The sequence below is a fragment of the Anguilla anguilla genome, chromosome 19 (assembly GCF_013347855.1).
Source record: "Anguilla anguilla isolate fAngAng1 chromosome 19, fAngAng1.pri, whole genome shotgun sequence".
Lineage (NCBI taxonomy): Eukaryota > Metazoa > Chordata > Actinopteri > Anguilliformes > Anguillidae > Anguilla > Anguilla anguilla.
In genome coordinates this window covers 9,599,232-9,731,191 of record NC_049219.1, presented here as the reverse complement: position 1 = coordinate 9,731,191, position 131,960 = coordinate 9,599,232, and the positions used below count along the sequence as shown (strand labels likewise).

The 131,960-nt window shown below is 48.2% G+C and overlaps 6 protein-coding genes and 1 long non-coding RNA gene across 23 annotated transcripts in view; 4 read left to right on the top strand and 3 right to left on the bottom strand.

Moving 5' to 3' along the window:
* Positions 1-16,913: 16,913 nt before the first annotated feature.
* On the bottom strand, positions 16,914-43,242 carry LOC118219359. Its single transcript, XR_004763745.1, has 3 exons — positions 43,194-43,242; positions 42,951-43,033; positions 16,914-16,987 (listed from the first exon to the last, which is right to left on the bottom strand). It is a non-coding gene; the product is annotated as an uncharacterized LOC118219359 (long non-coding RNA).
* LOC118219316 (leptin-B-like) lies at positions 29,062-31,675 on the top strand. 2 transcript variants are annotated; one of them, XM_035402471.1, is made up of 3 exons: positions 29,062-29,211; positions 30,280-30,448; positions 30,919-31,675. In XM_035402471.1, exons 1-3 carry the CDS (start codon positions 29,186-29,188, stop codon positions 31,288-31,290), a joined length of 567 nt encoding a protein of 188 aa, XP_035258362.1. In that variant the 5' UTR covers positions 29,062-29,185; the 3' UTR covers positions 31,291-31,675. The 2 variants fall into 2 exon arrangements, with proteins under 2 accessions (XP_035258362.1, XP_035258360.1); XM_035402469.1 differs by lacking the exon at positions 29,062-29,211 and having other exon boundaries at positions 30,189-30,448.
* Positions 43,243-43,927: 685 nt separating the features above from the next.
* Positions 43,928-48,333, bottom strand: LOC118219308. 3 transcript variants are annotated; one of them, XM_035402458.1, is made up of 4 exons: positions 47,964-48,333; positions 46,999-47,103; positions 46,000-46,499; positions 43,928-45,479 (listed from the first exon to the last, which is right to left on the bottom strand). In XM_035402458.1, the coding sequence occupies exons 3-4, from the start codon at positions 46,490-46,492 to the stop codon at positions 45,118-45,120; spliced, it is 855 nt and encodes a 284-aa protein (XP_035258349.1). In that variant the 5' UTR covers positions 46,493-46,499; positions 46,999-47,103; positions 47,964-48,333; the 3' UTR covers positions 43,928-45,117. The 3 variants fall into 3 exon arrangements, with proteins under 3 accessions (XP_035258349.1, XP_035258347.1, XP_035258348.1); XM_035402456.1 differs by lacking the exon at positions 46,999-47,103; XM_035402457.1 differs by lacking the exon at positions 47,964-48,333 and having other exon boundaries at positions 46,999-47,941.
* A 6,647-nt stretch (positions 48,334-54,980) lies between these two features.
* Positions 54,981-75,033, top strand: prrt4 (proline rich transmembrane protein 4). Of its 2 annotated transcripts, none has more exons than XM_035402281.1 (5): positions 54,981-55,106; positions 60,392-61,407; positions 65,708-65,815; positions 71,590-72,254; positions 72,457-75,033. In XM_035402281.1, exons 2-5 carry the CDS (start codon positions 60,513-60,515, stop codon positions 73,864-73,866), a joined length of 3,078 nt encoding a protein of 1,025 aa, XP_035258172.1. In that variant the 5' UTR covers positions 54,981-55,106; positions 60,392-60,512; the 3' UTR covers positions 73,867-75,033. The 2 variants fall into 2 exon arrangements, with proteins under 2 accessions (XP_035258172.1, XP_035258173.1); XM_035402282.1 differs by lacking the exon at positions 54,981-55,106 and adding an exon at positions 55,134-55,428.
* Positions 75,034-75,300: 267 nt separating this feature from the next.
* LOC118219276 (inosine-5'-monophosphate dehydrogenase 1a) lies at positions 75,301-105,465 on the bottom strand. Of its 10 annotated transcripts, none has more exons than XM_035402321.1 (18): positions 98,736-99,021; positions 97,596-97,706; positions 97,402-97,500; positions 97,198-97,272; positions 90,982-91,030; positions 87,152-87,253; positions 86,050-86,124; positions 85,668-85,874; positions 85,097-85,184; positions 84,264-84,463; positions 83,608-83,698; positions 83,354-83,449; positions 82,774-82,917; positions 82,054-82,198; positions 81,581-81,724; positions 81,221-81,304; positions 80,198-80,214; positions 75,301-78,934 (listed from the first exon to the last, which is right to left on the bottom strand). In XM_035402321.1, exons 3-18 carry the CDS (start codon positions 97,497-97,499, stop codon positions 78,834-78,836), a joined length of 1,716 nt encoding a protein of 571 aa, XP_035258212.1. In that variant the 5' UTR covers position 97,500; positions 97,596-97,706; positions 98,736-99,021; the 3' UTR covers positions 75,301-78,833. The 10 variants fall into 10 exon arrangements, with proteins under 10 accessions (XP_035258212.1, XP_035258213.1, XP_035258207.1 ...); XM_035402322.1 differs by having other exon boundaries at positions 97,605-97,706; XM_035402316.1 differs by lacking the exons at positions 97,596-97,706; positions 98,736-99,021 and adding an exon at positions 104,680-105,465.
* A 9,924-nt stretch (positions 105,466-115,389) lies between these two features.
* Positions 115,390-123,524, top strand: LOC118219304 (aldo-keto reductase family 1 member D1-like). 3 transcript variants are annotated; one of them, XM_035402441.1, is made up of 10 exons: positions 115,390-115,479; positions 116,731-116,848; positions 118,693-118,860; positions 119,073-119,189; positions 119,522-119,599; positions 120,622-120,744; positions 121,400-121,509; positions 121,765-121,930; positions 122,709-122,791; positions 123,388-123,524. In XM_035402441.1, the coding sequence occupies exons 2-10, from the start codon at positions 116,756-116,758 to the stop codon at positions 123,428-123,430; spliced, it is 981 nt and encodes a 326-aa protein (XP_035258332.1). In that variant the 5' UTR covers positions 115,390-115,479; positions 116,731-116,755; the 3' UTR covers positions 123,431-123,524. The 3 variants fall into 3 exon arrangements, with proteins under 3 accessions (XP_035258332.1, XP_035258333.1, XP_035258331.1); XM_035402442.1 differs by lacking the exon at positions 115,390-115,479 and adding an exon at positions 116,412-116,430; XM_035402440.1 differs by lacking the exon at positions 115,390-115,479 and adding an exon at positions 116,467-116,557.
* A 1,554-nt stretch (positions 123,525-125,078) lies between these two features.
* kdm5a (lysine (K)-specific demethylase 5A) overlaps positions 125,079-131,960 on the top strand; it is a 21,383-nt gene continuing 14,501 nt past the window's right edge. The window contains exons 1-6 of one of the 2 annotated variants that reach the window (XM_035402264.1): positions 125,079-126,656; positions 128,066-128,143; positions 128,768-128,890; positions 129,193-129,363; positions 130,773-130,955; positions 131,522-131,597. In XM_035402264.1, coding sequence (XP_035258155.1) covers positions 126,510-126,656; positions 128,066-128,143; positions 128,768-128,890; positions 129,193-129,363; positions 130,773-130,955; positions 131,522-131,597 — 778 coding nt within the window. In that variant the 5' untranslated portion in view covers positions 125,079-126,509. Of the gene's footprint in view, positions 126,657-128,065; positions 128,144-128,767; positions 128,891-129,192; positions 129,364-130,772; positions 130,956-131,518; positions 131,598-131,960 lie in introns of both variants that reach the window. The other variant, XM_035402263.1, reaches the window with a different exon arrangement.

Here is a 131,960-nt window from a genome sequence, read left to right as displayed (position 1 = left end):
GCTCCCTTTGGGATTCTCGCTTCCTTTCTGCTCCTGCCTGAGGTATGCCTGGCCTCGCCCGGCAAACCCACGCCCAGCGCCTCGCTGTACCCTCTGCTGTACCCCAAACGCACAGCACCCTCCTTCTGCTGTTGTGCATTTGGGGTATCTGCCAATACACCTATGTTTAACTGCAGTACCCCTTCAGTGGACAAATATACAGTATGTAATAGAAAGCACACTGTTTTTTCTCTCTAAATAAAATTGCAGTCTACCCTATTCCACACAACCGAATCAGTCAGAGCTGCACACGTAAACTCTCCATTCAGATACTGCACGCAGGATTTAAATCAGTGCGGCAGGAAGCAGAAAGGCGACGTATGTCACATGTCACACGGTACCGCACACGCCCAGTCCAGCTCAGCGTGTTATCAGGAGAGAAACACACTGCCTTATTTTTCCCCGTTTCCTTCCGCTGAAATACGTGCAGTTCATTCAGCACACAACTCCGAGCCACGGACCGGGCCGCGCAATCTCACTGTGTGAGAGTACATACGAGCTGGGGTGTGCGCGCGATCACGTGAGGGAGGAGACCGCGAGCTCCGCGTCCCTGCAGTTCCGCCAAACGGCCATTAGATGGCATCAGCAGTTTAAAGAGCAGGACTGGCCTTTTTTTTCTTTTTTTTTTTTTTTTCTTCCTGCTTTGCCGTCTCCCCGCGTCGTGGCGTGGCGAGGAGGAGCGTTCGGACCCGCCCGATTCGCCGCGTCACTGCCGATGCGTCTTGGGCTACGGTTTTGCCCCTCCTCCCCACCCCCCACACCCCCGCCCCCAACACCGCCACCCCCACCCGTCATGCCACACAAGTCTCCATTTCCCCTACACTGCCCTCAGCAGCTGAATCTCCCCCCATTCTGCCACATACTAAGTAGACTTGTGTGTGTGTGTGTGTGTGTGTGTGTGTGTGGTGGTGGTAGGGGGGCACAGCTTTCAAATCAATGGGAACACAGCAAAAAGATTAAATATTGATTCAAATGGTTCAACAAGGGGGAGAAATATGCTGCTACAAACTGGTGGGGGCATTCATGATAGGAACACGGTCAATTAATCCGCCTCCCCCCCCCCCCTCCCCTCCCCTCCCCTCCCCTCCCCCCCCCCCCCCACACCCCCACCCCTCTCTGTAGTATTCGCTCCCTCCGCTGCAGATACGTAGCAGAGTGTGGAAGCCATTCGTCCTTCCGTCCGAGCTGGCAAATGAGATTTTGATCAACTAAACGACCCACCATTACAGTGCGAAAAAAGATGCTTCAGGGACAAGAATTAGAGGAAATGCATGAATCTTCATGTAAGTATAACATAATATCCTCTGCATTTGGACATTTACATACAAAAGGCATTTTAAATTTAGATTGAGTAAAACATTTTCTATAAAATCCCATAATTAATATCACTGTGACCATTATGTCTTAATATTATTGTGCCTTAAGTGTATGTTAATACATGCGGCACTAATACTTCCAGTAAAATATTGAGATGTTCCGTACACTGGCAGGACACTGAATCATAAATGCTATGAAGGTGCAATATGTAAAATGAGCTCCTATAATGCTGCCGTTCCATTTAATGCAGTGTCCATATTTCCAGACTTTACAGACTTCACAGAGTACTGCTTCTTGTAATGCCGGACGTGTCCCTACCGAAATTAAGGGGCAGCCGTTGAAAACCTGAACCTCAATGTTGTCTGAGATCAGAGTGAATAAGAAGCTGAAAAGAGGGGAAATGGATGGAGAACAGGGACTGCTTTCACACGAGGCCCAGGCCTGTATAAGACTCTGTGAGTGTGGTTTAGCCTGCTGGCTGGACTGGCTTGGTGTGCATTGTGGATCCTGCCCATTTAGCCAGGAAAGCTGTGCTAAGCCTTCTGGGAAAGCGGGTTTGGTAGAGTCGCGGGCTTAGTGCTGCAGGGGCCCGGATCCAACTGCCTACTGATCCAGCAGACTGAGCCCTCAGAGCCGCTGCACTGACCAATCAGGAGCCGGCTGAGACACACGGGCAGGGATAACTTTCAGATGATTTTCAAAGCCAGAACACACACGCACACACAAGCACACAGGCGCACACACACACACACGCACTCACATATACAAGCACACAGGCGCGCACACACACACACACACACACACACACACACACACACACAAGCACACACACACACGCACTCACACAGACACACACACGTACACACACACACACACACACACACACACGCACAAATTCCCCTCTGCTTCTGAATATCTAATCTCAGTTTCCGTGTTCCAAACAAACCTGGACTGGAAGCCTACGTGTAATAAGCCTGTAACAATAAAATACATTAACTAATTAAAAAGTGTACCAATCTCTGCCCAAGGGCTCTTCTCAGACAGGAAACCCCTTAATAGACACAATCCTTATCTGAATATCTATCACAGCACAGTAAGTGCTCGTCATTTAGCAAATTGGAAGGGGGGACGGGTTAAGACAGACAGACTTCTTAAGCTGGGACCCTTGGAGCAAAAACTTGCATGTTCCTGTCACCACCCACGACATAACTGGCTCAACTGGTAAACTGGCGGCATATATTTTGGCCGGTGGATCTCAGCCCTCATCCTGGCAGGCCAACGTGCGCGTGGGATTCACCGATTTGGGCCCATTCTGGTCTTGTCCAAAATACGCCCCACAGTAGAATTCTATCTTTGCCACTTCATTAAAAAATGTTATTTTGTTGTGGTTTTTTTTTTCCCTTTTGTTCCTTTGCTTGTGTCCATTTGTAAAAAAAAATATATATATATATATATATACACAGGGGTAATAAAAGTCCAGCTGAGTGAACAATCGGGCCGTTTTAAGATATTGAGGAAAAAGCGGGACAAACAGGAACTGCTTTTCACGGCGAGGGGAGAGAGGGGGAAGGACATTTGGAACGCACCCGCAGACGGACGGGGGGGAGAGGGGGGTTGCGATTGACGCACGCGGCGGTGCTCCGCGGTACCCGTGCTGCCCTGCCCTCGGGCGCGGGGCGGCCAGCACAACAGAGGGATTAGCACAAAGCCACTCTCCTCACTCAGGATAATGTGGCATTAGCCAAGGCCCGCTAGTAATGCTCTGAAATTAAACTGCGCTGTTTTGGAAGTAAAAAAATAAATAAATAAATAAAAAGATGGGGGTGGGGGACAGTTAATTCACCGACACAAAAAATTCTCTGTGGGCCCTGAATCTGCCAGGCCTCAGGAAAACTATGAGAGGGCCCTGAATGAAAAATGATTTTTCTGTAATTTGATGAGGGAGCCACGGTCGCACTAATTTCCCCGGGATTTCTGTGCTGTGCGGAAGAAGAAACTTCTTTTTTTTTTTTTTTAGTGCTCGGGCTCGACGTCTCATTTTTAATTTAGCCGCTTAATTTTTTCCCCCGCACACCGGCCGGAGACCTCGTTTGTGCAGCCGAGCGCGTTGCGATACGTCACAGCGTCCCGAGCGGTTTTAATCGCACGCCACCTTAATGGAGGAGGCTGCGGCAGTACGATTGGTACACTTTCGCCAGCAAGTTGTAAAGGACGTGACACAAAGGGGCTATTTGCTTATTGCTTTTGTGAAAAGATAACTAGTTGTGGTGCCCGGAACGGAGTGTAGCACAGCGGGTAAGGAACTGGGTTTGTAACCGAAAGGTCGCAGGTTCGATTACCGGGTAGGACACTGCCGTTGTACCCTTGAGCAAGGTACTTAACCGAAATTGCTTCAGTATATATCCAGCTGTATAAATGGATACAATGTAAAATGCTATGTAAAAGTTGTGTAAGTCGCTCTGGATAAGAGCGTCTGCTAAATGCCTGTAATGTAATGTAATGTAATGCCCTGTAGTGGCTAGTAAAGCATAGGGCTGGTGTGTATGCAAGAGACTTTTTTTCCCCCCACCAATTACCCTGGCACAATGGATTACCAATCATCTTTTTACACCAAAACAGTCTGCAGCTGACATTTACCTATTATCGTTACATTAATGATCGGGCTCATGAAATAGCTGAGAGCAGAACCTGTCATCCAATCACGAAACAGATCTGGAGCACATGGGACATGACTAGAGACCCCTGGGGTGATGTATGAACAAGCACGGAACCGTCCAGACCCACGGCGCAACTCACTTCCGCAGACACATTTGAGCTGGCACCACCTGCGCATGCGTCCCACAAAACGTCCCTCAAAGGTCGTCCGTGAGTGAGTGAGTGAGTGACACGCCCGGTGGTACTGCTGAGATGGAATTTCAGGCAATGGAGTGCGAGTGTCTAGGGAACATCCCAGCGGATTTCCTTGGAATGCACCCGGCATCGTTTGCTGAAGCTAACGCACTTACAATAAATCACTGAGCCGTGTTGGGAACTGAGCCCCACTGCAAGGATTTCAAGGATAAGTTTGCCATGGGTCAAGAACCCACTTTACAATGTTTTTTGTTTGTTTGTTTTTTTGACATTCATTTGCATATTACATTCAAATATTGCACAATGATTGGTTTTAGCAGAATGGGGAACAGAATGGAACAGAATGGGGAACAGAATGGAAACAAAATGGGGAACAGAATGGAAACAGAATGGGGAACAGAACCGGAACAGAACAGGAACAGAGGACAGGCCTGCTGGTCGGCACTCTCTCAATGAGACCATATCAGGGTGAAGGCCCTCAAAACCATCTATTGAGAATCTACAACCCTTTTGCTTAAAAAAAAGGTATTAGTTGGCACAGCATGAACTAGGTTTCATTAAGTGGAATGAAATTAGTAAATAACAGAAAATAACTGATATACATTTGCATAAAAGCCCATCAAATGGCAAGTGTGCAAATCAGTAAAATCGGTGCATAAAAAGCAGAATTAATCTATCCACAATAAACATTTAGTCACTAAGCTGCACTGTTGTGCACTCTTGATTTTTACGGTACACATTTTCTGATCATTTCAAGCCGCTGCCAAGCTTACGAAGATAAGGAAGCAAGAAATATGAAAATCAGCTCAAACTTGTTCTATTCAAAGCTGCGGTCAAAGTCCACTGCGGACGCATTCGGGTTTGACCTTATGTTGTAGAAAAGGGAACTTCACACACCACCTAAAGTTCACATTATATTCAAAGCTGCTAAAGCAGGTAGAGAATAGATCACTTTTTCAAACGCACTAATAAAATCACAAAATGCGCTGGTAGAGGTATAATGTTGCCATTCCCAAAGACAACGTCCCCAGAGTTCGATTTAGAAATAAAGAACTTTGCAATCATGGGGCGTACAAATCCACCCTCTGCTCCAGCTACAGTATACGGTTAATACATTGGTCCAAAACAATTGCCTTGGATCTTCTAAAGACATGTCAAACTGGACAGAAAGATGAGCAAGGCTCCCTTTTAACTGCACTTTTTTACATTTTAAACAATGGAATCTGTTTTACAAATTCCTCATATGAGATACTGCAATTTGAACTGGATTCTCATAGCCCATGACTCCTGCATGCTACATGATCCTTCAAACCGTCAGGATTTCTTTCTGAGTCTCAGAGGTAAGACCTAGCCTAATTTCACCGACTGAAACATCGGCCTGTGCATGCACATCGCGATCAAATACGCGTGACAGTATGTCCACCACCGTGGGTAGTGGAGGTGAGTAAGAACATATAACAAAATAAAAATGAATTACTCCGTTCCGTTGGTAATTGTCCAGTGTTTGAATAGGTTCTGTGCAATGATAGGCACAAGCCATCCTTTGAAAGGCCCCCAATATGTTCGCTGCTTGACGGCTGCGTTCAGTCACGCAGCAGAACGCAGTGTTCGCGTACGTGCGCGCGTGCGTGCACACGCTTGCACGGCAGGTTCCTTTCCCAGTTACGTTACAAAATAACTAATATAAGCTTCTTCTTTTTTTTTTTTACATTAAAATAAAAAATAAAATGGGAAGCATTTTAAATGCACAGGCAATTAAAATTCTGGGAGAGATGTGATTAAGCTTATTAAATGCACTCGCTTCGTAATCCCTCCATTTAATTAGCACTGTGATGGTACCGGCTAGATGAATGACTTTAAGAAATGACGACCGAATGAACAAGCTGAAAGATGAATGGATGCATGGATGAATGAAATGCAAGTGGTGCATGTTCTGAAAAAGAATAGCCATTAACGCTGAAACCCAATTGGCAGGTATTACTCGTTGTTATTGGCCAGGGGACCACCTTCAACGAACTGTTCGCGATTTATTTCTTAAAATACTCTGGACACATCTACAGTAACACAATTTTGAATATATGGCTACATTTCAAATCACGATTTGTTTAGCTTGCATTAAAGGTGGTGAGGACTGATAACTGCTATTCTCAACTGAAATTTTTAAAAATGTAAATTAAAAAGAGGTTTTCATTACATTTCTGAAATGATCCCCTGTTTAGTGCCACCATTGCCCGATAGGAATTCCACGGTGATTCTGCCGCCATCGTAGGATCTCCTCTTGACAGCTGACTGTTAGGCACGTTCTATTTTTATCCCAGCGGCGCTGTTTCTCGTCTTACAACAATTTTTGATTGCAGGCAAGGAATAAAACAAACCAAGGTCTCTCTCTCTCGCTCTCTCTCTCTCTCACTCTCTCTCTCTTTCCCCCCTCTCTCTCTCTCGGATGGTTTCTTAAAATAGTCGCGTGAGTCGTGATCAGCCTGTCCTTGGAGCTATGTATTGCATAAATAAATAAATATTACAACAAATAAATAAATAAATATAAATCAGATGAAGGATTATGGATTGATACGAATAGTCACTCGCGCCAACCTCGCCTGGGCTGAATTAATGTGTTACTATTTTTGGAACCCCAGTGTTTCCAGGGGAAACCTAATGACGCAATGACGTCAATGCAGGTCAATACCAGACTGGAGGAATTGAGTGCTTCCATTAGATTTTGCAGTATTTTCAGAAACGGAGAAAGGACAAAATGGATGTGTTTTAAATCCACCGAAAAAAAAGAAAATACATAACGAAAACATTAACTGCTGCCTTGAGCGGCTGAGAAAACAAAACAAAAAAAAAAAATCTATGTCCAAGGGGTGTGTTTTCGCGGCTCCCAGGAATTTTTATAAAATATCACAATATCCCGGATCACTGGTTGCGGGGTGAGATGAAGATTTTATTTTCTTTCCTGGGCTTGCCTTAAAAAAAATAATAAAGCGGAGTGCCTCGTGCAATTCTTTCATTCTGTTTTCGAGAGAGGTACGCGGTGTGGCACAGCCATTGAGAATTCTCCGCTTTAATGGCAAAGCTTCAATGGGCACAGTCGGGCGCTTGTTTTCCTTGCAAAGACTGTCTCTTAAGCGGTGATGAAACCGTCCGGCGTTTGCACGCGCGAAAGGTAACAAACCAATGCATTTACTTCAATTCATTTCATATCACATTCCTGTGTGAGCAGTGTGCGGGGTGGGAAACTGATCGGAGACATGCTAGATTTGACTGTTTTAGTTATTAGAATACTTTGCTGATGTATTTCTGATCCCTAAGTGTTTTTGTTTGAATATCGCACACGCTGTATCGGAAAAGAAAACATTTAGCAGCATATATACTATTAATAATATATCGCGACATGGTTGTGCTCGGCTTGTGTGCACGTGATCTTGTAATAGGAAAACTGCAATTTTTAATAATTAATTAATGTCCGTTTTCAAATGGTGTATACCATATTTTCCAGATCAACTTCGCTATGAAATTATATATATATATATATATATATATATATATAATATATATATATATGTTTGTGTGTGTGTGTGTGTGTGTGTGAGAGAGAGAGAGAGAGATTGAGAGAGATTTTACGTTTTGACATTGAAAGATCAGACTGCTTGTTTTAACTTGTGATAATCATTCTCTGCATATTAATATGGTTGCTATAAGCTTTTGAGAGATGAGAGGAAGGTGGTCGGATAGCGAGTGGCGAGGGAGTGGAGTGGAAATGATAAAAACTATTATATCCGTATGAACACAGGCGATTTTGATTGACGCCACAACCAGGGACCAAGATTGTAATGGTTTGGGGGCAATGTAAACACATCAATAAAATGCGTGCATACGTGCAAATGTCATGTCGGCTACGTTCATTTTCACCTATGAATTTTCATTCATGCACATCTTTACATAAATGTTAATTATAAAATTCAATAAATACAGATGTTACCAATCATAACAATGATAAACGACAGAGAACCTCAATTTTTTTTTTCTCTGGTTGATAAATTGAGGTAAAGGGCGTTTACCTCAACGGCTAATAGGAGTTTGGTTTCAGAACCACGGACAGCTCCCCATACTTCGGATTGCATTTCGCTCAATCAAATGTTCTCTAAAACTCAATTTGAAAGGTTCCTCGCTGGATTCATATATCCACTTACATGTGGCATTAAAATTCTGGTAATAATTGCCACAGACAACTTCATGAAACCCCCCTATAGCGCCAGAGGCTTATAGTGTACCGTAGGTTAATCAAGTGCCAATTACACATTCACAGCACGGACGTCAAAATAAGATCCTTCAAATTCATTTGAAATAAAAATGTTTATAGTGTAAATTATTTCACTTAGGCACGCTTAACATTATTACGAAATTTACAGTCATTGGCCGACAAGATGCGCGAATATGTAGTAAAATAGGACATCGCCGTTCCGCGCAAAAGGAAAAAAAGGAAAGAATTATGACACAATTCCACATATGACGCACTTGGTGAGGTAAGTGCGTTGGGAGCCAACGTCTAGGAGCTGACCTAGTCTACTTGCCTGCTCCTTTCTGCACTGGTAGTATGGAATGGGACGTTCATTTAAGGTGTATGTGAGAAAAGCTGAAATCAAGACGAGCGAAAGGCCTACGTGTCGACTGAAATAAAATCGCTTTATAAATAATACATGAAATTTATGAAATATGATTACAATAGCACAGGGAAGGAAGGTTTCTCTGTAGCATTTCCTCAAGAAACATGGGAGGGATATTTCCATATCACTTCAATTTGACATGCAATTGACAATTTACTGTGTGAATAAAGTGCAATCTGACAACTTTACTTGCGCTTTAAAATATTCCAAACATGTCAGCGTAATTAGGCCTAGTGTATTCAGTTACAAGTGTTCAGTGCCATGCCTGTGGTTTCAGCGCGTGGGCCTACACCACAGGGCCGAGGGAAAGCTATTTCCCAATGGTTTCCACACGTTTTAGTTTCGCTACAGGTGCCATTAGCCGCCTGACGCCCGGGCCCTCGGTCTGGAGGGCGAGGGTGCGGGCACTGCATCGTGCCACCCTCCGCCGGCCCTGTGCCAGCTGTGAACGTCCAGACCCTGGGCTCGGGCGCTGACGCACCTACAGGCAGAGACGTTTTATGGCTGGGGAGAGATGGCGCGCGCTCTGCGTCCGCTTCCTGCCGCGGCCGAGCAGGTCCAGCCGCTGCCCACGCCTGCTGAGGCGCGACTTCAGGCTCAGACGTTTTCAGTGCAAAGGTGTATCTTGCTGCCGCTGTTTGACTGTCTCCGGTGGCAGTGCAGACTAGGGGGAGAGGGTGTGGCTCAGAGCTGCATGGTCTAGTCACGGGGATCACCTCCAAGATCATCCACAGAGTTCCACCCAGAATCCCCTTGGGGGTTTACAAGCACATATACCGTGGAACTGTCATTAAAAGTCCAGAGTGACTGGAGAAATAAGCCTTGTGGTGTATTAAAGAATAAATCAGAGCTTCTCTCTCATACATTTAACACGCGTACCTAAGATTGAAATCTGTTATAATCTTATTTTAAGCGTGTTTAAAAAAAACAGACATCAGGAAAGTGTTCGGATGGATGAAACGGCCACAAACAACGTCACTGCTGTCCTCGGGGGGCTGAACTACTGCTGCACAGTAAATCCCATTCCCTGGGCTTCGCTCTTGTAATGGAACTCAAAGTGCTCTTTTTAATGCCCGGACCTTTTTTTGATTATTTGCGTGATGAATTCGAGTGAGTCGAGTAAGGCTTGGGGTGGGGGTTGGTTGTCTTTCAGTGTGCTACTGTGGGCTATTGTCTTCAGGACGTTTTCCACAAAAGCATCAACAAAAGGGAAAAACATGAATCCTAGCAGGCGAATCAGCCTGTAAGGGGTATAAGTGCCACGGACTGGAATAACGGGGCTAGGTCAAACTCCTCTCCACTTTGCGGCTGGGCCTTAATCGGACTGCGTCGTTCGAGCGAGCGTTGTTGCTTTTTCCTTATTTACACAGTTACTCCACGTTAATGCCCCCGTAGTCGTCAGGCTGCGTATGCGCTGAACACCAGAACAGGCCAAAAACACAAAGCAGGGCTGCAGAACGGCGCCATTAGATTTTAATTATTAACCAGTTCCCTTTAGAACACCAGAGCGCTAACTATGCTGTACACCTTTTTTTAAAATAAAATAAATAAATAAAAACAGAAGTGTACATTCTGTTAGAAGCAGCACAGGGTGTTGTTGGTGTCAGTACTGTGAAATATCACAGAACATGTACACCCTTCTGAATTTCCTAAAAGTTCTACACAACACATACTCTCAACAATCCATACGTGCGTTATGTGACATGTAAGCTTTGCATTAAAGGTTAATTACTTCAAACTTTAATCAGATATCAAAAAAAGAACAACTTCCGCGGCCTCATTGTGCTTCTACAGACGAAGCTCTAACTTACAAATAACAAGTCATGGGACGTCAGGGGGAAATTGAAAGACCTATTTTTTAAAATTCTCAAATTCTTTTGTCAGATTACAAACTTGTTCCTTTGCCGGTTACAGCTGCCGTGTTAATGTGGTCGTGCAACTGTGGCCATTTAAGGTGGATAAAAGGCTAACTCCAGTCCCGTTCCCACACAGGTGAAAATGGACACCTGTTCCCAGCTCCCGGACCACCGCACCGCAGCGGACCGGCCCGTCCTCCTTAAGGTAAAACCCTTTTCTGCTGACATCCCCGTGATGTTCAGTACGTGATATGAACTCACCAAGGCGAGGGACAGTGTGTGAAGTGTACAGCTATAGCAAACACTTTTTTGTTTGGTTTCTACTGCGAAAGTATTGGAACAGTTCTATATTCATGGAAACGTACATTCATTTTGGCCTAAGTGGCGGCAAATTTAACATTAAGTTAGGCTGTTTTTTTGTTCTTGTGCTTAAGTAAGATTGAGAAGGGATGCTCAGATGAATGAAAAATGTTGTGTACAATCTGCCAGACAAACACAGGCTGCAATGTTTAAGTCAATCTTTAAGGCCAGAGTGCGGTACACACTTAAATGGATTCTGGGCTGCAGGTTTTATGGTCCTGGTCCAATCCGATGTGTAGCCCAGGTCATGTGACATAAACCCTCAGAGGAAATGAATCCATTTACACTTCCTGTGATTCTGCAGGACAGCAGAGTCGGGATCAATTCATTTTCGATACGGTCTATTCAGGAAGTGAATTTAAACTTACTGAAAAGGCTTGAGGAACATAATAGGCATTTTTTTGAAATCACAAATAAAATCTCAGTTCATTTTTTGAAGCGAGTGAATTGAAACGGCAAAAATGGCGGAAAGTACAGACACGCCTCCACCCCTCTCTCTCGGCTGTCCACCTGTCTAACTGCCACACACACAAATGTAAACGTTCACAAGTGGAAAAACTGACAGCGGTACATTGCACATGCTTCGCTCACCTGCTCAGAGTCGCATGCAGAACCTGGGGAGTGTGGAAACGTGGCGTAACCTGGCTAGTGTGCGAGATATTGATCCAGGACTCGTAGGGGAGTTGAGGACTGAGGAATCCCTCGCGCAGAGTAACAGATCCTCCCCTAGATAAGCGCAGTAAATGACAAGCTCTTCCAGCTATTCATTTAGCGAGGGCAGAAAGCCTGAATGGTGTGTTAAGGGTTGCATGGTGTGGGTGGAGTTCGCCTGTGAATTTCGGAACCCTTCCCTCGTGGTCACAAGTGCAGTGTGAGCTGTGTAAAACCGGAGCATGTGCTCAAGCCCTTGTGGTGCTGATCCGCCCCCCGGGGGGAGGAAGGGTTGGGTCGCGGGGGGGGGGGTCTGACCCACCTTGTCGCGCCGTCCCACGGTCTACCTGCTCCAGCTGCACAGCTCAGCTGAGTGGGCACCGGCGCGGGCAGCGTCTGCTTCGCAGGTGCATGCGTGATGGGCTGCCCTCTCCCAAACTGACAGCTTGGGGGGGGGGGTGGGGGGGGGCTGTTTCCACACTGGCATAAGAGAACAGAATAAAACAGCGGTCGGTTAAAACTGGATTTAAATCTTTAAAAAGCCTCACGGGTTTGTGTTGTTTGGTGTAGGTGTGTGAAGACTGTCCCAGACCCCATTTTGTTGTGTTTGGTGTTTCAGACCCGAGCGCCGACGGGCCGGTCCCCCGCCTGCCCCCTTCGGAGCTTTTTGCGGTCTGGGCTTGCTGTTCCTTCCACCTGTAGCCAGGAAGCCCTTACCCCAAAAAGTATCCGCGGGGGAGCCCTTACACCCCGAGGCCCGCTTTCGCTTGTCCCGCCTAACAGTAAGTCGCTGCGGAGACACGACCCCGTTCACCGTCTCCCCTCGTCCTATCTCTGCTGTGCCCGAAGAGCCGTGCGCTCAGGAACGGTAACGGAGGCTAATTCTGCACCCGCTCTCCAATGCGGCATGGTTCAGCCTAGTAAGAACATTTTCTGAATCAACTTTATTAGTTACTATCAGTTGCTGATTTTTCGCTTTGCCTGCACACATTGCCAAATGAGTGTGTGTGAAATGGTTCTCGTGAGCAAAAGGATTTATCACGATGCCGAATAGTCGTTGGTTTCTGCGTGTGTCGGGTTCACCCTGACGGTGTCTTTCTCTGAATGCTGTGTGTGGAACCGATGGGGTGATGTTACATTACATTACAGGCGTTTAGCAGACGCTCTTATCCAGAGCGACTTACATTGTATCCAATTATACAGCTGGATATAAACTGTAATTTTAAGCAATGCAGGTTAAGTACCTTGCTCAAGGGTACAGCGGCAGTATCCTACCAGGGAATAAAACCCGCGACCTTTAGGTTACAAGACCAACTCCTTAGCCATTATACTCCACTGCCGCCCCAATGTAATATCCAAAGAGACTGAGGCTGCTGAACGTGTCTGCTCATTACAGATGGAGAGCAAACTTAAATATGGCCGCTGTTCTGAGCTGAGGTTGTTGTGTATATGGTTGATATGACTGAAAGCCGTAGGACTGAAGTCAGTGTGTGTGTTGTGATGTCCCACTGATTTTATTGTGTGAAAGAACCTTTGTTCTTTCAATTTCTAAGTTTATTATCATGGATACAAAAGAAAGCAATGAAACAGAACTAAGTGAACACTAATGATTAGATGTGTGCTCTGTTACTCTGCTGAAAATGTTTTTTTTTGTGGCACAAGATGCGTTGACAGTAGAGGTATTAAAGTATTAACGATTACCGTTAGTTTTTCACTTGCGATAAACCTTACACATCCACGGGCCGGTCGACCGGTTTTAGCAGGGAGAGGCGGAAACGTCCGTATCTGCACAACGACATGAATGAGTCTATGTGCAGTCTCACCCTGGACTTACGCCGAGCGCCATTCCCCTGCTCTCTGGCGCCTCCCTCAGCTCGCTGCCGGGAAAACACCCCTGTGCATTTGCTCATCGCCCCTACAGTGCCCTCACTCAGTCACAAGTCAAATATTTTGTATGGTGTTATACTCTCCCGAAACCTATTATATCAAAAATTGTATGAAAATGCGGGTAAAACAGATTCCCAGTTAGGGAATGTGTGCGTGCTGTTGAAAAACGAGGCACCTGAAAATTCTCACAGGCATCAGAGACGAGGTTCTCCTCCATCTTGGACAGGATGAGGTCGTGCCTCTTCCTTTAGTATGATTGGTCGGCACATTAGCCGCTCGAAGTTACAATATTTTCGTCTTGACGGCGTAGCATTTGCGAAAAGCTCAGCACCGCAGCTAAGGACAAAGTGAGTAACAGCACACTGCTGTCAAAATGGAGTCACACGGGGCACACACTGCAAGTTGTTTTTATTTTATTTTACAATTAGCACCTTAACTACAGCATAATCCCCTTATGGTGCATTGTTTAACACCCCTAAAATTTGTTTAGTAACTTCTTTTTTTTTTGCATACAATCATTTTTTTTACAGCTGGATATTTTATTGAAGCAAATCAAGTTATGTACCTTGCTCAAAGGGCACCAAGGCAACACATCAGCTGGGAATCAAACCCACAACCCTCGAGTTACAATCTCAGTTCCACTAACCATTATACTGCTGCCCATCACTGCAGACAACCAGTATAATTTAGCTTCATCTCCGTTAACCTTTTAAAGTTTAAATAAGGTTACAAATATGGCATTAGAATGTTCTTAAATTAACATTCTAATGCTGATGTCACAATCACTACTGGTAAGGCAATGGAGCTCTAGAACACTGACTTTTGAGAAGACATTCCAGAAAACCTACTCTTCAAAGGGTTAAAACATTCCACTCTTCCTCACCTTATCTTGGGTCCTGCATTTACGCACCAGCGAAGCATGAATTATTAGATTGAAGTTATCGATTTAACATTTAGGATAAATGCAATTACTTTATTTCTCATTAAATATTTAATTAGGTTACAGCAACCTTGAAAAAACAGAATTTGATTGATAAACTTAATATTTCTGTATTTAACCGATTTAAAAAGTTTTCGATTTCAGCAGAACAAATTCATACAAATCTGGCCGATAGACACAGGTATGGAAGAGATTAGGGCCCTTTTCCACACTTCAAAGCTATTTGGTGAGTAAACATTTGAGGGTAGGGCGACTGAGGGGTGTTATTCCCATTCTGTTACAGCTCCCAAACACAGACACAGGGACCTCTTGGGCCAGCTGGAACAAGTGCTAGGGGTTCTTCAGAAAGATTTTAAGATATATATATATTTCCCCTTATAGTTATAGGTTTCAATAGGTCAAAGATTCTATTGCTGCATATTTTCAGATCAAATAAGTGTACAGATTATCCATGTTTGTAGTCATTTTTTGGAACAGCTGAAATCAGTTACGAGCTTCTGTTCGTGTGGGCGGAGCTTAGAAGTCTCACCCTCTTGCTCTCTGATTGGCTCAGGAGATGAGGACTGCCTTCAAGCGACTGACATGATTCCATTGGTACACCAGAAGGGGAAAACTACAGAACTACATGACGCTGAGGTGGAAGGGGAAGATTTTCCTGGCATTGTGGTCAGCTGGTCCAGCCTTTAAGGCACCAATAAAAGAGGTTAATATTGTCTTTGCCCCGTTAGGAATCCAAGCAGCTGAACACTTAATATCCAGGCTGCGCAAATATACTTTTAAGGATCGTCATTTTCTGTGTGGCACGCTAACGCTTACCAAAATGATATCATTACACGTGGTGTGCAGCGAACCAGTAGCACTTACCATGATGGGTCAAAAGCAAAGCCAATTATATATCATTACAATAGAATACAAGGTCATTGTCACAGAGCTAGTCCTTACAATCACGGACAGCATTTACTTAATTATTGGCAACGCCTATTTTAGTATAGCCAAACTGTGATGTTAAATTCTAGAAATTTCCATGAAACATAAGCCCGATGTCCAGTGAGTTGTGTAGAACTGACATAGTCTGACACAGTGCTCTCCAAATAGACAGGTAAATGCACAGGCATGCATGTAATTGGTTATTTATATCCGTGGTTTGAAAGCCATAGCTTTCCTTTTAAACATCACCCACAAGAGGGGGAATTTCTGGGAAAATTAAAATGACTTTTAAATTTAATTAAATCTCCTGAGCTAGTCACTTTCTTATAAAAAAGCATGGTTCAAATGAGCCAATGAGATGATGGAAAACTTTTCTTTTGGAGCTGGCCTTTGTCCAATCAGCTTGTGCTTCACGGATCAGATGAATCACAGGAGCGGCAGTGGAGGGGGGGAGAAACTGAAAATGCTCCTTTCGTGGTTTTTACATCGAGCTCTCCGACCGCATTGGTGCTCACGCAGAGCCATGCGCGTGGTCGGGTCGCCCTGACGACGTCACCGTTTAGAATGGGAGTGAGAAACCACAGAACTGCTGGTGGAAATAACCTGATGGAGGAGGGCTGCAAATTTGGCACACGGAACTTTTCTTTTTGCTAATCGTCGCCTAATCCAGCAAACCATTTTGTGTGTAATTCAGTAGTTCATTTTGCACAAAGCACAAAAATTTAATAAAAAATGCAGTTTAATTTATTTTCATTTTCCATTTAATTATTGTTCCCACAATAGAGAGAGAGAGAGAGAGAGAAAGAAAGAAACAGTGCAAAAGAAATGGATGGTGTGTGTGAGTGAGAGACAGGCGTATGGAGGCAGCGGGTGTGTGTGTGCGTGCGTGTCTGTGTGTGTCAGTCTGTCTGAGGCAAAGGCATAATTATTTTCACTTTTCCAGATGTCAGCCAACCCCTTATGCAACCGCTATCCTGGGACAAGGAGCTTCCTGTGCCAGTAAAGAAAAAAAAATGCTGCTTCAGGCCTTGGATGAGAACATTCACATCACTGTGTATATAAATATATATATAATCCTTCTATTCAATCTGCAGTTTGTGTGTAGTTAGCCCGTACAGGCCATGAAGGGTAAAGAATGCCCCGTTTTTCTTTGCCGTGTTCAGTCCGGCACTTTTTCCCCACAATGCCACGCATCACCAATAAACTGAACTGACGAGAGGAACAGCATTATTTCCTCACGCGGCTCTCTCCAAAACCTGAAAGAGTTTTCCATGAATGAGCGGCTCTGGTGAGAATCCGGGTGAAACCGCTCGGCTCCACCCCCCAACCGGGAAACGCACCTATCCACACTTCGCCCGGCCCGGCTCGGCCAATCACGGCCACTGTGCCGTCGCCCGGAGTAAAAAAACCAGGGGAACGCTAATGCGAGTCGACGGGGAGAGTTTTTCAACATTCGAGACGAGCTCCTCACCGCGGGACTAACCACCGGTGCACTAAAAGAAAAAAAAATCAGATCGCAACAAAAGGAACAGAATTACACTAATGCACCTCTGAGAAATCCTGGGGTTTTTTTTTCCTTATGTAAGACAAAGCGCAGTGAGCTTTACATTTTCCGTTAAACAGGTTCGGCTGAACCCTGAAGAGGAGACACGTTTCTGTGTCGCCGCACAGCCTCAGGACGGGGAACGAGGCTCCGGCCGAGGCATGAGCAGGGAACACATGTTCACTGTTTTTTTTTCCCTTCTTCTTCTTCTTCTCTCGCTCCCGCCGTTCGTTTGCCGGTATTTCCGCCGCAGAACCGCCGCAACGCGCCGACGGCGAGCGATGCGCTTGGCCCGGCGGGAAGGCGCATACAGCGGCGAAATGTGTTCACGTTAGGAGGCAGATGTTTACCGTGCCAAAAAAGCTGCAGCTAAACTATTATCACGTATAAAACGCTAAACACACTGCAGGGACTGGGCTTACCCACTGAAGGGCCAATTCCCATTTTTATCACCGTGATCTTTTTTACGTACAGTATATACTTTATTTTTTTAATATATATTTATTAGCAGAGTCCAAGAACACCACAGGCACCACTGACTGAGCCATCCATTAGAGGGAGACTCTGCATTTCACAATAACCCCCCCCCCCCCCCCCAAATAAAATTAGCCCTGCCCCAGGGGGAGGGTGGCCCAATAAAGCCGTGGCTCACCAGGATGAGGAGCGCTTCCGTTCCGCGAGTCACCTTTACTCACGTTCGAGGGGGCACGGAACGTTCCGGCCAAAACCAGCAGCATTCCACACATACCTCTGATTCACAGGAACACGATCCCCCCCCCCCCAGCCATCTGTGTTGTCTGCGTATGTGTGTGTGTGTGTACACATGGGCGTGTGTTCATGTCTGTGTGTGTATGTGTGTCTGTGTGTGTGCGTCTGTGTATGCAAGAGAGCGTGTGTGTGTGTGTGTGCGTCTGTGTATGCAAGAGAGCGTGTGTGTGTGTGTGTGTGTGTGTGTGTGTGCGTCTGTGTATGCAAGAGAGCGTGTGTGTGTGTGTGTGTGTGTGTGCGTCTGTGTATGCAAGAGAGCGTGTGTGTGTGTGTAAGGGTGTGAGTGCGTATCTGTGTGTGTTCCTAAATTCCGCCCAGTCACAGGGCTGCAGGATCAGTGACACCAGATCAGCTTCCTATTATGCGCGTCTGACACATCAGGACCCGTTAGTCACGTGACCCATCCCTCCAGCACTGGCTTCACGCGCTCCTGCAGCGCGCCACTGCATCCAGGCAGTGCTGTACCGCTGCATTCCCCTAGAGGGCGCTGAAAACCGCTGATCCACATCCACTCAAGTACATAAAGATTTAAGCACCTGTGTGTTAATACGTGCATCAAAAACTCATTTTTTGTCCTTTTGCTTTTTATTTCTTCCTAGAAGGTGCAGTAGTACATTCAACGCTGATAATAAAAACTCTGTTAAATAGTGGGGAACAAATACCGGACCTGGGAGGCATTTACAGATTCTGACTTTATGAACTCCTGCCTGCACATTCAGAAGTGTCCACACACACACGTGCACACTCACTAATACACACGTATACTTTCAAACTGACACACATGCATGTGCACGTTTACCAACACACAGAGTAAGACTAACATACACACACACACGAGCACACTCACTAATACACACGTATACTTTCAAACTGACACACATGCATGTGCACGTTTACCAACACACAGAGTAAGACTAACATACACACACACACGAGCACACTTACTAACGCACACACAGACTTTCACATTAACACACACACAGGCATACACACATATGTACACCCAGTAACACACACATAGACTTTCATATTAACAATACATACACACACGCGCACACACACATAGAATCCCATACCTAACACATACTTTCGCAGACACTGAGACAAGCCCGCCCACACACACACACACACACACACACACACACACAGAGCCTCACATGCCCCAGCTTGTCCTCAGCGCTCCTGTCCTCCCCCCTGGGACTACCCTGCGTCAACTTACACAGGGAGCCAGGATGTGCCCCAGGGGCTCATGGGAGATCCTGGGAGAACCCCCCCCCCAGGAATAAGCCCAGCCGAAAAACCTTCAAGGTACGGTATTCCCCCCGCCAAAGCACGTCACTCTCAGACACTCTCAGGCGCGCCGAACGGTAGGAATGATCGGTTATGTCAGGCCACGCTGCGGCTCAACAGAGGCAGAAAAAAAGCCACCGCGTCACAAGACGTTACAAGATGGCGGCCGACAGGGGACTGTTCCCTCGCACACGGTCGCCCTTCAGCGCGGCAGAGACCGCCTGGCACGTGTCTGCGGGGCCTCTCCGTCGTTCGCTCGTTAAACTCTTTCCAGACAGAGGAACCGCGTCAGGGAGGAGCGGCCAATGAGGTTCGAGCACGGGCAAAGCGCTGAGTCAGCAGGTACGGACCCCCCCCCCCCCACGTCCCCCCGAGAGACGGAGCCGTAAAAAAAGCGGCGGGCTCCCGAAGGACACGGCGGTCCGGTCCGGTCCGATCACGAAGGGGCGCGTTACCCTTACGTGAGGAGATGACGGGACAGGGGCTGCGAGCGGCCCGTTTAATCAGAGAGAGCGTCTGATAAGAGACACGTCAGCGGGAGCTAGACACAAAATGGACGCCGCCGCCGCTCAGCGGCGCTGGATTAGCGCTTCACCACCGTCCACGGCGCTTTGAGGCTCAGGCCCTGACTCAGATAACAATGAGAATGGCGTTACGCTGCGGACTTCCGTCGGAAAACGTTTCAGCGCCCAAAAGTGGAACATCGTGTCAAAACCGCTTTTTTCATTTTAGCTGGATAAATATCAATTGCCATGCCTCATGATTCACCGTACGCTGAGTCAGGGTTTCTTTCATGCAAAATGGGAGGGGGGGGGCAGGGAATTAAAATCCTCAGGGTTTAAGAGTAGCAAGCTCAAAGCAAGTTCCCAGTTGACTTCCATTCATTTTTTTTTTTTGCTGCCATTAACAGGCTGGGCATACCAAATTACCCATAATTCATCATGTGGCCATTCATAATGAATGGAAGATCGGCTAATTGTTGCTACCATTCATTTCTACGGGCTTGAGGGCTAATGCTAGCACTTATCCACAGCTATCTGCCTTGTGTGTCATTTTGTTCACACGTTAATGCTGCTACAGAATGGAAGGGCCATACCCGTCCAATACTGCTCCATGAGACCTTCCCCCTTAGTGTGCTCCGAAACTTTTTGACTTAGGAGCGCATGTGATCCTTGGAAAAAACGTCAGCGTAGAGCTCTGTCTTGTCTGGCTTAACAGCCACTCACTCATACGAACGATTTCCTCAGCCTCACAGCGGGAAGTCTTAGAAAGTTAGAAAAAAAATTGTTATTTCAACCATTTGAGGAAAACCAGATATATGTGGGAAACTATTTCCCCAAAGAGAATAATCTAATCTAATTTGACAAATATGGCAGACCACAGACAAAAAAAAAAAAGATACACTTTAAAACCTGTGTGTAATTTATCCTTTAGCCTGTTTTTTTAATGCAGCCACCTTAACAATGCATTGTTAAAAATATGACTGGCTGCTTGGGTGATTTTACAATCTGCATGAGTAAAAATAAGTACCTCTTTCTCCCCCCCCCACCCCTCGGGGTTGCAGTTATGAAAGCGCCCCTCTCCCCAAAGTTGTGTCTCAGTCGGTCACGGGCCGCAATGAAAGCAAAAACGACTTGGGGGGAGGGGGGGGGGGGGGAAGGAAAGAACAACAGCCAGGGATTTGGTAAATTATTAAAACTTACCGGACGACCTTTCAGCCCGGGGTTTTACAGTAAATGACGAGGGCGAGAGCTGGCCCTGACACACCGTGCCAGCTCTGAAACACAATACGGATGTTGCGTTACAAAGAAAAACAAACTATGACCCGCCAAAAATAATTTGCCGACTCAGCTGTTCCTCGCGCGCGCATAGCCGAACGTCGCTGGGCCGTGTGTTTATGCACGGGGGCACCTCAGTCAGAGCTTCTTCACGCGCTGCCAGAGCGAATTACCGGAAGGCGGGGCTGGCTCAAGGTCGCGGGCTTTTCTGTGCTCGGACGTCGCTGGTCAGACACTGGCCCGCCACGGGAAAAAGTGTGACCCGATTGACAATGGGGGGGTTGTCGTTCTCTCCGGGACCCCAATTAGAGTTATGCTCTGTGTGGCGTGAGACATTTCTTTATTCGTGAAGCCGAGGTCGTGCTCAGTGTTCGGTGTTACATAACATTGCTTCCGGGCATTGTAGTCCAAAGGTCTGAAGGCTGGAAATGCAATTAAGCCAGCTTTGGACTTCATTTCCCATCATCACCTCAGCAAAAAAAAAAGTTACACAGTATTTTTCAAGCTGCTGCCATGGGTTGACTTCATAAAACAGCACTGTAAATGCCTTACTGTCATCCATCTTGCACCACATATATACTTTTCTTTGAGGCAAAATGGGTCTCTGGCAGTGGGAGCATAAAACATCCCTTGCAGGTGTGTTGGAGTCATGATTCAGAGCCGGCTGCATTCAGCACAGTGGATTCAGGTCAGGTTCAGGCCCCGGTCCCCATAAAGCTCAACTGTGACAAAAGCTCTACACAAATAAAAAACTGAACTGAACTGCACTGAACTGAAGATTTACCAGGAGGGGAAAGCAGGGCCGCTCAGAGAGACAGTAAGGGGTTACATGCGGTGCCGGTAACACGGACTTAGCGCTGCAACATTAATGAGGTCCATCTGGCTGACGAGCACAGGTCTGCCAATTCGAGACGCCTGCCCTCCGGCACGGAGGAAAATCTCTCCAAAATTCGCAGAGCAGAAACGGGTGAACCGGCCCAGGGCGCTGTACACCATCTCAGCCGGGCCCCGCTCGGAGAAAAAACGCCTGTAGCCACGCCCAGTTCGTCCGCCCCGCGAGAAGAGACCCGCTTTCGTCCAATAAGAACGCAGCAGCTGAAAGCAGCACCTAGCCTGGGGCTTGAAAACGTTTTTGGAGTTCCGTTTTCAGTTACTTTTTTTTTTTTTTTTTTTAAACAAGGCTGGGGAAAAAAAAAACTGTCAGAAAGTTTAGGATAACTACCCAGGGTGAGCAAAGCATTCTGGGTACTGCATACATGTCAACGTCAGAAGGGGTGCTCTGCGGGAAAAAAAAACTGAAATAAAATCTCCTATATCTACATAATCAGGCCACGGTGAGCTGGGCGTGTCTTAATCGTTTATTCCCGACCACAATAAGCATTAGACTAAACAGCCATTGTCTACAGAGGCCCATTAGTCACCGGCAGGAATGCATCACGCAAATCAAAAGGCGAAACACGCAAACACAAACATTTGGAGCGTTTTCGCGACCGCGTCGCGGCGCTTTCTTTGACGTGAAAAGATGTGCCCCTCGCATGACTCCTGACCCAAATACACCGCGCCGAGCCGGCCCTGGAGAAGCAAAAAGAAAAAAAAAAGAAGGAAAAAAGAGGGGAAAAAAAAAAAAAGAGCCAGCTGTGTCAATACTAGCACCCGGCGAACATGCAAATGTACCCAAATGATCAGGAGAAAACTCTCGCGCTCTGGCTGGACCTTGGGTCCCCCTGGCACGTTGCGCAAAGCTGAAACCCGGGCTTTTCCCAAACCGTTGAGCAGCGCTCAGAGCCGCCAGGCGAAACCGGGACGGGGAGGCGCAAACCGCTACGAACCGGTCCCTCTGACGGCCGCGCGCTACTTTCGAAGAGTAATGCCCCCCCCCCCCCCCCCCCCCGTCATCCCGCGATGACTCAGGATTTCGCAATGCGCGGCACTCCGCCCATACACCTGGAATGAGCGTGAGAGCGTTCTCTTTTTTTTTTTTTGCTTTTCATTGATAAAAATGATCCGACGGTAATGCAATACCTGTCATTTGAAGTGAAATGTTAATGAGGCGGAAAAACGGAGTACAATGCAGAACCGGAATGGGGACGGTAAAGCGATGAAGCCCAATTAAAAGCCACAGGTGCAGCTACTCAGAGGAAATGGGTCATTTTTCCCAGGATGCATTGCCTGCGTGGGAATCTCAAAGAGAGGCATAGCAGGACAGACGGGCGGGCCCAGTGTGTTCTTCCATTACGTGATCTTACACGTGCAATTATGTTTTACTCACACAAAGCCAACGCGCGGGCCTCGTTGCCTACGTGGTGAACAGACTGCACGTGATATTAAGCGCGGCTACGTCCAAAACTAGGGCTCCTGGTCTCCAGGGACCAGCTGGAGTGCAGAGCACCTCGCTTTGAAAGGTGTTCTTTAATCCTGCCCTAAAAACACAGAGAGATGCAACCTCCTGGAGGTTTTTGTTCATCGAGAACTAAGCGCTGCTCGTTTTACACCGCTCGCCGGCGGACTGAGCGGCATTCTAAAACCCGACGCACGGGAGGCCGCCGGACGCTAATTCGCCCTTTCATCAAGTTCCCCACAGAGGCCTCGCTGCCGGGTGCGTGAGAGAGAGAGAGAGAGAGAGAGAGAGAAATGTCACGGGGACGTAAAGAAAACTCGCCAATAATGCAAACGGAAAACGGGGGGTAGCTACCAAGCTCCAGAATGAAAAATATGCCCGTACCTGTGGCACAAAAAAAAAAAGTCCTGGAGCATTCAAAATACAGGGATAAAAATCAACCAGGAACCCCAAAATCAATAAATGAATAAATAAATGAATAAAAATGCAGTTGCATGGAATGGCCACTGGGTGGGTTCCGGAGTGCTGGGTAGCCTGCCGTTCTGCCTGGAGATTAATCATCTCGTCTGATAATGCATGCAGGTTGGCTCAGTGACCTCACGGTGGATGGGAAAGCAGGCGCATGATGTCATAGTCATAGTGAGCGTCTGAGGACGCCGAGGTCGAAACATGAGTACAGGAGTGCTCACGTCCCGTCTGCATTAGCCAGGGGCAGCTGGAGTGCAGAGTTTCAGCACAGCGCAACGCACAGGCCAGGGGCTTCTGGGCATAACCAGTGGAGACTTGTCCATCGTCTCTGATATGAACCATATTCTCTCATCAGGGTGTATCATACTGGCTAAAAGTGTCCTCTTTTTCTGTTTGTTGCCTACTCTTCTTGTGAGGAAATATTTAGTGCAATTGCAAGGTGAGAACTTTTAAGATGAATGGTTCTCCTTGCTTTCTAAGTGCTTTTGAATGAGGTGACAGAAAAAAAATTGCAATATTGAAATTGATTTTCATCGTCACTGTAACATCTTGCACTTGCAATTCGGTGGGACTGAACACCAGCGTGTGCGTCCATAAAAATGCGTTCGGCCAGCCAATCCGATTACTGCGCTCGGCAAGCTGCCACAGGAACTGTACCGGAAAAACGAGGGGTCAAAGGTCGGCAGGAAGTTCCGGAGACCGTAACAGCCTTTCACTTCCTGGGCAAAGCTGTGGTGACCTTTCACCTGGCTGCAATGGGCTCCTTCCCGGTCATGTGATCCAAAACAGACCTGGCCCGCAGGATTCTCAAACGGACCTCCTACGCACGAACGTGCCTAATCGAGAAGCCCAAATTTGCTCCCTTCTTAAGAAACTGCATGAAACTGAAAGTAATGCATGTAAGGGCATAGCAGGTAGCCAGGCGTTTGGATTTTTTTTTTCTTTTTCACTGAAATAATTTGCATACTTGCTCTGATATGCGGCCCTGTGCCAAGAGTTTACTCAGTCATTCCGGTTCCTTAGATTCACTCTCCTCTTCTCCGATAAAACACGCTGCAGTTTGTTATAGTTTCAGATCATAAGGCTTAAAGGCGCCTATTTGACAGACAACACACATGCAGTTGCCCTACGCAAGCATCTTCATTACGGGACCTGTGTCAAAAACAGACCTGGGTCAAAATACGTATTTGTTTCGGATTCAAATACGCTTTTCTACGCTTTACTGATCTTGTCTGGTGTATTGGAACCAATGAAATACTCTCAAAAAAGTGCAAACCCAGGCTTCTGGTCATATTAGCAAACTCAATTACACCAGGCAAGATCAATAGAGCACAGAAAATTATTTGAATCTAAAACGAATACGTATTTGGCCCAGGTCTGGTCAAAATGACAATGCAAATGCTGTATGCACATTATGGCCACGTGAGAACATTTTAATTTCATTTTTTATCATGGAGGCATTCTCCCTCAGACTCATCTCAAGACCTTATCATACGGAAGGGTCCGGAACTGTGCCGGAGCGATCGGTCATGCTTTATGAGTCTGTGAGTCTGAGCGAAGCCGTCTCAGACAGGCGCTGCTTTATGAGTTTTGGCGCGTCCCCGTCCCGACGCAGCCGGGGGAAACGTCATCCATCCGCTCGTTTAATCACAGGGGCTCCCGCTTTTGGTTTTGTTTTTTGACCGGAGGCCGAGCGGGAGGCGCAGGGTGACGTCCAGAGGACGGAACGTGCTCCCTGGCAGGGGGACGGGGGGGGGGGACGGGGGGGTTGTGCCGGGAACGGAGCGATCGGGCGTGCCCTGACCGGCCCGCTTCGCAGAGCGCGCCTCGTTGGACATCTTTTCAAAATAATCCCCCGCAGCGCCGAGAGGGGACGATGACTGGCGGGGTGCCGGAAGTCAGGGGGGCTCGGCTCGGGAAACCGTTTTTCTTACGAACGTGACACAGCTCCCGGACGAACTTCCTGTTCCCTTTCTTTAGTACGCAAGACACCAAGCGACTGACGGGCTCAGAGCAAACAGCGTGCAATCGCAGCACAGGGCGTCCGTCTCCGTTAAGCCGTCACACCTGGAGAACGGCCACTCCATAACGGCAAAAAAGCTTCCCGTGCGAAGACGCGCCGCCCCATCAGCACGCCGGACGTTCGGTTCCAGCAGCTGACCCCCAAACACGGCCCGCGCGCGCGTTTAAGCGAACGACGCGAGGAACGCATCGCGTCGAGCGGCGTTTTACGCAGGAAGTGATAAGGGGAGCGAGGTCAACAACCGGGGGAAATAAACACGAGAACTTCCCTATTGCCGTACCGACCTTGAACCAGTGGCCTTACCAGCATTAACGAGGACATTAATTACAAGATAACTGTAAAGGAAGTGAAGTGCGGTGAGTTCACAGATGTCAACAATGTATGTCACCAATAGGCTGAGGAGAAACGTCAGACCGCCAAATGAAAGAAAAAAAAAAAAAAACGCGTCTCCACGGGAACGCTTTTGAATTCTGAACGCCGGTTCAAGTGAGCACACGCGCGGCGTCTGACCTGTAGGCTGTGGCTTAACATCAAAAGGGAGAAAGATGAAAATGGGCCAAGTGCATAAAATAAATTTAAGCAAGAAAGTGAAATCACACAAAAAAAAAAAACATCCAATTATAACAGGTATGAAGGCCAGATTACTATGCACCATATCCACACCTGGTATAATCTGTTGAATGTTGAATGGTGTGTTTTTAAAAAAACTCTCTGAAACCCTCTCCTGTAACGGGGTGGAGATCCCGAGCCGAGGGGCGTCTCTGTTAAGGGCAGGCTCCCGAAAGCGAAACGGCCCCGGGACGTCTCCGAGCCGTTGCTGGGTTACGGAGAGCCGAAACGCGCCTCTCGGCGAGGCGAAGGCCAGACGAGCCTTTGTTTTGCACTTCCGTGCTCCTCTGCGACTTTCAGGATCATTTTCAGGACCCCTTTAAAAGCAGCGCAGATGCCACGACCACAGCTAAGGGTTCCATGTCTGTATTGCACTTTCACTTCAGTCTGAAAGACCTGCGCCCTGGGGAATTTCCCCGGGACCCAAAAAGAGTTTCTCGCAGCACAGGAAACGTGCGCAGAGATCCGTGCGCAACTTCTGCAGTCCAATACGACTCAAGGGACTCAAACACTTTGAACAAAATCGTGCTAATTGTCTAGCTGTCTAAATCAAATTGTGGGGTAAAAAAAAATCACTCTCGCTTTTCCTCCTGTAGCCAAGCAAATGACACTTCCTCGTTTCTAAGGCATTGCGACGATTTAATTTCCTGCGAACGCAGAGAATGACGCTATGGCGCTTGTGTATTTGCCTCCCACCGAACACGAGCGGTGAGCAATGGCTGAGGCTACGGAAATAAACGCCAGTGACGTAGAGTGCACCATTAAGGGAGGTCAATTTAAACGGGACGTTTGGAAGGGCATTTTCCAGCGCTGTCAACGGTGCGGCAGGTAACAGCAGCAGCTCGCGATTCATTCGCCCTCACAAATAGGTCAAAGGTCAACGCGGTCCCATTTCATACTAGCGAATTGCCGCGCTGAGAGTAAAAAAATTTTTCGCGTTTAACTATCATTAACATATTCTTTGGCTAGCGGATTTGAGTTTTTTTTGTGTGTGTGTGCGCAAGCACATTAAAGTTTGTTGAAATAAAAAATAAAAGCTCACGTTGTTTCACCGAGCGAGAGTCACATTTCTCCTCTGATTATTTCCTATGTAAACGTCGCTGCGGGGGTATGACTACAACATGGTGTGATGTCAGGTGGAGGCAGTTAAGTCCTGGCGGGAGCAGGGCAAAGCAAACATCCTGCACGGACCGTCCACAAACCAGGCCGTATGCATTAGTCACAATGCACAGGGTGCTTTGAACTCTTTTGTCTTTTTTTTCCCGCAAGCCTTTTCTTCTTCTTCTTCTTCTGTGCAGAGGTCTCACCCCAAAGGCATGTTTCACGGTGCGGCTACTAACAGAAACCGGGGACGGGACGGCTCAGGTAGCGGAGCCAATGGGGAAGCCCGGGGGGACGGTGGGCGGGGCTACGGCTCAGGGGCGACCTGTGCGCGCACGTTTCGCGCGGCCTGTTCCTGTTCCGCGGGCCCGGAGGACGCGCGGCTTTCGCCGGGGCGAAGGAAAGCAGCTCTAAGCTCCAAAAGCCCATTTCCAGGACTCCTCACGCCTGAGCGGCCTCCCAAACTCTGGCACGGGAACACAAACAGTTCCAGTAAAAATACAGTTTGGAAAAAGAAAAAAAGAAAAAAAAAAAGGATTTGACAAGAGGAGCCAAAGCTTGGCAAACATATCAATACATTTTTTTAAAAAGAATAGAAAAAATATACTTTGGGAGCAGCTCTAACAGGACGCAATATACAGGTCCTGGGAGAAACGCGCTCAAATAAAAAAAAAATTTTAAAGTGCTGATTCAGCATTTCGCCAGCTGAGCGCAGTCTGAAACTTAAGAGAAGGAGAGAACATAACTGCAGCGGGGGCGAAACGCGACCAGATGAACAAACGTGCGCTGTCTTTATCCCTTTGCCTCGTAAAAGGAAACGCACACGCGACAAAGCACTTTTCCCTCTAGTTAGCGTTCGGCTAAGTGACGGTAGATCGTAAAATGCTTTTTTTCCCCCCCCATTGCCGCCGAGTTTTAAAAAGTGTGTGAGAGAGAGGGTGGGGGGGAGGGGGGGGTTGTGGAAGTGGGGGGGGGGCGGGGGGGGGGCAGGGAGGCACACCCTGTTATACACTGACATACAGTGTCTATCATTACCATGACGAATTCCTGAATTCCATTCAGGCACTCATCCCCTCCAGCTGGAGTCTCTGTTATTCAAGTCCGTCAAGCTCGTCAGCTTGGGATCAAGGTGTATACGATACATACAGGCCGGTCCAAAACGCTGTGGTAAAATACAGGGCTCAACCATCACTTTCTAAAAAATGTGTCGGGCAGATGAAAGATATGAATTGAGCGCAACAGCGCGTGGTGCATAACTGTCGAGTTAGTCATCAGATTCCCGGGCCAAGAGAGGGCAAAACACTATATAGGACCAGCAGAGTTACAGCAGGTCAGGACAGCTAGCGTGCCGTCAGACGGGAATAAAACGCAGTGAAAGAGCGTGTGTGTGTGCGGAAACGGGTCGCTGGCCCGGTCAGGTGTGTACCTGAGGGACAGAGGCTGTGTCTGTTGACCCGTGTGGGTGTTCAAACTGGAGGAGATAAGCTCCGTTGCTCAAAAATGCGGACCTCGGTCGAGCCCCCCTGTCCCGACGGGGGACCCACGGGGTCCGAAAGCCGCCGCCCCCCCCCCAGCAGCAGGGGGTCCCGGCGGAGAGCCTTTTGTTGTTCCTCCCCCCCCCACCCCCCCACCCAGAGCCGCCCGAGAAGGTGAGGCTCCGGGACGCTATGGGACGGCAGGGAAAGCCGGTAAGAGGACGGGTGAATCACTCAGCGATGACTCAACGGCCCGGGCCGCCTGCTATAAAAGAGCAGCGCCGATGGAGCTGTCAGAATGACACAGACCTTGAGCCTAAAGAGGTAAGGTTCACCCACACTTTCACTCTCCTCCTCACCACACTGCTCCGGCTCCGTGGGTACACCCACCGTCTCCACCTTCATGCCGTTGTATTGCTCTCTGTTTCTGTTTACTTTATTGTTGATGTTGATGTTGATGTTGCTGTTGTTCCGGTTGTTGTTGAGGTTGTTATGGAGAGCTTCGTCATGCTACAGCATCAGTTGAAACTATATCCAGCGCGGGCGGATGACTGTTAGTGACGTCATCTGGAGCGTGAAATCTTCTTTATTATTTACATGGCTTATCTCGCAGTGCGTTGGTTTTTTGGAGATACGGTGCGTTTCGTGAGAATTTGAGTACGTGAGCAAACAGAGTGGAGGGGAGAGAAGGGGGCTTTGACTTCTGGCACGGGGTGGGGTGGGGTGGGGGGGGGGGGGTACTTATTGAGCGAAACGGGGCGCTCAGAGAGGGGTCACGGTGTACGGATGGACCGTCCCGAACGCGCGGGGTGCTCCTGACCGACCCCAGCTGAACCCTGCGGTGCCATCCGCACTGCACGTGCTTGCGGGGCTGAAGAGAGACACTCACTAGCGCTTATTAGACTGTGCTGCGCAACATGCAATCGCAAAAAAAGACTGACTGCTGGACATCTGTCCAAATGCTTGCTTTTCGTTATATCGAGTGTAATAATCATATTTGCACTTTTATTAGTAGCAATACGCTTTTGCAAGCATAGGTTCACAACTATATAATTACTTGGTTTTTGAATGCAATATTTTATCCTACAAAAATGAGAGCGTGGAGAAGGACGTTGACTTTTATACCTGTTTATACAGTTTCTAAAGTTGAATTACTTCCGTAAGCTGCCTCTATTGAGACAGTAAAACAAATTTTAAACGCATGTGGATTCATCCAGTTTGATAGTATGGCACCAGCACTGTGAGAGGAACGTACCAATGGGAGAAGGGGGGGTGGGCGGGTGGAGGCCGTTCCAGTTGGGTCAAGGGGCAGTAGTGAATGTTGGAGGTCCCTGGCCAGGTGCTCAGTGTGCGTTTGGGTGCTCAGTGTGCGTTTGGGTGCCCCCGCTGCAGGAGTTCAGACCCAGATATGATGTCCGGCTGCGTGGCGCTCCTCTGCACCTCCCTCCTGGTGCTCCTGCCCTTGGGAGCGGGGGTGCCCCTCTCCGTGGAGACCATGAAGAGCAATGTCAAGCTGATGGCGCAGACCACCATCGTCAGGATACAGAAGCTCACAGAGGAGGTACAGCCACGCAGCCACTGCACTTCCATGCTTTGTTCGTTTTTTGAAGTTTTAAAAACTAAAAAATAATTTCATTTTTTTCCCCTTCATAAAAATATTTTGAATGCAAGAGTAACTGTTTTAGCCATAGTCCTCCGGGTAGAGCCAAACTTTCCACTGGTCTAATATGGTTCAGATAAAGCGATTTGTGCTGATGTGTGATGACATGGGAAGATTACATGTGGTTTGATAATTTGTGTTAAACATTGAAGAATTCATGACAGTTATTTTATATATACACTATATATATGAGGCATACTGCCTGTGGTAAAACATAGACATTATTACAGCTGGAATCGTTTTATTTTTACATCTTTCGATACGCTGCTGCAAACCCGCGATTCTCTGTCCTGAAAAGACTTTTAGCTCTTTAAAACAAACGTGCCATTCCGTTCTCCCCCCGTCCCCTTTCCCCCGTTCCCCCCGAGCAGTTCCGGATATCCCCCAACATGGTGTTCAGCGGCCTGGAGCTGATCCCGGACATCGCCCCGGACAAGGCGTGGGAGGGCCTGTCGGCCATCGCGCAGGGGCTGCACTCCTTCCAGGTGGTCCTGTCCCACCTGCCGCCGGGCGACGGCATGGCGCAGGTGCACGCCGACGTCCTGAGCCTCCACGGCGTGGTGCGCTCGCTCGCCGCCTCGCTCGGCTGCCCGCTGCACAAGCCCGCCGGCGACGGCCGCCTGGAGGCCTTCCTCAAGACCAACTCCACCTTCCACGTCACCATCGGCAACGTGGCCCTGGAGAGGCTCCGGCGCTTCCTCGGCAAGCTGGTCCAGAACCTGGACCAGCTCAAGAGCTGCTGACCCTCGCCCCAGCCGGTGCTACTAGTCCTTTTTCTAATTCAAACCTGTTATTATTATTATTATTATTGTCCTTTTTTATTATTAATATTATTATTATTGGTATTATTGTTATTTTGTAGTACTATCATCCTCTGATACGATATTTAATGTATTTATAAGAAGCGATAAAAGGTTTCTCGGTACTGTATTTTATACTCTATTTTTGATAATGGAGCACTGACGGAGTTTTGTGTGAGTGAATGAGATTTGTCGCGCCGCATTTTCCATACGGGCCTCTGCGCATTTTTGATAACTGACAGCTGTCAATAATCGGTCAATGTTTTTGTTTTTTTTTAAATGAAACGCGTTCTGTATCTGCGGTCATGCCGGGCTTTTGTAATGTTAAGGGGGGTGGGGGGATGGGGGGGGGGGTAACGTGCGGAGTCAGCGCAGGTTGTTATTCGCCAGGTTGGCGCCGCGGCGGCAAGTTTCCCGGGGGGCTGAAATCAGGAGACGCTGTCGAGGAAGAATACAGCGTGCGGAATAAAAAAATAATAATAATTCAAAAACCGAGGACAGCGTGCCACAGAGAGGTTAGACTGAACTGACCCCCGAAGCTGCGCTGCGGGCCGCTGGGGGGGGCGGGGCTTACACAGGCAGCTCCTGCCTGTCTGCAGAGCCTGCGCAGCGGCGCACGGGACTGGTGACTGCGCAAAAAAACCCTCCCTGTCACGGGCACGCTGCACGGCGGCGTAGGGAAGAGCTGGGAGGCGCCTGGCCGGCCCAAGTCAGTTTCCCTTTACGGGAAACAGAGCCATTCCCGGTAACCCAAAACCAAGAGGGTTAACTTCTTTCTGCTTTCCGTTTCATTATGTCTGGTTTTTTTTTTTTTCCCCAAAAGGGAATCTAAGAACACGATCACGCAGAAAACGCGCGTCAGCAGTTCGGCTGCACGGCTCTAATTTAGCACGCATCTGCCTGGAGCTTGTAAAATGTATTTTACGTTTACTGAAAAAAGGTCATTTGTTTTTTTAAAACCTGGGAAAGTATTTAGCTGGGTCTACCCAGTATGAACCATGTAACTACCCCCCCCCCCCCCCCCCATGACATTACTTTGTAAGAAATTGGTACATCCAGTCTAACACTTTCTCCCCGTAAGTTCTCAGAACCAGTCTAGTGACTTTTAAGCAGTGGCACTTTAAATAAATGTTGTTGTTTTTTTAAAAATGAATGTCCTGTTCTACTGTTAAAATAAGTTCTCCTTGCTGCATTTGGACTGCATTCTCCGTTACTGAACAAGCAAAACATTAAATGATTTTTCAATAATTTCTGACTGCTTATTTGTTTTCACAATTATTTCACACTGTTCACTGTCAAATATCCATATTTAATCAGGTATGAACTGTTGTGTGTATGTATATATATATATATATATAATTGTATTACTGAATTCTACTTCAGTTCACAACCATAAATAAAAGGGTACTTACCCCTTTATTTTAAGACCGATTGGTTTAAAGTAATCTTTTGGTGGAGTTAGAGGGAGTTTTAAAAAGCAGCAGTGACTGAAAGTACTGAGCTCGTGAACTTTGACCCCTGCATTTAACCACTTCTTTATGGGCTGTCCTCAGCTGAACACACACAGGCACATGCTGCAAGGTCATTGTAAAATGTGCCATCTAAAAAACCACAAGTAAATGATTAAAATGAACCAGAATGTCCTTTATTTTCAAGCGAGGAGTGGCGCGATCAGATAAAAAAAAAAGACCGGAATAAAAATAATATACACGTTTCACCAAAAACAGACACAATGGTTTTCACACTGACTTTCCAGCAAAGCACAATGGTGAAATATTAAGGCCTCTGATAGTTACTATAGTCTAACAGTCACTATAGGGTGCCTATGACACACACAGGTCAGAATATGGTGTGTGTGTGATATAAATAGAGCTTCAGTAACCTGATAAAGACTCAGTGGGCTGAGACTGTAAATGAATGTGCGGGTGCACTAGGGAAACAGTTGTGCAGGTACATTGTATTTCTCTACCTGCATTGCTTTTTTTACCCCGCACCTGTGCGAAGGACTGGATGTGCATGTGAGTGTCTCTTCCTTTTGTCCTTGCAAGGTGCAGGTTATGCTAATATCCATATATGTGTGTGTGTGTGTGTGTGTGTGTGTGTGTGCACATACCAGTGGTTCTGTGGGTGTGTGTATGTGCACACTAGTGGGTGTGTGTGGAAGAGGGGGGGTTTCGTGGCTCTGAGTGTGTGTGTGAGTGTGTGTGCACATACCAGTGGTTGTGTGGGCGTGTGTATGTGCGCACTAGTGGGTGTGTGTGGGGGAAGGGGGGCTGCGTGGCTGTGTGTGAGTGTGCATATGTGCATGTACAGGTGCACGTATACCTTTGCAATCCTCCATTTTGGAATGCCCATTAACAGCCTGCAAGCCCCTGTCCTGACTGCCACATGCTCGGGTAATTGGGGGAGCACCCGCCCAGCACCCCCACAGGGGGAACCGTGTCACCCCCTCATGTTATTACACCAGCAGCGTGGCCCCTCCCCAGCCCCCCACTCGGACCGCGGGAGATGAACCACGCGTGACGAAGGTGGGGAATGGCCTGATAAAGCACAAGCCCACAATTCACAGTCAGTCTCTGTGCCCTGCAGACAAACACGGGGGGGGGGCCTCAGCATCGCCCCGGGGAGGGAGAGCTGCGGTCCCTTCCCCCCGTCCCAAAAGGAGCCTGCGGCCCACCCGCCCGTACCAGCTGGGCACTGAGCGCACTCTTAAACACATACACTTTAAAAATGGAGCCTAAAATTACGTGGAGGGTTTTCCTCTCTCTGAGCAGCACGCTAAAGAGAGCCCTGGGCTATTACAGTTAAGACCCAGCCACAGTTGACAAAATAATTAATTGAAAAACTTGCCCTGTGTATTTATAATAATTTCATTCACAGCTCTCGCTCTCCCTCTCCCTCTCTCTCTCTCTCTCCTGGCCTCTTTCCCGATGCTCTAGTTTTCATTTCAGACGGGTCCCAGTCCAGTGCAGGCGGCAGGTCCCCTGCTGGTAGCCCAGAGGAACTGCAACCGCACACGCACCAGCTTCCCAGCAGCCTTTGCACAGTGCTTAAAGAGCGTTTGAGAAAACCGAGCTTCCCAATGTAGACATAATCTGGCTTGACACAAGTGGCCGATCCGTCGGCGTCACGATCACATCGGTTTTCTGGAAGCAGCAGTTTTAACGACATTAATAATATTTATGGGTTTATTGTTCCCCTAAAGAATGATGGGGGGTGACTCGGCTTCAGACCCCTTCCTCTGACGCTCTCTGGACGGGACACGCCGAGCCGTTCCTCTCCACTCCGACCGCCCAGTTACCGTAACCGCGACGACCGGGTGACGCTCTACTTGACCTTCCCCCCCCCCGCCGTTTGCAAACAAGCTCCTTTTACTGCCGCGTTTGATCGCGGCTCCACGCAGCAACGACGGCGGCGGCGGCGGCGGCTGCCAAGTCTGGCATCCCAGCTGAGAAACGTGACCCCGCCAAAAGGCTCCCGTTTCCCGGACGCTGCCCGGCGCGGAACAAACAGCCGTAAAAACTCTCAGCGGACGCCGCGCCGCGCGTTCCCAGCTCCGCCCCTCGCTGCCGTCACGTTCGAAAAACTGGGAAAGCGAGAGTCCGGGGGGGGGGGGGCGGGATTTTATCGCCTGGACTCATGAATAAGCATTAATAAGGCCACACTGTGTTCCCTTCTTATTGAATGACCGGATGAAATTACATTGAGTTAAAGTACTTGTCATTTTTTTGTTTTATAGGTCAACGCGTGACTTCCCTTCAGCGGTGAGCCGGTATTGTTTTCCCAACTGCGTGCCTCTGGACGAAATCACCGAGAACACGATCGTTGCGCAACTCTTACCGGCTCTTACGTAACATCCCTCTGTGTCCAACGCCGGCTCTGGCCGACAGCGATACGCAGGCTGCCTGCACAACGCGCGCTGAGACAGAAGCAGGCGGGTGACTGACTACGATGCGATTTCCTCCGTTACTCTGGGGAACCAATTCAAATTATAACAATCTAGAGGAACGGTTATTTTGTCGGTTTCGTTATCGCCTAAATTGCCAGAGGCGCGGGTTGAGTGGATTCTCGACTCGGAAGGGTTGTCCCGGTACTGTGGGGGTGCACAACAAGGGCCAATCCACTTCAGGATTTTGAGCCAACATTTCCCAACACTTATTGAATTGGCCCAATCATGTCTTGATCTGACATGTGTATAAGCAACAGCTGGAGTCACAGTCTGCAAGTGTATCCTAGAGATTTCAAAATCGATCTTTATGCGGCATAAATTATATTTAATCTAATTAAGACGTTGCTATTTAATACAAGACCAACCACAAATAGTTACGATGACCGCAGTCTTATCATGAAAGTGAAAAACTTTTTTCTTGTAAGTATTAAATATGCAACAAAAAAAAAACCAAACCAAATAGAAGCGAAATATTCTGCAATGGAATATTTCCCATTTTGTCAAGGACGTCCTGAACACGCCTTCTTCCCAGGCTCCACCCTCCCCCCCAAAACCCCCAGAACCCCCGAACCCACCGGACAGTGGGCCCGGCCTTTTCATCTTCAGACGCTTCAAACTCGCTCAAGATTTCTGCAAAAATGTCGTATTAGCATAACAGATGGCGGGCGGAGACGGCTGGCCAGAACGCGCTCGCTAATTACAGCACAGCGGCTAACTGGGCGGGGGGGGTTAAAGCTTCGAGAGGCGAGGCCGCGAAACACACTAAGCGTGGGAGCGAGAGCGGCGAGCTGGGGGGCTTGTTTTCGGGGGGGGAGGGGGGCTGAGGCTGAGAGGCATCCTCCTCCATCTGCTGGAAAGCTTGTCCCGGGATCTACTCACAGGGGCTGACGTGGTAAGGGAGTCGCGTTGCGCGACGCTAATTAACCACTTAAAACACAGACAACGCGCACGACAGGTAAATAATGGGGAGGGCATATTCACGCTCGCTATTACTGCAGAGCACCTGTCCGCCATCAGGAGGCGCCGTCGCGCTTCTCAGTGCTCCTCAAAAGCCAAGAGAGCGGAAGCGATACTAAAGGACCTCCGCACCGGCGCAGGAAGTGATGTAAGAAACCCCGCGAGCGTTCCGTGCGAACGCACTAAAACCGCAGCGCTCGTCGGCGGAGCGCCATACCGCCGGACTCCGAGCGTGCGCGGGAGGGAGCGGGGGCTCCTCCCGTGGGGGCTTTTATACCAGGGGGAGCAGACGGCAGCGCCCCCACACACTCAAACCAGAGAGCCCTGCTGCGGCGGTGTCTTCAGCACAGGGGTGCCGACACACACACACACACACACACACACGCTGCCGCAACACGCTCATTCTGCGCAATTTCCTCCCTTCTTCCCAAAACCTAGAGAACATGACCCCCCCACCCCGCCCATGCCGAGCCTCGGGCGCTGTAAGCCATCGCGGGTTGGGACTGAACAGAAACTGAAAGCACATCCAGCGTGAAGGGAACAGGCTTTCACTGGCATCCACACGCACCGGTATGCATTTACTGGAGACAACGAAAAAAGTCCCAAAAGAGGCGTGTTACCTAACAACTGAGCATCCCATCAAACGCTGCAGATGTCCGCTTGTCCAAATTCACAAAGTGCACTCGGCCTTTTAAAGCACTGCCACTCTCGTCCTGGGATAAAACATTTGGACTTTATTCACTGCCACAGACCTACTTCACGTGGAGGCTTCGCATTGTGGCTACGGAACAGAAGCCTCGTAAAGACTCCAGGGGGGGCATTTTTACTGCTGTGCTAGGTCTCATTACCGCGCATTAAAGCGGTCCGTAGGTGTACGATGGTACATTTTGAGAGAGGGGGAGAAAGAGAGAGAGGGAGGGGGGGAGAGAGGGAGGGGGGAGAGATAGAGAGAGGGAGGGGGAGATATAGAGAGAGGGAGAGGGGGAGGGGGGAGAGATAGAGAGAGAGAGGTGGGGAGAGGAAGGGAGAGGGAGAAAGAGTGAGAGAGAGGGAGGGGGAAGAAAGAGATGCAGAAAGGAAGAGAGTGAGAAGGGAGGAAGGAGATGGAGGAGCAGAGAGAATGAGGAGAGAGCAGAGAGAAACAGCAAGAGCGAGAGAGAGTGACACACAGCAGAGAGAAAAAGAAATAGAGCCACAGAGAGAGTGATAGAGAAATAGCAAAGAGAGAAACAGAGCAATAGAGAGAGAGTGCAATAGAGAATGATAGAGAGAGAGAGAGAGAGCACAGGGTGAGCGACAGAGAGGAGTGGGGGGGGGGGACTTCAATGGCTGTTTGTATTTATTCCATGTGAGAAGGGCGGTTAAAAAATATTCCCCACGGCCTTCGCTTGGCAGACTTTCAAACAAGTTTAATAGCTGCGCAATTTGAGCCCCCTCTCTCTCTCTCTCTCTCTGTTCTGCGGGCCGCTCAATGCATTCATCCGTACAGCCTTCGGAGCGGAGAGCGCTAGCTCCGCGCCGCCGGAGACCGTTAGCGTCTGCATCAAGATTCCAGCGGCGCGGGCGTCGGCTCTGTGCGTTTTAGCGCACGTCTTTAGCCGCAGACTACCGCGCGTTCGTCTTTCCCGTTAACGTTCGAATCGCGGCGTCCCCGCAGCCTTCCGCACCGTGGCTCAGCGCCGGGGGGCTGGAGACGAGGCCTGGAGCGCGCGGAACAGCTAGCGGCGCTACTGTAGACGCAGGCGTTCCTAAAAAACTCAAAAAAAGACCCCGCATATACAAGTCCGGCTCGTCTGGATAAGTCAACAAGCCGCATGTCCCACGGAACGCCTCCCCCATCCGGGAGGTCTCCTCGCCAGTCGCCCCCAACCCAAACGTTGTACCTCACACGTTGCACATAAAAAAAAATAAACCCTCATATTTTACTAGACCCTCATCACATTTCAAACAGAGGGGGGGAAATGGGACTATACAGTGATGGACCGGGGAACGGAACCAAAATGATGTGGTTGCCTTCGTCTTCTTAACGACACAGGACGTTTTTTATTTTAATCTCGCCACAAAAAAAATTATGCTCATCTTTATCGATCATATTTCGGAAAGGAAGAAAGTTTTTAAGAGTTGACAAATGCCTTTTTCACCCCAGTTTCTTAGCTAGTGCAAGGCTCTTGCTGAATTTGTGCAGAGGAACTGCGAATGCTGGTCTTTTCCTGCTGCACAATTGAACAAGACTCAGAATTTCCCAGAATTCACTTCTTTCCCGAAAGCCTGTCGGAGCAGGCGGCCCCTCCATCCATCAAACACCGCTTCGCGATCTCCGCGACCTGTCAGCAAAAGACCCCGCGCCCGATCGGAGCAAGCAAACGTTTTTTTTCCCCCCCGACGGCTCTCCGGAAGAACGGCGAACGCCCCCGTCCTTCTGGGCGAGGCCGGCTTAAAATGGCCGCCGCGTCACAGAAAGGGGGCGCGCCCTGCCCGCCCGTCAGAGCGGCGGGCTTTCATACCGCCAGAGAGAACGGCGGGAGAATGTCACCTGCTGTGCCACTCTCACACGCCGATTCCGGAAAAGGAACTGGCAGCACCCGCCCCCCCCCCCCCCCCCCCCCTCCCCGGTTGGCGGCTTTCTCTGAAGTGACGATCGTCCTCGGTGTCACAAAGACTTTGTGTCACGTCTACCGAGAAAAGCCGACACCGCTTCTAGCAACACCAGACTAATGATGCCGGTCACTTTTCCTCCTCGTTTACCAGATATGACTGCAGTGATAATGAAAACAAACGAGGCTTATTCATGCATTTCTCTATTCGCTATGTTTATTTGTGAAGCCTAAAATGTGAAACTTATGCAACTTATGCAACATGGAAACATAAACCAAATATTCTGAAGGGGAAGGTATTTATTCCACTGCACCAGGGCAATTCTGCCTCAGTAGTGACAGTGCCCATAAACCCTGTCCCATGAGCTCACAGATCTGTCCAGCTCTGACTCGAAGTAACCGGACAACGTTGAAACCCATCATGATCACCTGCTCCTGTCCAGCTCACACAAAATGTCCTCACAATGTTATTGGAATGTTATGCGAATGTTAGTGGTTAACATTGCCACTACAGGGCAGCAATATTAGCAACGTCATCCGGGTACCGGCTGTTCTGCTATGGGAGGCGGGGTTTAACAAATAAGGCCTGGGGGGGGCCAACGGCACCCCGCGTGGGCCCCGACCCGCCCACACAATTCACCCCGGGTCCCGCATACAGGGCACTGCAGCCCCGGCACGGCTCAGTTAGCGCCACCGCTAAATTAGCTAAGGCACCCCCCCCCCCCCCCCCGCCCCAGGACATCTAATTCAGTACCTTTACAAATGCTACAGTTTCCCTTCCCAAAAAATAAATAAACAAGTACATTTTAAAAAGCATATCTGCTCTTAGGGCTTAGTGCTCATTTGCAGACGCGCATAATTCAGTGTTTAAACCTGTCTTCGGCACTTGCTGACACCGTCGTTTTTCCCGCTTTCGCCGACTTTGATTCCTGTTAGCAAATTAAAGACGCTTCGCCTGACCTGAATCCTGAACGCCGGTGTCCAAGAGCAGCACGCGGCGCATAAAACCGCGCGAGAAGCCCGCAGGCGTTTTGGCAGGAGCGCAATAACGTGCCGTTTAACTGCCGAAAAGCATCGGAACTGCAGAAGGGGCGGCTCTGGACCCAATCCTGCTTTACGAACCGAGGCTTAATCTGCCGTTCCACGCGGGCTCTGGAACTTGGCTGTTCTCTCTCTCTCTCTCTAAAATGGCCATGAGCACAGCTCAGTCTACAGACCACATGACCCAGCACGGGAAAATGCCCGACACCCGAACGTCAGGAAACTGCAAGCTTCCGTCCGGTTTTTAAGCCCACTGACATCACTTGTGCCTGTTACGCGCATACGTTCTGCCTACATGCATACGTTCTGCCTACGTGCATACTCCGCGTACGTGCAGTGTCTGGTTAAGTGCATACCCTGGTTACGTGCATACATCTGTTTAAGTGTGTACACTGATTACGTGCATACGCTGGTTAAGTGCGTACTCTGGTTAAGAGCATATGCTGGTTATGCGCATGGTCTGGTTAAGCACATGAACAATCGAAACTGGCCCCGGGACAAGGCAATTAACGCGAGTCATTGGCTGCAGCGGCGCTGCCCGAAAGCGGGCTGCTCCAGAGCAGCTGGGAGCCTCTCAATCGCCATCTGCCCCCTCCTACCTCCCGATTCCCCGCCATGGTGAGCCATTACCCCCGTCCCCATTACCCCCGTCCCCGTCCCAGCGTCCAGAGGACCAGCCACCGCGTCGGCCTTAATTAAAGCACTTTACACAGAGTAAATACCACACAGCCCACAGGCGAGGAGGGTCCTCTCCCTTTCTCTCCGTCTCTCTCCATCTCTCTCTCTCACTCACACTCTCTCTCTCTCTCTCTCTCTCACTCACGCTCTCTCTCGCTCTCTCTCCCCCTCGCACTGTCTCTCTCTCCATCTCACTCTCTCCCTCTTACTCTCTCTCCCTCTTTCTCCATGTGCAATTACACCCCCGCTGCTCTCACAATGCCTCATAAGGCCTTTATCCAAACACGGGCCAGTGGGCAGCCCTGCTCCCCGTCTGAGCTGAGCAGATGCACACTTTGCTGGAGAACTTTTTTTTTTTTTTTTTTTTAAACGCTCATTTATCCAACAGCTATTTTACTACTTCTGCTTTTATGCCCCAGAAGTGATAATTCTCACCATACGACACATTTAATCGCACACCCCTCGTGAGCAAACTAATACCACCGTTACAGCCAGCGCAATAGGAAATGTATACTGTGAGAGTTACTTATTTAAGCACTTCTTAAACCTTTTTTTTTTCCCCCTGTGATGCTCATCTGTGGGCTCGTTCCCGGGCTGCGGGGTTCTGTTTCCGTGGGGGAGAGCGCTGAACAGCGAACGTGTTCTCCAAATCGCGTGCGGCCCGCGCCCCCCCTTATTTTGGCCCCGCTGTGGGCCCTGACCGAGCTCCGGCGCTCACGCAGCACAGCATGCAAACACAACCCCCCCCCACCCCTACCCCTACTCCCACCCCCACCCCCCCGCCACCACACCAAACCTTCTGTGCACAAGTAATTAGCCGCAGACAGCTGATGATTCAACTTGATGTACCATGATATCACTGAGTGGGGGGGGGGGGGGGGGGGGGGGGTGAAACAGGGAGTTCAGGCTATGGCCAACAGTTCAGTGGGGATTGGTGCCATCCAGGAAGGACTTCCACATAGAACTTCCTGTTAAACCACTGTACGGCATTGTGGGTAGAGTCACGGGGATGCCCAGGATAAGGAGAGACGCTGTTTCCACAGGGCATGCTGGAGACCTCTTCCGTGCCCTTAGATGTCCCTCATTGTTTATGCATGTGTAAGTTCATGTAATGTGGAAGTCAGCTAGTGTTAGATCTAATTATTATATCCTGTGCATAAAATACAGTATACATATTCAAATGACGGTGAACTGACAGAATGTGCTATATAACGTTCACTGACTTCAAAACAGATAGAACTGGATCAGCCGAAATGCTCAGTGGCATTCCAACACTGTCCTCTAGTGGCCAGTCTTGATTTCACAAGATAAAAAAAGGGGGACTTCTATCCTCAGATCCGTGAATCAGTGGTAACCACGCAACATTCAACAGCTGGAGATCTCTTTGAGCTGCTAATTAGTAGAGTCAGGTGTGCCAAATTAGGGTTAAACCTACAGGAACAAGGTTGCTTACCACTGCCCTGAATATTCTTGAGAAAAAGCATCATTTGTTTGGAAATGTAATTTTGGTGCACTCAAGTTGTTTTAAGTTCTTTACAAATATTCAAAACAACTGAAGTTTTTTTTTTTTTTGTGAACACACTGTAATATGGGTAGCAGCCACATAGTAAATTACATTTTCTTCATGCATGAGACCCATGTCAATATAGCATCATAAAACCACACAATCACTGATAAGCATTTTTTCAATATTGCTTCAACATTACATTTATCAACATTCAGTAATGTTACATAATAATAGTTATTACATTTCTCATTTCTAATTTCTCTGCCCAGGAGGATCAGGGTTATCTTGATTTTTTTATTACATTTTTAACAACAAAAACTAAAACGGTCGTTTATTTTAAATTCAGCCTTGCTGCATTTGACTCTAATCTTCATGTTCGTCTGATTTCAGATAATGAATATGTATGAATACGTGAGAGAAAACGTCATTCTCTCTGCAGTACTTTCGGAAAGCAAATGCTGCATATAGGCTATTCTGCCAGCAGAGGGTAGCCATCGACTGTATTATTTGTGGGAGATTTCTGTTTGTTGAACGTTTTCACAGTACTTGTGATATTGGTATTTTCTATCACCCACTAAAGACAGGACCCCACGGGTGTCCTGTCCTCTAACAACTCAAATACAATCACATATAGACTTTGCTAATTAACCGTACCTTAACATACGCTACACTTTATAAGGTCTCGTTTAAAAAAGCACTGACTGAACACCGGTCAATGTGTCCAAAAGTGAATGACATGTAGCCTACATGTTACTCTTCTTCAGTTCGTGAATGAGGCTTATTCAGAATGGTTAAAGGTTATGACACGTAGTCTTTAAGAAAGTAGAACGAACCTGTCGCCAGCATAAATATACAACAAAATAAATGGTAAACTGACCTTTTCTTATCAGCGTTTCTTTTCCCGAAGCCGTGCAGGTTTTCCAGTTGTCATTTTCAACGGTCCAGGCAAGTGAGTGGTCTCTACAGAAAGCAGACACGGCTTTGCATATGACTGAAAATTATAGTAGGCCTACGGGTAAAACACAAACTGTGGTACAAACTTCATACGAAGTGACACTTCAGACTGTGTATTTAGCTGGTAAATAAGTAAGTACTGTATTTCGTTCGTAATAAAACATACCCATAAAAACAACAACGAAGATGTGAAACGAAGCGGCACGAGAGCACGATTCAATGTTGTGGTCACCAGGTGATAGACTGTTCACCCTAATTAGTCACCCTAATTACCCAAAGGCCGCCAGCTGGCTATTTTTGACTGAACTTTCTGTTTGTTTCTCCAAAGTCCCGTCGCAATACAAATACGTATTTTGAAATAACAAGATGGACTGAGTGCAAGCATGTTTATATTTACGTATTTGTACTTTTTAAACTGGTTTGTCAATAATTATTTCCGTTTGTTTGAACATTGCCACTGTTGGTTCCCTTTAACTACTTTAAAATGAACTGCCATTCTAACTGTAATTTCACTTAATGTGCACAAGCTGGAACAGGTCCATTTACATTGTCGAGTCCCTCGTCTATATAGGCCTAGTTTTCGGCATGTCTCCTTTAAGAATTGTCCATATGATACAGACAGTTGTCCAGTGAAATGTTTTTTTTCTTCTAATATTTATTTCCGAAATACCACCTGCATTTCCAAATGGAAATCCAGCTAGACGTGTATTCAGGAACAGTTCATGTTTGTCAACAAGTGGTTGTCATGTTTTACTCAAACGGAAGTTTTCCATTCAAAATAGGCCTATAGCCGGCTCAGAAAACCAGGTTTAGGCTACATTATCCAGTTCCATCTTCAGAGTGTTCGTGTCACTTTCATGGACATATTATGCATGAAAAATGCAAACATACAACAAAATGTGTGAGAACCACAACGATATGCATGTTTTCTTTGTAGTGTTATTTGCCAAACATTTATACATCAGTTAAAACACAAACTCATTTACTTAGAAAAATCTACCCACATTTTATACATTTAAAAATCTTAGTTACTGCTGAAAACCAGAGAGTACATTTACTGAAATAGACATTTTTCTCATCGTCATCAGTGTCGTGCTACGGAGCTAAAACAAAAAACCTGCACCCACTGCTGGGTTTGACTGAGACCACAGTTAATACAGCGATCGTGGATTCAATTTTCTTGGGAACTGTCACTTCGGTGGAATACTGATGCACGTTGCCGACCTCACTTGCTCCCAGACAGGCATCCAATGATTTCACAGTGTGAGTGACGTGCCCTTTCCTGCTGACAGCTGTTCGCAGATCACAAACCGACACACATAACAATCTCCACAGTGCCTGCGGTTACGCTAGTAAAACAATGCAATGACATCATACGGCGTATGCTAGTTTACAGTTATAACTGTAAATTACTCGGCGAAGACAGCAAATAGCACAAGCGCATTAATGATACCTACTTACAACGTCTGTGTGCCAAGCTATCCAAGGAGGTTTGTGAAGTGCCATTGTAGGCTGCAGCACAACCTCAAATTTGGGGATGGGAGCATCCTGGCACAAAATAAATCTACATAATTGCTGGATTATCTAGAGGATACAGCCATTTAGACAGCTGAACTTGCTCTACCATGTCACTAACTAGTTAGCATTAGCCAGCTACGAGCTTGCTTGCTTTAGCAAGACACACAAACATTGCAAAAATATATAAATAAATATATAAATAAACAAAAAAAAAGTGTTGCAACTTGCAACATTAAAATGTTTTTTAACATTGCTTTGTCTTACTCGATGGCCAATATTATAATGAAGTTGAATGACTATTTGTAAACGTACAACCTCACAACAATGCTCATATTTCAAACAAATGTTCAAACAAGTTCATATTTCATGCATTTCTCTTTCACTGTGCATTTCTCTTACTTCCCCTTCGCCTCAACTTCAGTTAGAAATGACTGAACCTCTGAACTGTAATTTAATAGTTGAACCTCCCTATAAAAACACACACACACACACACACACAAGTGATCTACCCTATTAGAGAAAATAGTATAGGGCCCCTAGATTTCAAGGGAAAGGTGGAGGTTTTTATTTGTTCACATTTTGGCTTTCAGGGGAGTCGTGCTGAGAGACAGCAGGAAGTTGTCGAGGGCGGCCCGGTACTCCTCCGGGTGGCGTCGGATGTGCCCGGCGTGCGTGGACTCCGCCCACTTCCTGCTCTGCACGGCCACGCCCCTCTTCCTCCAGCACTCGATGAGCTCTTCCAGTCCCCCGATGTCGCACATGACGTCGTCCTCGCAGAAAAAGAACAGGGCGGGGGCCGCGATTGGACAGCTCCAGAACAGCTTGATGGCCGGGTCGAAGATGTCCACGGTGTGCCTCTTGAACACGCTTAGGTAGAGCAGGATCATCCGTCTCACCAGACCTTCCCATTGGGGTGCGATAACTTTTCCCACGCCTGAGTGCAAAAATAACACAAAACATATCTGAAATTCTGGACACATTCTTATCTATACACCCTGGATGGCTGTGCACATCAGCAGAACATGTATTTAATGATGCGTGGCAGTGTAGTACAACGGGTAAGGTGTTGGTTTTGTAACCTAGAGGTCGCAGGTTCGATTCCCCGGTAGGACGCTGCTGTTGTAACATTGAGCAGGACACCCGCATTAACTTGCATTGCTTAAGTATGTATCCAGCTGTATAAATGGATGCAATGCAAATGCTGTGTGAAAGTTGTGTAAGCCGCTCTGGATAAGAGCGTCTGCTAAATGCCTGTAATGTAATGATGCTTTGTAAACTAAGAAGGGATGGCGGCCATATTGACAAATATCAGATTTTTTTTTAAACATGGCACTGAGAACTGCATTATACATGTCCACCAATCAAAATGGCTTTAATACCAGGATTAAGCGCAATTCAATCTCACATGACACAAAAGTGTGACATTTGTTTTTTTTTTTTTTTGAAATCCTCACCTACGGCCATCCGCTCCGCTGAGCCGACCACCAGGCTGTCGTAGACGTGACCTTTGACCCGGTCGACGAAGCGCCGGTAGCGTCGGGCGTCCCGGGACAGGCAGACCAGCATCTGGCAAAAGGTGTAGCCCCCGACGGAGAAGCAGTGCACCAGCAGGGGGCGAGAGGCGAACCGGTCGCTCTCCAGCACCTGGAGGACCTCGGCCCCGTAGTCCAGGCTCCAGCGGGGCCACAGGAACTGGCTGATCCCGGTCTCCACCACCAGCACGTCCTGGCTCGTCCCGGAGTAGGCCTGGAAGTACTTGGACAGGGCCTGGGGCTGGGCTCCCAGCCAGGGCATGAGCAGAAGCAGAGGCCGGGCCGGGCCGGGGGGAGGAGCCGAGCCAGGGGGAGGAGCCGAGCCAGGGGGAGGAGCCGGCTCCCTGACGTAATAGGTGACGCCCTTGCCGATCTTGTGACAGGTGGCTCCGCCCACAACGGCCGGCCTGGACATGGCCACACTGTGGAGCAAACGAAGCAGACTGGAATGTTGACCGTTCCACAAACAAAAGAAAGCAAGGTCGCCCTGAGTGATAAAAAAAAATAAAAACACAAGAGAACTGTAGTAGGCTGATTTGAGCTGTAGGCTAAACCAGCGGTGACCAGCCGGTGTTCTTGGAGACCATTTTGAAGGTACTAACCCTAATTTTGCACACCAGACTACTAATTAGCAGCTGAAGAACATCTCTGGCTGTTGAATGTGTGCTTCGCTAGGGTTACAGTGAAAATCTGCAGGATGGTACATCTCCAGGAACAGGTTTGGTTACCATTGGGTTAAGTTATTTATTTGAGAACTTTGCCCAATGTTTAATATTCACATATAATCCCAACCAACCATAAAGAGCACCTTTAATAGATAAGCATAGGTCATTAAAGGATTCCTTTCTGCCTACATTTTTAAAAGAAGCATTTAAGCAGTAAATCAGTAGTAGTACTGTTAAGCAAAACTTTGGAACTTACCTCAAGAGAATATCAGATTACCTCTCTGCACCACCTTTTAAGTCTTGACTGCAGTGTGACACCCCTGCCTTATCACAGTGTTGGTTTGGCTCATTACAATATGTCCTGCAACATCGTTTAATTGCAGTCACCAGATGACCACATTTTAAGCATTTAGGGCTCAGCTGAAGGCAATTTTCATTTTCCTAAACTCATTAATCCATAAAAAATGTAACCTCTTCCCAAAGAAATCGTTTGCCACACAATCAAAAATTAAAGCATTTTGTCTGAGAATCTATCCAGTTGAAGGTCTTCAAATTAATGTTGAATATTAATTTTTGTTACATTTACTTATATGACACTGAAACTCTTTAACTGAAAACCCAAAACAGCATCGATACTTCTTCAGGTCAGAAATAGCAACTGAGGTCTGACAAAAGCCACCATGCAGAGAGTACTCCCGGATCAGGATATAGAACGCCTTTTATACGCATGAAACCGTTAAACTTCATCTGACACGACGTGTTAAACTGTATTTGAGGTCATGACAAATTATCTTCTCATCTTTATACAAATTGTGGTCAAATGTAAGTATTAATAAAAGAACCCCTTTAGAGGTGGCCTATTTCGGCTATATTATGTATAACCAAATCGTATAGGCTAAACATATGCATGTAAACATAACTCCTTTATGCACAGTCGGCCTATATGCGTACTTAACACAATCTTTCAAACTATAGCTACCTGCAATTAAACAATAATTGTAACAATATGTATCACAATCATACAAATTGGGATTTTCATCGTTGTCCTCCAAGCGAACTTTCCGAGGTGCGGAAGTGAAAACGTGTTCTTTTATTTCCCCTCCCTTGCGTTTGGGGATTGAAAAAACGGAAAAACTGGTCAACAATCCGACATTACAGATACATCTTCGTACACGAACAGTAGAAATTGCAACAAAAAAAGTGCATTGCCTTGTTACGTACCTAGCTGCTTTTCCCATTCGACCTTGGATGCTACGTTGAGTTTTCAAGCTCCGCTTCTCACGAGTTGCTACAGAAACATAGTTGTAGGTTAATTGTAGGCGCTTTCGTTTTTGCAGTGCCAAGTAAGTCAAGGAGCAGCATGAGGCCACACGTGATTGCAGCGGATTTGTGAAATCGCTGTATTAAACACTGTTTCACAACCGTTTCATAACTAGCCTCTTTTCCTAACGCTTTCCTTGGAATCTTATTTTTAAAACAGGGCATGCAATGGACAGCCCATCGGATGTTCATGCCAAGACTTTTTTTCCCCTAAAGAAGTTGTCAGACGAGTCATGCCAGGACACAAATAGAAGCAGTTAGCCGTGCCGCATTTCAAAAGGAAACTCCCTCCAATATATTGGTTTGCTGACGTAGTTCAAAGTACGTCCTCTTTCAATTCCATGCTTTTACATATTATAACAGAATTAACCCTCATATAGTCCTAACCAAGTCCTAAAGGTAGATAAATCAAATCCCGACTCACAACACACGCAAATTCTATTTTGTAATTATTTACTGTATTCAACCCAAAACAATTTGAATGGCAGCAGGTATGCCATCCCCCCAGTTACAGTTTGGGTGTATATGTCCCATACCTATACAGCACCAAGATTTTGGCACTTTTCAGGGTTTACCACAGAAATAATTACACTGACCATAGACTTTCAGCCCTTAAGAGCTAATTCACTTCTGTACCCCTGATCTCATGTAAAACACATAGAATTCAGATTCACATGTCCACACGATAAAGCCCCCAACTTGGGTTATTTTGCTATTTATCCTTTTACCTGCTGATGTTACCTTTGCCCCAGTCCCACAATCAATAATTCTCCCCCGTGGGACATTTAGCAACATCTGCAAATAATGTCTGATCATCGTAGTTTTGATGAAAGTAGCAAACAGGCAAAATGGAAATAAATTTCTAAATTTATGGCAGTTAGGCCTATAGATCCTCTACCAACGTACAAACAATTTGTAGGTCTACTGTGTGTATACAATACCCCATTAAGAACACTTACCATAAATATTTTAATGTCACCAGATGGCGCTGAAGTTTTAATAACACTTCTGTGAAGCAAATGTGACCAGGTGTGGTCACAACTGCATAATATATATAACAAATTAGTGTATTATATGACCGATAAGTACAGCATGTGTGCTTTTGGTTTGGAATTTTATTTTTTAGTTGTGTTGTTTTTGTTCCATTGAAAGTCCTTGCATGTAATTTGCCAATGGCAAGAAATTCATTTTAATTGCTGACACGGAAACACACCTCAGACTTATTTGGTTGAAGGCAGGCATTTTTGCTGAGGCATAATAATCCTCAGCACGATGACTCAGGCCCTGGAAGTGTTTTGAAGGTCCAGAGGCCCGGAATAAATGGAAGAAAACTAATCATTAACCAACAACAAAGAACAAATGGAGTGTGTGCACAGCTGCATGCATCTTTGGACTGAGTCTTAAACTGAGTCGTGTCCCTCAAAGAGACAAATTAATATCACAGAGTCAAAATATCACTGAAAGCCATAACAGCTTTAGCTGCATTGTCCTAATGCCTTTTAAAACTATCTCTGTCCCTCCATATGGTAGAACAAATAAAAATCTTATCATTTATATAAACATAATCGTAAATTTTTACTGCTATTCTGGTCAGAGGGACTCTTCCCTTGCGTTGGTAAAAATACTGAATGAAAGCCTTTGTTGCTGTGAATCGGCCGCCTCTTTTCCCCATTGCAAGAATTTTTGGCAGTTTAGAGACCCATTTACGGCGCCATCGCAGTTAGATTTTTGCTGTGAATATGAGTATTGTCTTTGCAACCATGCTGTTGGTCGCCGAATCGCTTGTAGCCCACTTCGCACACGGCTGCTTTTCATGAGCTCTTTAGTATTTCTGTAGCCTGCTCATAAGACTCAACTGCCCGATAACACAAGAAACACCAGTGCAGTACCTTAAATTCCTGCTGCTGTTATTCAGGTATGTCATGGTGACTGGGATTCCCCTCGTTTTATTGTGTGGTTCTGTCCTGGTTCCTCTTTGCCGACCTCTGAACGTGTAAATGGAATAGTTACACCCACCACGTCCGTAGAAAATTCTGACAACTTGCATCTGAAATGCTTTCTGACAGCAGTAACAGATGGTCGTCAGACTGACGGCAGTTGCGTCGTTTTGTTTCACAGAAACGCTCCAGAGGGCAAGCAGTTTGGTGATTGGTCGAAATGAGCTTCTGCACATTGGTGTGATCATGACTATGAGACTTACAAGCTTATAAACTTATAAGATGCTCAACAGCGATTGAGGTCGTGTCATAGTCTCAGGACGTCAGCTGAATTTTTTTTATGAGGTTACCCCCATATGCACACACACACACACACACACACACACACACATGCACACACGCACACACACACACGCTTCTATCAGTCTGCTCAGATAGAAGGTTGAGACTCTTCCCCCGCCCCAGGCCAGGGCTGTGGTTTGGATAGGCAGAGAGCTCATGGGCCTGCCTCAGCAGGATCGCTTTCAGGGGCAGCCAGGCAGCTAAGCGCTTGTGTGGAGTTGGGCCCGCCCCTCGGTGACATCACATGTTCAACCGCCCAGTCCAGGGGCCCATTGTCTCGCCGTGCCCCCGCCCCCTTTCCATTGTCCAAGGGGTGCTCTCGGCCTTCCTATTCACCGATTAGATTTAGGAGGAGATGAGTTTTGGTGGGGAGAGGGGTCCCTCCCTTCAGCTAAGCAATACCCGTCCGGTCCCCTGAACAGGCCAGCACTTGATCCCCATTTCCCTCATAGGGTGCCAAATGGGTGGTCGTCCCATCCCATCCTGCACCATCCCTTCCACAATGGGGGCTCCATAAATCTGCCAGCCTGGAAACCTGTGTTTGAGGAAAAAATTCAGTTTCAATACAATCAAACTCAGGAAAATAATTTCAATTCAATCCACACATCGATAACGCTCAAATTGATTGTTATGAACTTCGATAAGACTCATAATGCCCTATGAGGATTTTCTCAATTAGAATTTCAATTAATTGTCTGAACTGACTGAATAGAGACAGAATTGACCTCAAACTCTGCCGCTGACCCTCCTTGCCGTATATCGTGCTTTCTGGTGCAGCGAGGCCTGGGCATAGACTGATTCTGGGGGGGTGGGGGGGGGACAGGGTGGCTCCCATTAGACCCCAGAAAAAACCCCTGTTGCTACGGCTTTCCTGCGACGGTCTGTTCACACATTTCGTTGTTCGCGGTCGATCCGACCGGCCGCTTTTTTATTTATTTTTATATTTACGGTCAACGCAGCAGCAATGGGGGGGGGAGGTGTTTCATCCGAGGGACGCTCGCAAAGTCGTTACCGAAAGGCGAACCAGACTAGACCGCAGCCCAAGGTCATCTGCGATCACATCTGCCGCCACCGGTCCCTCGCCTCCTTGGCGTCCGGGGGCTGGAATTAATCAATGCTACACCAACCCCCTCCCCTCCCCCCCCCACCCCGTTCCCCCCCCAACCCCGTCCCTTGTGAGCCCACCGCTACGGCGACCCATCGACACGCAGTCTTTGCTTTATAAGGGTGTGTGTTCATAACCATCGCTTTCCTTTCAGTTCTGTTTGCTGTGGCCACAGGCCCGCGTGCGTGCAGAGGGCTGGACCGGAGCGAGCTGAACCTGTCGGTCGTGGATGTTCACGTCCTTGCGCACGCCGCCATTGGCTGCGGGAGCGCCGTTGGTATTCGTGCCATATTTGCACATCGCGCACGGCCTCCCGAAACCCCTGTGCAATTTCCGTGGGTTTTGCGGCAAATATCGACGCGCTCTCACAGCTTGGGGGGGGGGGGGGGGGGGGGGGGGGGCAATTTGAATTAGGAAGCAGTAAATATTGCTGACACTGCCCAACCTGCCTTCTGGGAATTAGATATTGAATCAGACGGTTTGTTCTGGCAGAAGAGAGAGAGAGAGAAAAAAACTGATGAATTGTGTAAACACACACAGAAACACCTACGGTAAGGGTTGAATTAAAATGTCAACAGCAACAAAAAAAACAAAAAAAGAATTTAAAACTGACATTTGCCACTGGACTGTTTATGTCTTATTTGGTGATGTCACACCTTAAGCACTATGTTGATTTATAACAGGGCTATCCATTGATCTGCTCAGAGGATAGACACTGAGACTGAGAAACAGTTAGGGGACCTGCATGGGCCTCTCTTTCGCTCTCTCTCTATCCATTCATCTTTCTCCTCCTTCTTTTCCTCCTCCTCCTCCTTATTCTCCTCCTCTTACTCCGCCCGCTCCTCCTCCCACAGAGATGTGTGGCCATCAGCAGTGCATAAAGCCGCCTCAGTCAGCCGCACCTTCCCCACAATGCTTTGCGTTGCGCACAAGCTGGACGCATGCCACAGCACTGAATGCCAAGCTGACTATCTGTTGGCCCTACACAATCTGTGTTGCCGTCCAGTTCAAGGCAAGCGTAAGCACGATCCACTGCTGCCAGCCTTTGCGGTGGAGTCCGCGGCACACAGGCGGAGATAAACATTATGGGATGTCGATCCCGGTCCGTGGAAACAGAGGCATTTGAGGAAGCCCATCTGAAGGCAAGCACAGCACGGCCCCCTGGGAAAGATGAAATATTCATCAAGAGACTGGAGGCCTTTGTCAGGGAAGCTCATCGCTACTGATTCATTAATTATGTTAAACAATTTCCAACCACTTGGAGTCCAGCAGTGCCCCCTTCAAAGCTGAATTGCCGTTTTAAGTGTGATATGTCGTCTATACTCGCAATTAAAAAGATAAGATTTTTGGTGTGATCTGTGTATTGTACTGTTAATTTAGAGGGAATAACCAGTTATGAAAGTAAATGGTGGGGGCTCCCGGGGGTGAAGGTCAATCGGTAAAGGCATTCATTTTCTGCTTCATCTTTGGGGGTCTGAAAGGATGAGGCGAAACTTTGCTCAGCCAAAGTTTTCCGTGTTACCACTACATCAGTTCCTCCCAATGACACACCAGATGCTGAGAGGCTACCAGCTGTCGTAGCTGCTTGTCTGTAATCAGTGCCAGCTCCTTCCTGTAGTATTGTGAGCACACACAAACACAGACACACACACACACACGCAGATCCATTATTTTGAAAAAAGTATCGAAAGACTTCCTCTTCAAATTCCCATTCAAATTCCGATCTCCAATTTCCTCTTTTTCCAGTCCATTGCTTCACCTCCTGCACAGACTGAAGCTGATGCAAGCGGATTTACTGAAGCTAAACCAGGCGGTTACGGAAGCAGGCCGGGCCTTGAGCAAGGGTAATGAAAGGCTTGCGGCGAAACGGCGGATCGGAGGCTGAAGTGGCCTATCAGCCCTCCGTCTCTGCGGCGAAGACAGCCAATCAGACACGCTCCTCTGACGGCCAATGCTACGTCCGAATCGTTGCGCAGTACTTCAATCAAGAGTATGGAAAAGACCGTTCTTCATGATACTGCAAGGCCCTGTAAGCATAAAAAGAAGATAGTTTCCCAACCCTGGTTCCTGATACACGGTCTATCGCAAAAAACTGCTGACTAGCAATCATGATAGATTAAAGTACATTAAAGGCACCGCGCTCTATTAATTATGCAATACATTTTTGCTGCCGTGAGATGGTTCGTGATTATGGAGGGTATTCATGAAGCATTCATTAAAAAGCAGTTTTGAATTGAAAGCAATAGTAAAATGCCCGCCATCTGCGATATATGCAATTTTAACAGTATGATTTTAACCACGGCTTAGCTTTTTTTTACTCATTTTTGGCCTTAAAACCGTGAAGAAGAGAGCGCTGGGTTTCGGTGTAGTGGTGTCGGGTGGCGTCAATATTTTCATTTAAACATTCCTGCGCTCATTATGTAAGGGAGGTACAGGAATTCGCTCAGAAAACCATTCTCCAGCTCAGGAAATTGCAGTTCCTTTACTGGAAGATTTTCTACTCGTGTCTAAATTTAGGAGAATTGTTTGGAGTACGAATCATCTGTGGTATGTATGGAGGAACTACAACAAAGCCCCTCCCTGGACCCTGACACCTAAAGAAGGAAGCTTTCTATTGGTTAGCACACATACTCTGGTCCCGTCTTGTAGTTTCAGCCCTGGGGTCATTAATCAGTGGCTGTTCGAGTGCACTTCTGAGGTGGACCACGTCACTGGGACGTCTTGCTTTCAGAGGTGTAATGATGCCCTCTTTTAAATGACCTTATTTCTTATTAACAGTGACCTATTGGTGAAAGGGGTGCTCCGGCTTAGGCTAAATGAACTAATTTAAATATATATATGTGAGTATATCAGTAAAAGCCTGGCAGCGTCATGGACATTGGGAACACTCACACACACACACACACACACACATGCACACATATATATAAAATCAGTGCCCATCCATCACCAGGGTGTGAGCCGTGGCTGATCTCTGACTGTGAGGTTAGCGTAGGTCCACGCCTCAAACCGACCTGTTACTGACCACACCCATCACTAATGCTTCCAGTCTGTGTGCGTGAGTGTGTGTGTGTGTGTGTGTGCATGCGTGAGTGTGTGTGTGTGTGTGTGTGTGTGTGTGTGCGTGCGTGCGTGCGTGCGTGCGCGCGTGCGAGTGTGTGTGTGTGAGTGCGTGAGTGTGTGTGTGTGTGTGTGTGTGTGCGTGCGTGCGTGTGTGTGTGTGAGTGTTCCCAATGTCCATGATGCTGCCAGGCTACTGATGAATAATTAACTTACTGATGTGTGAGCACAGACATTGTGTATGAGTGTCACATAGGGGGCACTGGAGCTGGGGACGCGGAGTGGGGGACGGAGGGAGGGGAGACAGAAAAGCGACAGAACGAGGGAGAGGGTGGGAGAGCGTAAAAGGGAGAAAAGGAAAGTGAGCACACGGCAAACGAGAGGGAGGGAGGGAGGGAGGAAAGGAAAGTGAGTGTGCGGGAAAGAGGGAGGGTGGGAGAGAGAGAGAGAGAGAGAGAGAGGGAGGGTGGGAGAGAAAGGGGGAGCTCTGGCAGGCTGAAACTCATTTTCACACACGAACGGAGACAGATTTTTTGCGGCAGCTCGGGCACCGCTGGGCAGAGGGAATTTAGACTCTTTCTCTTCCTTATTCCTGGCTGGGTGAGTACCTTTGCTTCTTTCTGATTGCCAAGGTGTGCGTGCGTGCGTGCGGAGGGACTGTCAGAATTAGGGAGGCTGTACCACAGAAAACATCTGCGTCTGCAGCAGGAGGGGGGAGGCAATATGTCTTCACTGACAGAGCGCAACTTGGTGGCTGTCCTTTTCCCTGCTCTCTGAGACATAAACATCGGTAGTGAATGAGAGAGAGAGAGAGAGAGAGAGAGAGAGCGCAGCGCACACCGGGGCGCAGACAGCGCCGCATCGTCGGGAGCCAAGCGAAGCCAGAGCTTGCGGAGAACGCCGGAGAAGCTGGTATGAGCACGTAAGTCCAGAACGTCGGTGTCCCCGCGGGCCGCCTGGTGTGCCGGCGTGGGCGGCCGGGTGGCTGCGTTTATTTGCGGCATTTTATGCCACTTTTGAGTGTGCGTCTCGCGGGGAGCTAATCTTACTGGAAGCAAAGCGCGGAGAAGGCGATCCGAACGGATGAAATCTGTACAGGACAACGTTCATTAAACACTGGAGAGTCAAAAATTACATCGGGGACACATTTTGCGGTCACTGTCAGATTGCTGGTTTGTGTGATGAAAAGTCTATCGTCTATAGCAAATGAGGTGCGCTTGATTCATAAGCAATATAAGCATGCACGTGAGCCTCCATCATTCATTAGCCGTGCGAAACCGCAATTTAGGTTCAGACTTTAACCAGTCGATGAAATGATCTTTTTAAATGCAAGATGCTCGGTGGGCGTTTTGTTGATCGATTTGGCTAAATTAATATATATATATATATATATATATATATATATATATATACCGCGTGGATGAGATCGGTAAACCAAGATAACGGTGGTCAATAGTTGCACGACGTGAGGACAATCGACCTATGTCAGAGGCGTGAAATACCTCAGCTGGTATCTGAAGCCGTTTAGATAGTGTTAAAATGAATCCATCTCGTGTTAAATAGAAATGTGGCCAGCGGTTCTGAACCTCTGAACCCCCAGCTGCTCTTTTAGGTTGTTTGATACATGACTGGCGATGTGGAAAATTAGAACACGTCCACATCTCAACTCAGCAACACCAGATCTAGCATGAATGCCATTAACTCATATGGCCTAAATAGCCTACTATAGCATTATGTGACAAACAAATGGGACCATAAGAAGGCCATTTCTGGTATCTTTAATTTAATTAGCCAAGTAAAATCGTATGCCTGTGTGGCAAAATTTACAACCCGGTTTAAGGATTCACTTAATCGATCCCTTTAAATTATGTCAGACGTCAACAACCTTCGCACGTGGATGCCAATAAAGTAGCGAAATGTGTTCATATATAGGCTAGGCCTATGTGTTGACGTTCTCGGTGTTTGTGGAAATTGAATGTTCACGCGCATCGTTGTAATGCGAAGGGCTAAATGTCCTACATGCCACTGATAATGACCTGAAGGATTCACTCGAAGGATGCAAAGATTTATTCCAGTGCCTTCGCTCCCATTTTCATCGTTCGAGGTGTCATAAATATTTCTGTAATTGAGCACTTGAAGGCACCTGCGCGCAAATGCGCAAATGCGCGCATAAAACAATATTGACTGAAATGCGTTTGTGCGTTTACAAACTGATACTAAATATCTGCATTCGTTATCATTCAGAATTGCCAACGTAAATCAATGTCAAAAGATGTGTGCGGTGTGTCTACACTGAATTAATTAACAGATTTCTACATTTCTGCTGTCTTTATAAAGAGCTCCAGAACTGTGAGACATAGGTCTGGCCCAGTGTCTAGTCGTGAGTCGAGGTTCATATAATTACAAATGCAGGTTTATAAACCTCACTGCTATGAGACGAACGGCTTATATCTCACCGTTCCAGACTGCGTCAGGGAAGATTGACGTAAGTACTTAAATATAAAACATTCTGATGAATAACCAAAGAAGACCATTTCCGAGAACAATTTCCACTGGGAGACTATCATGATATAACGTGATTCGTCCAACAGCCTACAAAGACAGTCAGCGACAGAAGCCACAGACTGGGAACCCAGCGATACAGCCGCTGGGTTCCCTGCAGACTGTTTACCGTTCCCCGGCAACGGCTGGGCGGAGGCGCATGCACGTGTCTGTGGTTTTTATGGCAAATCCTCTAATGAAAGAATCTCTCCCGCAGGAGTGTAACTGCGGAGCCTTTGTGGCGGGGGGTGGGGGGTCCGCGTTTAATGCTAACATCCAGCAGTATGAGATAGCTGGTGCTCTAATTACACCAACAATCAGTCTCTGACAGGATAACAAATAGTGCCTCTAACCAAGAGCACGAATGCCTCTCTTAGGCTACAACAGCGCTAAATGCTGATAACATATGGACCACTGCAGCTAATGTAGCCTGCCGCACATTTGCACATTCAGAGTACATGGGCTGGCCAGTATGCCATAAAAATAGATTAAAATAAAAAAGCTGCAACAGACTGTCGTTCAATTCACAGCTGTAAAAAAAAATGGACAGGGAAGCAAACTGGATTCCAAGCCAGTAATTAACAATAACAAGTAAAAAGCAAATTAAATTTACAATGTATAATAACAGGGTTCAGATAAGAGTGTGTGCTATGAATAATAACTTGCATGGATAATAATGCAATAATAATCCCACACAAGCAATCTATACCAAATGGTCTCTGGACAGGAGGGGGCGGGCACTCTGTCATAGACCGTTTACTGATGAAACCTCCAGCTCCCTGAAGTCCAACTATCTCTGACCGAAGGCTAGGTATCTGCCAAGGAGCGAATGAAAGGCTTGCCAAAAGATCACTTTCCCCTCAGATACAAAAACACTGGCAGGGCCCATTAGCTCCACAAACACCTCCAGGGAAACGGTTTTGTTGGTTGTACCAGACAAAGGGAAAGGCAAAGCTTGGCTTTAAGGGCTTGCTGTGCCCTACCAAACACCTTCCCAGGGATTTACTGTCTCACAGATTGATCTTGGCAAAAATCGACCAGGAGCGTCTGAGCACTTCCCTTTTCTGCAAAACTTTAAGATCTGAAAAATGAACCGATGAGAAAACCAGCAGGCCTGATTTGCACCTTGGTGACCTCCAGAGACCTTTAAAGTTCAGTAAAAGATGAAGGCAAATCAATACCCTGGCAGTTATGAATTTGTAAATGGACAAAATGTCTGCCTAGATATACAAAAGGAAGATCTGACAGGAGCCCTTCACTCCCCTGTCAACAGCCCCTTAACTCACTGCTCTGACTATGAATCACTGGCCTCCATTAAGAGTTTAAACGTTACCTCACCATTTTATGAGCTCCTTCGCTCAACTGCTTCCTCTTCTCCCTCCTCCTTTGGCTTCTACCAGCTCATTGACCAGACCTGGATCAATTAGGTATTTGTTTTGGATTCGAATACCTTTCTGCGCTCTATTGATCTTGCCTGGTGTAAGTGAGCCTGCCAATATGACCAGAAGGCGGGGTTTGCACTTTTTTGAGAGTATTTAATTGGTTCCAACAAACCAGACATGATCAGTAAAGCATAGAAAAGTATTTGAAAGCAAAACAAATACATATTTGACCCAGATCTGTTACTGACACTGCCCATTGGGCAGCTTGCTCGCCTGCTACCCAAACCTGTCGCCGGGCAGACACGGTGTTCAGACACATCTCTAGGAAGCTGTGTTCCTCAGAACGAGCTGCTGATGTCATATAGCCCTCGATAGCCAATTGTGCCATCTGTACAAGTCCTATAATTAGTCCATTAAAAATGGATCCATGTTATAAAGGCTATTCGGATTAAAATAATCAGGGCTCCAGCAGGGACCGATGACTTACATTCGTGAATGCACCTTATACACATTCGAAGCAGGTACGCCTCAAGACATCGACGTTCCGCTGGTACCGGACCAGCCGTATTTAAACGGCCACTCAGGCCCAGTTAAACCGAATTTAGACGGAGTGTCGTTTTTCCATGTCAATCCCTTGGAAACTCAATTACAGATTTTACACCCCTGTCCCCAGCCGGGACTGGAGCACCGCGACGCGCCGGGTAATGAACCTCACCCGGGACGGCTCGCGGACGGAGGAAGAGAGATCGGATCTAGAGCGATGAGGCGGTTTTTCGGAGAATTGAGGCCAGGCGAGTCATTATTGACCCCCCCTGGCTCGTGTCTCGGGTCGGTCGTGGGTCCTGAGATGTGGAACGGCCCCAGGGAGCTGCCGAGAGGAACCGTCTATCTGCAGATTGCTTTAATGCCACTCACTTGTGACTTGTGGGAAAAAAAAAAAAACAGTGCAGTGAACCTCAGCCAATCAGGTTAGGGATTGGGCGGAGTTACGAGGCCGACAGTGAGGGGGGGGGGGGGGGTGGAGAGCGCACAAGCCGCACCCTGAATGGACCTTGCTCTGTTCCCTTGGTGACCCACCGGGTCTGTACCGAGCAGGAGGTCATGTGACCCGAAATAACCACAAACGCGTTTTCCACATCCAAGACGGGATGCATTGTGGGCATGCGATGCTTTGTGTGGTGCAGCAATTTTCATTACAGTTAATCTCTTTCGCGTATAACAATAGTTTAAAATATATATTTAAGTGATTCCAGGATTTCTCCTTTAAGTTGATTTAAACAGCACATTAGTTTTGTTCATAAATTTGATCTTGGTTTTTTTTATTTTTAAACTCAGTTTTTTTTTACAGTCAGTAGTTTCCTTCAGTTTTAAATTGTTCACGCTCTCAGAACAAAGGATTCTTGTTTGATCCCGTGTGTGTGTCAGTTAATCAATGAATATGTACTTTGCGCAGCGTCCTGCACAAAGGACATGCAATAGTGCGCATTGTCAAAGGTGAGAGAGCCGTTTGAGATGCTGTAATTGCTTTGCGAGGCATTTTTAATAAAACTGGATATTCATCGCTCACAACACACGCAGCCACTTCGCCATGATGTTGCCTTAGAGGACAGATAATTGTAAACGGCTAATTTAGGCCAGAGATCAATTCACATCTCATTACACTTCCAAATTCGGCTGGAGTACAGGACACACGGGTTGCCCAAGGTCAGAGCTTGGGATGTGTTCTATATGACTTGGCCTAAATTTTTAGCTAAACAGTGTATACAGTACACAGTGTATAAAGTAAAAGGATAGCTTTGGAACAGATATAAATCACTGTATATATCACAGATTTAACTATAAATCAAAACTCACTATTTAACAGGAATGTATTTAGACTATTTGTGTTACGGAATTGTTCTAGAAAAAGCGGGATTGTAATTTGTGTGCGATTTTTGTAAGTTCTCTGCCTCCATTTTGCAGGTCACCCTGCAGAAGAAAGGGACCGAGCCCCTCAGCGGGAGGAGCGGGAGAAATGGAGGGCAGGGTGTGACGGACGGGCGGACGGACGGACGGGCGGTCGATGTCTTCCTAGGGCCGCACCATGGCGCGTCAGGGCTGGGTGCTGACGCTCTGTCTCTGGCACTCTGTGCTCAGCGGCCTCTGTGGCGCGTTGCCGACCGGCGGCGTCACCGCGACTCCGCCCACGGCGACGGGGCCCGGCGACGGCACGCGGCTCGCGGAGGGGCGCCGGCCCGGCTCCTCCTGGCCCTTCTGGGCGGCGGCAGCGGCGGAGGACAAGACGCCGTCCTTCCTCTCGCTGCCTTTCAGCTTGCCCTTTGACCTCTGGAGCTCCGGCGCACGCTCCCGAGGAAACGCAGAGGGCGAAACGGCGGATACTTCCTCTAACCAATCGGGTTTGGCGGAGAAGTTAGGCGCGCCGCCCGACCCAGAAACCGGTTTGACCCGGAAGGAATCCTTCGCTCCCACAAGGACAGGGATGGTCGCCCGGCTCACGACCTCCGACCCTCCGACGCCCATGGCGACGGCGACGCCGAACGGCGAGACCGCGGGAAACCGACACCCACACGCGCCCTGGGTTGTGGTCAGCACGAGCGGCGAAGACGCGCTCTCCCCGACGGAGACCCCGGCCGTCGTCACAGCTACCCACGGCGGCGGCGGCTATCCGCCTCCCCTGGCCTCGGGCACAGAGCACGGCGAATCGGGGGGGCCCGCGCGTGCGGACGACGGCTCCTCCCCCGCGTCTCCCGCCCCGGTCGCGACGCCGGCGGCGGGACCAGCGTCCGCCGTCGACCGGGCCGCCGAGGAGGCCGCGGGGGCGGAGCCGAAAACGGACGCGGGGTCGCCCGAGAGCGGGATGAGGGCGGTGGGACAGGAGACGGAAGAGGGGACGACCGCAGGCCGGGACTGGGGGGACTTCGAGGACGTGGCGTGGCCGACCCAAACGACGCCTCCCGTCAGCGCCCCACAGCCGGCAGGTAAGAGACGACCAATCATCTCGCATCACGGTGTGAGAGCGTAAGCTGCGCTCGGCCTGTGATTTACGGCACCTTCGCCTGCGATCTGAACCAAGGTAATGAGGCGAAATATGCCCCAGTTACTCTGCGTGAGCACGCCTGAGTGTGTGTCCGTGTGTGTGTCTGTGTGTGTGTCTGAGCCAGTGATGGGGGTTTGGCTAATATAAATCACATCCAAGCTGACATTGAAGGGACACACACTCGCCCCCCCCCCTGCTAGTCACGTGGGTGGCCGGTCTACCCGATGGCTATATTTACAATGAGCCAGCTTATCCACAACCCCCAAGCGCACTCATGAACGTCCGCACACCCGCATGCTATGTGCTCAGGACCTTACGGACAACAACCAACGCAGGAGTCCAAAGACGGTTTCAAATGATGTGTCTCAACAGTCAGTATTTTATATGAGCCACCAGCAGACAAGGTTAGAATTGAACCGGGGGATTCGAAGCGGTGAATTCAAAAAAGTTAACGTTGCGAGACGTGAAAGAAGCTGTCCTTCGTCTGCAGCGTTTAGCGCGGACGCTAAGCCACGCGCTGTATTTAAAATGAGGGTATGGAAGCTGGCTACTGTTCCGCCAGGATTTTTCACAAAATGCAGGCAATATGGATGCGCTGAGGGATTATTTCAGCAGAGGAGGAGGGCTCTCACGGGGTTTCGGGGCTGCGGTCGATGCCGCGTCGCCGTCGCGAGCGGCGCGGTCGGCTAGCCTGCCGCGGCGCGGAGGAGATCAGTATTCCGCCGGCACGGCAGGTCCCACGAGCCGTCTCCATTGCTCCGCTCAGACGCTGAGCCGCTCTCCCGGTCTGCAGTCGCTCTCTCTCTCTCTCTCTCCAAACCGCATCACATCTTCCCACCCCCCCACCACCACCCCACCACCCCTCCTCCTCCCCCCCCCGGCTCCCATCCCCCCAGTCCCTCTGCAAACAACACAGCCCCACGCCATTTCCATACGTTTTCGGGGCACAGAAGAAAAGAAAGCTACCATTACCGCACGTACGCGGGGTGAGGTGAGGGAGCCGCTTTGCGAAGACGAGGAGCCGCGCGCGGGATTAAACGAAGGGGGAGGGGCTTTCGTGTCGAGGCCCCTGTCAATCAATCCCCAGAAATTCTGCGGCTCTGGAGCAAGCGGGCGTGCGCCCCTCTGACATCACAGACGGCTGCAGTTATGCAGATAATACAGTGACAAAACGCACGGAGGTATTATTTCAGAAATCTTATTAGTCTCATAATTAATACGTGACTCCACCACTGTGTCCACATACAATACGTGGCAGGTGTTTTTTGTTCAGCTGAAGCCACACACTTGGGTCTTCAGGTATCGCCCCTGTTCAGGGTCAGATTCAAATTGAGGATTTGGAAGTGCCCGTCACGCGACTTGTCTTTCAGACGGGTGTGTGTGTGCGTGTGTGTGTGTGTGTGTGTGTGTGTGTGTGTGTGTGTGTGTGTGTTAAATTCAATGACTGCCGATGAGGGTTCGGGGTGCTAAAATTCACAAAGAGGGCCTCCTGCCAATCAAGCATCGACGTACGTGTGCGTTCTCCTCGCCCGTTCGGTGGAATAAACGTTAGCGTTAGCTTCCACGCGCAGCGCGGCTCTCAGACCAGCACCCGCTCCAGGGCAGAGCGGCGGGACCGCGATGTAAATAACACGCAGCCGGCAGGCCGCGTCGCCGTCTGACGGGCGGACGCAGATCAGGCTCGCTCAGCCGCGTTAGCGGAAATCGGCGTTGACGTTGAGCGGCGCGGGCGCAAGTAAAACGCGAGCCCGTTTCGGGAAGGACGTTTTGTTTTACCCGCGAAAGAGCGTTTCGTACGGGTTTAAGTGTTTTTTTTTTGGCGCGGGCTTCAACCGCTGCCCCCGTTTTTTTTCCGGGGAAACGCGTCTGGCGGCGGAAAAAGGAGAAGCCGCCGTAATTGGGTTCTCTGCCGCAGCCCTGGTAGCCATGGTAACCCTAATTGGCGCTCGACTTGCGAAGGAGGGCCGGCTACTGGTAGTGGCCGCGCCGGAGTGCAGCGCGGAATATGAATGAACGCAGGCTTGGGGGGGGGGGGGCGGTTACTGGCTCAGTGTGAGGGGTGCATCATTTATTTAAAATGATAATGATAATGAGACCCCAAAAATGATTCTCTGCACGACCAACCTGAAAACCACTTTGGAAACCTATTGGATCTCCTTCCAGAAAGACATAACATAACTACTGAAGTACGCTTCAAATTTAGCAGTCTCCAGTTCGATGGGCACCTAATACATTTCTTCATAACTATCTATTATTACATATTAGCTTGGCGGAAAGCTTTATTTATTGTTGACTGATTGTCCGCTTGTGCATCTGAACATTTACTGAAGCCTACCCTGCAGGTCACCCTAGGGGTGCCTTATGAAGGATTTGAACCTGCAAACACTTCATTAATTCCAGCTTCCTAACCACGCCGCAATGATGCTTTTCACTGAAAGCCACAGCTCTGAATGTGAACATTCTTCACTGTGCTACAAATTAAATGAATCAATATTAACAGCGCATAATAATCGATCAGATACATAGTTATCCTGACTTAATCCAATCGATGGATGCGAGGTAATCATGTGGGAGGGACTAATGTGATGAAGGTAGGGTTTGATGAGCATCACCGTCCCAGCTAACGAAAATGGTTCTCACAATGTTGCAGCAATGTAGTGCCACTGTTATAACATAGGCAAAACATTCCAGTAACGTTGTGAGAACATTCTGTGTTAGCTGGGGCTACAGCCGCCTGCAGAGTCTAAGTCACATGACTCTCAGAAGCGAATGAGCAAACGGCAACGCCGTTCCCGGCCAATGGAACGGCAGGAAAATGGCAGCGATAGCGAGGTGCGCGACTCCGGCGCTCCCTTCTGCTAAACCTCCACGCTGGCAGACTGGGGCTCCCGCCATTTTTTGTCAGACAGAATGGCAGAAGCAGTCCCCAGAGGTTAGCGATTGATTTATCTGCGTGCTACCCGACAGCCTTTCAGTCCAGCCTGTTAGCCGATCGTAGACCTAATTGAATTTGATAGATAAAAATTTGACCGATGTACCTCGTTCTCGCCCCCTGACCCCTTAACGGATCTCAGCTTGCGAGCCAGGCCTTTTCGGCAAAATGGCCGCAATTATAGACAGATTGTTAGCCCCCTTCTCTCTCGCTCGGTTAGCCTCTGTCTGTCTCTCTGTTTCCTTCTCGTCTGTACTCAGGCGCCAGCCACCTGCAGCCGTAACAGAAGTTGAACACGCTGTTCGGGACGGATCCGCGGTGTGCGCTAACGAGGCGAAGGCCCGCTGGATGACAGTTACGTTTAACGGGGCGTAGCAGTGCTCGCTGGCGCAAAACCCCGATTCTGATTCCTGCTCGCTCTCAAAAAGGCGGGACGCGTCGGGTTTCTCGCGAGCTCCCACTGGCCGGCCGCGGACCGGCAGCACTGACGTCACAGCACGCTCACTGTGTAGAAGGTGCAGTCTATTTCAGAGACAGAGACAGAGAGATCCTTCTGTACTTACCAGAAGACAATAGACTGCAGTGTATCTCTATACTGACCAACAGTGATCGGGACACTACAGTGATACAGTGCTATGAACACAGCTGTGGCTGAGCCAGTGCGCATTTTAAATAAACCCACACTAGTGTGGGCTCAGGATCAGACATATAATCTACGACGCTAAAGCCCACCCAGACCAGGGCTTGGCGTTCGGCATGTCTGTGTGTCTTACGTTCACTCTGCGGCTCCTAATACCCCGCCACGATCGCGAGCCTGCTGAATTGAGCAAGAACGGATTCGCCCATTCGAAAACGTGGTCCTGGCAGGGCATCGGGAAAAAGGGCGCGTCTTCATCAGCAGGGGGGAGGAAATATAACGAGCCCCGGCCCGTGGTCGGACGGACGGACGGACGGACGGACCGAGGCGGGCTGAGTCAATAAGGCAGATCTCTTTGACATAACTGGGTTAAGCCGTCCCTGTTTCTGCGGCCAATCGGCTTCTCGCGTCCGCAGCAGTGGCACTGTAGAGCTCTGTCGCTGTTAAGGCACTGGGCTCTGAAACCGAACGATTCAGATACAATGCTTTTTATTTAAATCTGAGAAAGGCGATGTTTGCCTCAGTGGCTACAGTTAAAATGCAGGAGTAACAGTGGTCGGGTGGCACATATGTGTATAATAACGCAAGCTACCCTGGGTGGGAACATATGCGTGTGTAATCAGACATGAGCTTGGGGGGGGAGCGGTTCAAACGCCAAAATCTCTTTTGCAGGGACGTCGCCCGAGTTGGGCGGAGAGGACGACCCCGAGGTGGAGGAGCCAATCAGACGCTGGACGGCCTCCGTTTCCTCGGTAACGCCTCTGGGGCCTCTGTTCGCAGGTAATCCCCCCCTCGCCCCCCTCCCTCCGTAGGCCTTTGTTAATTCTACCTAGTATCACATAGATCACATGAACAACCCAAGCTGAGATCAGGAAGCTACAGCTACTGGTTGTGTTTTTGTTTGGATGTTTCTTTGGAGAGCTACGCTCACATTTAAAGGCTCACCTTTAAAGGCTGAGAAAATGCTCTGTGCGCTGAGGGCGTGGCTCAGTTTGTCCCCATAAACGCTCGGGAAAGCTCTGGTCTGTGGTTGTATGGGTATGGGTGCTCAGCGCAGGGCTTGACACCATGCATTGAAAACGCCCTCCTGAACACACGCATTCACACACAAAGCGCCCGTGCCTTAGAGCCTCACACCAACACAGCCACTTCAGCGGTGTCAGAGGGCGGCGGCTTGTATCCCATAATGCCTGGGTTTGCCCTAATTGATTGCTAATGGGTGGGAGGGGCAAACTGTTCGTTCGACAGGGAAAATCCCTCAGGATTCAGCTACCTCTGCTCTCGAGTAATTACACACTGTCCGCTGATGAAAACCATTTAAGAACATACAATTAAAGAGGCCTAATTAATATGCCCCCGTTCTATGGGTGATGAGACCCACTTTAAGCAGCTTTATGTGCGCACACACACACACACGCACACACACACGCACACACATCAGCTGTTATTTACCTGAGTTTTTCATCATGAACTTTGAATCGACCAAGACGGCATTCATACACATACATACTCATACACGATAATACTGCATGATTCATTTGCTTTAATTTACTTACAAATTACCTGATCAAAGACTCCCTTTGATATACATATTATCCCAATTTCTTAGCCAGGTGTTAACTGAAGCAATTTAAGTGCTTTAAGTGAAGAGCTTCGCTCGATAGCAGTGATCCATGTGCGGATCAGGGCTTCAACCCATCAGTGAAAATCTGGAAGTAGGCCACGCGTGTGCTCGCCTTCGATGCGCGTGTAGCACGCCGCGTGTGTGTGTGTGTGTGCCGGAAGCAGAGTGTCCCAGAATCCCTTTATAGAAAGGAGGAAATAGCTCCGGCGCTCCCGCGGTAGAGAGAGCGGCGCGGACTGGGAAGGGGGCCGACGAAAACTGGAGCGCCTTCGCTAAAAGGCCAAGCGTACTGCTTTCACATCATCAGACTGTTCCCCGGGAATATTAAAATCCGACTACCCCCCCCCCCCCCCCGGCCCCCCCGCAATATTCGCGAGACTGGGTTTTTGGGGCGGCTTTGTGGTGGAGGCAACCATCTGAGGGTCGCGGGGAAAAGGGGGGGGGGGGGAAGCGTGACGGCGGAATAATGGCTTAATAAAGCGGGATAATGGGGCATTCCTCCACCGTGCGCTAAATACTGAGGCTCTGCCGCCACGATTAAAAGCAAACATCACAGTGATGTCACGTGTTTGTGAGAGGAGGGAGAGAGAGAGCCGGGGTGGGGGGGGCGTTCTGAATGCTGTTTGTGTGTGTGTGTGTGCACATTGGAGAGAGGGCGAGCGGATGTGTGCGATGTGTGTTTCTGTGTGGGAGAGGGTGGATGTGTATGCTAGTGTGCATGTGTGTGCGTGTGTGTGTACGTGGGAGACAGAGTGAGTGGATGTGTGTTTGCATGTGTATGTTTCTGCGTGGGAGCAGGTGGATGTGAGTGTGTTTGTGTGTGTGTAGGTGTGTGTGTGTGTGCGTGTGTGTGTGGATGGGTGGGTGGGTTGCAGGGGGGGGCTGATTCCAAGATTCTTCTCATTTTTACCACGTAAACATCAGGGCAAACAAGCACCAGCCAAGCTGTTTGTTTTGGCAAGCTCACTCGCCCGCTAAAATGGTGGGTCAGAACAGAGAGCTTTTGCTTATCGAGATGACCCCTACCCACAGAACACAAGCAGCTGGTTTGAGGATTCAAACCTGGATTCAAACCCGCAGTCCCGTGTTTACAAGTTGAGGATCCACACGTCATACGTAAGCGTAATCACCGAGTGAGCCCAAAACACGGAATGCCCGCACGACCTGCCGCCGTGTCCCGACAGCCAGAGCAAGAGACCCCAGGGTGGATCATCGATCTGCCTAACAGCTGGCAGGCAAGAGGGTGATGTCAGAATAACAGTGGCGAAAATTTCCACCGCGCCCGGACAAGGGCATTATCTGCAAAAACAAACAAGACCCGGGATGAAGCTGTTGAAATAATAATGATTTTTTTTTTACAAAACAGTATCAGCAAGTGCTCCGATGCCTCACATTTCCTGTTTTTACTAGCTTTTTTATTTTATTTATTTATTTTTTTTTGAACAAGTTGATTTTAACTTGTTTCTTGTTAAACTCGTTCGACCGCCGTCTGCTGCAGCGTGTCGTTCTCAAGCGGAGCGTTAGCCGTTTTCCAGGCTTGTCGGCCTGTCATGCTAATGAGGTTTTCTCAGAAGTGTTTGTTGTGGTCTTCAGCCCTTTTCTCTGTGGAATGTGTGTGTGAGCCAGCCGGTTTTAACAGTTGCTGTCTGGTCTCCATAAACAGCCCTCAAATAATTAATCATCTCCAGGTGCTCTTTCAGAATTCACTGATCAACTATCTTTTAGTTTCCCTACGCAGCCACATCCACATCCATATTAAAGCTCTTTAAAAACGCAGTTATTTATGACAGCTATGCACAAGGCAGAACTTTATTTGCACTTCAATAAAGTTTCATCTTTTAAAAAGGGGCGCAAACCAAATTATAAAATTCCGTCAGTGGAAACCAAGTCTCTGGGGGAAAAATACCAAAACATCCCTTCCAGTGCCATTCCAGACTTACTAAAGCTGCGTATTAAAACTGCACCAGACTCACACGTGGATGGGCAAGGCTTAATGACGGTTAACGTTCCTAAGCTTTGACACTCTATTATGGAACTCGCAGGCAAAATTAATGGACGTGTCAGGATTCAGCATTTGATCATTACGAATGCGTTTCATCCCGTACGGAGAATTGACCCAGGGACCTGCCGTGTAATTAATCTTCAATAATGCTGACACTCGGTGAGTGTCTTCTCCACCTCGCCCACACTGTACCTGTACCGTCGTCAAACATCGGTACTGTGAACACATTTCTGCCCAATTTGTGAGAATAATCATACATTTCCTAATTAATATCACACGGATGAACTTTCGCCAACCGCACACCTAGTAACAGCGGGACTAAGAGTACTGCCTGTCATTTTTTTTTTTCCACTGCCAGGGTTACGGCTGCCCCACTGTGGTCACGTGACCTCTAATGGTCTCCCGAGCTGAGCATTTTTTAATGTGTGTTTTCTAGCATGGCCGTGTCTTTAGCAGGAAGCTAGCCCGTCTAAGAAAAATAAACCCGCCCCTGGGAGCGGTCTCCCTGCGCGTCCGGCTTTCCCGTCGAAAACACGGCGGCGCGTTCGCCACAGGCCGGGTGTGGCGGGAAAGTGGTCCACAGGAAGCAGACCTCAGGGACACTGGCACAGAGGGGTTTTCTCACACGAAGGGAGGGCGCCCATTTTGGCTCAGCGGCTCAACCAGGCACCACAGCGACCGCTTCACACAGTGGATCCTCACAGGGTTTAGCGCGGGTTTGCCGTAATTGAACAAATCGGGAAGAATTAACTGCAAACCCACGCTTAAACCTGTGAGGATTCACTGTTTGAAGCGGTCGCTGTGGCGCCCGGTTGAGCCGCTGAGCCAAAATGGGCGCCCTCTCTTCGCGCCGCGAGGTGCGCTAGGCCGAACATCCGCAGATTGAGGCGACCGAACGTTTCGGCGCGAGCAGCGCCAGGTTTATTCAGCTGCCACAGCTCCGGGTGCTCCCGGCCCTATAGGACGTATAGAGGAAGGAGGGAGCACGGGGGTGTTTAACTCTGTCTGGAGTCCGTTTCCTGTTCATCTGGATCTACGGTGAAATCAGCGCCTCTTCTCAGTGGGGAAAGAAATGGCCGTGTTCAGCCACGGTGAATGTCATGTTTATTGGCTGGGCGTACAGCACTGGCACTCTGAACTTTACCTTGTTAGCGCAGTGGAAAGAAACACATCCTGTCCTCCCGCGGTCCGCCCGCTGAACTCCTGAAACAGATTATGACATTACACCATTCCTATCCACATTACCCTGAATTCTTTTTACACATTAGTTGCTCAGACACCCAGTGAAATTAGATAGATAGAATTAGAAGATAATTATGTCTACATGTATTTATTTGTTCAGACATTAGAGATTTCTATAATGGTGTGGGATATTTTCCTGATATGGTTTGGGGACACTTGTAGCTCTAGAAGGCGAGACTGATGTCATGGTGGGGAGTAACCATCTTCACCCCACGGTAAAGCGCGTATCTCACTGCAGATAGGGGTGCCTTGCAAGACTGGCCCTGTCCACACTACACAGATCCTGTCCAGACCACAGCCAGTGGTTGAGGAGCTCGAACCACGTACGTCATCCATACGTTACAACCCTCTCAGTCAAACAGACCCAAACCCCATCCAGCATTTTTGGAATATTCCGGAATGGTGCCCGAGACGGCGTGTTCCAGTTCCCCTCATTTGTCTGCATTTCCATGGAAGTGTGATGTCATAAATTACACCGGCTGAATTCCAGCTGCTAAGAGACAGGGTACATGCAGCCCATAATAAGCTCAACACGTTAACAACCTTGTTGTTTTTTTTTTGCATAATTTGTTCATTATCCGTTTGTGTGTAGTCACTGCTGTTAAAAAAAACCTTTATCTTTTTACTGTGTAGTCTGGAAAATGACTGTCCCAGAGGAGTGTCCCAATGGTGACAGAAATGTCAAGATGTGCAAATCAATATCAGCTAATACATATTCATAACACCATCACTCTGCCACCAAATACGTCAATGGTGCGACCCTCTCACTTCTGAATTCGATCCCAAAGTCCTATGAACAGCTCATAAATACTGTTGCATCCCTGTCATATTCATCAGCATTAAAGTCAAATTTATTTTTGTGAATAAATGAACCCATTAAATGGTAACAAGAAATGATTCATGAGGCATTGTCATAGCTCACTGAACCATTTCTAAATCGTTTTAGGCGGTACGGTTCTAGTACTCATTGCTACGAGAAGACGAATGTGGCTTCGGTGTGGCGGCAAACAACGATTGAATTACGGACATAAAAACAAGATTAGTGCAGCTACCTGCAGTACAAAAAAAAAAAAGAAATAAAAAAAATCAGCAGACATGACAAAAATAAAAAAGAAGAAATTCAACCAAGACATTGTACTTCAATTCCAGTTCATTATAACCCCTCAAGATTAAAAGCTCAAAAGGAGTAATACACTTAAGCGTTAGCAACGGTCCGACCGAACCCGAAAACATATTAGCAATGGCGTGTGGTAACCGATGAAGGCCTCGCCTGTTGTATAAAAATAGCCGCACAAATTGAGCAGCAACGGGGTCAGCGGTACAACCTAATCACCACAGCCCCCCGCCCCCCTTTGCATGACCCATTTTAAGTTACCTACTTACGGCCTCTCTCCCTCTTATAATGGATTAGCCAATTAGACGGCAGCGAGCTTTCGCAACGTCCTGTCTTCTTAAGCAGCGGTTTGGACCGCAAGCGCATTATGTCAGCATGGATTGCCACGGCACATAAGACCGGCTGGAATGCAGTCCCGTTTGGTTTGTCGCTGAGGGGAGTGCGTGTAGTTCTGCCGTCGAACCTTGAACCCTGCACGTGCTCGGAGTTAGCGTGCTCACGATGCTTTGGCGAACTTCTGGTTAAGTTAGTTTGAGCTGACGCCGGGGCGGCCATTTTGTTTTTTTCGGCAGACCCGCTCCCTGACGAGGACTGGTCGCCGGACGCGGCGCCCGACGACGATGACGACTCGCCCCCGCCGCCGCTGCTCGACTGCGACCCGGACGCCGCGGAGGGCCCCTGCAACGCCTCAGGCCCCTGGGGCCCCGCCTTCCCGGACGACGGCGACGACGACGACAACGCCGCCGCCAACCGGTCCCGGGACCCCTTCCTGCTCGCGGCCCCGCCCATGTTCGTGCCCCTGCACTCGGACTGGAGCAGCGCCATGGCGACGTGGGGCGCGGCCTGGGAGGCGCACGTCTACGGCCTGGGCGCCGTCTTCGCCCTGGTGGCGGCGGCGTCGGCGCTGAGCCTGCTGTGCCTGCCCGTGCGCTGCCCGTCCGGCTGCGGCTACTTCGCGCTGGTCGACCTCTTCCTGCTGGCGGCCTGCTGCAGCCGGGCCTTCTCGCTCTTCTACGACGCCTACAGCCGCCAGGACAAGCTGCCGGCGTCGGGCACGCTCCTGCTCTACGAGCTGCCCTTCCCCTGCCTGACGGCCGCCTTCGGCATCGTCTTCCTCCTGCTCTCCATGCGCTCGCGGATGCAGCTCTCCAACTCCGTCTTCCAGCACCCCTGCTTCCTGGCCGCGCTGGTGCTGCTGCACTTCGGCGCCACCTTGGGGTCGGTGGTGCTGCTGCAGGTCCTCTTCTTCTTCTTCTTCTTCTTCTTCTTCTTCTTCTTCTTCTTTGGTTTTAATGGCGATTGGCAAACAAAAATTTGTGCATTATCGCCACCTACTGTATGCATCTGGTTTAGTTCTCTCAAAAAATAAATAAAACACCAGCCCAACCCTCCCATGTCTGACTCGCGATTCTTCGCTATTTCCCCACATCCCGCTGCAGGTCTTCACCCGGCTGCCCGGCCTCTTCTTCGTCTCGCAGGGCTCCTTCGTGGCGCTGGCGGCCTTCCTGTCGGCCGCCTACCTGGCCTTCTACTGCTATGTGCGCGCCGACGCCAAGCACATCTACCACCTGAACAACACCTCGCCGCCGGCCGACCGCTACCACCGCTGCCCCTTCGCCGACCCCAAGGACTGGAACCGGGCGGCGGTGACGGCGGTGTTCGCCGCGCTCTTCGCCCTGGCCTGCGCCGGGCTCCAGCTCTACGTCATGCTCCACGCGCTGGGCCTGGGCGGGGCGGAGGTCTTCCGCCCCTGGCCCTGGTGGGCCTTCCACCTGAGCTGCAGGGTGTGCGAGGCGGGCGTCTGCCTCACCCTGGCCCTGGTGGTGGCGCCGCCCCTCTGCTGCTCCTCCTCCTCCTCATCCTCATCCGGGGACCTCCCCCAGCCGGGCTTCTGCTGGCCCCGCCTCTCCTGGGCCCGCGGCCGGGTGGACCTCAAGTCGCCCGTGCTGCCGGGCAGCTACCAGTGGTCGCTGTCGCAGCAGGAGAAGCTGGTGATCTGCGACGCCATCGCCCGGCGCGAGTCCGAGTGCCTGCCGCTGTACGCCCTGGTGGACACGCGCCTCAGCAGCCTGGACGGGCTGGACCTGCTCTACCACAGCGGGCGGCTCTCGCTGGGCACCGTCGCCGACGACGACCACCACGACCACGGCCACCGCGATGCCGGCTCCCGGAAGCCGTCCCTGGACAGCGACTCCACGGGCGACCTGCGCCCGCCCTCGCCCATCAACCTGCGGCGCAGCATCGACGAGGCGCTGTTCGGCGAGGCGCTGTTCGGCGAGGCGCTCTTTCCCAGGAGCCTCTTCGGCCCCTCCCGCCTGCGGGGCTCCAGCGAGCTGTCCCTGGACGCCCGGGGCCCCGCCGACTGCCGGCCCTTCGGGGAGAGCCCGGCCGACCGCGGCCTGTACAGGACCTCCTCCTGCGTGGAGATGGAGCGCCCCCTGGAGGAGGAGGAGGAGCCTCACGTCTCAGGCCACGCCCGGTTGGGCGGGGCCTCGGGCTCCGGGTCCGACTCGGACTCCTCCTCGGGGGAGCGCTGGGGGGGCGGCGGCGGCGGCGGCAGCAGCGGGGGCTCCGGCTCTCTGCTCCGCTCCTCGCTGGACGGCTCCTCCCTGGTGCTCTGCTCCGCCCCCGAGGGGCGGGGCCGCGGCGACGGCCCCTCCTCCTCCTCCTCCTCCTCCTCGGCCCACCCGTCGCAGGGCGGGCTGGGTCGCTACCGCGCCCTGGGCTCCGCCTCCCGGGAGAGCCTGGGGGGGCGGGGCGAGCGGGACCTGGCCGTGCAGGCCGAGTTCATCAGCGTGTGCCGGCAGATGGACGCACTGAGCGTGTGCAGCGACACCATCGACCTGTGACCCGCCGCCCGTCGCCATGACCGCCGAACAGGAGCCGACAAGCCAATAAAAAAAACAACAGCGCTACGACTGCTGGGAGATCAGGTGTTGCCGTTTCACCATGAGAGAGAACCAGGGCTGAAGCTCCTTCAATCTTCAAAAAAAAAAAAATACATCTCCCAGAATCCTTGGGTGAGGTTTTACTCACTCACCAAAAAAAAAAAAATGTAAAAATAATAAATAAATAAAAAATAGGGCTCACAGCCTTTGGTTAGGTGAACCCAACTTCAAAATGACAGCAAGGACTTCAATATTTGGATGAGCTGTTAAATGCTGTAGAATTCTAGATACCAACAATAATTTTATAAATTGTATTTGTCAGATTATTATGGGATGCTGCAATTCGCTTACCTTTCTTTCCAGTTCTGGTTGTTGCTCTCCATTAAATGATCCTTTCTCTGTGTATTCAGACTCAAATACTGTGATTTCGATGAAGCACTTGCTGACAAGAAACTGTTATTATTTATTCATACATTGACAACTAACGTGGCTTGAATTTAAGGACTATTTAAAAGCGTAATATTGTTCATTGAGAGACATTAGTTTGAGAGGTGGTTAAAATAAATCCCATCACATTGCTGTTAGTGATAATTATTGTCCAATGTATTCTGCATCAAAGTTTTCAAAAGAAGCCGCAGTACCATGGTCATTCATGTGAGACGGGTCTTGGTGCATTACGTAGCTTAGGGAAGCTTGAATTTAAATATCAGAGCATTGTAGCAGCATAGCATCACCACCTACTGGTATAATTTGGGTACCACCATCCCAATTATAATAACCTCCTCACCTCGTGTGGTGCCTACATAGTTGTGCTTATTTCTAAAACGTTTATTTACATTTTATATAAACATTGTAATTTATTTTTTTCATGATGGAAATCAGTTACTTGTTTTTAAACTTACGGCTTTGTTAAATAAGGGGGAAAAGTCGCTGGACGTTTTATATAGTCAAACGTGAGTTGTGGATTTAAGATATGCATGTTTTTCAGAGATGTTTACTGAAACATGGTAAAGTTTCTATTATAAAAAAACAAAAGAATGCGTATGAAAGATAAGTTCTGATGTGTTTCAATAGGGGAAGAATACATTTAATTAAAATAAATTTAAAAAATGTTTAAATACTATTAAATACTCCGGGTCATTGAATCTGACTTCTGTGACACGAATAAATACAAAATGTGTGTGTGTGTGTGTGTGTGTGTGTCAGTGGCGGTGGCACCACTGACAGGTCACATAGCTCATTCAGCCTCAACGACAAATTGAATGACAAAGGTTTGGCCATCGTCTCTTCCCCTTTCTCCAAACCGGCTTTGGTCCATCCTCATTTCCCATTCGTCTTTGAAACTCACAAAAAATGTTTTCCCACGAATCAGAAAGCAACACCGCTGGAAAGCACTTTGGTTTCTGTCAACTTTATTAATTTTTTTTTACAACAATATTGAGGGAGCAGGAGCGACCTTTAAAGCTTCAGGCGAACTTCCCGTGGTCACGGAAGCCGACGCGACACAAGAGCGTTACAGTACGGTCACCGGGGAAACTGCTTTGGGCTAAGGGGGGCACATACAGGTGTGAACGCTAACAGGACCTAGCACACAGAACCAGGTAAGAAAAAAGCCACCCAGGTGTCCCACAATGCCTCAGTCACTCCCTTCCTAGAGCGGTAGCCCGTTTTTTTTAGTTTTTTTTTTCCCAGCGCCGCGGGAAGAAAAAAAAAAAAGGGCGGGGCGGGGCGGGGCAGCGGGGGCGCGTCCCTCGAAAACGAAACTCCCGATTTCTCACGCCCCAGTTGAAACCTCGTGGAGCGTGGATCTGACAACGGGCCCGCGCCGTGAAGACCTTCAGAAGAAAGAAATCTGAAAAAAGTTATTTTCCTTTTTTTCTTTGTTTTTTGTTTTTATTTAAAGGGTGCTTAGCATCGGCGTGTGCAGCCAAGCGTTCGTCTACTGTTCCAGCAGAGGCAGTGAGCACAGGTAAACGGGTCGAGGCCGACACGTCGCCACTCTGAACCCGGACGTTCGCAACGCGACCCCCCCCCCCGGGACCAGGGTTTTGGGAAACGCGGTTGTCAGGGAGACGTCACAGAGGATGCCGCCGCGTACTCCCGGACGGGCATCGTCGGGAGTATGCGCTTGAGGGCGTGTGCGTGTGCGTGTGCGTGTGTCTGTGTGTGTGTGTGTGTGTGTTGCGTAAAGGAGTGCGTGTGACTCCACACCTGGAGCCCGGCAGGCTAGGCTAACGAGTCTTGCTTCGCTAACGAGGCCTACAGCTGAATAAACCCGGGCCTTCTTTTTCAAAAGCCTTCACCGTCTCCCCAAAACTCCAAAACCGAATGCAATACAGCCATCCCCTGAGGATTTCATATTTATTTTTTATTTTTTTATCTTTTTTAAACATTTGGCTAAAACTAAAACACTGAATCACAGCCCCTAGCGTTTGGGTGGGCTCCGGATCAGGACGTGGGCCTATTTCAGACGGGCGTCTTCGCACGGCCTGACTAAAAACTGCGCTCGCAGTTTGAGAGCGATTCGACATTTCAAGACATTCTTTCACTTGTGCATAAAAATCCAGCGCGTCCAGCGTGATGTAAACGATTTACCCTGCTGAAATACGAAACCGAAACTAGGCCGAGAGAAAGGTTAAAACGGTAGAAATCAAGTCGCGCGCACGTGGCCAATCGACCGGTCTGCAAAAAGATAAAAACTAAAAAAAAATACGCCTGGATAAAAAATATGCGCAGCTAGTAAATAAGCTCGTTACTTCGACGTGAACCATTTTCAAATCCCCTGATCAAGCGGGAAAATCGGAAATTCAGGTCAGGTGTAATTTGTGTCCCTTGAAAAAAAAAATCTATAGCGTAGTTTAATACTTAACGAGTCCGGAAAACAAACAATTCCAGAAAAACAGATTTGAGCATTTTAGCAACGGAGGTATAGACGTTTTACACGCAGTTAAACGTCCTTTTTTAAAGCAATGCAGACTGTTATTTTACATACACACATATATATAATAATTCATATACAGCTTGATGACATCATCATGCTTTGAAAGTGCTGTAGAGGACTCTCTATTTGCCGGCTGTTCTGTGAGAAGCAGTCAATCGCTCCTTTGGGTTCATTTACACTCGCGCCCCCGACCAATCACGACCCGTGATAGCACAGGGTACCGACGCCCTATTGGTCATAAATTCACCCGCTCACAACCGTTCCTGCAAATTCCTGGGTGAAATTCTTTATAACTTTTGTAGCGTCAATAGGCTATTTTGGGGGCTCTGTGGGGGGGGGGGGGGGGGGGGGGACGTCCAGAAGAGGACAGACTGGCTGAACGTGCTTAACGCGAAACACCCAATGTTCAGTAAAAAAGAATCCTGTTTGCCTACTAGCACTTCAAAGCACGTTTCTGATGTCCCAACTCACGAAGCTCTGGCAGAGACGCTAAAACCAGGCTGCACAACGAACGGAGAAGCAGCACCGCTGGTACCTCAAAGCGCTCGATCCGGCAGGGAGCTCAAGTGTACGGAGTCCAATAAGCGACCCTCGCACAAAGCAACGACGAAAACAAAAGCATGCTGGTTATAAATAAATCTCAGATACACGCGCTTATAAAAAGAAAACAAAATTCCTCATGCACATTTAGCACCTGGGGTTGTATTTAAAAAAAAAAAAATATTTTGATGTTATTTTTTTTTAGAGGGGATCGAACATTTGTTTCTTCGCTATTTGAAATCCACAGACCGCCAGTCAGAACCTCACGCCATTACCTTCAGTCAGCTTTCCATCTTCAGTCATAAGGCTCTCTGGTTTGAACATATCCCTGATTTAAGGCTAACGCTTAGCTTTTGGTCCCAACTATATTTACACCGACTAGACTACGTGGCATAGTGAACACAATGTAGAGGGGGGGGTTTTTTAACGGACGGGCCCCGGGCTCTTGCGCTGCAAAGCATGGCGATAGCCGGTTTCCAAAGCATGCCCCCCCCCACCCCCCACACCCCCCCACGCCAGAGATCTCTTTAACCCTCTCAAGATGCGAGTACCACATGACGACAGTTCAGTTGCTGGCAGACCCGAAGAACAGACCGGGTCCATTTCTATGGTTTCTGTCCGGTTCAGCTCTTCAAGTGTGGGATCCCCCACACATGGGGGGGGGGGGCAGAGTTTGTTCTAATCCTCCCACTCCCCTCAAAACTTCCACAGCCCCAGCCATGGCTGATTTAAGGAACCCAACATTAGTTACAATATCAGACCTCAACTGTACCTTCATAATCTGAGCAGACCCTGGCCCCTTAACCCCCCCGGTTTCTCCCCAGAAACCAGGAGGCGAGGGGGCCCCCAAGATGGCATTGAAGGGGAAAAAAATGAAGAATGTCGTGTGCACGCGTTCACAAAACCTTTAGTTTTTTTTTTTTTTTTTTCAACTGGACGACACAACGAGAAGACTTGAAACTAAACTCTAGGAAGTGAGACACACTTCACGACTTTCCCCCTTTTCGCGACGCTCGCGATTTTTGGACGTTCTTTCAGGCCTCTCCGGTCGGATGGTCCGTCGAAGGGAGGGAGGGAAGGAGGGAGGGGAGAGAGGAAGGGATTTTTTTTTTTTTTTAATAGCTATTTACAAGAGACAGTCGTGAAGCGGCGCGGGGCGACCTCCGCGACGAACGCGCACCGCCGCCGACCGCGCGACTGCGAAGGTAGCGCGCGAACAACGAGCCGCACACGTGTGTGTGTGTGTGTGTGTGTGTGTGTGTGTGTTTTCAGACCCTGAGACTCCGCTATGAGCCGGAAGTGCAAATCCGTTGGCATCGGGCACGAGAGAACCTTCTCAGGGGGAGGACTGTGGGGGAGGGGGGCGGGGGGGTTGGAGTGTGGCAGAGGGTTCCGCGAGCAGAGACAGGGTAAGGTGGGGGGTGTGGTGGCACGGGGAGGGGTTTTGTCAGAGGAGTCCGTTGTGATTGGTCGCTGCTGGAGTGGGAACGTTGGGGGCCATCCGCGCGTGCGCCTGCGTCCCGCCTTCAGTATAGCCGCTTCTCGTAACTGTGGAAACGAGAAAAACGACAACGCCATGGAACAGTCGGGTACCGAAAGCAGGCTTCATCACCACTGCAACGAGAACAAGGGCGACTACATACTTTTTTTTAAAAAAGGAGAACTCCAAATTGCATCGCTATCTGAATTTGACAATTTAACGTTGCTATCCCGGCATTAGGCAGTATACATTTTACGTTAACAGTAACAATATTTTGAAATTTTACTGCCTTTCCTGCCATTTTTAACTGCAAACAGAAACCTGAGCGAATCACAGCATGAATGCAGGTAAGCAGTAGAGTAATATGCCACTATGATGACAAAAAAATTCATTATCTTCACAGCTGTGACTTCAGGCATTATCCATTATCGCTCGCTAACACTCTGCCAGGAAGTATTTCAGAGGAAACACTGTTAAAGGCGCTCTTAATTTATACACAGCCATTTAAACAATGACAGCCCCCAGAACTGGCTAACACCCAACGCTAAAAATCATGAGGTTATTTAAAAAACAAAAACACAACGCACATATTAGTAAGTCAGTTATCCTCTCCTGGAAAGGCTGAAGCGTTTCTGTTTTAGGGAAAACGTGGGGGACAGGATGACTGCGGATGCAAATGGGCGCTTTCACGCGTGGCAAGGACACTAATTGGAACTGTCAAGAGGTGCCTAAGCTCCAGGGCGACATTACAGGAGAGGAGTTTCAGCAGACGTTAAAACAAAGGAAAAGAGGTGGGAATCGCTAACGCTAAAGGCTAAGGAGTTACCTAGCCCTGCTTACCAGCCGCTCGCCCAGACCCGCGTCGCTAAGCAAGGCCTAACGAAGCATCGGGTTCGTAGCGACCGCGCTCTGTAGTGAGGTAAGTACGGGCGGACCTCCCCGAATCACTGGGGGGCTTGTCACCCAATAGTGCCCTGCTTCCCAGCGTAAGCCGCAAGCTGATTGGGCAGGAAAATCCCAGGCTGATTCTTGCTTACGTGGCATTTTGCGGGTACGTTATCTCAAGTCAGAGCAGGGCTGCCTCCAGGCGTGTTGCTAGGCCTGTAGGCGTGACCGGTAAGCAAAGCTAAGTATTCCTCAAAGGGTTACTGAGGGTTACCCCTACCAAAAATAAAGCAGCACATACGATAAAGTAAACCCCCTCCCACCCCCCCTCCCCAAAATCCTCCTAATAACTCATAATAATAATGAGAACCACACCACCACCTCTTCACCAGAGACTGCACTGTTATCAATGGCTTAGCTTCATAGCACAGAGCTGGTGTACTTACATGGCACAAAAGAATATCTATGATGGGGAGCATGAGTAAACGAAAGGAAAAAAAAAAGAAAATAAAAAAGACATTTTGATGTCAAGTAACTAGTTTCAACACTGTAAATTTCATAACATGCGTGGGACATCGGTTTGACGTCACTGTTCAGTTAGACATCCGTGTAGCTTTCAGTTCAATTAGCACAAAAGCGTGTGATAGCCGTTTGTGATGACGCTAGCTTTAGCCGCTGCAAATGCTTTGTCATATTTGAAGCGGGAGAGCTGGTTGGGGGAGTGATGGTCATTGCTTTCAGAAATAAAATGCAATCAAATACATTTTCATTGTCTTGGACTGTCAGCCACTGTCCTACTTCTATGCAGAACCTCAACCAGAAGTTTGCTCCCTGTGCTTTAGGTGAATGGACTTGAACACTTAGAAGCGTTTAAGTGTTTTATAATGACTACATATTGAATAACCACCAAGAATCACCTAAAGGGGAGGGGAGGGTCACCTCAAAATATTAATTATATCAGGGCTCTTCCCCCTCCATCAACACTAAGCTCACAATCTGACCTCCACAACCTGCACGGCCAAGGCTTCCTGTGAGGTCATGTGACTCTTGTCGCTTAGCAACTGGCTCTGCTCATGGCTCAGAATGTGATGAACCTCAGTGAGGCACACCAAGGCATTCCATGCTTTAGCTTTCCCACATTCAGACCGCATTATTTAACTGAAGCCACAGGAAAAGGAAATGATTCTCCAGAACAGGGCAGACATACTGACAGGTTCAGCTCTGTTTTGCTAAATCTCGGGACTGTTTAAAAGTGAAAGGGGGGAAAAAAAAAAAAAAAACACCAGGGAAATTCAGGAAATGGACCTGAATCGGAATTTAGAAGTGTATCGCCAATCTCATAGTGACGCCCACATTTTTTGGGACTGGGGGTAGAGGGAGGTTGGGGGAGCCAGCTGGGGCAGCGTGGGTCAGATGTACTGGAAGCAAGGGGAGGGGCCGGTTGCCGCAGGCGACGGCGCGTGACTTACGAGTGGAGCCCGTGGACGCCTCCTTCCACCTGGGCCGACATGGTTCTCTTCTCGAACTTCAGCTCCCCGGAGTACATCATAGAACTGAAACAAGACCAGGGGCCACAAGCGGAGTCACAACTTTCCCCATCTGGACCACTTTCTCAGTGCCCTACATTCAATGTTCTTTCTATTTCATTTGAAGAGTGGGTTTTTTAGAATGTTTTTAAGTCAGAATTCTAAGTCAGGGTTCTAGAATGCCACTGCTTTCAGTTACCAGTAGTGATAGTTACTGTACCTAAGCATTAGAATGTTCAGATAAGAACATTCTAGTCACATATTTGTGACCTCACACCTCAATGGGTTAAATGGCCGCCTTACCGCAGGATGGACAGGCTCTTGGCCCCGATGTCCTGGCAACCGTGCTGGATCCCGGCGATCAGGTAGGGGACGAACTTGTGGATGGAGCCCTTGTCCTGGACCGAGCCGGACACGCCCTGGGCCACCTTTACCTTGTCCCCCTCGCTGTGGAGAAAACAGGTTCACTCCACGGTCAACCACAGCGCCCTCTTTACCGAGCGGAACAAGTCCGGGCGTCCGCGCGAGATACTGTTACCGAACGGCTACGTCACATTTCCACCTGTAATGTGTAAATAAACAGGCGGAACTGGACTGAGGCTAGTCGCCGAGTGACTAAGAAAGGCTAACGTTAGCATTTGCTACAACAGTGTGAGTGTGCTGCTGCTGAGTGACAAAGAAAGGCTAACGTTAGTATCTAACATTAGCAACAGCGTGAGCATTGAACACAAATGTATGACGCTGACGGCATGGCCGTTGGCTGTTAGCACGCTAACCTGAAGTAGCGCTTCTGACTGCTGCTGTTCTTCTCCATGGCATCCAAGGAGCCCATGCCGCGGTACTTCTTGAGCCGCACGCCGTCGGAGAAGAAGTACTCGCCGGGGGCCTCCGTGGTGGCGGCCAGCAACGAGCCCATCATCACTGCAGCGCGAGAGGTCAGGAGGTCAGCGGGTCACAGAACGCCGCAAGCTCCACCCACCACCCACCGGCCTTTATGATGTCACACTAAAATCCAGGGTTCGGTTGCGAATTCCACGCCCGTTCAAGTCGGCTCAGGAAATGAACCGAAATTCGGTTACACGTAATCGATGTTTGTTCAGCTCGACTCATTTCCTGAACTGAAATGGACTGGATACCCGAACTCTGCCTGGCGCCACAGTCGTTGGGAAACACGGACCCTCGTCTCTGTGGCAGCCGGCTTTTCGCCCACAGAATGAGAGAGAGAGAGAGAGAGCAAGATCGAGAGAGAGAGAGAGGTAAAGAGAGAGAGAGACAGAGATAGAGACAGAGAGAGTGAGATAGAGAGAGCGAGAGGTAAAGAGAGAGAGAGAGAGACAGAGATAGAGACAGAGAGAGAGAGACAGAGCAAGAGAGAGAGAGAGAGAGAGAGAGACAGAGATAGAGAAAGAAAGAGGGAGAGTGAGAGAGGTAAAGAGAGAGACAGTGAGAGAGAGAGACATAGAGAGACATAGAGAGACAGAGAGAGAGAGACCCACCTGTAGATGCTCCCAGGGCGAGGGCCTTGACCACGTGCCCGACCGTCTGGATGCCGCCGTCGGCGATGACGGGCACGCCGAAACGCCGGGCGTACTCCGCCACCTTGTAGACCGAGGTCCCCTGGGGCCGGCCGCACGCCATGACTGCGGGAGAGAGGGGCGGGGCAGGGTCACGAAACCGCCACGGGGCCCGGGCGGGGCAGAGCTATGCTCCCATCTAAGAGGTTTGCAGGTTCAACTCCCGCTACCTTAGTAAGCCAGGCAATGAATTTAATGGAAGTGCTTCAGCAGAAACATCCAGTTGTATGCATGCACTGCGTGTTACTAGGAGAAAATTAAGCTGTGATAGCAGATGCTCTCAATCAGAGCGTCTAAGTGCCTAAAATGTAAATGAACATCTGGAAGAGAAATATGCCACTGGTTAATATTAGAGGCAGCGATCTAGGAGCTCATTATTTCTATGGTACTTATGGGAGCATAGACTAACTTATGCTAAATTATGTCGTCTGCCATATATTATGTTTTTCTCCACCTCAAGAGGTGTGAGGGCTCCTCTCTCCCCGCTCCTCCTCTTCCTCACCTTCCTGCGTGATGCAGATGGAGCCGCAGCCCATGCCCACGCGCAGAGCGTCCACGCCCGCGTCGATCAGGTTCTTCGCCTGCGCCGCCGTCACCACTGAACACGCGGAGAACACGCTTAGAACACGCTACCGTTAACGACTCGCGCTCTCGCAGTTTTCAATTTTCAAGCCGTTAACGGAAGAGCGAAGACCCGCCATCTTGGACGACGGGTGAAAAAAACGCTGACACAAAATGGCCGCCGGCGATACGTACCGTTGCCTCCCACCACCTGAAGCTCTGCGTACTTCTGTTTGATGTAGTTGATCATGTTAATCTGATAGACTGAGTTCCCTTGTGAGGAGTCCTGCAATGGAAGACACAAACGACATGTCACCATTAGCTTGCTAGCCTAATGACTACACATCTACATAGCTTACAGTTAACTTCTGCCCACTATATACTGAAAGAGATAAATGAGTGCATCTTGCTAATAGCACACAATTTTAATTGACCTGCTAATCAATTTCTTGGTTAAATACCACAACAGTCCAGACAAACATGACTTGTAATATTTTCTGAATTTTAAAAAACAATGGTGGTCACCAGACCTAGGTCAAATATGTTTCTGTTTAGGATTCAAACAATTTTCTACACTTTGCTGATCTTGCCTGGTGTACTGGAACCAATTAAATACTCTCAGTATAAGTGTAAACCCCACCTTCTGGTCACATTGGCAGGCTCAATTACACCAGGCAAGATCAAGAGAGCACAGAAAAGTATTTGAATCCAAAACAAATACGTTGACCCAGGTCTGGTGGTCACGCAGTGGGTTGAGATTTTGGCGGTTGCAGTTGGGGTCCCGCACGTGGGCCCTCGGCGCTAAAAGTGGCGCTAAATCGGGGAGCTCTCTCTCTCTCTCTGGGACTCACCAGGACCACCACGTCCACGCCGGCCTGCATGAGCAGGTCCAGCCGGTACTTGTCGTCCTCCCTGGTGCCGATGGCGGCTCCGCAGAGCAGCTGCTTCCTGGAGTCCTTGGAGGCCAGCGGGTAGTCGCGGTTCTTCTTCAGGTCCGTCCGCGCGATGATGGCCACCAGCTCGTCGCTGTCGTTCACGATGGGCAGCTTCCCTGAAAGGGGTCGAGGGTCAGGGGGTCAAAGGTCAGCCCCTCCTCCCCTTTTTCATCGTCAACAACTCGAGACGCGAACGGGCCAAAGGGGGAAGAACCGCACCTGAATTCTTTTTAAACCAGGGACCCGATTCCCTTAGGACCCTGAACTGCTTATCTCTTCACGCATTAAAAATAAAAATCAAAAAAGAAGACTAATCTCGATGGGCAGCTTTCCTGACGGGGTCAAGGGTCAGGGGGGTCAAAAGCCAGCCCCCTCCTCCCCTTTTCTACCCAATCCCAGAAGGACCCAGAACGGCTTCTCCCTTTCACGCGTTAAAAATAAAATTTAGAAAAAGAAAACTGCTCTCGCCATGGCAACGGCGCTGGAGAGCTCCCCCACCGCGGAGAGGAGAGGCGCTCGCTCTTTTCCCACGAGCCCCGGGACGGAAAAAAAAGACAAAACGCTCGCCGCCTGTCTCTCTCTCTCTCGCCGCCTGTCTCTCTCTCTCTCTCTCTCTCGCTGCCCGTCTCTCTCTCTCTCTCTGCCTGTCTCTCTCTCTCTCGCCGCCTGTCTCTCTCTCTCTCTCTCTCTCTCGCCGCCCGTCTCTCTCTCTCTCTCTGCCTGTCTCTCTCTCTCTCGCCGCCGCTCACCTTTCTTGCTGCGCTGGAGGATGTCGTTGGCCTCTTTCAGGGTGACGCCGGCGGGCGCCACCACCAGGTCCTCCCTCTTCGTCATGGCCTGGAAGAGCACAGGCTTTCCGTCAATGCGCGACCGATCGCGGGCAACTGCCACACCAAAAACCTCGCGCTTAAAATGCTAAAACTAAAGCTGCTAACGCAGGAAGCGTACAGGGAAAGCCTCCTGCCGGCACTGGGTCGAGTCCCAGACTATTCTGAGCGAGTACAACTGAGAAACGTTTCAGCATTTCGGCACGTTTCAGGATCTTTTTTTTTTTAACAGAGACTACAGCCGGCAGAATGCCCTTAAATGACTTTCAGGGTGGTTAAAATTTAATATGGGAGCAAACACAAGCACAGGTACACATACGTGGAAACAAACAGAACCGTGTGCACGAGAAGGTACAACTAAATACAAATACAAACAGCTATGCTTGCACACACATGTGAATGTTTATACAGAACAGTAAAGACAGACAGTCACAGACAGGCACAGACACAGTCATACAGGCACAAACACAGACAGACAGGCACACACACGCACCTCCTCCAGGGGCCTGTCGTACTCCTTCTCGGTGAGGAAGTCGATGTCGCGGGAGGTGACGATGCCCACCAGCTTGCTGCCCATCTTGCCCGTCTCGGTGACGGGGATGCCGGAGAAGCCGTGGCGCACCTTGGCCTCGAACACGTCGCCCACCGTGTGCCGCGGGCTCATCACCACGGGGTCCGTGATGAAGCCCTGCTCAAATTTCTGGGTCGCGAGCACACAAACGCGTGAATGAACCAACAAGAGACCGGTTCCCCTGCTCAAATTTCTGAGTCACAAGCACACAAACGCGTGAACAAACAAACAGAGACTAGGTCCCTTTCTTCCTGATTGAACTTTGGGCACCATTTGGTGGCCCCTTGAGGGCCCCGTCCCTCACCTTGACTTTGCGGACCTCGTTGGCCTGGAACTCTGGCGTGCAGTTGTGGTGGATGATCCCGATTCCTCCCATGAGCTAAAAACAGACACACACACAGATAAACACACACAGCCCCCCCACCACGAGTGAACAACAGACAACACAAGTCCCCCCTCTATTGGATTCCTGGAACCTGGAATCAGCCAATCGGCATCTGACACCTCACTTCTGCTGACGCACGGCGGCCGCCGTTCAACAGGACCAGTGTAACCACTAGGGGGCCACGCGCATCTCGCGAATTTCATTATTTGTCTCTCCGCTCTGTAGCAGTCAGCACTTCTGTGTTTCAGATCGCTTTTTGGCCCACCCTGAGAATTTAATTTAAACCTGGGGAGGGACAGGCGCACTGCTGTGCTGCAAATGTGTTTCAACACGCGCTACAGCGCGGTACAGCTGGGCTTAATTAATATCAGCAATATCCGTGCTCATATTTCAAAGCGGCCGCAGTCGGTGGTAATTATAACGAACGCGGCAGTTCCACAAAGATATGGACGGCACAGAAAAGGCACGTCTCAGGACACAACTCATTTTTATGAGCGGTACGGTAACCGGTGCTGGAAGACCTCACCGTGCAGTACTGCGATATTAGCCAATAAGCTGCAGGTGAACGTTACAGCACCTGCATCTTTAACGGGTACACAAGTCACCACATAGTGTCTTAAATAATGTCTGATGGAAGGAGAGGAGGATGTGTAGTATAGTGTAGTATAACTAGTAGTGAGTAAGGAGCTGGTCAGGTAACCTAAAGGTCACAGGTTCAATCCCCGCTGCCATTGTACCCTTGAGAAAGGTACTTAACCTGCATTGCTTTAATATATATCCAGCTGTATAAATGGATGCAGTGTAAATGCTGTGTAAAAGTTGTGTAAGTCGCTCTGGTGTCTGCTAAATGCCTGTAATGTAATAATGTAGTGAGGGATGTGGACAGGTGTTAAAGTAAGGGAGGGATGGAACGGTGGATGAGGACAAAGGATGAGTGTGAGACTGCACACGGGCTCTACAACTGGAACGGACGGCGGGCGGCTACGATTGGTCAGCGCCTGGGAGAGGGCAGGGCACTCACCGCCATGGCGATGGCCATGGAGGACTCGGTGACCGTGTCCATGGGGGAGGAGATGAGGGGCGTCTTCAGGGTGATCTTCCTGGTGAGGGCCGAGGTCAGGTCCTGAAACACACACACGCGCGCACACACACACACACACACACGCACACACACGTAAGCACCATCTTACATTGCGGAATGGCATGCCACACAGCCATGATGACTCAATTCACAGTTCAGTTCTCATCAGAAAATTTATATCTTGATGTGTCATTGACACGAAGCTAATTTCTAACATGACATCATTATTTACTCAAATAAATCATGCAATCTGCTACAGATCCTCTAGGGGGCGGAAGTGCATAGAAATAACGGCCATAATAAAAAGAATCAATTTTCTGGAAATACGTTTATGTGATAAACCCTCAAGAGTAAATAATTACAACATCAAACACACAAATGTAAGGGCTGAGTTTGAACAAACAATAAAAACAGAATTCTTCACAAACAGAAATTGAACAGGGAAAAAAAAGAGAAGGATATGTGTGTGTACGTGCATCACGTTCTCCAAAAGACCTGCAGTGGGCAGCAAAGACCCTGCTTTCAGTATTTATAATGAATCACTCTGAGCTGACACCTTAATATCATAGCACTTGTCTCGTTTGTTCTGCTATACAGTTAAACCATTTGAAAACCAATATTTTGATTACACGCTGAGACATAAGGGAATAATATATTTACCATAATAACCATTATGTGATTATTGAGCCATTTCAGGACGTGAGCTAACCGTGGAATATTAGCATATTTGATAGCTGGGCCAGACGGCAGTTTGCATGATGTTAAGCAGTAGCAAACTGTCACTTTTTCATTCTCGACCTTTGACCTCAGAAACATTGCTCAACCGGACAGGGGAACGACGCCGGGGGGGGGGGGGGGGGGGGGGAAACGAGAGCGTAATCTGGAGGAGACGGTGTAATCTCCGCACGGCCGCGGATCTGTAACCAGGCGACGCGGAGCGAAAGGGAGGTCACCCCCCTCCTCGCGGGATCGGCCCCGACGACCCCTAGAACGACCTTGGAGGCTGGAACGCTCTCCTTAAAACAGATTAGGGGCTCCTTATCCAGACGGCGGCCCCCGCTTGCCCTTTCGCCCAGTCTCTCTCCTCCGCTGAGAGAGAGAGCCGTTCTCAAAACAAGGGACCAGAAAGGGAACGCAAAAAGGCCTCCGTCTCCCGAACACAAACTGCGTCTATTGGGCGGCTCGCCTGCCAGTCACGTCGCGAGCATCCCGCCGGCTTGTCCTCGGCTCAGGAACAGCGGCCTAGCGGGTGGAGGGCGGGCCCAGAGGGATTTACCACGGACCCCCGCCGCTACTGACGTAACCAGGAAACCAGGTTCCCCGATTCAGCCTCTGTCCCCTTTCGCTGGATGGCGGATTACGGCGCCGCGACGCCCAGGTCGTGACCTCACGACCCGAAACGCGTCAGCGGGCCGAAAACGGGCGGCGGCCTGGCCTGGCGTGGGGAGGAAGAGGAGGAGCCCTCTTCAGACGAGACGGACGTACGCGACTTAAGCCAAAGCTCGTTTGGAAAGCGGCTCCTTAACGGGATTAAGGAGTCCTGAAGGGCGTGCGGTCAGAGAGCCGCACCCAAAACGGGGCGGCGCCAACCGCTTAGCGCCACGACGGAGCTGGGCGGGGCTAAGGAGCTCGCGGCGTTCCGCCGTCCTGCGCTCGAAGGCCACTGCACTCTCAGGCCACACTCAAAGCATCTCACGAGCATGAGCAGTCACATGACCTAACTGGCCTGTAACTTGGGCAAAACTGAGCCGAGATGCGAGGACACGGACCGGAAATAATCGGCAAGACAGAACTGCCACGCTATCGTGCGAGGAAGGAGTAGGGATTCTCACCCCCACATTAGAACTAAAATCCACAAAAAAAGAGAAGTGCAGCCTCACGAGCACCGAGCAATCCGATTGGTCGACCGCGACGTAATCGTGCTGGTCGCCGACCACAGCGCCCTTCTGAGGCCCCGACGCGAACAGACAAAATTCAGAAGAGAAACACCACATACTGAACTGAAACACATCTAAACACAAATTAAACTGAAACACAAAAAAAAAAAACCCCTGAACTGACCACCTGAAACCCCCGGGATTTCCTCCTGCATTGTATTTCAAAACGGGAGCAAGCTAAGATGGCGGCGGTTTGTTTTGACGTGGGGCTCGGCGGTTAAAACAACCTGTTTGCTCTTCCAGCCGTTACTTTCCTCGGGTGGGAATTTAATTTGACCTCCCCAGGGCCCTACGTACTGAATAACAAAAACAAGCGTCACGCCGAGCAGCCGTCACCCTTCAACTTTTCCGCAGAGGGGAGGGCAGCCCAGACGTAAACAGCGCGGACAATTTATTTTACTTTTTTTTTTCTTTTTTTTTTAAGTGCGGTGAGACCCCGCTTCGCTAAAAATAAGGTCGAGCGTGACAAAACGGAGACTGCTTTAAATTAGAGATCTAAAAATGTCTGAAGTGCGAGGGCATTTGTTTGGATGTGGAGGGGCTGTGTGGCTCTTTAAATTACAGGCAGGCTTGGTTTTGAGGCCTAGTGGTTCAGGATGTGCTGGTTCCAGAAAGGCCCCACCGCGCATGTGCTTAAACAGGCCCAAACAGGCAGGCCCGATACCCCCACACTGGACTCCCTCAGGTGGGGAGGCTCTGTCACCACCACCCCAGCACCCAAACTCCGGTGCCTCCCCCCCACCCCCCCCCACACAGCGAGGGAGACGATCGCTTGTCGGGAGCACAGGGTTCAAGGCCTCGTACACCCAGAGACCGCGGGGGGGGCCAAAACATCCACAGAGTCTCACGACCGTCTCAAGGCCTGGGAGAAACTCCCACAGGAGCAGGCCAAGACGTCCTTGGGCCGCGATGCGTTTCCCACCTGGTCTCAGGTTACGCAACAACGGCTCGTCCGCTTCGCCGCAGGTTCTCGTTCGGGAAAAAAACTCCCAGCACCTATGAGAAGCTCATAGTGTATGAAAACAATGCTGCTTAAAAATGAAACTACAAACGTTTCAGCATTAAGACCCTAACCCAAATCTGTGATCATCTACACCAACGCTGCTGAATACTCAGAAGGTAAGCATCTGATTTCCCGCCCACAAATAGCTGAGGCATAGATAAAAATGTCCGTACACACACATCCTAAAGTCCTGAAAGTCAGCTCCTCTCTATTCAACCCAAACCGACGTGGTGTATCCCATAAAAAAAATGTTTTTGTGCAGAGTGCCGGTGGCGTGACACTTGTTTACGCTAGTTAATTTTAAACGAGGCACGAACTGTGCGGCGGTTAAAACCGAAAAGCCTTCCAAATTTAGGCGGGAAAAACACCGGCGGCTTTTCGTCCGTTGGGCTGTTTCGGCGGCGGCGGCAGCTGCGCGGAAAACCGCATAATTAATCTCCTCTGGATGCAGAACGTTTGTTTCGGCGACCAGGCTAACGACCCGTAAGGGGAGGCGAGACGGGGGGAGGGGTTTCATCCTGCGCAAGAGAGAGGCCGCGGAGAGCTTTTTTCGACCGTCGACCGAATCCGGTCAGCTGGATATCGGAGCGCGGCTGACGCAAACCGTCCTGCTCTCTCCCCTTTACCCCGCTACGCTAGCTCAAACGATCTTTTTCACTTATTTTTTATTTTCGCCCGGAAATATCATTTTCGGGGTGACGCTTGACTCGAGTCAATTCGAAATTGAAAACTGAATTTGCCGAATTCTGAAAGCGCAAGCACGGGCACTTTTTCGATACGAGAACTGAACGAACCAATCGGCGGCGGCGGACCGCGGGGAACGTACTCACCACTTCGTCCGAGGTGAAGTCGATGAAGCCGGGCAAAATCAGGAAGTCGCTACAGAGAGAGAGAGAGAGAGAGAGAGAGAGGAGAGAGAACAGGAAGTGGGGGTCAGAGTGGCAGCAACCACACAGAGACCAGGGCTCTGACATTTACAGACACGGCAGACTCAGGAGGAGGCTAATCCAGGGAGGACGACGGCACTCAATAATTCAGCATGACTAAACACATTCCTCCCCTGCCGCGGCAAATAGGCTAGTCCTCCAGGACGCTAGGACCAGCCCACTCATACTGAAGAAACTCATCAAATATATTCCTGTAAAAGGGTTTACAGCTCCACAGTAGCTTTTAGGACTGAGTGCAAAACTACATAAATATGAGACAGTGAAACACCAGCAACCATAACAATGGGGATTTTTTTTTCTGCTAGGATGGGGAAGGTATTTTTTTTTAAATTAAATTTAAAAAACACGGATGAGAAAAATAAGAGCGACCATGTTTTAGCCCACTGCTAAAAACGCTCCCCACCCTGTGTGGGTGGACCAACCCAAGTCTGCCGGGCCCAAAATAAGACACAAACGGGGGGGCCTCGTCTCGGACCAACAATTACAGGCTCCGGCTGGGTGAAGCGCAAAAAAAGGAATGCGGCCTGCTCACGACAGGGCCCTGAACGCAGCAGCACATTCTCATAGCCTTCGTAAAAAAAAAAACTTTAAAAAACGGTGCTCCGACGAAGAGCTTTTCACAGTGCCAGTCCATTTTTCTCCAACGTCTACGTTTACAGGGCGGCCATCTTTCTCCCTCCTGTCATCTTCCAGGTGTCGAGCTCGACCACCTTTTCAGGGGTCACTGGTATTTCCCCCCCCATCATTCTGCCGACCCCCCCACCCCCAGAACGGCTCCACTGGGATTATTTATGTTCTTCTTGATTCTTTCCGAAGGCCGTTTACTGTAAAGCAGTCGGCGTGTTACAACCCCTCTGTAAAGATCACTGCGCACAACATAAAGACCGCTTGATCAAGTCATCTTTCCACTGGAAAGATACACATTTCCTGGACTGCTTAATACTGTACAGAGTTCCAGTCAACGGCCCTCATACCGGTGCAAAGGGTTTCATATTTCAGCCTCCTTTAGGATGTTCAGGGCTGGAACCTCCTCGAAATACAGTTAGCTTTTCAATCTGTTTGCAAAGCAGACGCATGTTTTGACTGAGTAAACACAACTTTATCAATATCCACCAATACAAATATACTCAACCCCTTCCACTTCAGCCCTTTGGCTCAAGTGTAAAACCACACCCACAGACTACCTTAACCTTTAACCCCATATCCTCACACCACGCCGATGTTCATTCGTTCATTACAAACCTTGCGACCGAATGCCTGAAAAATGCTAGCAAACGCCGCAAGCTAACCTTGATCTACCTTGACACGCATCGCAGCCATTGACCCGATAGCATCTCAATCTCCAATTCGTAACAGCAGACCTGCTCCCCCATCCAGACTACGGTTTTATAGAAGTGGAGCTCTCCTCCATTTCAAAGACACGTAACCCAACGCTGAACCCAACCTTTCCCCGAGAGAGCCATCGCTAAAAGCTCCGCTTGTCCGGCTACGCGTGGAGCGCGCGAGCCGCAGCCGCCGCGGGCTAACTCGGCTCCAGCTGGGCGGAGAAACTGGGGCGTCACTAAGGCGCTGAGAAAAGACTCGGTGCGGACCTTTCAAAGCCGGGGCTGAAAAGAACCAGGGGAGCGAAATACAGGGGGAAATAAATGCGGCGGCAGAGAGAGAGAGAGCGAGAGAGAGAGAGCCTCCGGGCGTGCGGCGCGGTCCGATGATCGGAGCCCTCGTGCTAAGGGCGCTAACGGAAGGCGCCGGAAGTCGACATGCCCTGAAAAGGCGACTGTTCAGCTAGCCTCCGTGAATCCGTTCGGACGTTAGCCTCAGGGCCAAGGTTAGGGTGCCGGGCCGACACAGGGGTGAGGGCCGCGATTTGGGCCGCCGCTTGGGTCGGTGGACCTGGAGCGGAGGCCTGTGGGTAAATTCACCCCAAGAAGCTAACAGCAGCTCCAGCTGTTCCTGCTTTCAGATGAACAAAGGTCCAAATAGTTCACATATATCACTTATAAGAGCTCGATACACTGTGCCACAGTTCAGCTGGAACGCAACATATCTGGCACTGCAGAACGAGGACAGAGTGTACTGGCCAAATCAGAATGACAGGTGGGGTTTAGGACAGAACATTAACTTTAAAAAAAAAAAAAAAAAAAAAAGTTTCTTTTCCAAACAAACAAAAAAAAAAAAAACGTAACAAATCAATTGCAGGCTTGCCTTTTCCGAACTACTGGAATTGCACGGTGAAAAGTCCATCCCGTTTACTGAAAGGGAACTAGAGGCCAGACAAACAAACCGCAGGGCCGAGCCCCTGTTTACGCTGGCTGAGAACAGAAAGCAAAACCAGTCGGGAGGGGGAACCTTTTGACTAGACACGAGAGGGGAGTCGATCACTTCTGCCCGACGGACTCCTCCAACGTCAATACCGCGCGGCTGGAACCGGCGAGAGACAAATCCTCCATTAGGACGGATTAAAATCTCCCACGGCCAGAAATAGACGGCAAGGACTACCTCCGCTTAATGACCTTAATGGGTGGCTATGCGCAGTTAGCGTCACGCTAATGACTCAAGCTTAGCCCGTCTGCAGTTTCAAGGCACCGAGCAATCCATCCCCTCTCTCACTTTTTAGGGTTATACCCTTACATAAGAGTCTGGGGATTTAAGGATTGTTCCGTTATCCAGTGATCTTTTAGATCCCCGAACATAATACCCACTCTCAGTTGCGCACACAATAATGCATTTGGTTTGACATGGTAGCTCGGCAAAAACCCACAGGGCCTTTTCAGAAACGATTTTTAACCACAAAGAGGACGAACATGACCCCCTGAACTGACACACTCAGGCAAACTGGCACATACCTGAATCTGACAGAAGTACTGAATCCCACATTAATTACGCCAGCTGTCATTCTTCGTGCAGATCTCTACTGCGATTGGCAAGCGCGTGTGGCTTCAACGGGGGGGGGGGGGGGGGGGGGGGGGGGACACTAATCGCCACAGTCCCGCAATTGATTCATCCCTCTATCAGCTTCCTGTATATTTAAGAGGGTGAGGGGGGAGGAGGGCAGGGGGGTTGGGGGGGGCACTGATGCAGACGGCGGGTTTCCATGGATACCATTCGAAGGTTGCTATGCAGCCGGGAGCGACCTACCTAACGACCGTCCTGCGCGACGAGGGTTTTTCGCTGAGGTTTGTGGAAAAGGGACTGTTTACAGAGGAGGGAGGAAAACCACGTCTAGCCGCCACCTGTCGGCAAGCGAACCGGCGAACCAGACTCACGCCCCTCGCTGTGCCGTTGTCTCTGAAATTATTTATTTTTTTTTTTTTTTTACAAACGGAAAGACGGTTCTGCATCGAAACGGCCAAAACAAACCACCACCCTCACTGGCCCCTTTGCCTTCTGTTAAAAAGGACAACACGACGTCTTTACCTGACAGAAATACCTTCATTATGTATAATGATACGTTGGTAACTGCATTGAGCTGGAACAAAAAACTGAAATTTAATCCACTGAGACAATCCACATAAAAGTCCCCGATATATACAGTACACAGCCATGCCCATTTAAAACCCTATGGGGAAAATATAGACCAACATAAATAAAAATAAATACACATTAACAAAATGTGTAGTATGTGCATTAAAACAATATCCTTAGCAACCCTGGCTTTTACAAAGTCAGTCAGTCAACAAGGTGTTCCAGGACCAGAATCTGGGACTGTTTGAATGCACCATCTTAGCTCAGGATGAGAGGCTCATTACGTTTGTTATGACTGATGGTGGAAGCGTATGGTTAAAAGGCATTTAACCCCAGCGAGGGTTTATAGACGGTGTGTTCCAGGTTATTCCTGTAGCTCTATTTCCACATCTACTTCTGCAACAGGAACACGTACACAACAGTCCGTATTTGTCTTGCAAATTTTTCTTTCGAGGGTTTTTGCTGTTGACAGCAAAACATACCTGACTGGTTCTTGAAATATAAAAAGTATTGTTGTTTATTTTTCCTCGAAAAGAGTCCTGCCCATTATAAGAGCAATTGTGCTGAGAACAAGTCGCTCTTCATTTCACAAACCACAAAGAATTTGCCTTTCACAAACCTTACACCATATGATTATTAAGAATACATATGCAAACGATGAGGATCGTTCCAGAACGTAACTTGGGATAAAAGACTCCAACTCCCATACACCCTCTGAAATTTCTGCTGGCACAAAATGTCGGCAGATCGGGCTGCTTTGGGGACTTATCCTATTAAGGCACCTTTTCAAATGTGTGGACGGGGCCCTGTGGTCTCGTATCGGATCCGGACCGCACCGTGGCCAGCAGCCCCACAGGACGACGCCCGATTGGCTCAATTGTCACCTAGGGGAGGGGGCAGCTGGGACCACAGCGTCTCATCGCTCGACAGTGCCCCCAGCTGGACGATGTGGCACCTGGGATTGCGTCCGTCGAGCCTCCTTCCAGCGACTCGATTCCCCCGTGAGCCGCGGCTGGCAGACCGAGGTGCGGTAAGAAGCGGGAGCTGACATCACGTGCTTCGGAGGAGAGCGCGCGCTGATTGACACTCCCTCAGACGAATAGCAAAGCCCGTGGCAATGAGCCCTGTTTAATACGGCTGGGCATTCCAAATGAGGGAGTAAAAAAGGGGAAGGGGGGGGGGGCATTAAAATTGTGGCAGTACCCCCAAATCCTTATATGTGATTTGGGGCTTGGGATTGCTTGTGGGGAACGCTAGGCAAACGACACAGGGCTAGCGGCACCTGGAAAAGCCGCCTGAGCTTTCAATTGGCCGGCCTCTCGAGAGCGACGCAGTTCACATGACTCTCCCTCAGGTCCGTCATGTGACCCGCCCGCCCGCCCGATTGCATTAGGGGCGGTCCCCCAAATCACGCTCGGCGTTCGGCGGCGAATTGGGCCCACGGGTCGGAAATTAAAAACCGCCCGCTCCCCGTTAACGGGCCGACGCCATCGCCGGGTCACCTGACGGATCATCGTCCTTCGCTGCGGGCCGGTCAAAGAGCCGAAGAAAAAAAAAAAAAAAGACGTACAGGACAAGACTCTAAAGCACAGCGACGCATTCTGAACTCCCATGACCCGACCCCTGCTTTCAACCATATCGTCCACACGCGGTTATTCTGTCATCAATCCGCCAGAGGAGTTCAATATCCTACACAAACAAGATTACAGACATTTCTCTCGTGTGTGTGTGTGTGTGTGTGTGTGAGAGAGAGATTCAGAGAGAGAGAGAGAGAGAGAGAGAGAAATAGCACCATACCTCATTAAAACATATACATATTTGGCAGTATAAAACATAACTGTCCAGTTTTATTAGAAATAACCTTTGATTAATAATAATGATTTTCACATTAAAAATGAGTTCCTGACAGTCAAACTGAATACATGCGAATATGCAGGTTACTTGAAACAGACATCTTGCATACTGGAGAGGGGCAATCTGTGAACGTTAAGTTTTTGCAGTGGTAGAAGAGATAGCCTGCGATTGTTTAAGATCGTGCTAAAAAAACAGTAGCAATTACAGAATTATATTGACAGTTCAGGGGCTGCTGAAAGATAGACTGAATATAACCTGCCATAGAAGAAGGTGGGAAGGGGTGAGATAAGTAAATCAAAATGTAAGGATTTCAGAAATGGGAAAAAAAACAGGTCTTCTGACAAACACATGAAATGAGTGCTCTACACAGGACAAACTCAAAGCACAGGACAGCCAGCCATGCAGCACTCTTTCTTTGGCTCAAAGATGGAATTATACCATTAAGGGAATCAAATGCAGTTCCACATACAAATGATTGACACATGTGTTAGTAATGACGTCCCAGTTCCTATCAGTTAATGTGCTTTTCGGCCAAGAACTGACTACTTCAACCCAGGGTCCTTAAGTTACATGTTCTCACAGTGCATTAGTAAAAGCATGGATTTAAAGCAGTATCCATCCAACATGCATGCATTCTTCATATCACAGACCACGGAATGGAAGAGAGCAACAGACACACAGGACTATTATGGGCTGTTCACTTCCCCCTGCGGAATCGACCCCGTGTCACAGAGGTGCGGTCGCTAAGGTAAAGTGTAAAAAGCCATGTCGTTTACTCACTTGTAAGTCAATCCATCCCCTTTAGAGCATAGCTGTTCGGCTGTGAGCCCGTCAGGGACAGACTGAGTAGCGGATCTGGCGATTCAAAACGTGTTTTCCCGTCATTACAACGCGGGGGGGGGACACAGCGGGGCAACCAGCGCCAATCCTGTGGTCTGGTGCCCGTAAAACAATGGAAGAACGGGAACCGTTATTTTTACTTACTTGTAAGTCAGGCCGTCGCCGATTGAGAAGAGCTGCTGAGCGGTAAGTCCGTCCTCCGGGACGTAGCCCGTCCCTCCGCTGATCAAATAATCTGCCATACTGCCAAGAAAAAAAGAGAGACGACAAGCACAAATTCAGCGCTCTGCCAAGACGAAACCAGACAGATGGCACGGGTATGGCGCTTATGCAACTACCTGTCTGACCTGTGCTAAATTCCTCCACACACAGAAGCTTCGCACAGTTTATGTCCTCAGACGAGAAAAGCGTTTTTTCCTGCCACGCTCGCCAGAGTAACAGAACTTGCCCTTGACGTGACAAGATAATATAGTGCAGAGAGAATGTTTTGAGTCCATGATTTGTCATTCTAACAAGTCACAATAAACTCACAAATAAAACAAAATAGATATTATATATGCATATACATATGCATATATGCATGATAAAAAATACTATATATTGTTCACCGCTGCGACTAATATAAAAGTACGCATTTTGACGCACTACTGCAATACTGATATCATTTCATAATTTCTTTTACCTACTGGCCCGGTGACCTACATTCACTGTAAACATGGCATGGCATATTCATAGCATGCGGTCGCGACCAAAACACCACCTAACGTCAAATTCTGTACAAAAGCACCCTCGCCGTTTAAAACAAATGGCACAGTTCAATATTACATGCAGCCTACTGTACTGTAGCAAGTAAATCAATACACAACACAGCGCATCTTATCCTGACACACCCGTTTAAATCAATTGGCCTCACAATAACAGATGATGGTTGTGACAATTCCAATACCCTCAATATATGCATACTATTTGATAAAAAATTAAACAAGGCAGCCAGCAGGTAACACAGCTTACATAAATGAATATGGTTCAGATTGCACAGCTACGTAACCATTTAGACATTTCATCAGCAAATAACAGGACGTCGACGGCTCATGTGCTACCAATATAGCGTTAGCTAGCTGGCTAACCTGGTTTGACTTAATAGCTATTGCCATAAAATTGAAATTAATTCCTGTCGAGCAAAGAGACCTCACAACAAAACCATTAGTTAGCTCCCTTGCCGTAGATCGCAACCATCAGGCAAGCAACATTTCCAAAATGACAACGAAAATATCGCTCGCAGCAAGAACACACAAGCTTCCTAGCTAGCTAGCGCAGGAGGAAATTTCAGAGAAACGTGGTCAAGTACAGCAAGCGAGCACATTTCACCATCTTCCTCGCTCACCAGGAGTACTCATAACATGAGTATTTTAAACGTAAAACCAAAACCTAAATGCACAAGTGCGATCGCACGAGCAACGATGAAATTCAGACGAAACCTTGTGGAAGAGTTCGCGACAGTTCCAGTTCCTCTGTCCGTCTGAACACGCTGCTCACAACGTGTGCGTCTCCCGGGATTGAACTTTCTTTGGTTACACAAAAGGGTAAAGGGTGGGCTAAAGCAAAAGCCAGCCCAATTTAATAACACACAGTGCAGAGAAACCAAGCGTGGCAGTCCACCCAGTCCCTGTCTGACCCAGTTCCAATGATGCTAGGATCACAGACCCTTACGCGATTGCAGTTTGTAATACTGTATCACGGCTATGAAGAACGGGTCTGTGTCGCGTCATATCCTTTCTACTCCAAGAGCACCACACGTGGTTGAGCGGTTTGGTCGGGGGCAGTAGAATTAACTATTTCCTTGTTAACTGAAGCTGACTGAAAAAAAACCTGAATAACTGAATAACTTGCCAATCAGCGGGTTTCTTTTCAATTGCAAAATGATGAAAAATTGGAGGCTGCTAAAGTTATAATGCTCGAATATTAGCTGTAATAACTGTACTTGCTCTGGTTCATATAGCCTAATATAGGCTAGTTTGAATTCCTGCAAACACCGACCTCAATAGGATAAGGGAGGAGGCAGACACATAAAAGACTGGCTAGCTAAATAAATAAACAAATACATAAATAAACTAAGCATGATAGTAGACTCAATTTCAGTTTCTTAAAGTAGGTTTTATTGTTTAACAGCATTTTGTAATCACATAAGGCAGAATGCTACTATCCAATAAAATCATAATATTGACTGAAGACTGATACTATAAGTTTTTCACAGATATTGAAAAAAACAAATATGACAACCTGTGTCCGCTTGTGTTGGCTACGCATATAGTAAGGCAGCTCTATACCAATGTGCAAGCAATAATTAAAATCCAATTAATTAAAAGTGCGTGACAGTGCAAATCTATGTCACCAAAAGAACGTGACCGGTTATCAAATCAACCTCTTGCATGGTTCGTTGAAGATAAATTGGAAAGCTTGGCCGTCTGATTTAAAGTCAGTTGGAATCAATTAAGTCAGCAGTACAGTGGTTCTTTAAAAAAAAAAGTGGAGTGAGCCTCAAATGAGCATTTAGAGCAGGACTGTCCTAGCGCATCTTCTAACCGATCCATGTCACATTTCATAAACCATTAGTTTTCCTTAACCCGCGTGAAAAATAGAAACTATAATTGACATTTACGATTCTTCATTATGAGGCCTGTCTACCGCTTGTGTAGGTTTTGCATCTAGGTTAGTGTGCATCAATACACATGTGCCTACATACAGGACGTCACGAGTATACTCTCGGTCAAGTGTAGTGCATAGCCATTCCTACTCGTGTTACAACAGTCCTTGTCCCAGATCAGAAGCCTTAGCTTTTCACTGTGGGCATAAATAACTACTGGATTCTGGCACCTCAAAGAAAACTAAAATTGGACATGTGTAAAAACAGTGACAGACGACGTTATGAACAAACTGGTAATGGTAAAACAAAACTCAGTTTTAAATGATTATTTTATTTATTTAATGAAAAAAGTTATCAAACACCCATATCACCCATGTGAAAAAGTAATTGCCCCCTTAAACCTGATAACTGGTTGCGCCACCTCAAGCAGCAATAACTGCTACCAAATGCTTCCTATAATTTGATATCAGTCTTTCACATTGCTGTGGAGGAATTTTAGCCCACACTTCTTTACAGAACTGCTTTAATTCAGTCTAATTGCTAGATTTTCAAGCATGAACAGCTTGTTTCAGGTCCTGCCACGGCATCTCTGTTGGGTTCGAGTCAGAACTTTGATTAGGCCATTCCGAAACTCGTTTTAGTTTCTTCTTTAGTGGTTATTGCCTGAGGTAATGTTGCACCCATCAGCTTAAGTGGGGGGGGGGGGGGTATATTACACCTTTGTGGGAACAAAATGTTACTTCCTGCACAGAATGTACTGAGATCTGCACATACCACTGCTTGTCTGATACCGCATTTGTTTTTAAGTATTAATTGTACTCTTATTTGCATATTCACATGAAGAAAAGCTTGGTTCTTAGTAGTTATTGATGTTGATTCACTTGCAGAACAACCTTTTGCACTTTGACCACAGACTCCCGATGCATCCCAAAGGGCTTTTGTGTCTATTAACACATATGCCCAACAGACATTACCCTATAGGGACTTCAGGTTTTCGCAATACCTCCAAAGCCCCAGGTGTAATACATGTGTAATGCAGAACACGTTGATTTTATTGATTTATGATTACATCATTCGATGAGGAAATCGGTCGTTTTTTTTGTTGTTTTGAAACAAAAGGGAAGTTGCGAGCCTTTGATGATGATCCACCGGCAGCCGGCGATTTCAAACGTCGCGAGAAGGCTTGCGGTTGACGCTGCTGGCGCTTAAGATGGCCCGATGCTATTTTAATGCAGGATTTGTCATTTTGCACTTCGGGGATTAAATACAGCTTGCTGTAATGATCTAATCCTCCACGGTATTTTTTTTTTTTTTTTTTTTTTTTGTATCTCATCTCAGGAGCCGTTGATTAAAGTGAGGCTAACATTCCATTGACATAATATCCTTTTTATCATCTGGCATATTAGTATATTGAGTGGGGGTAGGGGGTGGATGGAGAATGTATCTGCTGTGGAGTATTGCTATTATGATATTCATATTTCCTTTTTCAAAACGGTCTTCTCAGCACAAGTTCTGCTTTCATAAATATTCGCCAGTACAATTCAGAGGGGTGGGTCACCTGTGAAAATGTAGCCTCTTTATTGACCTTTATTACCTTAACACCCGTTGAAAACTCACCTGCACCATAACTGAGGGTCTGTGAACATACTCTACAACCGGCAGATGACTTGCATATATGCAGCAGTGCACACATGGTAATTATATGCGTGCTTACTGCAATGATTCAGGGCAGGTTCCTTGCTCTGAAGGGGCCGAGGTTCCTCTGAGGATTTGAACCCGCAGACCCCCTGGAAACCTAACCTCCCGGCCCTGGCGATGCGCCCCCTACCCGGCGTCCCCCCCCCCCCCCCGCCCCCCCCCCCCCCAGGTCGCCCCGGTCACGAGTTCTCAGGTTTTTTTTGCGGGCGGTGGAAATGAGTCACGAGAGAGGCCAGTCAGTTGCAGCAGCGAGAGACACTGTCACGTCAAGATGACAGGGGGAGGGGCCTCTTAAAGTGCAGTAGGCCGGTTCCCCCCCCCCCCCCCCCCTTCACCCTTCAATGCGGGTCACCAGATATTGGTCAGAGATGCTCCCGGATGGAGGCTATATTAAGCTCTGAATGTAACTTACTTGGAACCTGTTCAAGCTGTATTATTTTAAGAGGTGCTTAAGCATCACCTGTCTTCCTCAAAATAGCCCTGACATAATTGTACCGGGCACCTCTGTTTTGATGGGGTTTCTCTGAGCTGGAGCCTCTCGATTACAGCTTGTTTCATACATTGTGTTGGACTCAAAATGCCTGTCTGTTTACAGGGCCCTCCTCTGTTGTGCAATTGACCATGCACGCAAGGTTTGCATCAGTAAAAATGCAGGAAGTGAGAACAGGAATAGTTTTGCAAGGAAGTACAATTGAACTGAACTCTCACAGCAATGTTTATCTGTTTAAACTGAGTGCATTAATATATTATGTCTAAGGACGGCTCAGACTAGGGGCATCAGAATGATACTCATATAACAGTGGTGAATGGATTAACTTCTTATTTATGTATAGAATAGAATAAAAATAGAATAACTTTATTTTTCCTGGGGGCACTATACTGTGACAACATGATGAAAATAAGTTTTTAACTAAAAATAGATCACTTGAGACTGCTTTGAACATATCTGTTTCAGAAAAGAGGCTAATTTTAAATTTCAGTTTTGTTTTCGTTTTGCGTCATGGAAAATCCTTGAGTCACTAATGCCCATAGCTGTGCCTGTAACCTATACCCTGTAGTGACACACTTTCTCTCCATAGCTTTTCAGGTAAGCAGAGTAAGAAGATTTTGTTATGTAATATTCAAGTGCGTTGCAGGCTTGATTGTACTTTTGCACAATCAATTGCTGACCTTTTTTAAAAAAATAAAGGAGATTTGCTTATCCTCACACATTAATTAATATTGTATAACTATAGATTGCAACATTTTTCTTTGTGGGTTTTGTTTTTTGCAGGTGGTGATACAGGAATAAATAGCATATTTGACAAAATAAAAGGCCAGAATGTGTGTGATTTAGTCCTACAGATGGTCAAGGCTAATCTGTGTTCAAGAAATCTCATGAAATGTCTGCCATTTTGTAATATTTAAAAAAGAAATATTTAGACCTGTTTATGAAAAGTAACACCTGTTAGCAAAGTAACTATCAAAATATTTTCATTTACCTCAGTGATATTAGAGTTTAATTAACTGCTTATTTTTTTCCCACTACTTTAGTGACTTTTCAGTGGCTTAAAGGGATAGTTGACTTGGGGTTTTTTTCTATCATTGATATCACAGTTTTAGTGTATGTTCTCAGGTCTTAGAGAAATTTCTCGTGACCTGCTGGCTATACACTGGCAGATGTAGCGTTTGTTGTCTAAAACAACAAAATACACTTTGTAACTCCAATAAAGAAATAATGAAATAAAATATATATATATCTGACTTTAAAAAAAAATGAAAGTCAGAAAGTGAACTTTGCCTCTAACCTTGCTGAAGCGTGACCCCAAACCTTCATCTTAATTGACAGGAAAGGCACAATTTTTTAGCAATTCTCCGAAGAAGATCATCATGCCCTTCTCTGCAAACCAAACAATAACACATTATATGCAGCCGTATAAATGGATGAAAATACTCAGAATGGTAGCTGCATGAATCACCCTCAATGAGGGTGTGTGCATATTCAGCAAATGCCTGTATAATAAGCCATAATAATAAGCCACAATAACAAGAAAATGTTTTGGAGCACCAAGAAGTGTTCTCAAAAATTTTTGCAAAACAGGGGTAATCTCTCTAAAAAACCTCCTGCTTAACCCCGACTCAAAACTGGAAACAGACCTCGATACCAGTGCACGCCAGTCCTCCACAACGGACCAGTTAACTAAACTAGGGCCCAGTTCAGCCGTTAGAAGGAAATGAACTTTGATTCCGTATCAGTACATCTTAGATTTAGAGCTGTGAAAATGGCATGGTGTCCATTTCCATTCGTATAGATTCATCCCTGTGTTTCATGTCTTTGTAGTCACAGCACAGGTGTAGATGCGAGGCGGACAAAGTACAAAGGCACTTCCCACCAAATATTTGAGTAACAAATCCGCTGATAGCCAGGATGAAGACATAAACCGCCAACTGAGCTGCTATTATCAGGGTTTCCGAAACAGAACAGTGTGCAGAGGATCGCATTGCGACTATTAACCGAATACACTCAGAATGCTTTGTGAGCTTTGAATGCTACCTTCACCTTCACATTATAATCACATTGTCACATTGTTATTTGCATAGGACTTTACTCGGGAGTTGCAAACTGCGGTGTTGCCACTTTGGACTGAGTACAAGGCTAATCAAATACGTATTTGTTTTGGATTCAAATGCTTTTCTGTGCTCTGTTGATCTTGCCTGGTGTAACTGAGCCTGCCAATATGAACACAAGGCAGGGTTTGCACTTTCTGAGAGTATTTCATTGGTCCCAATACCCCAGACAAGATGAGTAAAGCGTAGAAAAGTGCTTGAATCCAAAACAAATACGCATTCGACCCAGGTCTGCAGTGTGCAGTGCATTTTTTTTTTAATCCTGAAAGGGTCGTCTTCGCTAGTGTTAACACATGATGAATATGACGGGTCTATTTCAACGCGTCTTGAGAAATCATAGAAGAAGACGTACGAAGCAGCATAGAGGTCTCAGGCGTTTTATTTATACGATCATCGCCCCCCTTGCCCCCACGGGCCGCCAAACGGGAACCCTCGCGCGGGCGGACGTGCGCCCCCCGGTGGCCGTGACTCACCTCTCGGGCTCGTAGCCGGCCTGGATGCGGGTGGCGCTGTAGCGCTGGGCGGCGGTCTCGTGCCCGTGCCCGTGCCCGTGCACGTGCGGGCCGGCGTGCGCCAGCGGGCCGTGGAAGTGGTGCTCGCCCTCGCGGGGCGACAGGCGCGGCCGGGCCGGCTCCGTGTCCCCCACGATCCTCCGGTAGTCGATCTGGTACGAGTCCCGCTCCCCGTCGCCGAAGCGATCGTAGCCGTGGCCGTCCATCTCCAAAGTATCCAGGGCGACGGCCCTCGCGGGTTCACCTGCCGCGGGCTGAACCAGTCCTCCGCCCCCCTCCTCTCCTTTCCTCTCTCTCTCTCTTCTACTATCTCTTTCCAGTTCTCTCTCTCTGTCCCTGTTCTCTCTCTCTCTCTCTCTAGCTTTCTCTTTTCTATCTGACGTGGTACTCTCAATCCGCGGTCATTAAGAAGAGGCCCGAACGATTCCCAGAACCGAAAGATCCCGATAAACAAACCAGACGGGCTCGGCTGGCGGCGCGCGCCCAGGCTCGGGCGAAAGTCACAGCCGCATTTGCATTCTTGCAAAAGGCAACCAAACAAACGAGCCGGACGAATCGGCGAGGGTAGTCCCGCAGTTCCTCTTCCACGGGACGTCTTCTCTCTCTTCTTTTTCTTTTTTCCACCACCCTCGGTTTCTGTTCTCAGAGAGGAAGTCCCCACGATTTTTGACTCCACCGCCGCCCGTCCCGTCCCGTCCCGTCCGGGAGAGGGACTCCGAGCGGGAGCGTCGAAGGAGAGAGAGAGAGAGAGAAAGATAGAGAGAGAGAGAGAGAGAGAGACGCACCTGCACGCGGAGAGCGCGATTCCCAGCCCTGGTGACCTTGCGAGAGGGTGCAGGGTGCACCGGTCCCAGATGCAGCTCAGGGTATGAGCGCAGAGCGGTGGAGAGAGGGGCAAAATGACCTGAGTGAGAGAGAGAGAGAGAGAGAGAGAGAGAGAGAGAGTGCCTCTGGGGCTGAGTGCGCTGGGAGTGTGTGGCAGGCAGAGTGTTTTGTTCCGATGGCTGTCCTGAGAACAGCTCTCTCTCTCCCTCTCTCCCTCTCTCTCTCTCTCTCTCTCTCCCCCCCTCTCTCTCTCTCTCTCTCTCTCTCTCTCTCCCCCCCCCCTCTCCCTCTCTCTAGGCTAAGCCCTGTTCTTGACAGGAGCAGACGTCACTTTCACAAAGAGGATTGGAGATTTAAAAAGGGGGGTGGGGGTGTGTATGTTCGGATGGAGGGTGGGTTGGGTTGGGGGGGGGGGGGCGGGGCGGGGGGGGGCTGGAGTATATGGAGGGAGTAAGAACACTTGAACACACTCTCCCCAGCCTATCCCTGTCACCGTGGTGAGAGGTACACGCCCGCGTGTTTGTTTGCGTGCATACGTGTGCCGCGCGGGCGACCTCTTCCCCTCTGGGGCCCGCCGCTCAAGGAGAAAAACAAAGTGCGAATCCCGGAGGGGCCCCCGGAGCGGAGGGTCCCCCAGGCCGGCGGGGGGGGGTGGGGGTGGGGTGGGGTGCAGGCCTCAGCAGGTGCGATGCCGCGCGGCGCTAATCGATTGTTTTAATTACATAAACACGCGTCCCAATCTCTGGCGAAGATCGGGGGGGGTGGGGGGGGGGGGACTGCCGAGGGAGCCGCACACCGCCCGGCGCCTTCGCCCCGTCCCTCGCCGCACATTTTCCGCCGACGTCGCCGAAAGGTGCAGTCGTGCGTGGGGCGAAGCGGCCTGAACGCTGTGTTCAGCGCGCATTAGGACTTTTCAGAAGTCCTTTCAGTGGCTATAGAGACGCCATAACCACAGTCAAAAACACATTTCATGAAAAACAGGAAGTGACATCATTCTGTTATTTTGCCTTTTCTTCAGCTTTACTTTCACCAACTCTTTAGGTCAGGTCTGCCCAACCCTGTTCCTGGAGATCTACCGTCCTGTAGGTTTCCACTCCAACACTGACAAAGCCCCACCTCATTCAGCAGCTAGAGATCTCATTGAGCTGCTAATCAGCAGAAACTGGTGTGCCAAAATATGGTTGGAGTAAAAACCCACAGGACAGTAGATCTCCAGAAACAGGGTTGGGTAGCCCTGACCTAAAGAGTTGGTGAAAGTATAACCCCCTGGCTTCTGATCATTTCTTTTCAGCATGAGGTCACTTCCTGTTTTCCCTGTAGTGGCTGGATGAGACCTTCAAGCCTGATGGGAAAGCCTGTAGCACTTAAATAACCAATTTTCCTTCCATGCAAATCCATTTCTCTGAAAGCCATTTAAGTCAAATTAGCTTCTCTTTCAAGGATCAATCGGGTCATTTAGGTCGGAAGCCTTTGATTCTTTTCCAAGATGGCGGTTCGGCCCGGAAGGGCAGAAGGCACAGAAGCCCGGTTCAGGGTCACTGAGCCAGCAGGAAGGGTCGACGCCGACCTGCGTCACAGCAATTTCAGTGCCCCGGCTTCCTATTCAAATCCAACTGACGCTCATCTTCCCTCCCCGGCTAATCGGAACGAATTAGAAACCTGGCGCAAACCGGAGGGAGCCGGCTCTCGAGCTACCGTTAGCATTAGGGCATCCTGCCCAAAAAAAAAAAAAAAACACAAAAAAAAAAAGGCCGGGCCCTCCGGCTGGTCCCGGGCATCCCGCTTCCCCCACCCTGACAGGGTGACGGGTTGCCGGGGGCCCGAGTGGTGAGAGAGAGAGAGAGAGAGAGAGGAGAGAGAGAGAGAGAGAGAGAGAGAGAGAGAGAGAGAGAGAGAGAGAGAGAGGGAGAGAGAGAGAGAGAGAGAGAGCGAGAGAGAGAGAGAGGTCGAGGGGGCCAGACTCGGTCGCGCGGGGGGCCACCCCCTCTCCACGACAGTCAACTGCAGGTGACTGACTGCGAGTGACAGTTGCCAGGGGATCGGCGCAGAAAAGCCTCTTACCCTTCTGCTCGCCAGAGCCTTGCGCGTCCCGGGGAAAAGGGAGGTCGAGACGGAGCTGGGACAGAGGGGCAGGCCACAGGGCCGCCGCAGTGTTCGGCCGTACCCTTCCTTCTCTGTGACAGGGACATCTGTTTTTCCATCCTGAGACTGGGGTTAAAAATAAACGGCCCTATTAACGAACAGGAGTAGTTTCCAATGTTGCGATGAAAATATTTTTGGACGTTTTTTCTTTTGTTTTTTTTTTGTTTGTTTTTTTTACGTTTGCGGCAAGGCCGTGTAAGGTCACGGCGGAAAATAGTGTTGTGGCAACCTGTTCAAAAAAATAAAAAACCAGAACCCAATGACCTGAACATCGCAGAATCTAACTACCTGCATTGACCCCCATTTGTTTCGTCAAGGGGATGTGGGTGCGAGGGTATAGTTGTTGTTATAGGGAAGACTGTAAAGCAGGGCTGCCCAACCCGGTATCAGGAGATCTACTATCCTGCATATCCACACTCCAACGCGGACAAGGCACATTGCATTCAACCGCCGGTGATATCTTTGAGCTGATAATCAGTAGAATCGGGCGTGCAGTGAAATGCAAGCCTACAAGATGGTAGATCTCCAGGGTTGGGCGGCCCTGCTCTACAAGGCCAGTGTAAAAACTCACATATTAAACAGCTGTGTTGTGATAACAGACTCGACGGGTCTTGAATGAAGCCCGATTGACGTCTCTCTCGTCCCCTCACGTCTAGCGCAGTTCTTCCTTTCGCTTTGACCGAGGAGCGGCGATTTCACAGCGGCGGGTTTCGGCGAGATCCGAGATCCGGCCGGGGGCCTCGTCCGCGCGGCGCGACGCGTACCCCGCGAAGGCCGCGGCGCTTAGCGAACGCTGACGCTCGCGTCGGCGAGACGCGTCACGGGCGGGCGAACGAGCAGCGCGGGAGAGACAGCCGACGGCGGGATTCTGCCCCCCCCCCCCCCCGGTCATTACGCTTATCTGGTCCCTGCTCCGCTCACTACAGTCATGGGGTAATCAGTTGTCCGTGAGACACCATCTTCCTCCCCCCCTTTCCTTCTTCTCACTCCATCCACCTTGTTCTTCTTCTCTCCTTCTGTTCCTCCATCCCCCCGTCTCTAGACTCTATCCCTGCTCTTCCTCCATCTCTCCAGTCTGGCCAATTTCCCCTCGTTGTACTGTCCGCGTGCCTTCCTTCTCTCTCTCTCTCTCTCTCCTCCAGTCGGTTTAATTGAAATGGAGCTTGGGGATTTGCGTGACAAATACACCTGTGTGGCAGAAACACAGTAGGCAAGTATGAGAACAACACTGGTGCACTATAAACAACTATTAACTGGGCGCTGAGAGTGTGGCGGGGAATGTTTTGTTCTCTCTCTCTCTTCCTCTCCCTCCTTCCCTCTCTCTCTTTTTCTCCCCCCCCCTCTTTCTCTCCATGTCCCAGTGACTCACAGTAACAAGGTTCATGTGCTCAGTGTGGATGGCTATGTTGCTTACCGAGCATGACCAAGTCCCTTTTGTTAGATGGAACTCCGTGTGTGTATGTGAGAGAGAGAGAGAGAGAGAGAGAGAGAGAAAGAGAGAGAGAAAAAAAGATACCACATCACAGTGACTCTACTCCGGAGGGGAAAAGGCTGTTTCCTTTCCACCATCAGGTGACACTCCAGAAGCTTCCATCACAAATAGCATAAGCTCTGGCATTCTAGAGGAACAAAAGCTTTCCTTCATACCACATCTGTAGCTAGATGGCACACAGGCCCGGCCACAGGCTACGCACTCAAATTAACCTGATTCCACAATTTTCTACAGTGGAGACAAGATGAGATTATTAGCAAAGAAAGTGGTGTGAAGTGTGAGAATCTGTGAAGATTTTAACATTAAGGTGTCTCAGGTTTTCTTTTTACACAATGTTGTGAACCAGGGAACCTTTTTTTAGGCCATAGTTTTTTTTTCTCGAGCAACTGTAAATGGCCCGTAAATCTTGTCACTGCAACGGACACGTGCTCGTCTTCTCCAAAGCAAGACCCCCCCCCCCCTCCCCCCACTTCGCTTGGCCCGGTGGTCTGCCAGCCGAGCTGTGAGGTCACCGTGGGGGTCACTGCACGATCACCGTGCCGCCGTGTGCTTCGTGCCCAGCTGGCACACGCGACCGGTTCACCGCTATGACGATCGACAAACGGGCTCCAGCCGCAGCGGAACCTTGGGTCTTCCTGTCCGATTCGCTGCGGGTTCCACGCGAGTAGCGGAACGCCTGCCAGGTGAGCTCCCTGGACTGAGGGGCCTTTTTTACGGAAGCTTCTAGCGGCAGCCGGTGATGTGGCACGTCGGTTTCCCGGTTGTCAGTCAGCAGCGCCACATTGTAGAACCTGTCTTGCTTGTAAAAATGGCCGACGGATAAATTGCATATTTTCTTGCAATGCAAATTAAATCTGATCGATTGCCCTGCAGAGTCAGCACTTTCTGTGGCAGTAGAGTGTTCTCTTGAGCTGGGCGTTAACTGTCACACAACATCTCATTGTTTACTGACAGTCACACAATCTCTCGGTGTTTACTGACAGAGTCACACAACATCTCATTGTTTACTGACAGAGTCACACAACATCTCATTGTTTACTGACAGTCACACAATCTCTCGGTGTTTACTGACAGAGTCACACAACATCTCATTGTTTACTGACAGAGTCACACAACATCTCATTGTTTACTGACAGAGTCACACCACATCTCAGTGTTCACTGACAGAGACACACAACACTTCAGTGTTCACTGACAGAGACACACAACACCTCAGTGTTTACTGATAGAGTCACACAACACCTCAGTGTTTACTGCGGGAGCCACACAATATCTCTACATTTTGAGCCTTGTTTGTGTCACACCTGGAACCCTCATGTACCAGGAGCTCATTAAAACTCATACAGGTGTGAGTATGCTGTCCTTTGTGTAAACTGAGGTCTCCTCTGGCAACCTTGCTAGCCATAATTGTTGGTCAACCCCGTCATTTTTATACACTGCATACTGGGATGTTATTTGTTTATTAATATCCACGACCCAGGCATGTGCGGAGGCCTCCGCTTTGCATGGATACGTTGCTGTTTTTTTCCCCATTACTTGTACCTGTCAGCTCTTTAAAGGAGGAGTACAGCCTTCTTTCGACATCTAGCGGTGAATTTTAGTTATACTTTTGCTTGAAAGAAATTGTAAGAGACGTTCGAGCTTGGGAAACTTCGACAATAGCGCCCTCTTTTGGTAAAATGTGGGAAAACTGAAGTTGATATCTGCCTTCCCGTGTTCTACCGTGAGAGTTCTGCCCTGATTTGACTGTATCCAAAGCCATGGGAAATTGACTAAGTTCATACTGGGTTAATTTTCCAAAACAATATTCAGTGATTAACCTTTGTAAATTTCCATTATTACGCAACTACTTTTATTTCACACCACATTACACTGCAGTTAATTTAGTAGTCAATTTTGAGTTTCCTTGGAACCAAACAGCCCAACAAATACCTCCCAAGAATAATGATACCATGGTGTTAATTCAGTCTCAGTATTAAAGGTCGGCAGTCAAGTCCCTGTATGTTTGTATCCCTTCTGAGATCGGCCAAATCTAGACTATCCATCAATCCATCCATTATCTAACCTGCTTATTCCTGGTCACATTTTTTTTTCACATTGATATCCTCACCCAAAGAAATGTAAGGACCAATTGTGTCCTTACATTTCCTTACATTGTGTGTGACCATGTGTCATTACCACACACATAGCTCTTTGCTTCATTTATGGTGTGTTATAATGCATTATAATGCAAAGGATGCTAGCTAATGAGCTTCCTAGATATGTTTTGCGAGTATTTTTATCACCACATGTAAAGAGCACAAAGGACACAGAATAGCTCTGCCTGATGTGCCCAGCCTCACCAACACACAAGCTGTCCTCTCCTCTTCACTCTGCTTCCTCTCCATTATCTTCTGAAACTTTCCCTTCTATAATCAGGGTGGTAGCTGACTTTTAATGCAGCCAAAATGTTGGCAGCCTGATTTAACCATTACTACAAAACCTGGGTCACTTCCATCACTGGTGGTAAACGTGATTGATTCTGGTGGCGCGAAAACTGCCTTTACTGGCCTGCGATTCTTTGATTGACAGCAGCAGACACAGAGAAGGGCCGGGCGGCCCCCGGTTTCAGTGGAACTTGGGGACGTCCAATCAGCTGATGCAGAGGACTGGCTGAGGGTGATGGGAAACGTAGTCCGTCACTGGCTGCTGTGGCTGCTGGTTGGAGGGGAGGCACAGGCAGGTGTGTGAGCTCAATGAAAACCACCAGCAGTGGCAGTGTGGCCGCTTGAGCCAGAGGCCTCGATGTTACCGTCACGCTCTGTCGCAGTACGGAATGTCCATCGCCATGGTATTGTCCTTGGCCGCGCCCCTTGATAAGCCAGCGGATGAGTGCATCGAAGTGAAATGTTTTGGCATCACTAGAGGAGAGATCTCTAATGATACTGGAGGCTTTCACAGGCACTAGCACAGGGCTGATGTGCCCTGTCTCACTCGTCCCTACCATGGACGTTCTCCGCCCTAGCTCCCCGGTGGTGGAACAAACTCTGTGTTCCCCTATGAACCGCTCCCTCATTGCCCATCTTCCTCCGCGGTCTGAAGACTCATCTCTTCAGCCTACACCTCAACTGACTAACTATCACCACTCTGCAGATCATTTCTAGCACTTCTCTCTTTCATGGTACACATGTACCTCCTGTGCCACTTTCCTGCTACATGTACCTTCATCCGGCACTTATTTTGCCTTGTATCATTGTCTTGATGCCGTAGCTTGTCACGCCTCCAAGTTTGACTCAGCAAAGGTTAGGTCAGAGTAATGTTTACTGTGTGAACTATGTATTGGTTAGGTCAGAGTAATGTTTACTGTGTGAACTAGACTTAATGTGTTCATGGCTGCAAATATCTATACAAAATGAGTATTGTACCTTATCTGACTTTTTGTAGTTGTTCCAATGACCTCTGGTATGCACTTATTGTACGTCACTTTGGATAAAAGTGTCTGCCAAATAAATGTAATGTAATGTGTAAGGAAAAAAGGACGTCTCTCGAACGTGATGAAAAAGTACAAAGTTTATTTCCAATACCGGCAGTGACAAAGCACTGTCAGACTGAACCAAGAACCTTTCCAGAGTCTGCTTCTTATTTGTTTTCGAAGCTTTGATCAGGAGTGTTGAATGCACATACCAAGACGGATGTAGTCAGTCCTTGTAACACCTATCAATTGGCCGTCCTGTTGTGATTGAATTAGCACGTCTGTTGACTTGAATGGTTCCCAATCTCTCACTCCCGGTCGCTATTCTACCATTGTACCAACTGTATTGTGATAATGATAAGATCAAGGGAATGTGTGGCCAGCAGACATATTGGCATCAGAGACAGATTTCTTACAAATGTAACGGCTGATGACCTGCTGGGTCTGTAATCCGTGATCCCATAGAGCAGGGTCTTTTGATAAGCGGCGGTAGTGTGAGGCCTTGTGAGGTCAGGCGTGTGTCAGTTACTGGACAGTAGTTCATTGGAGGGTAGCCAAGGACAAAGAACTTAAACCACTAGCGAGGTACGTGCCAAAGCATTGTTGGACATGTTTGGGGTCAATTCAATTTAAAGTCATTTAACTGAAGGAAAAAAAACTGAAATTCAGCTAACTAGCTGCAAAACACCTCCATAGACCATGCTGGGAATTTTCTATTCATTAATTAATTTAATTTCAAATAATTCCATCCACTGATTGACTCGAAATGGAATTTCGCCCCTAGCCCCCAAAATAAAAGGCACATGGTGACATTGTTCTGTGTTAGCCGGCACAAGCTGTTCCCCAGCTGCCAAGGACGAATAAATAAAACATAAATTCAAGTGTCAGAACCTCTGGGGAGGACAACTGCCAACATGTGCTCTGGAATACATGTATAATAACCTTTGGAAGGAAGGCATTTTTCAGATGTTTGTCTCTTGTAACTGAAAGAGCGCAACAATGGGTATTCAGAATGAATTTTTTTTGTTATTGTAATTGTTGTAGATCTGGTTTTATGCAGGTTCAGCTAGCCAAGATTTGGTCTGCTCCTGGTGTCTTTGAGCAAAGTTTCGCGGATTCACAAACCACCTACATAAAATAGTTGTGAGAAAGTGCGTTGTAGGTGTTTATCAAAACTAAAATGACTTTCCTGAGGAAAAACAGGTTGATGACCCATTTAAAGGGAAATCACAAATGCCATCTGTGATTTCCCTTTAAACTTCATCTTATTACCAGTAATGCCCTCGAGATGTCTGCATTTGTCCACTGTTTCTGTAATTTTCCCTTCTGCCTATCTGTGTGGATTAAACAGGTAAATTTATAAAGGCACCCTTAAAAGGAAATACACTTGGGCTGAGTAGCGCTCAAAGACGTGTGATGATCGAATGACCCGAGTGAATGAATTGTTATTCATCTGTTTTCAGTGCAGCCATATTGATTGTACCTCCTTTGCCACTAATCTTGTCAAGAAGCCCACATCCCTCCATGATATTGAATACATACATTATAGCAGGGACAATAGGTTTCCAGGTAAACCTGGTTCACGTCTTCAATCTCACAAATGCCGCCCAGCGTCGTCCAACGGGTTGTCCAACAGCCATTTTGCCCATCGCGCTCATCAATCTCAATTTGTGATCGTGACATGCCACTGATTCTTCCCCGTGTCAACGCGTCAACACAACATTCTAAAATGGTGGCGCAACGTCTCAGCGTATCTCGCTGTTCTATCAAAAACGTAAGGAATTCCACGCGGAGTGTCTTTTCGGTTCTCAGTTCCAGGGTCTGGGTGTACTGCCAAGTCATCTCACTATCCCCATATCAAGAGGGCACATGGAAGTGTATGCTAACCATAGTGTCTGTGTATGCTTCAGTCATCTGAGCAAAAGGACCTCAACACGTGCTCTATTTAGCATTATAAAGATATTGATATATAATGCTAAATAGAGCACCTATTGAGGTCCTATATATATATATATATACTATATATATGTAACGTAAATAACTTAAAAGACACCCAGGAGGGGCCTGTGGAGTCTGTTTGCTTAAAAAGCTCAACTGCCCATGTAAAATGACATAAACTCTGAAATCTAATGTGGAAATGAAGCTCTCCATTTTTTTGTTGACAACAGAAATTTGCTGTGATATGCAGGCCAAAATCCCAAGCCAAAATGACGTCATCTTCTGGCCAAAGACGCTAAAGCTATGGTATTCGTACAAAATATGGGTCTCAGCCGACAAGCCGTAACTCAAGAAAGATTCCTGGTATTCAAACCAAACCTTTGTGATTTTATCAAATGAACTGGATTTTTAGGAAAAAGGTAAAATGCTAGTTGGCTTTTATGTTCCATAAATAAGTGCGAAACCGGAGATGATTCAGCAGGTTTGGCTGAAAGTGGCGCAGTGCCAAAGCTGGAAACACAAAAGCGAAGTTATCCTGCGCAAATTAGTGTATTCAAACTTTTAGATTTCATTTCGCACCAAACAATCTCTGGTCCCTCTCCCGATGCCCCTTCTCGCTTGTTTTGTAAATATGAAAATGATATCCGCTGTCTAATTTGACGCAGATTTCAAAACAAGGCAAGTAACCAAAAAATAATTGGGCTACAAACTTTCACCTGAGGTGAGAACAGCCAGTTTCATAAAAGATAACCGAAAACAGCAGGGACTCAAAGTCCAAAATCCAATTTGGTGACTTTAATTCGAGCTATCAATTCTATTTGATTCACAGTCTGTGCTTCCCCCAAGAAATTCAAGGAATCCTCCACATCTAGAAACATCAATAGATAAGCTACCGTTCCTCTTGATGCAAAAGGTATGTGTGGTTTTGGCAGCATAGTACAGTACATTGGCACTAACCATGCAAAAAAAAAAAAAACTCAACAAAGCTCTTTTGCATGGCTACTTACTTCAGCTTGCAGATATTGTTAGCATAGGGTTGTATGGATTGTTATTTGCAATGTGCATTACAATGGCAGCCTGATTGTTTCAGCGTGTGCTTCGGGAACATGCAGCACACTTCCACTTTTTAAGCCAGTAACGGCAATAAAAGGTCAACACGTTGTTCTGTTTCATTGCTCATTGTTTATGAATAAATAAAAAAGGCCTTTTTGGGCAAGAGTATTGAGAGACAGACAGACAGACAGACAGAGAAAGAGAGAGAGAGAGAGAAATGTATAAAAAATTATTTATAAAAAACTTCCATTCTTTATCAAAGAATGAAAAATGTGCAGTCCTTTTAGGACAAGGACCAACAGCCCCAATTGCGACGCAATATATATCAGCTTGCCATAACCTGAGGGACACTGAGTGACCATCCTACATAATTATATTTATTTATTTATTTATTTTATTTTATTTTATTTTATTTTTCTCTAAATGCTTGTGCCGATTTAACATTAATATTGTTATTGTTCTGTTTTTTGTTTATAGAATGTTATTAGTATCACTGTTATTAGTATTCCACTGTAAATCTGTATTTTGAATTGATTTATGATGCTTTGGCAATATGTACGTATGTATTTCCTGCCAATAAAGCAATTTGAATTTGAATTTGAGAGAGAGAGAGAGACAGAGAGAGTAAAAATAGAGAGAATGAGAGAGAGAGAGAGAGAGAGAGAGAGAGAGAGTAAAAAATAGAGAGAGTGAGAGTGAGAAAGAAAGAGGTTTGACTGGTTTGATTTGTGGAACGGGAATACGACTCTAAACAGTTTATGACCGAGATGCCATTCTCCTTCAGTCATCAACAATCATAAATATTCAGAGGGTGAGCCTGAGAGGAGGGGGGTTGGGGGGGGGGGGTGGGAGGTTACTTAAGACCAAAGGTGCATGAGCTGATCTTTGTACTAAAAACCGTGTTTGGCTGAGAAGCTGCACTGGATACTTACCCACTGGTAACGGTGCATTGGCAATTGCTCTCTCTCTCTCGTATATTTTCTCTCTCTTTCTCTCTCTCTCTCTCTCTCTCTCTCTCACTCACTCTCTCTTTCTCTCTGTTACATGCACACACAAAGGCTCAATTGTTTGATCTCCTTATGTAAGTGTTGATCTTTCACTCCGGGGGAAGACTTTGAGTGCAGCCGGCGAGGAGGATGAGTATCACAGCCGAAACCCACTCCATACCCCTGAACGATGGAAACAGAATCCCCTTGCTGGGACTGGGCACCTACGGGGATCCGCAAACAGTAAGAGTTTCATTTTCGCTCACTCGCGCGCGTCCGTTCTGACTCCTGCTGCGGAGTTCGGCCTATCACGCGCGGCGGTACAGTACGAAGTGTCTCACCTGTCTGTGGTCCGCCTCGCGCCCCGAGTTTCTCATGAGTTTGCGATTTTTCTTCTCTGAATGCTGCTGATTAACTTGTCCCAAATCAACTCTAGTTGGCTTTGATCTCAAATCACTGTTCAGTGTTGGTGATGTATGTCTATATAGTGCACTTAGCTTTGCCATTACAGTATAGGCGCAGGCAGTCATTCTCATTATCTAGAAGGCAATGGCACCTTTGAACTATGGCCTGCTATTTGTGCTTGTGTTGAGTAGCGGCTTGGAACAAAAACTGATTTTTAAACCCTCGCCTGTGATTTATATGTCAGACAGCACATTACGTCCCATCTGTTAGCTTTCATTTCTACGGTACCTGTGCTAAGCTAAGCTAAAATTCAAACCTTTTCAAGGGACTCCTTGGCACACTACCTTTGAACATTTTGTGGTAGATATGACATAATGAAAAACCATTCAGCTGAAAACAAAGTGAATAATAGTTTCCCAAATCTTTGAACCTTTTGACCATCAAATTCTCGTGTCACGTGTAAATATGACTCAGATATTATTATTATTGTGTGAATTAGAGCAAGTTTTTTTTCATGATGATTATGAGCGTATGGGATTGTTTAAAGACAGATTCACCATGAGCAAAACTTGAAACTATTTGCTTGAGAGATTCGATGAAGAGTTCATTAATGTGAGAAAATGTTCAATGTCCAGGGCATTTGTGCTTTTTGGTATAAATCCTCTTAAAAAGTCACCGTGTCTCCAATCTCAACCAGCCTGTGTGTGCATGATGCAGACGCCTACTGTGCCAAGTACATAGGAATATATAATGATGAGAAACAGCGAATCTAAGGTTTGTCATTTACCTATAGCCGACAGTAGGGCTGGCCAACCCTGTTCCTGAAAATATACTGTCCTGTAGGTTTTCACTGCAACCCTGACAAAGCGCACCTCATTCAACAGCTAGAGATCTCTTTGAGCTGATAATTACCGATCAGGTGAGCCAGATTAGGGTTGGAATGAAACCCGGCAGGACGGTAGACCTCCAGGAACAGGGTTGGTTACCATTGGTCTAGAAGGTATTGTTGGGAAACAGACAGTTTTGTGTATTCTGCGTTTGGGAAGTTTCCGCTGGGCCCCAGGGGGGAAGGGGGCGAGCCCCCCTGTTGTATTTCAATTTCAATGTGAATGGTACCTGTTTGAATAGGTAGGATGGGTTTGAATTTGAATGGTCCAGTTGGAAAGCACAGCCTCTTATCACCAATCAGAGGCAGTGATCCCTTTCAACAATAGAATTCCACTGTATAAATCTAATCACCCACCAATACTATTTTGGACTTTCTTGCTGAGTTGTTCCCGTAGCCGGCTGCGTAATAAATCTTCCTGTTTTTACTACAAACTTTTGATCTGCTTCTTCCTGGGCTAACGGTCATTTTACCTGTTTTCGGTAACATCTTGAGTAACCTACAGTATCCAGCCTGTACTTGTACCCCCTAGGGTGTCTGCCTCCATTACATGACTGGCAATCTGTTACAAACTTTGACAAATTTACTGTCTGATATCCATGCAGGATGTAACTAATTTCCACCTAGGACCTATTTTTCTACTGACTGGACCCAACCTGAAAAATCTTTCAGAAATCGTTTCATGAATCCCTTTCACAAATTTAAAAAACCTAATCAAATCCCCTCAGTCTCATTAGGCAAAGTCCACATAGGATAATAGTCTTGAGTGTCGCTACCTCTTGCCTGTTTTCCCCAGACGCCCAAAGGTACTGCTTACGAGGCCGTGAAGCTGGCTATCGAAGTTGGGTACAGGCACATCGATGGGGCCCTGGTGTACTTCAACGAGCACGAGGTCGGCCAGGCCATACGCGAGAAAATAGCGGACGGGACCGTAAAGAGAGAGGACATCTTCTACTGCGGCAAGGTACGAGCCCTTCACTTCCGCTCCCGCTCCCCGGCTCGCCGTGCTAACTCTCAGTCTCTCGACCGTTGATTTTTGAAAAAAACGGACTTTTACCGCTAAGTGTCCTGTGGCGCGCTAACGCCGCCGGCTCAGCGGCGCTCTAGGGCGGGGCTAAACGCCGGCCGGGCGGCTCGGATGCCTGATCCTCCCCTCCGATTTGTTTGCGACACCAGCTGTGGAACACCTTCCACCCTCCGGAGCTGGTCAGGCCCACCCTGGAGAGGACGTTGAAGGCCCTGCAGCTGGACTACGTGGATCTCTACATCATCGAGCTGCCCATTGCCTTTAAGGTACGCCCTGCAGGAGTCAGTCCCACCTCAAGCCAGTCTCACCTCAAGTCAGTCTCACCTCAAGCTAGTCTCACCTCAAATCAGTCCCACCTCAAATCAGTCTCACCTCGAGTCAGTCTCACCTCAAGTCAGTCTCACCTCAAGGAAATGAATTGAAATTCAAATACTTAAAATGTGAACAGTATCGACCTTATTATGTGAACTGTATCGACCTTATTGTGAAGACAATACCGCAGTAATGAAAGACACTATAAATATTTCACTGGGCATCCGTGTTACGCATCTCAACGAACCCCTATTCTGTTAATTGCACTGTGCAAACCCCCTTCTAGCCTGGAGACTCGTTTTACCCAAAGGACGAGAACGGAAAATACATTTATCACGAGACAGACCTCTGTGCCACCTGGGAGGTGAGTGTTCCGCGTGACCTGTCTAATCCCTGCCTCCTTTTTCCTTTAGAGGTGATCTGAGGGTGTCTCGCCCCTTTCTCGCTCTCTGAAAAGCCAGAACGTGGTATTCTCGCACGCTCACCCATTTTCCCTCTCTCGCCTGACTGTACTTTTGTAATACGAGCCTCGCCGTGTCCTGCTGTACTCAAAGTCCTAGCAAACCCGGCTGAGGAAATGCACGTACAAAGCAGCGTTTTTTTTTTGTTTTTTTTTTGTGTTGTGTTTTTTTTCTTCTCCTGTTGGTTAAAATTTGTGGAAAATGTGAGTTCTCAAAACCAGGGGTGTTCTTGTATGCATGCTCCAGTAAAAACTTGCAAATAACACATTTTATGGCTTCGTTCACCTTTACCAAAATTAATTACAGCGAGGAGGGTGATACTGAAATCAGCGGTAAAATTAAATGACGAGGCAAAAGCCTGCATCGTTACCTGCAGCAGCAAAGTTATATGGGACAAACGGCACTGGAGTCAACAAGTTCAAAGACCTCTATAAACTAAAGCAGCGTTTCCCAACCTTTCCCCTTCCGCGGCACACTTTCCAAATGTACAGAATCTCATGGCACAGCACTCTCAAAAGCATAAAAAATAAACACCCTGCAGCCCCCCCCTCCACACGCGCACGCATACGCACACATGTTTTTTGGGGGTTTTAATTAAGCCATATGCATTTTAATGACACTTATTTTGGCTTTTTGTGAATGGGATTTGTTCGTTTGAGTTTTTTTTTTTTTTTAAAGGACTTTTCACACGGCACACCTGACCTCGCCTGACGGCACGTCAGAGTGCCGCGGCACACCGGTTGGGAAACGCTGGACTAAAGTTCTGTGACCTTAATCACGTGCTGTTTATTTTAGCCTGCAGGACCTTCGGTCTGAGTGAACTTTGTCACTGAGGAGTACATTTTCAAGCCCTGGCTCGGTCTCGCCCTTCTCTCTCTCCCCCCCCCCCCCCCCCCTCTCTCTCTCTCTCTCTCTCTCGAAACAGGCCCTGGAGGCCTGCAAAGACGCGGGCCTCGTGAAGTCCCTCGGAGTGTCGAATTTCAACCGCCGCCAGCTGGAGCTCATCCTAAAAAAGCCGGGCCTGAAGCACAGGCCCGTGTCCAACCAGGTACCCCCCGCGTTTGGCGCCTTTCGAAGCTCGAAGCGAAGCGTACCTTTCAGCACGCAACCCAAGTTGGCAGTTATGGGTGGTGGAACGCTTCCACTGTATTTGCATTGCAAATTTCATTGTCTTAATTCGCACACCCGGTAAAGCACCCGTACTTGTTATACGAGGTTTGAAACTGAATCACATTCTGACGGAATATCCTGCATCAGTGATTGTTGTCAAACACATTTCTTGTGCTGTGTCAGTACAAATTCAAATCCAAAACGTCCCCCCCCCCCCCCCCCCCCCCCGCCCCGGATTTACAGACTTGATCATGTTATTTGCTTTGAATAAACATGGCCTGTCCGGTAATGATCTTGTACCAGTGGGGCAATGTTTGGACACATCAATTAAAGCCAGTTTAGCCACTGACCTATAACATGGCACGTAAACCTGCTTGAACCAATCAGATTTCAGGAAATCAGTCTCACAAACTGTAACGCCCTATTCTGATTTTGGAGGCAGGCAGCGACTGAGATTGATGTTCTCCGGTTCTTCAGTAAAAAAACATATGATGTGGTTGGAATGAAGGAAATTACTCTTGTGTGCTTTGTAAAGAACTTTGTAAAGAACTGAGCTTCATTTACAAACTCGTAATCTCATTTGTTTGATGCAGGTGGAGTGTCATCCCTACTTCACTCAGCCGAAACTTCTGGAGTACTGTCGCCAGAACGAAATTGTCATCGTGGGGTACAGTCCCCTGGGAACCTCCAGAGACGCTTCCTGGTACAGACTGCTTCCAGTTCTTCAGTAGAGGGCGGTGTTATCCCATTAAAACGGCAACGTGCACATTTAGGCTGTGAACTGAATTCGTTCAATTAGATTCAATTTGCATTAATATCTTGTTATCAAACCTGTGCAGTACTGGCAGAAAGTGTATTTTGACATTACAATCTAATAATATTAAAGAAGACGTTAAGCAAATCAGTGACAATAAGGTCACAGGCTGCATAAACTTTATTTTTTTCCTTTTTTTTTAAGGGTTAATCTGAAAAGCCCTCCTCTCTTAGAGGACACTGTTCTGGTTGCCATCGGCAACAAGTACAAGAAGACATCCGCTCAAGTGGCTCTGCGGTTCAACATTCAGAGAGGCGTCGTAGTCATCCCTAAAAGCTTCAGCCCGCAACGTATTATGCTGAACTTTCAGGTGCGTCCGAGACCGCGAGCGCTACAGACGGCTCTCCCGTCGGAAATGAGACGCTGGAATGTTCTTTCAGAACGGTTGCTCTCCGAAACCGCAGAACAGGCGCAAGCACTTCTGCTTTTCTCCGTGCATTCTCTGAACGCCTCGTTTCCATGCTTGTGTAATTTGGCACACCCTATTGTATCAGGGTGATCAAGACAAATTCAAATTGTGTACAAGTTATGAAAAGCCTTATTTACACCTTCAAATATCCTTTCACAAAATTACTTATTTACACTTTTTTCAAACGCTGACAATTATTGTAAGACTCATCTTTATTTAGATTTGGATTGCCATTACCTTATAAACCCATATTATTATACACCTATGTAAATACAGGCATAAAATGTATGTAAGAAAATGTGCATTCATTCCTTAATTTTAGTGTGAACAGAGGTAGGCAACCCTGGTCCTGGAGTACCTGTGATGTTCCTGGTTTTTGTCTGAGTTTGATTGCCAGAGTTTGATGGAATACTATGAGTTTTTACCTGAATATTCAGCGTCTGAATGGCGAAATGCTGACTGCCTCCAGCACATGGCTCGTCTGTGTTCCTTATGTCTTAATCCAGGCATGTGGGTATAGGTGTGGAGGAAGAAAAACCCGGAACATCTCTGGCACTCCCAGACTGGAGTTGCCTTCCCCTGGTGTAGCACCTCAACCCACGCGATTATGTACCTAAACTGGCAGCTTTCTGTGCCGTGAGAAACACAGCTGGATAACTCCGCTTCTCCCTGTTTTCAGATATTTGACTTTTCTCTAACCGAAGAGGAAATGAAAGCCATCGAGGGACTCAACAAAAACATCCGATTCGTGGAGCTGCTCATGTGAGAGAAGGATCATCTAAGCATCAGAGTGCCTCTGATGTGATTTTACAAATACTACGTATTAAAAGAAAAACTATAGGAGAGGGTGTCTGACAGCTTTGCGAGATTAAACACTAGTACATTTTTTTGTTTCACTGCAAATTAGCTCTGCTGGTTTCTTTGAAATACATGAGTCTTGTTGAGCACCTGTACATGCCACTGCTATTTCTAGACAAAGATGCAATATAGCAAAAGCTCATTATCAAATATGTGACATTCTATCATTTCACTTTAAATCCCCCCCTTTCATGACACTCATGTTACATGTACCCCCATTCCAGCACTTTTTGTAATTTGTATTTGTCCTAATATTGTAGCTTGTTCTTCTCCCTAGTTTGGCTTGGCATAAGTTAGGTCAGAATAATGCTCACTGCGTGAACTGAACTGTGTTCTCGGCTATAAATAGCTGTACGAAATTAGTATCGTACCTTACTGAACCTGTGTTTTGTAGTTGTCCAACGATCGTGATTTGCACTTTTTGTACGTCGCTTTGGATAAAAGCGTCTGCTAAATAAATGTAATGTAATATTCTTCTTTGCATCTTCCATTTATTTCAGGTGGAGTGACCATCCAGAGTATCCGTTCCACGAGGAATACTAACAGCCTCGAGACCTTCAGTATATCATAGAATCTATTCCTGTACCACTTCGGGCCTACAGTTTCTCAATAAAGAAAAACTGCAATAAACAACCAACATTTTGTTTACAATCTTTTATTCTTTTTGTTTGTGCAGTGTTCATCAGCTGACTGCATACACTTGCACATCATGTGTTAGCCTGTCTCATGGGTTCAGTGGATGAACTATTCTGACAGACTTGAATTTCCATCTGCACAATATTGCAGCCATTTCTCTGCATTGTGTTTGGTGGATTTTTCTACCGTTGCACTACATGTATAGCTGAAACTTGATTTATAACTATATAGGACATTCTTATTTGCCACGCCATACTCTGAAGTGTGAGCAACTTAAACAGTGTGAAGCTACTCACAGTAAGCCACAAGAAGGAAATTACTTCTAGTGATGACTGGGGAGGGAAAATTCTAAATAAAAGCAAGAATTTTGCATTTCAAATTGTCACTGATCGAGTGAAGAGTGTCATGGGGATTCCATGCCTGTCTGCTTACCGTTTTCTGTTCACATATGCATGTTATTATTGTCATTAAAATAGCGCAAAGAATAAGAATTCATAGAAGAGGAGCCATTTCTATATAGAGCCAAAGGGCAACAGCTCCAAGATGGAGCCCAGAAAATGAAAATCAAACTAATAATGACAAACAGATGAACAAAATCATGTTACAGCCAATATTATATGTCACATAAAGTATCACAGCAGCATTACATGAAAAAAAATATTATTCACATAAAATTTCAAGGGCACAGCACTGTAAGTTCCACTTTTGGAAAAACAATGTCCTGAAAATGATATTATCGTGCACATTGTGGCAAAGATAGTAACTGCTGTTCTGAAACAATAGTTTGTTGTTGTTAATGAATTAATTTATTTGTGCAGGGGAAAAACACAGTTGACAGCAGCATACATGTGTGGGAACACACAGGAACACCAAAGACAAAAAATGGCAAGACAGTTTATTAACAAATAAAAACTCAGTCTTATTTTCAGTTTCCCAAACAGGTTCCCTGGCCCTCCAGATTTAGTCCTTAATATGCCCTTGCCTAAATTATTCATGTGCACACATTCGTACTATGACAGCTGATATGAAAATTTCTGATGATGGAACCAAGGGCAAACAATTGCCAATGTAAGCATGGCAATACTTTTTGTAGGCCACCGAAGACGAATGAACAAATAATACTACAAAAAAAACTAAACTTAAGTACTAGAACAAGTTTATCAGCGCACCACAACAGCAAAAGGTGAATCACCGCCATCTACTGTTTTGGAGTGGAGACGCGACGTGGACGACTAAATCCGGTCTGCCATTCCAGTCGAATAACATTCGCTTGTTAATTTTCCAGGGCTCGCGGGAAATTCCCCTCGGGTCTATTTTTAAAGAAAATAATGCCTACCGACATATTCCCGTTAAAATAGGATCGTTCGAATTGTATTATGGAGGACACAAACAGACGTGTGTATCACACACTGAAGCAGACAGCTCAGTAGTATCACACAAAGCAATCCCAGAATATCCGGAACCCAGAATCCGGAAGTTATACCTTTGACCTTTGCATTTTATCCCACGGATTTATACTTACATATCCATCCGCACTGTTAATTTCGACAGAACTTATGTAAGGTTATCGTAGAAATCGAATTGCATAAACTCATGCGTTGCATTGTATTGCGATAAATCAACTGCGCAATAAAAGTTACGATAAAAAGTAGATAGTAATAATATTTCCCTAGGACCCTAACGGTTGTGATGGTGGATGGATACTTTGTTGTTACAAAGGTGGTGATACGACAACAGTGAGAAAGGAAGGTGGAAATACATATTTCAAAAAAAAGATATGCACAGAATTGTTTTTATAAATGATTGAATATTCGCATATTAGGTGATAAATATCGATCGATCATGTTGTTTGAATTGAGGGCTTTGTTTATTCGGGCTTTTTTCTGCGTTCTAACAAGGTAGCTAGCCACCTTGCGAAGTTGTTCGACAGCGGCAGTGTGGCACTGGCAGTACTCCAGCAACTAGCGAGCTACTTGGTATTTTAATGGCTAACAAACTAGCCAGATAGGAGCTAGCTATTTTTAAATTGTCTCTCGATGCAAGTATTATCATCATGTCCGAGACATCTTACTTTGACTGACTGTGCGGGAAGTATTTTTTTTAACTTTATATTTTTATGAATGGGAAATCGTCAGGCTGGTTGCTTGATCCGTCAACTGTTTCAAAGAAGAATCGGATGAAATGTGTCGTCCGGCAAGCTTTGAAGTGGATTATTACGAATTATTAGCTTGTTTGCTTCACCCTATGTCTTTACAACAAAACAAACAGGATTCAAACGATAAAATAATGGACTGTCGCGACGCACCCAGGTCACTGATGGATTACAAAAGTGCACCATAAATCATGTGAACATTTTCTGTACAGTGAAATTTACACTCGATTGCGTGAAATCTAAACATTGAAAGATATATATTTTTTCCTTTTTGAACCTTGGATTTGGTTCTGTCGCCCTGGTACCATATTTCCATGAAAGGGGATATGAAATTGCTTTTGATGGATCTCCTTCTGCGCTCCAGGTAGTCCCCAACCTCTACTGCGCAGGGAGTGGTGGGGGAGGACTCCGGGTAGGGCCGCAGTTTCCTTGTGATGTAGCGAGCGACTAACCATGGAATGAACTCCATTTGTACAAGTTTTTTTTCTTTAACAACATATTGTACACATCCACTCGTCAGCGTTTGGAAAAAATAAAGGAATATTCACCACCCACCGGGATGTATGAATGGACATGCGTGGAAAGCGCATACTTTTAAAGGAAACGACGCATTAGAAATGGACGGTTTTGGTTTGTAAATATTTCTGCAGCTAGTCAACTAGTGCCATCAGCAATTATGGAAGAAATTGAATAATTCGCCAAACGACTGTTTTGGTACTTTTTTTAGACTAATTATGCACGTCGCGGGCCAGTGTTGGTTAAGATTACACCATTTTACATTTTTTAAAATAACATTTAATTTGGAAGAACCTTGAACCGTTGTGACACATTATCATGTCGGTGTACGCCGAATTCGTTCCTCCTCCGGAGTGTCCCGTTTTTGAACCAAGTTGGGAAGATTTTTCGGATCCATTAGGATTTATAAACAAGATCCGACCCATTGCCGAAAAAACTGGTATCTGCAAAATTCGCCCCCCTGAGGTAACTCAACTGTTTCTTTTGGAATATCTTGGACAAAAAGCTTCCATTTTATACTGTGCACTGTCATTGCTTTGTCTTGTTTTTATTATTTTCTGTTGTCTCTTCGGCCTATTTGCGAAAATCAGTTGAAGCAGGTATAAATCGACGTATTTCAACCGAGGAGGTAAAATATAAAGAAGCCAGGTTTTGCTCAGTTTTGTTACCATATGCTTCAAGAATCTGTTGCCCGAGCTAACATGACCAAAATATCTTGCACTTAACGTGCAATAGAGGCCCTAATCAGGTCGTATACAACCAGACGCGTTACCTTTTAAATTTAATGCAAAAAGTTGTCACCTTTCTTGCATAAAATAAACAATCGGAGGGTCTTAGTATTGCAATAACGTTTAACCTGCGCTTTATTCATCAATGAAGTCAAAATTAAACGCTGGCCTGTTTCCCCTACTTTTGACTGTAAGATGTCATTGCCCTAGTTTCTCGCCTCCACACAAATGCTGTAATTGATGTTTAATGTTTTGATCGCTCATATGATGGTGTTGCTTTTCCGTAGGTCAGTATAAATTAATTAACAGAAGAAAATATAAACATATATGAAATCTGTAGAAGGGTAGTGTCAAGGCAGTTGATGGCTTTTAATGACTTATTTACATTGTTCATACGTTAATATCGTAAGGCCCGAGATCTTCCAGGCGACTGAGAGGTCACACAGCCGACGGAGCTCCGGGAAGTAGCAGCAGAGAATGGACACAAATGATATCATAGTTAATTCCTCCGGTAATTGAGGCGTGCAAAATTGGGCCTAACCCCTTTGCAGATTGCCGATTTGATCTAATTACGTCGAAGGTTAGCCACCCGTCATTTTCACTAATACATCTCAATTGAAAGTTGTTATCCGCGGAGGACGTAGTTGCACGTTTGTACCACATCTGCTCTGTTCTAGCCGACAGGTGTACGACCTTAGGCAGTCTGGGACACTCCCCGACAGCTCATCATCTGCACTGGCCGTGCACCCTTTTACGGCCTTGAGGCTTAAACACGTCTGCTTACCTTCACTGTAATAATCTTGTAAATATTTCGTGAACTTTGAGCTGAGTGTATCGGCTCTCTCTTTGATTTAAGATACTGTTTCCCAGCGGCTGTGAAAACGTTGGTTTAGTGCACTGGCCATTCAGAGCCAATTGCACAATGTTGGTTTGAATTTCTACATGTTTTGCATAATCTGTTAACAAACAAAAAAAAGTTAAAGTGTCATCGTAAAATATTTGGGGAAACGCATCATTTTAGAGAAGTGGATTGTAAAGGGAGCAGTCTAATGGTTGCAGAGAAGCTTGGTCCTTTATTATCACTGTGTGGCATGCTTAATTGTGCGCTCAAATGAGTTTACTTGCACTTGTGACCTTATTTAACAGGACTGGCAGCCTCCGTTTGCCTGCGATGTGCGGAACTTCCGCTTCACTCCCCGGGTCCAGAGGCTGAATGAGCTGGAGGTAAATACACGTGTGTGTGTGTGTGTGTGACATGTAACACTTTGGGGCGTTTTTTCTCATTTTGCACCCAGGTACATTGCAGGTTTGTGACTTTGCTGCATCTCATTCTGAATATTCATTACCTGGTTGCGTTTGCGTGGTTGTGACTTTTACTGGCGTCTTACTCTTGACATACACTACCGCTGGGTGGTTTAACTTTTAAGCGGCGGCTCGGGCTTGACGTTTGCTGCACGGTCGCGCTGTCACATTGCGGAATGCGCAGTGGACTTTAGACCCTAAGATGCGCAGACTGCAGGCCCTGTCGCGCATCTGTCAGGAGCATCCTCCGGCACAGTGTCCCCTACGAACGGACGCAGGGGAGGGAATGTGGTGCAACGCAGAGGAAAAACCTGGCGCTACAGAGCACGGGGTTGGACAAAAAAAATCCCTGTCTCAAGGCTGAATGCTGTGCTTGTAGGCCAGGGGGCCCCACCAAGGATTTTGGGCCCTATGAAAAGATCTCACATTGGGCCCCACCACCCCAGAAAATCCTATGTTCTAATATTTTTTGAGGACCCCTGTCAGTCGGGGCTCTTGGAATCGTCCTAATATTCCCCCCCCCTCTTATGGAACCCCTTCTCCTAGGCCCTGACCCGCGTCAAGCTCAACTTCCTGGACCAGATCGCCAAGTTCTGGGAGCTCCAGGGGTCCCGGCTGCGGCTCCCTCACGTGGAGAGGAAGCTCTTGGACCTGTATGTCCTCAGCAAGGTAGGAAACTCCGAAAACACAGAGAATCTCCATTTAGCTTCTGTCCCGTGGAGATACACAAGGCACAAGATGGAGACTATTTCAGCGTTGAAACTGCAGTTGATCCTGTCTGATTACGTATGTCATTGTGTATGACGCTCTGATGAGAATGTCTGTTCAGGATGTAACTGGCACAATGAAAGCGCTTCTCCAGACTGTGCGTGTTTTGTGGGGACCGTGCTCTGGGGCTAGCTGGTCTCTGGGTCTGTTCGGCCTGCGCTTTCTGAGACGTGTGTGACCTGACGGTGGGAACCTGTGCGCAGACTGTGTCGGCGGAGGGGGGCTTCGTGATGGTGTGTAAGGAGAAGCGCTGGTCCAAGGTGGCGTCCAGGATGGGCTTCCCCGGCGGGAAGAACACGGGCTCGCTGCTGCGCACGCACTTCGAGAGGATCCTCTACCCCTACGAGCTGTTCCAGAGCGGGGCCTCGCTCACCGTGAGTCCCTCTGCCTCTGCCTCACACACACAGATAAACACACACAGACTCACACACACACACACACACACACACACACGTACACGTACACGGACGTACACACGCAAACACACATGCACCCAAACAAACAAATACACACACACGCAAACAATCACCCGCGCACACAAACACGCGCATGCACACGCACATGTTAACAAACAGACAAGTACTGGCCTCGCCAACTGCTCTGAAGACATATGGTCCCACCCACATGTAACTGATGCTGGCTTTATGAGCAGAAGAATCGGTGATCTGTAATTATGAGGGGTAAACATTCATAAATGTTGTTTCCGTCAGGCTGGATTTCTCAAAAGGAAAAAGGAAAAAAACTCTGGAAAAATGTCTGAAATTATAGAGCCACCAAACGCCTTCCACCTTTTCTCATTTCTCATTTCTCATTTGAAATGGACAGATGTGAATTCCACTTACTGGAAAACACTCGCTGGTGGGTCTGTGTAATGGCTGCTGCACCTTCCCGTTCTGAATAAGATTGAAGAACAGGCCGCAGTGTCAGGATGAGCGCTAAGATCGGCACGCCCGCGGGTCAGGTTTTAGTTTTTCTCTGCTGTCCGCCCATTGGCGAGCAGCGGTGACGAGCGGTGCGCCCCCTACGAACCAGAGGCCCTGCCCGTTATTCCGTCCCACACACCTGTGGAATGCCTGACAACGGCGCGCGTTGTTTGATCCGGCGCCGGCCCACCGCGGTAAGCGGGCGAAGCTGGCGCGTCCGCGGGTTTAAGTTCGCCGGCGCTGACCGCCCCGCGCGAGTCGAGCAGCTTACCCGTGCTCCGCTGGGTCCCTTGGCCCCTGCTAGCTCTGATCTGCGCCGCGTTCCTTTCCCAGCGAGCAGCCTTGCGTCTCAGGCACACGCCTCCCTGTAAGCCGCAAGCCTTGTGGCAGCTGTGCTGCTCGCAGCCGGAAATCCACCCGCTCTTCGGGACGCATCAGGTATTTCCTCTGTAGCCAATCGAATCAACTCGGCTGAAGGCGGCACAGAGGTGAAGGTAGCGACGCGCACGTAGTCTGTGAGACGCAGGCGAGTGGCTGAATAGGGACAGTAGGTGTGTTTAAAACACTTCACGCTGCTGTGAACTGCCCTCGTGGATTCTGCCCAGTGTCTAAGCTGGCGGTTCCAGGTGCGCTTCTCCCAGATGTGGTAACTGCCGTTCCCCGACCATAAGCCAAGTGGCTCTGGGACCATGGAGGAATCGAGGAAAGGTGTGTTTGGCGAGTGGAACTTCCTTGTTCCGTCAAGAGTCAGTTTTAAGGCGCGTCAATCACAGGCGTGGGAGGTCGGTGTCCCGGGGTAGAGACTCGTCCCTCTGTAACCCCGAGGCCTTGTTTTTGGGGCTCCCCCGTTCCCTGCGCAGGGCATCCACAAGCTGTACGACGAGGGGCCCGACGGGGACGAGCCGGACGAGGGCCTGGAGAGGGGCCGAGAGGAAGAGGAGATGGAGGAGAGGGGGGACGGTCGGGACAGCCCGTGTGACAGGGGGCAGGGCAAGGACCTCACCATTCCCGAGAGGCGGTCCCGACGCCTCAAATCCGCCGAGGTAGGCGCCGTGGGGGGCGGGGCATGGCTGGGCGGGGCGTGGCGGGGCTACAGTGACTGAAAGACCATACAGGCTCACCAGATACTCCACTGCCGAGTTCCTTCTGTCCTCTCCGCTTCATAACCACAGAATGTCCCGGTTGGTAACACAGTTTCCGGTGTTGTATTACGGTACAGGAAGTTTATTTTCACGCTGTAGTCCCAGGTTCAGTATTGCGTCCAAAGAGGATTTGTATGAACATAGTCAGTAGTCTGCTTGTGTAGTTTGTGCCTCATTGGAATCCTATGATGTGCATCTCCGTATTTGTGATGTCCATCTTTGGAGTGATTCTCTTCTAGAAGTTACCGTGACTAATGCTTGAAATAGTTAACAGTGTGATCTCCTCATGATTAATACTGCGGACTTGAACCTGCAATCCTCGGTTCATCATCAGTGCTTTTAAATACGCGCACGTGGACCCGAGCCATCTGCAGTTCGGTCACCAGGGGGCGGCATAGGTCTGCGAGCCGGCGGTCATTTCTCAGCCCCCTGACCCCTCTCCCCTACCCTCTCCCTCCCCCCAGCAGGACGGCAAGGAGCTGAAGAGCCTGCGCATTTTCGGCAGCAGTCCCAAGATGGTGGGCCTGGAGATCGTCCCGGCCGGTACGGGTCCCGCTCGGAAAACCCAAACCCAAACACGGCCCAGAGAGAACCGCAACACCGTCGCCCGCACACGAGCACACTGGTGTTACTGCTGGAAACGTGGAACTAGCGTTCTCTCGCTCCTTATTTTCATACTGACTGTCAGTTATTACATTAGCAGATTTAGTCTGGGAGAAATATTTGACTTTTTTCCCTCTTCTTTTTTTGAAAGAAACAGCACATATTTGACAGTGAACCTTTGGGGTGTTTGGCACAAAACAAGCACACAGGGTTGGCTTATAATTACTATAAAATCCAGCCAAAAACTTTCCAGAGTTTTCTTTGCTCTTAGAATGGGCTCATATTTACATATATCTATGTTTT

Bases quoted from the DNA above. Each gene is read 5' to 3' on its own strand.
- LOC118219316 (XM_035402469.1), top strand. From the start codon at position 30,206: ATGTTGGAGGTCCCTGGCCAGGTGCTCAGTGTGCGTTTGGGTGCTCAG. The intron at 30,449-30,918 runs GTACAGCCACGC...CCCCCCGAGCAG, and splicing joins TACAGAAGCTCACAGAGGAG to TTCCGGATATCCCCCAACAT.
- LOC118219308 (XM_035402456.1), bottom strand. The intron at 45,480-45,999 runs GTGAGGATTTCA...TTTTGCACTCAG, and splicing joins AGCGGAGCGGATGGCCGTAG to GCGTGGGAAAAGTTATCGCA.
- prrt4 (XM_035402281.1), top strand. From the start codon at position 60,513: ATGGCGCGTCAGGGCTGGGTGCTGACGCTCTGTCTCTGGCACTCTGTG. The intron at 61,408-65,707 runs GTAAGAGACGAC...TCTCTTTTGCAG, and splicing joins CAGCGCCCCACAGCCGGCAG to GGACGTCGCCCGAGTTGGGC. The intron at 65,816-71,589 runs GTAATCCCCCCC...TTTTTTCGGCAG, and splicing joins TCTGGGGCCTCTGTTCGCAG to ACCCGCTCCCTGACGAGGAC.
- LOC118219276 (XM_035402316.1), bottom strand. From the start codon at position 104,924: ATGGACGGCCACGGCTACGATCGCTTCGGCGACGGGGAGCGGGACTCG. The intron at 91,031-97,197 runs GTGAGTAAACGA...CTCTCTCTGTAG, and splicing joins GGGGATGGATTGACTTACAA to CGACTTCCTGATTTTGCCCG. The intron at 81,725-82,053 runs GTTAGCGTGCTA...TTTTCTCCACAG, and splicing joins AGTCAGAAGCGCTACTTCAG to CGAGGGGGACAAGGTAAAGG.
- LOC118219304 (XM_035402441.1), top strand. From the start codon at position 116,756: ATGAGTATCACAGCCGAAACCCACTCCATACCCCTGAACGATGGAAAC. The intron at 116,849-118,692 runs GTAAGAGTTTCA...TGTTTTCCCCAG, and splicing joins CCTACGGGGATCCGCAAACA to ACGCCCAAAGGTACTGCTTA. The intron at 118,861-119,072 runs GTACGAGCCCTT...TTGCGACACCAG, and splicing joins ACATCTTCTACTGCGGCAAG to CTGTGGAACACCTTCCACCC.